The sequence below is a fragment of the Ixodes scapularis genome, unplaced genomic scaffold (genome assembly GCF_016920785.2).
Source record: "Ixodes scapularis isolate PalLabHiFi unplaced genomic scaffold, ASM1692078v2 ptg001037l_1___fragment_2___debris__unscaffolded, whole genome shotgun sequence".
NCBI lineage: Eukaryota > Metazoa > Arthropoda > Arachnida > Ixodida > Ixodidae > Ixodes > Ixodes scapularis.
The window spans coordinates 1-124,999 of NW_024610088.1; the positions used below are offsets into that span (position 1 = coordinate 1).

A 124,999-nucleotide genomic window follows, 5' to 3' on the forward strand; every position below is an offset into this window, starting at 1 on the left:
GATTTTTCGATGAAGAGCTCAAATAAGACCAGATGATGCCGGGATAATTAAAGTCGCCCATAAGAAAAATTGGTAAGTTTTGAAAGCGAACACGGACAAGATTAATTCCATCATAAAGTTGCTCAACAAAATGAATTGATCTTGTAGTACGATAGCAAAAACCTAATAGTAGCTTTTGTGTCCAAAGGAAAGACATAGCCATATTACTTCGAGATCAGATTTTATGTTTGTCAAAAAAGAATTACTTTCAGGCACAGCTTCTATCAAAACTCCCCCGCCAGAACGTTCCTTGCGGTCATTGCAGTAAATATTAAAAATTCTTCTACAATGAAATATTTCGGAATCCTTAATTTGAGAGGAAAGCCAAGTTTCAGTTAGCACAACTAAACCAGCCTCACATGAGTCAATCATTGGGCACAAGCCATCGCGTTTTTTAAGCAGACTTCGGATGTTCGAAAAAACAAATGGCACATTCGCTGGTCCCTCGCCCCTCTCGTACCGCTAGGCGGATCCAGACGGCTGAAAAATTTGTGGAAGCACGCTAACATTTCTTTCGGAGCGCTGGAATAAGGTTGACACACATATTAGGTATTCTTTGGTGGTTTACGTATAGCAGTTGTTATTTTGATAAAGCTTGTTGAAACGCAGTTTGTAAGTACTTCCTTGGTATTTGCCAAATTCTATTAGTTTTCTCCCAGCCTGGCAAGTAGCAATAGAAAAATCTGCATTGACAGTCACGCCTACGGTTTTTAGTTTAACTTTGCAAGATAAAATCAAATCCCTTTTTTTAAAGAAAAAGACTGTACGATGATGGGGCGACATTTGTTTGCAGCAAATGCCCCTAGCCTATGTGAGCGCTCTATACCGAATGTTCCGTTTTTGGAAGGCAAGGAGCATTCGGAAAGCAGGCTTGTTATCTTCCGTTCAGCATCACCCCAAGTTTCTAAAGCAAGATCAGCAATACCGGAAAATATAACGTTTCGACGAGACCGGTCCTTCATATCATCGAGACCCCCCCGCAAAGAAATGTTTTCATTCCGTAAGCTACTAGAACGGCGTTACCGCGTGTTCTTGCTATTTTGTTTCAAAAAGGGTTGTTTTAGTTTCAACGACATGCAAACTTTTGTTAGTGTCAGTCACCTGTTCTTGCATAACTTTCTGTTTTTTCTTTATCTCATTTACACTGGTAAGCAGCTTCGACTGTCCCTGTTCAAACTGGAGCGAGCGAGCCTTCAAGCTCTGTAAAAGATTATACATTTCGCTTAACTGCTTAGCCTGAACATCTCTCATAGGACCAGGATTGACCTCAACGTCGCCACAACACGGCGAAGACTGTATAGGGTTTCTGACACACTAAAACAAATTTAAATATTGGTGTGGGCAAGACAAGAGCAGTAAAAAAAAATATTATCAGATCGGTAACAATGATCATCCATTCTTCCACATACCTGTACTTGTGCGCACCCGGGGTGGTCATGTGGTTCACCCGCCAAGACGCTTGGACTAGTAGAAAGCTTGCCAAGAACGTATGTGACTCTGGAGATCTGTTACCATTTATCTATTGGTTGCCGAGGTGGCACCACCGGAAGACCGAGTTTATGGCACTCCGAGAGACTAGATAAGGGCACGCCAAACGATGGAAAAAGTATTTTCTACGGGTAAGTACTGGCTGGCTGCCAGGACTCTGTCCGCAGTCTGTCTAGAAGAATGCATGTCTCATATAAATGGTTTGCTTTAAGACGAAGGGAACTGCCTTTCAACCAGGGAATGCGACCCTGGGGTTGACATGCTTTTTAGGCAAGTAAATGAGCATGGTTATGTTGTGGCAGGAAATTGTATGGGCTTGCTGTCCACAGCGAGTCAGCCGTCTGCTCCTGCAGCCAGTGGTGGACCGGTAAAAAAGGGTGACTATCTGATGAGCAGGAGGAAGACAAAGCGACGAGAACTCGAGCATTTGTCTTCTCGAACATCAACCGGAATTCTTACATTGCGCATTCCATGCGTGTGCTGAAGTTCAAGATATTACTGGTGCGCACAGTATTTAAAGGTGTGTATGAAGGATGCGAATTTGGACGCGTTTTCATCATGCGAGAAAAGTGATAAGTGTTGGCATTCCTTGAACGATCGCAACGTCCATTTTATCACGAAATCATATTTCTACGTTTCTAAATCTCTGCGAAGATTGCATCTTCCTTTTCAATCATCGAAAAGGCGTGTGGCAAATGTGTACTATCAGTAAAGTCGTGCAACAGTCGGGCAACACTGACGTACCCTTTCAAAACCAGGGACGCGCGCTGTAAATCGCTTCGTTCAAGATTGCCACTGGAAAGATCTAGACCTTTTTCTAGAATCAAAACGGCCTTTTTCAAAAGAGCTTTCCCGATATTTGATTTAATTTTTTATCTTGGTTTGCAAAAAAATAAAAATGTAGCGAAGTAGAAGATATCCGTTACGAGAATGGACACAAAAATAGCTCTGCAATTTCTTCCAAAAATGTACATGATCAATCACAAAGCAAAAAGGAAGAATCCGGGAATAGGCACAAGTCTGCAGGGCGTACGCATATTCTGCCACTGCCTTGGACAGGGTCATCGGGCACCTCTGCTGGGACGGGAACGTGCGTCCGCAAAACTGTTTATTGCTTGTTTTTATTTTTTATTTTTTTGTGGGGGGGGGGGGGGGGGGGGGAGGGTGGAGTGGGAGGGGACGCACCAGTTTTTTTTTCTTCACTGTGGCTTGGAACAGCCTAAACTGATGCGTGTTTCATATGCAGCGGTTTCGCGGTCAAAATCGTGGCCGCTAGCGGCAGCGCTGCACAGGTCGCAAGGCTTCATGTCACTTGCGTAATCTGCGAGCGTTCTCTGCCAACGTTGCTTGAGCGACGTACATTTGCTGCTTGCACCAAGCGGACACTCACAATGAATGTTACCCGCCTTCAATGGCGATCTGAATAACTTAAATTTAAGTTTCCTCTTTAATTTTACTTCATAATACGAAATAAAAATCCAAAACGAAAAATAATTAATTCGGTTTTATTCATTTACTTTTTTTTAAGTTTGTTGCCGCGGAGGGGGAAATCTGGGTTGGAAAGACTCCGTAAAATAGGACTGCCTCAGAAATTGATAAATGTTTTCATGAGGAGGCAAAACAGAACGACGCAAGAATGCATGCTTTATATAAATGGCTTGCTTTAAAACGAAGGGAACTGCCTTTCAACCAGGGAATGCGACCCTGTGGTTGACATGCTTTTTAGGCAAGTAAATGAGCATGGTTATGTTGTGGCAGGAAATTGTATGGGCTTGCTGTCCACAGCGAGTCAGTCGTCTGCTCCTGCAGCCAGTGGTGGACCGGTAAAAAAGGGTGACTATGTGATGAGCAGGAGGAGGACGAAGCGACGAGAACTCGGGCATTTGTCTTCTCGAACATCAACCTGAATTCTTATATTGCGCATTCCATGCGTGTGCTGAAGTTCAAGATATTACTGGTGCGCACAGTATTTAAAGGTGTGTATGAAGGATGCGAATTTGGGCGCGTTTTCATCACGCGAGAAAAGTGATAAGTGTTGGCATTCCTTGAACGATCGCCACGTCCATTTTATCACGAAATCATATTTCTACGTTTCTAAATCTCTGCGAAGATTGCATCGTCCTTTTCAATCATCGAAAAGGCGTGTGGCAAGATGTGCACTGTCAGTAAAGTCGTGCTCTAAAGTCGTCATCGTCTAAGATGGCGTACTGCATCTTTTTCTTTTATTTTTTCATCCACTCCCACAAAATCCTCAGAAAATAAAAGTTAATAAAGCTTGAGCCCATAAAAAGAAACTTTGTGCATTTTCTGCTGCTCCAGTGAGTGACAGCGCGTCCCCTTCTTTTTAGAGATACCGCGGAAAGGGCTGACGGCGGCGAAGAAGCGGCAGTCGTGCTGACGACCTGCTGCGCTTCGTACCGGCGCATGGGACCAGCCCCATGCTGTCGCTGTAGCGCAGCACGGGAAATTCAATGTCGCTCAGGTGCGATGGCTCCATGGCAATCGCGGAGATGAGAGGCGCCGATTCGGAAAATATGTGGGTGGCATCGGCGCCATCAGCGCAGTAAAACCCTGTGGTAAAACCTACCAGCAGACCGCCAGCTCGCCGCTAACGCTCCCATTCTTCTACTACCCGGTTCCATTGTACGTCACGTACCGTCACAATTACGCCACGGTTTTTGTCGCGGTGAGTTGGAAAGGAAGAAAAACTCGATATTTCAATAATTTCTCGTGTAGAAGTTAATAAACATTGACGAAAAGCAATGCCTGTTCCGCGTTCTGTAAACTATGAAGGTTTAATGTAAAAGTTATTTGGCAAAAGTAAAAAGTCTATTTCACAATCCCTTTAAGAAAATTGTTTCTGATGTGCACCCTTATATAGATACTGAAAAAAAAATATAAATAAAAAAATGAAAAAGCACATCCGGAGATAACCGGAAATAGCCAACTGATCACGTATGATAAAATGATTCAGTGATTGCCGGGTTCATGCGGTGTCTACGATGGTCCCTCCGCATAAAATAACAAGGGCCTCATAGCGCGAAAGTGACATGAACAAAGATCCTGAAAGTGTCAAGCAGCAGTGTCACTCCCCTTCGCCCTGCTGCCACACTTCTTGGTGTACCAAAAGATGCGCTTCAAAGAGAAGCCAAACGACTCGGGGACTGTAAAGAGCAGCGGCTTTAGAAGAAAAAAAAAACAAACGGCTGGGCTGCAGAAGGCGCGATTTTTCCGATGTTTCATGTTTCAAAAACATTTCTTCCGCACGTAAGGTAGGAGAGAAAAAGGGAACAGGTAGATCGGAGGGTAGCACTGTCCTAACGTTAACTCCCATCAATGCGAAGCTGATGTTGGCAAAAAAAGTTAAAAACCGGCGTTACACTACCCCCCCATACCCCTCCCCCCCCCCCCCCCCCCTCCCCCCGCCCAAACAAAAAAAAAAGTGAAACTGGAGAGGAAGATTATTAATTTCCGAGCGTTTTCCAGGCCGTGCGGTGGCCACCACAACAGACTGGCGGTGCCAGGTATGCAAAGAACTTTGGAGCCAAGCAGCCCCGCACTCAGTATGGATCGAGTGCAAGGAATGCAAGGAGTAGGCTCATGAAGAGTGCGTTGGTGCTGACACAGTGTGTTTAAAGTGTTCTTTTTATTCCAAAAAATGAACGCATAGATTCGCATACAACGGGGTTGTTGTTCTTTTTCTTTTTTATTAAGTGTGTAAGTGTGTCTCATTGTACCCCACTACGTTGTCTCATTTTGCCCCACAGAGCGGGCTAAAGTAAAATATTGCATGACTTTAAGGTATTCTAGTTTTGTTTAATGTTTCCCTTGCTCCATATGTATTGTCACGAACGACGGATGATGAGGCGACGAATGAAGAGAAAATAAAAGCTTAATTTGGCAAACTTGTGCCGAAAACAAAAATACATAGAGGTAGCGTCGCAGGCGTCGAAGGTCGCCGGAGTAGCACGACCGAGCTCGATAGCGAGACTGACCCCGGACCGTCTCGCGGAGAGTCTTTTGTACCACGCGTAGGTCTCCGGAACATTCGCCGTAGAGTGTTCGACGCGTAGAACACTCGTAACTCGATCAGACGACAAGTTTCTCAAACGTCTGAAGACGTCAAGTTGAAAAAATAAATGAAAGGTGAGTCCACTCCCTGGAATCGAATCTGGAGCATCCGCGCCAATTCCAAGCACGGCTTCCACGCGCAGGCCCGGCGAGACGCGTCGCAATGTTTACTGAGGATAAAGTCAAGACTTCTAAGAATATTGCCACGCTGTGTATTTTTCAATATTAAGCAAAAATAAAAAGTACCATTGAAATGAAATTATTTTTGTCTCATTTTTCCCCACCTTACCCTAACACCTGCATCCGCCCCTGGTTACAAATATCCTGTTCTATACCAACGGTCGTCATGCTTCCTTCCGGTTACAGCGCCAGACGGTTCTAGAAAAGTTCCACGTGTCAAAAGTGCTCCAACGTATTCGGAATTGTAATCTTTTGTAGAGGCTTTTCCATCTAAAGATCGTGTAAGAGCTGCACACCGAGAATTGTCACAATGGATTCCGCTGCTGCTGGGGAAATTATGGCCACGCTGGATGACATTGAACGCATTGGGTGTTCCAACATGAACGAGAATGCTTGGATTATCAACAACACTGGAGCGGACGGGGAGCAGACGCTCAAGGAGAACCTGGCTGCCTTCAAGAGGTACGCTTCGCAGTAGCAGGAGTAAAGGTCAAATGTAAAGCAACGAGCTCAAGGTTTCGCCTTAAAAAAAAAAATATTGCAATTAAAACATGTTTTTTCTCAAAATGTTGCTATACAAATCGTCAGAGAAGCGGGAACTCTTGAAGGAAGAGATATTATTTAGACACGTTTACCTTGATTAATGCAAGAGTGAAGTAAGCAAACGGGAAACACAGTGTTTGCTCTCTTGTTCTGTTAAAAAAATGGAAGCATGTTGGCGAGGCTGTGCAATTTGGCTATTGTTATACCATAAGGGAAGGGCTCAAAGTAGTCTTATAAACAAATCAAAGTTAAAGATGTCACTTGCAAAACTGCAAGTTTACAAAAATCAGAAAACCCAAAGTGTCATCTTTATGAAATCTTTTGACCCCGGCATTACGATGACTCCCAACATTTTGAACTATCTGGCCCCTACACTCAAACGAGTTCGAGACCCCTGTGTGCATGTTTCTAAATTAGACTGCAACATTATTCTAAACTAGACTGCAACATGTTTCTAAATTTGGCTGCGACGTGAAGCTTAAATATACGGGACTATTGAAACGCGCTCAACTCGTATCTCCAGTTTCTGAGATACCCCGAATTACCAGGATTTACAGGTTGTTTCTATAGACCTTTGCAAAAAGAGCTCTCTGGCCGCCGCCATTCTGCGAATCGACCGACCCCTATCAGCCAGAAATTTCTGTCACCCGCCTGAGCTGTGGAAGCCCGGTCAACGTGGCTCCCCACCTGCATTGAGCATTCGGAGTTCGCCGGCATTTCTTGGAAGTTTTTCCTTGATTTGTCTGTTTAGGATGTTTACCCTTTGTGTGTTATCTTCCACTGTGAGAAGGAGGGAATCCCAGGGCTCGCAGCCTGCTTGGCCTTCGCAGAAAACGAACGAAGAGAGCGAACGTCAAGCAGCCCGCAACGCAGGCAGTTAGAAGCTCTTGTAGGATTATTTCTCTCGAGATAATCTCCAAAAAGCCTTCCCGACTGTGTTCCGGGTCTTCGCGAAAAATAGCTGATGGGGTCAGGTCCAAGGTATGGGGACGGAATAGACACGTTCGTTCATTTGCTTTGAAGCTCTGCAAAAAAAGCAGCTCTCTTTTACATTTGCCCCAAAACACGCCGGATTCCGTCTGATCGTCGTTAAGTGACTACCATCGACACTGTATATTGGATATACTGTGTTAATTGAGACCTTTCTGAAATCTTGTTCGGATAACTTGGCACCCTGGGGTACGTACAATATATGTTGTTCGATTGATGAGACTCGTTGAATTTCATGTTGCGGGTGGGGAATGTCCATGCAGTTCGGATATCCTGTGTGGTTAAATGTTTTCGACTGTTAAGATAGTTGTAGACTAACACGGCTGAGTGCATAGTGCCATAGAAGGATCAACATAAAATGAAACAAACATTCCAGTTGCATTTGTTTTGTTGCGCACGGTCTCCCCAAACAGCTTTCATTTTTTTGTTCTCGTTCCCAATAATCGCACAATGCATTCTTAAAAACCCCGAGAAATTCTATTTGCCAACAAATCTGGTCTCCTGATCATGCCTGCCACTGTATCGGCACGGCTGACATATTCTTCACTGCCGCTTCGCAAGCTGTGTTTATGTGTGTGCCTGTAACGCCTACATATGGTAGCGCCGATGGGGCGGAGTGAAAAACCGTCCCACACTCGCGGGTGTGCAGTGCCTATTCCGTTGGAAGGATGCCCTCCAAAGATGTTTCGACAACATCGTTCGTGTCCATGATATTTCCCGACCAGTATGGAATGCTCTCTATGTCCTGAAGAAGGATTTGGACGGTGTACAAAGTGAAAGATATGAATCTAAGGATAGGTACTATGAGACTAAAAATCACTAGAAAATCGACGTTACCGTATGGCAGTTTAGGTGTGCCAATTCCCTTTCGATCAGCCTGCTTTCGGACGTGGAAATCGCCTTTCTATACATATGGGGTTGCAGGTAGGCATTAGGTGACTAAAAAACAAAACGCGTGTATAATTTTTTTATCAAATTAACGTAAAAGTACTGACACGCCTCAATAAAAAATATATATATTTTTAAAAACTCTTATTAAGTATAATTCAGATACATAGATCCTTTAAACCACTATACAAAATAATTCATTTGTTTTTCACAAGCTTTTATAAACAAGGGAAATTGACTCTTCAAACGGCCCACTCACTGAAAACTGTGGAAAAGAGTTCACTGTAAATTTATTGAGATCGTTAGAGTGGTTTAATTCAAAACTTTTTCTACATAAAACCGGTGTCATACTAGAGAAATAACCGCGTGATTTGTTTGGTCATTGAGAAAGTTTTATTTGCTGTTATACCACAGCAGAGAACATTAAGATGAACTTCGAAGTTCATGTAAAAATCCCGAGAAAACAGCTCCTTTCCGGCAAATTGTTTTCTATCGCATTCGTGCACACGGTAACAGTGCTGCCAGTGCCTCTGGGCTGAGTGCCGAACCGGAACCGAACCAAACCGAAACCCGGTACCAAACCATAATTTTTAGCCGAGCCGGAATTGCACCAAACCGAAACCTTCGCCGCCATCTTGGAACTGAACCGGAACTAAGCCGATAGCGTGAGGTATCACTGATTTGTGTGGAAGGAGTGGAGTTTGACCGGTGCTCGCCTATCTTGCCACACAGACTGCGTCTTCGGCCAAGGGTTCTCCGAGGCGTTGCAAACCGGCGATTGGAGGTAACCCTTCTGGGTGACCAGAAGCTGTCGCTACCGGTCGGGATCTCGCCGACGGCCCTCCATAAATTGGTGCACCCGGACGGAGAAATTGCCACCGCTAGAGGTGAGGGCACCGCAGCGTCCCAATCTAAAGGCCGGTTCACACGGCACCGACCGCTTACGTTTTGTTATGTTTCCCGAATCCTACGTCCGCCCATGACGAGGGTCACTGGAAGAGCTGTGCTTCGTGCGAAGCGTGGCAACCAGTTGAAGAAGTAACCTCGCGACGACAATTTGAGGGGCAAAGAAGTTCCGGCGACCTATGACGTAACGAAAGAAAATGGAAAAAAAGTGAAAGCCGTTTACAACTCCCTGTAACACCGAATTAGAGCGCGGCACTTGAGGAGGAGGAGGGAAGGGTACTGGGGGGGTGAAGTGACCTGGGGGGGTCACGTGACGGTGCCGATGATGTGATCAGTGACGTCACTGATGACGTCATCCGTGATGATGACGATGACGATGCGGATGCCGGTGACGTCATCAGTGACGTCACTGATGACGTCATCAGTGATGATGACGATGACGATGCGGATGCCGGTGAGGTCATCATTGACGTCACTGATGACGTCATAAGTGACGATGACGATGCGGACTCCGATGACGTCATCAGCGATGATGACGATGACGATGCGGATGTCGGTGACGTCATCAGTGACGTCACTGATGACGTAATCCGTGATGATGACGATGACGATGCGGATGCCGGTGACGTCATCAGTGACGTAACTGATGACGTCATCAGTGATGACGACGATGACGATGCGGATGCCGGTGACGTCATCAGTGACGTTGACGTCATCGAGGAGGTCACGTGACCTCGGCGGGGGTCACGTGACCTCGGGGGGGGGGGGGGGGGGGTCACGTGACCTCGGGGGTCACGTGACCCTGGGGCAGGGGTCACGTGACCTCTGGGGGTCACGTGACCTTGGGGAGACCTTGGGGGCCACGCGTCCTTGGGATGACCTTGGGGGTCGCGTGACCTTGGGATGACCTTGGTTACGTCGACGCCGACGGCGACGCCGACGCCGACGCCGCTCAAGCCGAGAACGGGCCCCTAAGAGCTGCGCTCTAAAATGCTTCTGTGCGAATGAGCCTTTAGTCTCACATGTAGCCAACGCCACCTATAGTCGGGGACAACTTAAAAGAACCCACAAGATATTCAGCCTCAATCACGAGCTTGTTGCCATCCACCAAGATTTGGCTGAGAGTGCGAACAAGTGCTATCAAAGGTGGCAAGCTCGCACTCGAGGCGAAGGATCCACAGGGTCCCTAGCCTGTCACCCACTATGTTTTATTAGCAAAGCCTGTGGCCAGTCTCCTCTAGCTGCGCGTAGTGTCACCACACTCGGATGGCGCTAACTTGGCAATGCTGTCGAGATCGGTTATAACGAAGTCGGTTATAACGAAATAGCTGAGATTGCGAAGGGATTTCCGACTCCCGGTGAGTTCGTGTTAACCGGTCTCGACAGTATACCCTTTTCTTGAAAGCGCGCCATCTGGTAGCAGCTGCTAAAATTATCCGAGCCAGCCATTGCTTGAGCACGTTCCATGAGCAAGCACCGGACACGAGCACGGTGTTGGCGTTCGGCGTGAACTCTGCTCGGCTAGTAATGACTAGAACCACTAAACGAGCTAGTAGTGGCAACGAGCGCTGCATCCGCATTGGGCGCGGACTCGGATCCAACCACACGCTTTTTGCTCCAGCAATGGCGACCGCCAATGTTGCTCGAGGGGGTTTCGAAAAGGGTTTAAGTGCCCGACCTCCTTCACCAAGGGGACTTACGCATCGATCACGTAAGATATGACGTCACAACATGGCGTTGTGCTCAAAACAAACCGTTGCTTGGGCCATTGCTATTGGCGAATGCATTAGGGCTCGACCTGAGGTTAGAATAACACCGATAAATAAGTAAATTATTTTTTTGAGCGCCTCATGTCTTCTCAATATCTAATGATTGATATTTTTTAGCGTCTCAGCGTCATAAATTGATAATAAAAGCCCGTAATAAAGTTCTACCAGTTTGCCTTGCTAGCAGACGACGCGATGGCTATAGGGTTCAGTGGATGTTTCCGACGAAATAAGCGACTGCGTTAATTTAAGTTGGTGACGAGCGATGAACTCCGGGTGAACTTTCTGTGTGACTTTGGAAGCGAAGAGTGACCGTGCACAGCTTTGATCAAGGCTCGAGGTGCGCGAGAGCGCAAGCACCTACACGTGGAGGCTTTCACAATATTGTGAAGGGGTGAAAACAGTACGAAGCTGAATAACGTTTGACGACGATGTGAAGGATATCAAGGTTTTAGTGTAGGCCGGGTCTTGTATTATCGAGTTCTCATGTCACAAAAGTTGGTTCAGTACACAATTATGTGATAAAATGAACAGTTCATTTCAAAAATATAGTTGACCTGATTTTTTGGTTCATGCAGATCGTTCGTTTTCATGTCTTGCTGAAAACGAAAGAATCAGCAGGATTTCTTCTCAATGTGTTGATTACAAGGAGGAACAAAACAAACATCCATACTGCAAGCTTAAAAGGCGAGGGTTGGTGCCCCGAACCAATCGTGTTAGAGTCACAGCGATTGCTCCTTCAATGCAATGCATATATAATGTAAAATCTAAGAGGGCCTGACGCTAATTTGCTTTCATGTTCCAAACAGGTGCTTCTCTCGCTGTATTCTTAGCAGATCTCCATAAGTGTGATGATTTTCCTACCACAGTATCCCGTTGTACGCAAATACAATTAGATATTATAAAGCCTGATGAGATTTGTTAGACCTTCTATGTTCCCCCCAATAAATACAGGATCAAATTCATACCATTATGAAAACGAGTGAAGCTACTGTAGACGGAATACTTCAGTCATTCCGTACGCGTTCGTCTGTAGCAGGCTTCTCGAGGACCGAAAGTTGCCGTCGTAAATAACATCACAAATAGCCGATTCTCGCCGAACTTCTGTCTTGGTAAGTTTGACATCTAGGCTTTTTATACCTATGGTTTTTAGACGTTTAAATGCCATGTCCGATTTTTGAACGATGGTTCTTTTGGTGCGAAATCCAGTCCCCCATATTCGTCTATAGCAATGTTAGCGACGGATCGACCGTTCGTTTGGAGCAGTGACGACAAGCTTACGGGATCAAATGACTGGACATGGGACGGCCTAGTCCAAGGCGGACGCGGCAATGCTGTCATATTCTGTGCCTGCGCTCGTTTGCACTGTAATCCTATTGTAATGTGTGTGCATAGAATTTGTATATTCTATGCGGTGTTATTGTAGATTGCTGGATTGTGTTGGGCTTATATTAAGTGTTTTTTTTTTTTTTTTGCTTTTTGTGGTGAAGCTCACATTTTGTTAAAAAAGTTCAAATCTGTGTATCAAGGATTAGCAGGCAATAGTTTAGTGTGCCTAAAGTTTTGCGTGATATTCACTTCCTAAACAACTATTTTACCGATGCAGCTAAGAAAGCTCTAATTGAATTCCGTTTCCGGTAGCATGATGGTGACAGCATTTTAGCACTGCACTTCTTGTTTGTCTAGAGGGCGTTGTTACTTTACGACAGTAAGATTTAAGTCATTGGTCATGCACTCGGTATTTAGTCCACACACACACACACGCACACACACCACACACACACACACATATATATATATATATATATATATATTCTTACACATTTGTTACAAAAACCGTGAAAGCTACAGTAATGCGGTTTGTGCAGGTGGGTTATACGGCCAGGCGGACATTATGTGGGTAGCTAATCTTTGCGATAAGTAGGCTAATTAATTAAAATTCGTTAATTAACTTTTTAAATACTGAAAATAAACCTATGGTTTCAATTAGACACTTGCTGAGCATCATCGAAAACCCACAAATCAACTATTTTTAGCAGGATATAACGCCGGGGCAGTATTTTACGGCGTTCTGTAAAAACGCTCCATTTGGACGCGTTTCTAGATTTCGGTTTCTTATCGGAGCGCATCTACGCGCCCGCGATCCTGCTCCACGGCGGTCGCGGCGCGAAGCCATCTCCTCACCTCCCTCGTAGAATGGAGGTAAGTACGCACGTGTGTTGCGCGTCTCAGCCACTGGGGAGCAGGACCGCGGGCGCGGTGATGCGCTCCGATAAGAAACCAAAATCTAGAAACACGTCCAAATGGAACGCTTTTGCAGAACGCCGTAAAATGCTTCCCCGGCGTTATATCCTTCCAAAAATAGTTGATTTAGAGGTTTTCGATGATGCTCTACAAGTTTCTAATTGAAACCATATGTTTATTTCCACTAATTGAAAAGTTAATTGACGAATTTTGTTTAATTAACCGACTCATCGCAAAGGTTAGCAACCCATATAGTGTCCGCCTGACCGTATAACCTACCTGCACAAACCGCATTAGTGTAGCTTTCATGGTTTTTTTTAATCAAATGTGTAAGTAGAAAAAAAAAACACCCTGTATAATTGCATCCCAAGCCTCACGTTCCAACATAATTGTTGCAACATAACGAACGAGGTGTACGATACTAATATATAAATTAACATAAAACTAGTTCATACTTTATATCAGGATAACAGCACCTGGAGCTACAACATAAAGTATATTTTTGATTTTTAAATATTATGCCCAAACAGTTCAGCGGGCAAATAAAAAAAAGAAAAGGAAAAGGGGCAGAAAGTTTTAGAATATTAGAATTTATGAAAGAAAATATAATTGCAAACTATATTTTTGTTTAAAATATGAAAGTCGATCCTTTCTCTCCCGAATTCTCAAATTTCGCCGGAAACACATTTAACTTCCAGAAAGACAAGAAAACACAAAACAATGGACCTTTTCCGAGAAGCGTTCTGCGCACGCGCGAGCGCCTGATGCCAAGCGGTGGAAGTCGGAACGAAAGATCGAGGAAAATCGGAATGAGCCTGTGGATAAGCGAGTAGAGCAGGTAATTACAGCATATATATAATTGGGTTACACAAAAAAAGAAAGTGGACGGAAGGAAAAACGCAACGATTGGGTGGACGCCACGAATGCCCACCTTTAAGCTCGCGTTGGGCACGCGACGCAGCTCGGAGAGCGAAGAAACTGGTAGAGCAGTTCCCGGTATCGATTGGTAGCGCAGGTAGGTCACTTCCTCGATTTTTAGTTCGTGCAGCCACCGCCTGGTGCCGTCGGTATGTGGAAAAGGTCCATTCTTATTCTTTGGGCTATCCCGTTCTACCGTGCAAGTCACAGATCTTGTCGTTCCGAACTGGAAAAGGAGTCATGCATTCAGTTTTTTTAGACGTAAACCCTCATTTACAGAAATCTTGTATATCGCATACCTGCGTTAGCTTAGCACACGTCACATATTGTAAATACAACCAACTATAGTTTTCTGCTCATATTGTTAAAACAGTTCATTAACATTTATGGGCTGGTTTCTAAGTCCTGATTGTCACAAAGATATGTAATAAGAACATAATAATATGGCGTGCGACAATGACGTGGGACATCTTATCACGTGGCTCGTGCCTATACGGGTCACATGGTCATGTGATTGACTTCGCGGTGGACGTGACTGTGTCACTCTACGTCACTGACACGTGATACCGTGACCTCACAGTGTCACATGGCCACGCAACTTGACGTCGCGGTGCCCAACCGCGCACCTTGATGTCACAGGGTCGCGTGACATAGTGATCATAGATTGCCTCGAGATCACGTAAGTGAATGTCACAGTGTCACATGACACCGTTAAGTAACTGTCGTCTTGTGACGTAATCGCTGGGTTGAAGTCACATGACTACTAATAACTAAATTGCAATAAAAAATAGCATGCGTCGAGCTAACAGCATCTCAAGTCTCCCTTCTTCATGATTCGGACTTTTATACGTAGGATCAAGGTGATAATGTCTTATTTTACTGCTTTAGGGAGCCAGGCTGAGAGATCCTTGATGATACTGAGCACCCACAGCAGCACCAGCATCGAAGATGTGAAGCAGGCAGCACCAGAGGGCATTTGCTGGTTCCAGGTGCAGATCTTCAGAAACCGAGACCTTACAAGGAACCTCGTTAGCCGCGCCGAAGGGGCCGGCTGCCGAGCGATCGTGCTCACCGCGGACATGACAGTGACTGGAAATCATGTCGCCAGACGGAAGAAGGGTTGCAGCATGCCGAAAGAAATCAGGTGCGTTCATTCAGGTTTTCGAAAATCGGGATATGCCCAAATGAAGGGCTCACATCAAGGAAAGCGTTCAAAGCAGAAAGGCGTCTTGATAACGGCCAGTTTATATTTAAGGACAAACAGGTATTGTATTATGTTCTTGTTTAGACAGGGCAAAAGTAGTGAGCCCTCCCTAATGTGCGTCTGGTGTCTATGCTGAAGAAGAAATAAAGTTTTGCCGGTAGGGTACTGCTGCTTGTTTGGTGTCTTTTACCTACACTGCGCAGAGAGTGGTACACGACCGCGTGCCGGAACGATGCTCATCAAATCGAAACGGGCAGCAGTGGGTATTGAGGCTATGGAGTTCTCGGTTCTGCTACGAGAGATTACATAAAAATCAGCTCTTCGAAATTCGGTACATGTACCGATCAATGGGTGGCACCGAATCAAGCCTTGCGTGCAGAAAAGGTGTCTTGACATCGGTCTGTTTGTGTCTCAAGCCAAGCACTACGGGAGCTGTAATAACCTATAGACCGTTCAATTAGGGTCATAGCAGAAAGGGTAATAAAGAAAAAAAATGTCCTCCCCCTCTCACCCACATGTCTTCCGCTCCGCCGAGTGGGCTGTGCCTAGCACCCGGCTAGCGTACAAACTCTGTTTAAAATCGCGTCATTTTGGAAATTTGAAGCGCAGATGCGCAAACTTTGGTATGACAGTTATCGTGTAATACTGTGCCAGATAGAAAAGACTAACAGGGTCCAATTGCGCTGTTACCTGCGTGCAAATAAAAAACATTGGGAAAACTGTGTCAGAATGGCCGGCCTACCCGGCGAAATGTAAATCCGGTTGCTGCACTTATATACAAAGTTCGTACTGGTGTAGGCCTTTAGCGACCATGAGTGAAAGTCTGAAATATTAAATAAAAACGTGCTCTCCTGCCGCAATACACGCAATAGTTGAGGGTAGTACTGCCGGCTGACTCAACTGATATTTAAGTAACGGAAAAAGGATATGCTAGTTGATCATTTGCCGGAATAGAACAACAGAGAGCTATAGGCTGATTTTGGACTATACTCTCAGAAAAAAGGGTGTATTCTTACACCCTTCGTCCCATATAATACACCCCAAAACTTCAATTCGACGTACAGCGCCTGCAGTCGTGCAGACGGCCTTAAATGTTACGAGAAGCTTGATAGCCGTGTAGTACAACTTATTAAAATAGGTAATGTACGTGTTTCTGACTACAAAAAAAAAAAAAATAATCGAAGTTTTCTTGGCTCTACCGCAACAGCAGCCACGAGTGAGAGTTCGACGTTCCGTACAGCCTGCCGGTACAGCCCAAAGATGGAGAATGGCAACCTCCCGGTTTGTCGTCTGCTAGCGGAGTCGGGCGCGTGCCCTCTCTCTCGTTTTTGCCCCGCCGAACCCGCTGAATTTCCCGGATGTATCGAGGGGGCGCTGCTGCCGAACAAAATCGTGCCGCCCAGAGAGCGCTAAATGGAATGGTCTATAGACCTTTTTCGCAAGGGCGCCGCGATCTTGAATTGTCGTCACTTCCAGTATGGGCGAAAACATTGTTTTGCCGTCGCCGCGCCGATAGAAGGTATTTAGGACATAAACGTAACCGTCACACATTCTCGTTTTGCCTTCCCTCCTATTTTTTTTACTATTTGCAGGTTGAAAAGTTTTGATACTTTTTCGTCGCCCATACGGGATATGCCTACGTGACAATCGGGGGCGAGAGTAAGCGGAAAAGGTCTATACACCAACGCGCTACAATGACGTCACGCTGCTGCGGTTGCGCTACTGTTGGCGTGGCGCAGGCGCGTTCACTTCACATCAGTCGAACTTGATTTCTGCAAACGTGCAGTGCCCACACATGATATGGAAAAACGCTGATTTGTTTGGAAACAGCGTTTTGGATTACAAGAAAGAAGGTGTACGATCTTTAGTACGGCGCTGTGCTCACTAAAACAGATTTGTGTGCTTACAACTTACACCTTTTGTGATGCTGTATAAAAATACGACCGCTGTAACACAACTGTACCTAATTTACTTTTTGCAAAAGATGCGGGAAAGTAGTAAAAGAAGGGGGGGGGGGGGGGGGGGGGGAGGGCGATAGAAACTTTATTGGTGTCTCTTTCACCGCAAAATATAAATTCGCGTCGCCTATAACGCTCAGTCTCCGCCAAAAATGAAGCGCTACAAGTTGAGTCCAGCTGTCAAAGGTTTAGAACTTGAAATGAGAGTTAGAGGCAACCTGCAATGCTGTTTGGTTTGGCGCCATCTAGCGACTGAAGCAAGAAATATTGGGTACCCCTGGGAGTGGCGGCTGCATTGTTCAAACGTGAGCTATTACTCTGGTGGCGTCCCTGAGCCTAGTGTCTGAAGCAAGAAATACTGGGTATCCCAGTAAGCCGTGATCGCGTAACGTGCCAGTAGAGCGAAAGCTACGGCCCTGGCAGGCTAATCGGAACGTGACTGCGTATCACCGGAGCGCGCCTTAACTCCGAAAAAGTATCAGACTTTTCGCTGCGTCATGCTCCAAGATGTGTGCGTTGCGCTCGTATACGTCGCGCATTTCGAAGCATTCGGCACGCAATGTGGGGCTTATCGTTCGCCGTTTGCCAAGTTACAACGAGATAGTGTAAAACCGTGCGCTCTCACCCTGTTGGCGCCGCCTGGCAGTTGCCGGCTGCCTAGTGCAGAAGCAATCTGGTGCATGATAAAACAAAAAGATACTCAAAATTAAAAAAAAAAGAAACAAGAAAAATGGAGACTTACAAAAGGGCGTTGTTGTGTTTTTTCTCTTTAATGTTTCTATAGTATGTTATTCTTCAGTGAGTCAGAAGGATCCCAATGACTGACGAAGCACAGATTACGATTAGATCTAAAATTGCAATGAGCATAGGGACAACGGAAAAGAGAAATGTCACGCTGGTTGTCCCTGTGCATATCGGACATTTTTTTTTTTATTGCATTTCGAGCTTCGTTATTTGCTTGGATATTTCTATTCGCAACTTTCAGCGATGGTGGTACCGCGGTGTGAGAATCGCTTTCTCTACCTCCTTGCCTAGACCTTTCTGACGTGAAAAAATAAATTGAGGCTCTAATACTTCTCGTATTTAGCGAAACCAGAATTACTTAAGTGTCGCAGGCCCAGCCTCGTGCTGCAGTTCTAAGACGATCATCAAGATGACAGTCATTTTGATAAGCACTAGTGCGCCCCTATATAGGTCGTAAAAGTTGCGAATCGTTCGTCGGGATTTTTGTTTTCTGCAGGAAAATGAACTAAGAATATTCGGAACGTATGAGAGAGCAAGTAAATAAAAATAGATCTGGAGAGGAATAATTCCAAATGTCCTTAACATGGCCGGATTAATCTTTTAGATATACCTACACCTACGCTTGCTGTTATTTAGAGCGTCTTTGGACTAAAAGTGTGTCACGAAGAACTCATCCGCAGTCGAGGAAAGTGTTTTGCGGGGTGATTCAAAATCCAGGTTTGCCAACTTTGAAGGAATCTTGGAAGACGGATACACCGTACCCAACTCGCCGCTCATCAGAAAGCAAGGACTGGTCGACCCTTCGCAGACCTGGGATGACGTCAGTTGGTTGAGGAGCATCACCAAGTTACCCGTGATCCTCAAGGGAATCACCACCGGTGCGCACAAGCTTGAAAATCTCGCTCCTACTGCGTTATTACTGAAAACTATTGTGTTCCTGAGCTACCGATTTAAGTGGCAATGCAACACATCTTGTGCCTTCAATGAATATAACTTTGTATTATTCCTCGACATTCATAACGTATGAAGCGCGGGTAGTCTCCTTTTTCCACGGAATAATAGTGTCATCCAAAAGTTGAGAAAAACGAGCAACGGCACCCCTTGGGTGGTGCCAGTTGAAGAATTACAGACACACAAATAAGCAGCCGCTGCACTATCAACTATATTAAAGCTGTGGCATCACGAAGGGGAGAGGGGGGGGGGGGGCGGAAAGCCCGAGTGCAGCACGGAGGGGGGTGCAGCTGCGTAGTGAAACGGGGGAGGGGGTTTGTGCCTGGCGACAAGCTGGGGGGCTGGGGGGGGGGGGGGGGGGAGGGTGTCGCGGCGGGCCATGAAAGGTGGGGGCGGGGTGTGTTTCGGCGGGCAACGTGTGGGCTAGAAGATTGGAGGGGGGCTGTCGCGGCGGGTACCGGCTCGGGTGCCGCTGACCGTAGTGACGTCACTGTATTGAGGCCTTTTTATTCCTTCCCTACTGTCAGTATTTACAACCTGGTTTGAAGCGTTCTTATTCCTTATCTACACGCTAAATTGAAGCGCTCTTATTCCTTATTTACGCACTGGATTGAAACTTTCCTTCTCCACTAAATACTGATAGTAGTGAAGGAAAAAGAAGACTTCAATATAAATGATAATCCAGCGGTTTTCTATTTGTGTGTTTATAAGTGTGCAGCTGGCACCACCCAAGGATGTGAACCAACTCGCTCAGCTCCCACCGGTAGGCACTTCACCAGTTCAACTCGAAGCCTGAACAAGAAGCCACGTGATCTGGCGCTGACTCGTATAGGCCGACAATGTTTATCATAGTCACATGATGGAGTGATGCGCAGGGAACGCACTACGTTCCACACAATAGAGAGTTTTAAAATAGGGGATCCCAAAAGCTGTTGGTCCCCCAGAGAACTTGAGGCGTCGTATTGCGCGTGCGCAGTGCAGTGCCCCAAGCTCTTTGGGTGAACCGAAGCGTGGGATCACTCTGTTATAAAGCTCCCTATTGATAAAGTTCCCCTATTTCCCGCCATTGCAACGATAGGGCACGAGCCATTACTGAAAAACGTGCATTCGGTAGTGGCTCGTGCCCATAGTGATTTTCATCATTGAATTTCAGGTGACAGAATCGCATTCTCACGTAGTGCTCGTGTACACTATATAAGCCGCATCAAAATATTGCCAACGTGAGGCTCACAAAGCTTCATGACGATATCCTGAGGCTCGCATTGTCTACAACGCCAACTATGTAATTCCCGGAACTTTGTCATCAAGTTATCCGAAGGAGAAACTGAAAGAAAACGTCCGCTTTAATCCCTGAAATTACTCATTGACAATGAAGCTTCTTGTTCATCGGCGTTGCGTTTGAGTGTATCTGAAAATCATTTGGGCCGGTAAGCTTGAGTAAAGTGAGGAATAATCCAACCCAACATTGTTTCACGACCCCTTCAAGGGAATCTCCGGCGGTTATCTGAGATACCCAAACTGAACACATTTTGGAATAAACCAGCATATACTCTTCCCTACTTTTTCTATATCATTAATAAATTTAAATAGCTATTAAAAAAAAACTCCAAAAGAGGGTGATGCCAAACCCAACAATGAAATGCTCCCCCACCCCCTCCCTTTTCTATAGAGGTGTTGTATACGTATATTGTATAGCTTGCAAGTCGAGCAGTCAGCCTAAAAACCCAAGTTTTGGCGTGAGCTTTTTCTGCATTTACATTACATAAACAAACTTCTTGTAACTCGCGGGAACAAGCTGTAGTGTCTCTGTATTGCGAAATAAAACGTGACGTTTTAATGTTGCCAGTGGGGCCTCTCAGCCTCGGAGACGAAATTTGTAAATTCTACAGCTTCCCCACAAAAAGGAACTCTTGTTCCTTTACATTTAGGTTACCAGTAGTTCGAATTTGTATAATAATGTGTTGAATCAATTTTGAGGCATACCAGTGACGACCAAAAAAGTTTCCGGAGGTGCGAGAAGCACACTATAACGTACTACGTGATTATGTTGATGCTGATCTTGAGCCACTTTTTGTCGTTGGGTGAGAAGTACTTAGCAGACGTAATCTGAGTACCATAAGCCGGTGGTTAACTTTCGCTAGACTAATACTACGATTATTGGTGACACCTTTTTCCCATTTTGTTCTTAGCCCGAGACTGAGGCAGGAAAAGAGGAAAGTTTCAAAGTAGACTGTTCATTTTTCTTCTACTTTGAAACTTTCCTCTTTTCCTGCCTCAGTCTCGGGCTAAGAACAAAATGGTTAACATCCACCAGCTCGCCTGCGCAATCACTACATTACCTTTTTCCCCATCTTCTCCAGCCGATGATGCGGAGAAAGCCATCAGCCACGGAGTTTCAGCGATAATTGTCTCAAACCACGGTGGCTGGCTGCTGGACGGAGTTGCAGCAACGGTGCGTTATTTACGAAGCGTTTTTTTTTAAAACACTTTTTAAGAAAGCCGTGACAAACGTGCCGGTAAAATTTTGGATGACCTCAGCGCTCCAACTTGAGACCCAGGTTTTACACCATTTCTAGAGTGATTCCTCTTGTTCCCATCAGCAGAAGACTTGGTTCGAAACGGCCCTGAGTGATAGGTCGGTAGCGAAACAGAGTGCACGCGTAACTTGTAATACTATTGAGACGGCTTCTGTATGTTGCGCGTAGTCTATACCAGAGACCACGTAAGATTACGCCCTTTTAACATGAAGAGATTGGTTGATCTCTACACCTGGTGGGTCATCCAGGTACAATGTTAAGCGACCCGATGCTTCAGCGTCACAAGTTCTCAAGCCTGACTAATAGACCAACTAGTACTTATACGTTGAAAACGTAGCTGCTCGTCCTTAGTGGGCTAAGGGGAAGTTCATCCTCAGTTTATTGCCCGAGAGGTAGTGATGAGTCTTAGTCACACCGAAAGCTAATGCCTGACTTTCTTGTAGGACTGGCTGTGAATTTTGCAAGCGGAAGTTCTGGGATAATTCTATCCCTTTGAATTTTAATAAGAGCAGATATTTTCAAATTCATAAGGTGCACCATAACAAAGAATAATATCCCTCTTTAAGAAAATAAAGTGTTTAGCTGTTGTCAAACGCTTTTGTCTCTTTAAGAAACGCTCTCCTTTTTTGATACCATATATATTTCAAAATACCAGTGATTCGGTAGCCCAACATGATAAGAAAGGTAATCTAAACCATACGCTTGTAAAAGATAATGGGACATGGGTGCTTTCGTACCCGCCTGAGGTTTTATGATGACTTTTACCTTTTCCGATATTCCAGGGCTACAGTCTTTCCGCTTCTAGTGCATGGCCGAAATATTTCACTTGAGCTTCATAAAAGTTTATTTGTCTTATTTGAATTCTAGGACTGCGTCCTCTAGACGCTCGATTGCTTATTTAACATATGTTATGACGAAACTCCGAGATAAAGAAAGCGATGGACAATACGTTTTTTCCCAGTCTCTGGGTTTTGTCTCAAGATATGTTCGACCATAACCAGCTAGTCTGCGATATAAGTGCTCTGCGATACATGCCGTGTACTGCCATCTGGTTTTTATATCTTTTTCTGGAGCCTTTCAGCAGTTAGGACATTCCAAATTCTAGCCTGGCTTGCTGAAACACACTCTTCAGTAAGTTTGGTGGTAAGGTTCTGGAACTCGGGCTTAAGCTCCACATGTTCCTCTTGATCAAATTCTTTTGACATCATACTGTTTTTTTATTGAATACGGATTTCAACAAAAAAAAAAAAAGTCGTGAAGGCTACACAAATGAGGTCTCTGTAAGTGAGTAATACGGTCAGGTTGACGCTATGTTTAAGTGAAAATGCAACTAATAAATGACTAATTAACGAACATTCAGTAATTACATTTCAATTATACGTTTCAGGGCGCACTGTTATATTGAAGAAACTAGGTCAATCAATGTTGAAATCAAGGCCAGTTTTTAAGTTTTCTGGATCGAGCACGCAGTTTGAGTTATTCATAGAGCTGGGATTTCCGGGACAAAATTAGTGGTGAAATCGGGACAAAATTGGGACAGGAAGCGCCATAACATCAGCACGCTTTCCGGGACAACCTACGCTCCTGTGAGCACGCTCAGAGTGTTTATTAGCGTTGAAAAGTTTATTCTGAGTTTTATTACCAGAACACCCATTCTAATCTTGTGCGTTAAAGGAAATGTTCAGGAACATCTCAAGTGTTAGTTTGTTTATGCTTTGACTTTTCTTTGTTAGTCTCCCACCCGTACCCCTCCTCTTCCACAAAGACAAGCGGTAAAACCCTGAGGGCTCGTTTGGCATACAAGTCATAAACGCCATTCGGAGTTTTCGGTGAATGCACCCACTCTATGTCAGGGTTCTTACCTAGCGACTTACAAAATTTGTTTTTCGCTGAGCAGTCCGACTTCTCGGCCACTAAATCCAAGTTTCCCAACTGAGCCTCGCGTTTTTCAGCTTTGCAATCACGTTTGGAATAAATCCGTACTTCTCGATCTGACCAGAGCGTCACTTTTCACGATTGCTTGAAGCAGCTTCACGGCAGCAGTTGCCACTTTAATTTCCTCACCAAGTTCGCCACGTTGCTGGGGTTTTCTGCATATAGTCTATTGCTGCTCTCGGAAATGTTTATCATCAGATTACCCCGGGCTCCTTAGGTAAGGTAAAGTTAGTAGCGGAAGCGAAGAGCGAACGTTGCTTTACAGATTTTGAGAGCACCCTTCAATGCAGACGCATTAACTATCCAATGGAGCGGAGCCCTGCGGCGTCTGTAACCGCGAAAAAACACGAAATAAATTCCCAGTTCTCCCATTGGCTGAGCGAAGCGGCTCCTAGATCGCCATTGGCGGCCGGGTCACAATTGCGCGCGCTTGGCCGCTCTCGTGTCAGGCGTTCTCGGTGCCGAGGAACATGACGGGGCCTGAGGCATGTGTATCGTCGGCGGCCGCAGCCTCGGCAGTGCGAAACGTGGTCGTCCACGACAGTATACCGTAGACGAACTAGAAGAGCGGAAGAACGACATTCATGTTTTCGCATTCACAACTCTAAAAAAGTGCATAGGTGTCCTCGAACTTTTTTCGTTGGACGGGGTGTCACGGTGGATGCAAGGACTCAAAAGTGAACGCATTTCCTCGATGTATGTGTTGACCCCAAGCTCCAATGACTCCCCTAAGTAGCGAGTCGGTAAAGACGACCATTTATTGTTTTCGAACACGTACTGCTTCGACTTGCAATCGCCGTGCTAGGAGCACGATAACTTATCTCAATTTACAGCACATCTAGTTTGCGAACAAAACGTTTTCGTAATTTCTGCCACTATTCCCACGCTCCGTTTCAGTAAGAAAAAACAAAGCAATGCCGTCGACATACGACAAAATGCGAAACTTGCATGTGTTTAAAGCAAATATTGTGAACCTGATTAATAAGAATTATGCTGAAAGAGAACGGCTCAATGTACAATAAAAAAAGTAATGACGAAAGAGGACAGCCCCACCTAAAACGATTTAAAAAAATGCCTTTTCTTATTTTCATATTTACGATAAGGCTTGTTATACAGTTATGATGGGCCACTGGAACGCCCTCTAACATTAACGTCCCAATATCAATGTACTTAAAACTAAAAAAAAATAAACCGTAATGAGTACGTTGCGCACGCGATGTATATAGCTTGGCGAAAAACTCGTGCAACATTAAATCGTTTTTCTTATATATTTTTTAAAAAAGCGCTGACTCGAGAACCCAAACATCAAGCTTGGCTTCTCATGCAGTTGTTTTGAATTGTAGCGTCACTGATCCACATACCTGCTTATCGCAAAACAGGTCTTTCGAAAAGGTTTGCACTCAGGGTGTTCGGCAAGCCTTTCTAGGGACGTAACAGATGATATCAATGACAGGTAAAGTGTAACTTCAGAGAAGAATATTCAGCATCTTGCTGCACAACATGCACTCTCAGAAAACAAGGTGTATTCTTACACCCTTCGTCCCATATAATACACCCCAAAACTTTAGCTCAACGTACAGCGCACTGACGTCGATATGACGGTACTAACTTTCACGAGTGAGGGGCTTGATGGCCGTGTGGTACAATTTATTAAAATAGATAATGTACATGTTACTGACTACGAAAAAAATCGGGGTTTTCTTGGCCCTACTGCAAAACCTCAGTGTATTCTTTCAGTGGTCTTTGATACGTATCTTAGCTATTTAAAAAGTTATCTCGCACCGTTATCAAGCCCCTCGTAATATTTGGGTCCGTCTGTTAGATTACAGTTCGCTGTACGCCGAATTGAAGTTTTGGGGTGCATTATATGGGACAAAAAGATGTAAGGTGATACCCCTTTTTTTAGAGTCTGGGAAGGCGATGATGTGACAGTCAAGGTTTGATTACCATCACCATTACATAAAAAAAGTATTCTGTGAACGTTTAGCATCAAAAGAAAATTACTATTGATATATTTGATATATTGTTTTTGGTAAAAGGGTAATCAATACTATTATTGCATGCCGTTTGTTTCCAGATTGAAATCCTCCCTGAGATCGTGAGTGCAGTCCGTGGCCGTGTCGAGGTGTACCTGGACGGCGGAGTCCGTCGTGGCACCGACGTGGTCAAGGCACTGGCACTCGGCGCCAAGGCCGTGTTCGTCGGACGTCCCGCCGTCTGGGGGCTGGCGTACAACGTGAGACAACCACCCGCAGATTGAGTCACGCCCTTAAATAAAGTTCAATATGAGACTTTAAACAAGTTATACAACATAAGAGTTAGAAAAGACACACTAACGTTTTATAAGTAATTGTTGTACGAGCAAAACTCTGCAATTGACTGTGACTAGTTAGCAATTTTTCTGCTTTGAAGAGATGCGAAACAGGGAAGCATTTAGTTCGCTACGATCTCAAGCAAAATGGCCTGACTTCTTTTTTTATTGGACGTTTTAATGCAATATATTTATATCATAGACGCATGTTTAAATGATGTCAAGCTTCAAAACAAAAACAAACAAAAAACAAAAAATAATATGAACAGAGTCTAATTAACAGCCAAAAATACTCTGAAGGTCATGCGCAATTGGCGAAATAGTACGAATGTCTTTTAGAAAAGGTAATAACCTATCCAACGAACGGATGAGTGCATATTGCCTAAATCTTGAAACTGGACGTCAACTTAGGCAACCAGGTCAGTGTTTCCAATTGTGACAGCTCGAAGGTTTCGATAGGCTGATATTCTCAAGCAAGCTCGACTGTATTTCCGATTTTCCGATGTTTGTTTACAAATAAGTTTGGTATTGCCAGCCATTCGCGGTGAGAAGCTCGCAAGGGGCGCTGTTGTTTCCCGAACTCTGGGTAGTGCACGTGCCACCCACGCTGTTATGTTTTAAAATGACCATGAAATGAATTTTGGCATGAAATAGATTGGAAATTTACTAACCGCATTATAGTGTAGTGCCCCAAAAGAAACAAAATAGTACACGAAGCTATAAAGGTAAAAGCCTGCCTTTCGGTTCGAAAAATGTGAAAACATAGCGGAGTATTTCTTATTACCTTCCAATCGAAAGCTCCTCGCCTTTCCACTGTGATGCGTCGATAGTGCCCAAACACGTCAGCCGAATTCTACTCACGCTTTGGACACAAGCATTCCACCGTGCGAAGGTATGCGCTCGTCAACAATCAATTTGTCGACGAATATTTGGATTCGCGTATGTGGACCAACCAGTTCCGTGACGGCACCTTTCTTTTGCGAATGACAAGTTTCACGGTGTTCTTAAAACGCACAGTTGGAAGGTTGTACGCCTCGCAGTGGGTGCCCTAGCACGTCACGAGTACGTGATTTTTCATTTCGGTTTTGAGTTGAAGATTAAAGATAAGGAGGCAGGAGTTGTAAGTTCATTTCATGGTCCCTTTGATTTTTATTGCTCATAGAATGGTATTGCTCATGCTTGGACCAGCAGATAATGTTAAAGTATCCTCACTTTAGGCTGTGAAAACATTCCGCCAGGCGGCGATACTCACACTTCTCGCCGCGAATCAGCGTAAGTGGCGCCATTCATTGTTGTGGAAATGCTCGAGACCCGTGCCGCGCGCCAATTCTGAAAAATAGCTCAGTGCTGCGCTGTGCCGCCATGATCCTCCCAAGGGCTGCACGTTCCACGTGCCTCGCGCATCGACGAACCTTGCGCTACTTTTAAAACTTGGAGAGGCTTTAAATCGGCAATTACGGGGACTACGTCTGCGCGCTTCCGGTTTTACTCTTGTTTTCTTCTTTTCGTTTTGCATCCTTGTGTTAGCTCTACTACTTTCTACAATGAGCACAGGTTCTTACAGACGTATTAGAGATAACTCCTCGAAGGAACATCTTGTTACCCAATCGGAGTGCGTTGCTTAAAAACAAATAAAAACATTACCGGAAGTCTACTGGGGCACAAAATACTGTGGTGCCCTCGTGGTATGAACTGGCCCCGTAAATGATGACGTCACAGCTTGGCGCTGCTCTTGAAACAGACCGTTTCCAGGGCCGTTGTTATGAGCTAACATATGGGGGCTCGACGGGAGGTTGGAAATCGCCTGATAAAAAAGTAAATACTTTTGTGTAAGCCTAGTGTCTTCTCCACATCTAGTCGTGGAAACGTTTTCTAGTCTCGTAACTATAAAGCGATGATAAAAACCCGTCATAAAGTTTAACGACCGGTTTTGCCTTGCTAGCAAACGACAGAATGGCTTCGCGGGTTCAATTGGTTCCTTCTGAGTGAGTACGCGACGGCATAAAGTTACGTTGGAGAGGAGCGACGAAACTTCAGCAGACCGATCTCACTAAGCATTCGGCGCATGCGTGACGCCGACATTACCTTAGTTCACAGGAGTACAGTGTTCTAAGGTTCTCGTGCCGGCTCGTGCTCTACACGCGCAGTGCTCTAGCGAGGTTGTCGCACGCTCAACCGAACTAAAGTTCCCTCAATGCACTGCGGCAGGGATGGCGTTGTCAAACGGGCTGTTGAGATCGGACTATAGGGAGTATTCACTGGGTGGCCATATTTGTGTGCGTGGTTGCCGAGCACGTGCTGACGGCGAGCTTCCGCAGTTCTTTTGAAACGTGCATTCCACACCATCAAGATTGCCGGTCTGAGCAGGCTAATAATGTAAACTCGTTTTGAGCATGCGCCCTAAACATCGCCCTCAAATATGGCGTCCAGTGAATGCCCCCTATTCTCGGGGTCTACTTTCTGTGGGATTTCGGAAGCGAAGAATGTTCGTGCACAGCTTCGATCGACGCTCGAGGGGCCCGAGCGCGCGAACGGTTGATCGTGGATCTCGCTCCTCTGATATTTGAGAAGGTAAAAACACCTTGAAGCGGATTTATGTACGACGACGACGTCCAGCGTATTAACGTCGAAGTGCAGGCCAGCACACGTTTCGATGAGTTCTGACGGCACAAAATTCCCTTCACTGCACACTTGTGTGATACAGTGAACTCTCCTTAACAGATTGTGTATATATATATATATATATATATATATATATATAGGGTGGTTCAAGTCACCAGGCTCGCTCTAAAATGGACAGTAAAAATCTACGCCTTCACGTAGTCATCTAAACTTTTCGTCAAAGGTGTATTTCACAGGTCGGTTTTTTCTTGTAAAACTACAAAGCTCACGTAGTTCTCTTTTTGTAAAAAAATAGGGCCAAGAAACTTGGCCGGGTCTACCGCGGGCAGCGACCTAGACGACCAAGTCCTTTAGCGGGGTGTTTTGGCGTCCGTATTGATAGATGGCGTCGGGAGCAGCGTCTGAAGGAGCAGCCGACCAGCGAAGGATAGCAGATGACACGCTGACGAAATCCGCTGGCAGCAAAAGCGCCGCGTTATTCAGACGTGTTTTTTTACTTTAACTCTTGCTTTTATTGTTTGCATTTATTTTTTAACCGAAGAAACATTTAAAAAATATTATATTCATTTTAATAAACCACGGTGTTCGCGAGCCGTCGTGATAAGGTAGTAGCGCCATATACCAATACGAACGCCAAACACACCCCGCTACTGGACCCCTGTCGTCTGCGTTGCTGCCCGCCGTGGACCCTGGCAAGTTTCTTGGCCCTATTTTTTACAGAAGGAGAGCTACGCTTTGATATTTTACAAGAAAAAACCGACCTGTGAAATAGACCTTTGACAAAAAGTGTAGATTACTAGGTGCAGGCGTCGATTTTTACGGTCCATTTTAGATCGAGCTTGGTGACTTGGACCACCCTATATATATATATATATATATATATATATATATATATATATATATATATATATATATATATATATATATATATATATATATATATATATATATATATATATATATATATACAACTTACCCGATCTTATTATCAAGCTCACTCGCTATTTAGGGTCACACTAAAAACTTAAGAATCAGCAGGATATATTTTTTGTGTGATGATTAAAGGCTTCTCTTCGCTGCATTTTCAGCATATCTCTATACGTGCGATGATTTTCGCCAAACACTATCTCGTATCGCACGCAAATACAATTAGTTCTTATAAACACAATCAGCTTTCTTAGAGCTGCCATGTTTTCAATAAATGCGATACGAAAACTGTGTTATTATGCGAACCATTGAAACTGTTGCAGACGGCCTGCATGCTTCAGTGATTCCGTGCGCGTTCGCCATGCGATTTTTGTCGGCACGAGGCACCTGGAGACGTCTCGAGAAGCGGTAGTTGCAGTAGCAAATATTTCAGAAACAGTCGATTTTCCGTAAATTACTGTCGTGGTAAGTGTGAAGTCTAGGCCTCGTATATAAATTCTTTTCTGGCGTTCAGAATCCAAGTTCGATTTTTGACCGTTCACTCTTTAGGAGCGAAATATAGTCCCATGTATTCGTTCATAACAACTCACCAAGCGATGGTTTGTTTTGAGCGGTGAAATCACGCTCACGGGGCCCACCCCCGCCGATGCGGTGAATAGAGACAGGGCAATTATTTGTTGGTTTCACATATGGCGAACTTTAAAGCGAAACTTTTGCTACTGTAATGAGAGGTCTCGCGGACCAAGAACAAACTTTAGGGCCCTTAACGATAAGCTGCTGCTACGAAAAAAGCTCTGAAGTGAGCCATTTTTCAGTAAATCTGTCTCGAAGTGGACATGGTACGATTATTTTCACGCATTCATTCATTATTTCAAATTCGGGCGCCCGCGCCTCATCCAGGAACGTCCTGAGATCAGCCGAGTTTTTAAGTGGTGACGAAATACACAATTTAGGGTTTTTAATTACAAGCTACTGCTGGGGAAAATCCTCTAAATGATCCATCTTTCAGAAAGCTTGACTCGAAGTGGAGATGTTTCGACGGTTTTCAGGCATTCGTTCGTCATTTCGAATTCGGGCACGCGCGCCATGTTCGGGTATGTTTTGAGATCGAGCGTGTTCTCAACTGGCGACAAAATATACCATTTAAGGCCACCGATTTCAAGCCGGTGATATTGCGAAACCTTAGGTCTCAGTCCTCTTCGAAAATTTAGATATAAAGTCGGATATTACAAAGCGCTCTTCATTTTTTTTTTTGCTCGTTGTGTGCACGATTATTAGGATATTTAATTTAATGTAAACATTTAGATGCGTCTACATATTACTTTGTACATGCGAATGTTAAATTTACAAGAACAATCATACTCTCTGAAATTGTTTATTCATCGCAATGCACAATTTTTTACAATAAAAGTCGTTGTGTTTTAATCATATAAATACATAATTAGCTAGAATATCTTGAAAACTGTTTTATATAATTTTAAATTATCATAATATGAAACAGCTGTTTTTGTTTGCTATTTTATTAATGTCAGTAGCAGAACACTGGAAGGGATTGCAAACGTCTAAACGAAAACGAATCCACGCTATTTTAAAAATTTGGCTCAGGAACAAATGAAAATAATTTTGAGAAAGAAAAATGTACGCAGCACATTATAAATTCATCTAATTTATCGAAGGGCAAATCTTGTATTTTTTTGTGTGTGTTTTTAGACTCTGCTCGTTTCAGCTTGGCTGTATCTCTGAGTCTTGGGTGAGGTGCCTCCGAGATATGTTTTTCTACAGATGCGAAACACATGTTATACACTACATCATTTGCCATAACATTTATTATTCAATCATAACTAATTTTTATTACCAAGAACAAACTGTACCCTCCCATTACAATAGATAATATGCGTAGTGGCATGACATCGAAAAGTTTATTCGACTAAGGAACCTGTGGTTAACAAGTCATCTAAAATTTTGGTACAAAAATAGTTGGATATTATAAAATGGAGTAGAAAATTGGCAAATTCTTACAATGGTGATGTTTCGTTGTTATTGCTATACTTGTATGTTAAATACGTGCGCTTCTATAGGAGCGCTGCTGTAACCCGCTAAATGATGGCGAAAACATAAGATGGCAAAAATCTCTGAATATGCCGCAGGTCAAATCCGGCACGTATATGCACATTCTATAAAAATTTAAAATTGATATGTGCAGGGGTCGATTTTTTCGGCTCTTTTTACAGCGCCAGATTTTTTGTAGTCACCCTATGTATAACTGCAAGAACATCTGTCCCGGCCAGGTCTCTGCTATAATAGACAAGCCCATATGGTTAAAAGTTAGCAAAAGTTGCACTTGCGTTCAGGCTGCACGCGCATGCGCGCACTGGATAGGGCGAGGAATCGCTTGTGACTCCCTGTTCGCAGTTGATTAGGTGGAGCGGAAGGTCGTCTGCTTCTTGCACAATGGTTGCATCGACGTGCATAACTCCGAGCTCTGATTGACTGTGACTGAAAGGGTAGCGCGTAGACTTCAATGCTAGCTGCCTTGAGGTCTATTCACTATCCTTCCAATCGGAGGCAATCGGAGGACGGCGTTCTAAGGCAACACCAACCTTTGCACAAGAAGCAGGCGAACTTACACTCCGTATAGAAACAAATCAAAATGCAAGCGTAATCGAAATTTGTTTTCGTGCTCAGGGTGAAGCCGGTGTGAGGAAGATGCTCGCGATACTGAGAGAGGAGGTGGATCGATCGCTGGCACTCATGGGTAAGCTATTTCTTCTGCCTTCTGCCTTCTGTTTTTTTTTTTTCTCATTCGGAATCGGGATTGGGTCTAAAAACTTGTCATAAACAGGAATCACAATATCCAGCCTATAATCATTCACAGCTTAAAAAACGCATAGAGTGGCCTAGTATGTTAGCTACTTTGGCTTCGCGGTTCGTACTTCGGCGCTCTTCTCGGGAAATGTCGCAATCTCATTGTCAATGCAGCGATAATAAGATGTCCAAGACTCGCGAAACGCTGTGTCTCTTAATCTAGCAGGGACTATAGGAGGCAACGCAGAAAAAAAAAAACGGGACATGACGAGCGCACGTCAATAGGCCTCAGGGACTATCATGTTTTTGCGTGGATTTGGTGATAGGGACTCGCCACTTTTCTCCTCGTATTGACTGCGGTACTATTTTGTGTTACACAACAAATCCCATCTAGTCGATTCTTTTTTGCTTTCATTGCACTCGTACATTTTAATATAGCGCACAAGCTACTACAACCTAGGTACTGGACATACACAGATAAACCACAGTAATAGTTTCAGTCAAAACTTTAGAAGTGTTTTACAAAAAAAAAGTTAATAAAATATACTTGCTTGTTAAGACTGCCTATAAGTAGTCTTCAGCTACGTAAGAATTGCATAGATGACTTATGTTTAGAAAGCATAAAATAAGTAATAAAGAGAGTGAATTAAGCGTTAATTTTACGTTCTCCATTCGTCTACCATTTTTAATCCGTAACATTCTGGTGGAGAAGGTGCTGGGTTTACCCACGCTCAAAACTCATATAAAGACGGCGACCAACACGCTCTGTGAGGACTACGAATGCAAATGGATTGAAACGACAAGTATTACCGACGATGACCAACGACCACGATGAGTCAGGTTAAGAGATGGCGAGCTGTGAAAGCGAAATCGAACAACGACGACGCCATTCTGATGCCAGCTCGCCTGCGCACTCACTACAATATCAATATAACGACGACGCCTGCGACACCATCGTCGTAGGCCGATGGCGGCCTACGACGACGGTGACAAACTACGAAGATAGCCGACGACGGTGAACAACACCGACAACGGAGGCGAGTATGTCAGCGAACAACGTCAAGCACCAACTTCTCAAGTCAATGATGACCAAAATCGAAAACTCGACGGAACTGTTATCGTGACGAGTACGAGAATGTCGAGCCATTTTGTTATGCAGAGCATAACTTTTCATTTTCGCCTGTCTTCAGATAAGCAGCGGGCCGCTGTTTCTTAGATGGCGGTGTAATGCCGCGTGCGTGACGGAGTTGGCAATGCACGTAGCTTCAATAGAGACGCAGGGTCTGAACCCTGCGCAACACGGTTTTTGTGAAATATACTCTTCTGGACATTTCCTGCTCCTCGGCTATCATCGTTAATTCTCGCTCGGAACAATCTGGAACTTACCGGGTGTATGAAAGCAACAGTAACGGGTTACTTCACGAAATCGCCCACTCGTCTCCCATCAGTTTTTTTTTTTTTTTTTAGTGTGTAGGCAAAACTTTACCTTAATTAAACGGTTATTTTAGTCTTATCTTTTTTCGGATTATTTTTATTGGCGACAATATAACGCTCACTCACATTTTCGACTTGAGCAGAATGAGTACGACGACAAACGGGAGAAAACAAGAACCCCATGCTGACAGGCTCACAAGCCAATGATTTGCAGTCTGGTATACGATAACCATTCACGTCGGTAGGGTTATTCTACCTAAACCTTTTTACTTTGTTCCAGAACAAACTTTCAAGGTAAGTTTTAAGTTGTGGCTGCCTTTCCGTAAGAGTAGCACTAAAAACCCGGCTTTTAGACCAAAATTAGTTCAAAATTACCACACAGGCGCATACAACGGGCGCCGTTAAAGGCTAGGGATGAAATGCATGGTCCGACTCAACTCACTGACGTCACAACACAGAGGTGGCGCTGCTGTCGGTACTGCGCATGCGCAGACGCTTCTCTCTTCCCGAATTTGGTTTCTGCACACGCGCGTTTCCCACACCTTCTGTGGGCTTGTTTGCGAACAGCGCTTTGGCCTATAAAAAGAAAAATTAGGTAGGGCTCAAAATATTCGCGTTTCATCTAGATTGAAATGCTAAGGTTACCAAGTTCCGCTTTCAGGTAAGTGTGGGAAACAATGATCATAACCAAGGTGTGTTTATATGTACGTAGATTATTTTTTCAAGTTTCTTCAGTTTACACAACACCCTTACTCCTGCATGTTTTGTGCAACCTTCAGGGTTTTGAACATTCGGACATCTTTTTTTTTCTTCCAGAAGGAGTTTGAGGTTTTTGCAACATGATATTTTGTCACGCAGGTTGCTCGTCCGTCGACCAACTGTGTCCTGAGATGGTGGTGCACCACGACCACTTATACAGGCCGACAAGCTTTGAGAGGTACTGCCAGTGAATGTGTGAGCAACACGTGTCTCCGTCTTCTTCCAAAATAAACGTGATGCATATCGTTCACTAAATTCGTCAATACACGTTTCATGTGCAAGCCGGATGGCCAATGCCTGGCCAGTAACCACTTTTATGTCGTTCATTTCATATGTTGTTAAGAATATCGACATAAATGCTGGAGTATTATCAGGTATATAGATATCAGAATTAACATTGTAGAAAAGCTTTAAACACAATAATTACCCATGAAAAATTCACTGGGGACGTGGCCTACACCGCAGGAGAACGCACTCGTATTACCGTGTGGAGTACAGTAAGACACATGTGGAATCCATTCCGTTATAGTCAGATTATCTTCTCTTATAGTCGAATTGCATCTTCGGGTCGCGGGTCTCTTAAACCGAGAACTTTCTACGCAATAGTTTTAGACGTGAAAGAAGAGTGGTCTTGGATATAGTGAAGTGTTTGGTTTTCTTTTTCTTTTGCTAGAAATAAGTCCTTTAATCAGGATGTTTAATTATATTAAGAACATTGAACGGCGGCCATAAGGTGAATACTTAAGATATATGTGTTTAGAATAGCGATGGGCGTTGATTTAAACTTTTAGCCTGACTAATTGTCACCCTTTAATTGATTAATTAATCGCTTAATCGGTCTTATTCGTTTCCATGGTTAAAACCATGGAAACGAACAAAAACAAAAACAAATATTGGCAGAACGTCCTCAGGGGGTAGTTTACTTCCGGTTGGATTTTTTCTGGAGGTTTTTAGGACCCTCAGGGAGTAGCCTACACTTTTACAGTTTCCCAGCCGAGGACTAACTGCGGCACCTCCTGAAATTTACTCATAGGGGATAGACATCCCTTTCTGTGACCTTGGGTGAAAAGAAAGAGCACTTTTTCCTCAAGGAAATGGCAAATCTGCCAAGGGTATTCCGGGATCATCTGTAGGACCACGTATTCAAATAGCCTGGTTCCTATACCTCAGAGCGACTTAAAAGCTCCAAATTCCTAGACGCGTTCAACTACTTCGTGAACGGCAAGGCATCGGCGGTGGGCACCTACCTCCCTTAGGCGCCGAAGATACGTGCCGAGCTTCTCCGCAGGGGTCCACGAACCTGGTCTTGGTTTTTGCTGATAATCTTCCGAAAGGTTCTATTACCCATCCCTTAGTGCGACGGGAGTCTCTGTAATGCACAATTTTCTAGTGTTTTGAGTTACTTGCTTTGGTATTCAACCTTTCCTTCCCAGATCAACATGCACATTGCATTTGTACGTGCACTAATAGCCCATCCGCCCATCGTCAGATGAAGACTGTCGGTCAACATTACCTGAACAGCTCAGTTGGGAAACTTCCATAAAGCCTGCTTTGAAAAAGTGGCTCCGAACCGTACTCACGAACCAAACTAAAAGCGATCCCAACGCCACCATTTCTCCCGCAGTGGCCACTCCGGGAACCACGTGGCTGCACGTATTGGTCCAGGTCGAGTCGCGCGAGCGGCCGGAGGTGCCATCTCGCCATGCCATTTTGCAGTAGATATATAAATCAACTTTCATGTTTTCACCCGTCGTTAAAGGGTGGCGCTGTTATCGTATTTAGTTTGGTCTCGGTGGTCATGAGCGGTCCGCGTTTCAAGGGTAAGTTTCCCAGCTGAGTCATTTAGTAACGTCGCGGTCGATGGAGGCGCAGCGGCGCTGGCGCCGCATTCTCGCGTTTGCCTCGTTGTACCATATGGCGGCAGCACATCGAAGTAGGCTAGCACCGCCTACCAATGCCCTCGTCCTCGATCACGCAGGCTCGGTGGCGTCGTTCCTCATCTGGAGATAATCAAAATAACGAATTCACTTGTGACATTTACTTCGGACCGGTAAACATCGGCAAATTTAAAGCACGACACTGGGATTTTTATAGAACGTAGCTCCCACGGAATTGCTCGCTAGTGAACCAAGAGCCGACACGCAGCCACCCAAACAAAAGGTAAACACAGGAAAACCGGAAGCATTTCTCCCCCTCCCCTCCTCCCCCCCCCCCCCCCCCCCCCCCCCCCGTCATGGCGACCGGAAGTGGCGCGGACCCTTTATAGGGTAAAGCTTAGCCTCAAAGGAACTCCTGGGCCCGTTTGCTCGAAGCACTAACCGCGGCTAAAGTTAGCCGCAGTACCTAGGAGAGGGATTTTGAGATCACGTGACTGGGCTCGGTAGGGATGCGGAGAAACATGGCGGTGCTCCAGTGAGTGAGCGCCGCTCGCTTTGGAACTAATATGTCGTTGTGGTTGCAATATCGGCCGCGTTAGTCAGCAACGAATGGTGCAGGAGGCTTTCGCTTTGTCTTACCTCACTTAAACCGCAAAGCATGGGCAAGGACATCGCCGCATTTTTTAGATACTGTTTCGATTCTGTGCACTCCTAAGCCTGAATGAACGCAATAATTGTCGGCATAGCAACGTCTATGGAAAACGGATTGCACACAAAAGCAGACGGCGTCCCAACAGACCTTTTTTCTAAATATTGAAATGTTCGGTTAAATGATGACTCGTCATAATACACACAGCCTTCCGTAAAAGTGGAAGGCATGAGATAAGAGCAACGCTTATCGGAACTGTATTGGGACAGTTCGATCACGCGACCATTTTTTGAATATCACTTTGGTTCGCGATTCTGATGACAGCCGACGTATCATCTTTCTTTCCATACACTCCCCCCCCCCTCCCCCCCCCCCCGCCCCCCGCTGTCCAGACAAATTTACATCTGGTCTTGAACTTGCGGGCGATTGCCGCCCCAAGTAACTGCTTATTCTGCCTCGTCAGGTGCTCGTCTACATACGTAGGATTTTCGAATCCCAGTGCTTCAATATCTGAGGTCGTCAATCGTTTTTTTTTGCATTTTTCGAGCAACGCATTACGCTTGGATGGCTGAACAAAGCGTGCTATGATGTTTCTTTCATTTCTTTGAGTGGGAACCCGATGGCAAATGTCAATATCTGTGTTCTCAACAGGTTCACCCACCAGTTCACCGATTTTCTTTACGATGTCGATTGGGTTGCCCATTACAGGGGCTCCTTTGATCTCCAAGTTATTAGATCTCATATACTGTTCTAGCTCTTCCACCTTGCTAGTGAGCTGACGGTTTTCAGTTTGCAACTCCCTGTTTTGCAGTGTTAGGTTTTGTATCTCCCTGCGTAGTTCCCTGACTTCGTCTGGTATTTTCTTCAAATCATCACAAGTGCCACTACAGAAGTTAACACTCTCATTGAGTCCTCCAAGCTCAGCTCGTATTTCCTTACGAAGCTCATCTATGGCTTTAGTAAACTCTTTTACGTCTTTACTCATTTCGGACGGCAAAGTGGCTGAAACAGAGTTGGCACTATAATGCCCACAGAACATACGTATACTGTGTTCGGCAGCAGTACACAAAGAGTTTCGGGCAGATACTGTCACCGACGTCTGTCGGACTCTCACCTGCACACAGGACGATAAAGTTAGAAACGATGTCGGCGTGCACCGCTGCCGAACTGGATGAGTTGGGCCTTCGAAGTTCGCCTTTGTAGGTTGATGTGGCTGCAGACGGCGCTGATGTCAAAGACCTTGATTGGTCGCGATGCGACGCACGGCAGACGAAGTCGCTCCCGCTCGATGACGAAGGCCCGTCCGATGCGTTGCGTGCGTGGGAAACTTGAGGTTTTATCTGCACAGAGGACGATAAAGTTACAAACGATGTCGGCGTGCACCGTTGCCGAACTCACAGTCGAATAAGTTTGAGACCACTGCGGCTACAGGATGGCTTGACCTAAGTTAAAGTAAAAACACGCTTCAAAAATAATGATCGATGTCTCTCGTATATTTCACTTTTGATTGGAAACTTCTGTCAGAAAAAAAGAAAGGCGTTTACGAATCTCTGTAAAGCGAAATTAGAACGCAGCTCTTGAGGAGAAGGGGACGATAGGGAGGGGAAGCTATGCCCCTCCTCCTCCGTATCCACCCTCCCTTATCTTCTCCTACCCCTCCTCCTTTCCTCCACCTCTCCCCATTCTTTCATCCCCTCCTCTTTCCCCTGCACCTCCTCCTCTCCCACCCTCCTCCTCCGTGCCCTCTCCTCCTCTCACAGTTCTCTGCTGAACTTAGCATGAAATTTGACGCCACTTAACCAGACCAATTCAGTTTCCCCGCTTAATGGACCTTTTCCGAGAAGCGTTCTGCGCACGCGCGAGCGCCCGATGCCAAGCGGTGGAAGTCGGCACAAAAAAATCGAGGAAATTCGGAATGAGGCTGTAAATCGACGAGTAGAACACGTAATTGCAGCATATATATAATTGTGTTACACAAAAAAAGAAAGTGGACGGAAAGAAAAACACGACGTTTGGGTGGACGCTACGGATTTCCTTCTTTAAAGTCGCGCTAGGCCTACCTCGTTGCGTTGGGCACGCGACGCTGCTCAGAGAGCGAAGCAACTGGTAACGTAGCTCCCATTATTGATTGGTAGCGCAGGTCACTTCCTCGATTTTTTAGTTCGCGCAGCCACCGCCTGGTGCCGTCGGTATATGGAAAAGGTCCATTTAGCGGGAAAAATGGCGTCGCGCGGCATTGTGTCACGTCACCCATAAACAAATTCAGTTTCTCCGCTAGATTTAGCAGGAAGATTGACGTCACGTTCCTTCAACACCAATTCAATTCTCTGCTAAATTTAGCGGGGAAACTGAAACGGTGTTGCGTTCATGTGACGTCAATTTTACCGCTAAATTTAGAGGAGTTACGCTGACGGCGACGCTGCTATACGCTGAAATGGGCGCCTAAGAGGTGCGCTCTAAAACTGATGTCTTTACAAAGTCTCACTGAAACGATTGATTAGTTCGTTCTTATCGCAATCCCCGGCAAACGATCGGAAACATGAGGTAAATGTAGCGCGTGACTTTTACGCAGGTGTGTGAGTTGCCCGTGGAAACCTGTAGTAAGGGGAATTTGTTGCCTGTTGCTTTTTATGCGGTCGTACGTCTATTTTATTGTTTTGTACTTGGTCACGCGCTCGTCCGTGTAGATGTAGTCATGTACGCTAGTATTATGAGGTGAATAGCAGGGCTGGCTTCGGCGCACGCTCAAATGCCCGTTTGTAGCATACAAAAAAAAATACAAAGCTAAAAGTATCGGAAAGCAAAATGTGCGCATCATGCGACAACAAGATACTTTCCTTGTGTTCGTGCTGTTTGGAAGCGAGATTGAGGATCCAACAAAGATCCCTTCCCGCGTCCTCAATTTAGCAAGCGTACTTACACGTGAGTTTTTGCACGTCAGCCTGCACAATGCGGCAATACTTTGCATTAATTACGTCGAAGATGGAGTTTTCCTCCGTCGTATGGCATCATATTGGGCAAATGCACCGAGAAATTACTGAAAATGCCTAGAAGCGCTTCTTACAGATATTTTATGATAGGCATCTCGGGTCACAGAGCTCACTTTGAATATAAAAGACTCTTAAAACACTTGTGTTGTTAACGTTGAATCTGGACGACGCGATCGAGATTGTCCTGATCTAACTTTAGCGATTAATATTAATGTTCCGAGACGATGTTTGCTAATTTCTCTTACATTTTATGTGAATCCAATCTTCTATACTTACCCTGTAACCTGCATGCAGAAGTTGTATAATACCATCGATGTTCAAGGTATGGACTTTTTTAACCCTTCTTTTATCGCGTTCTAGTTTTTTCTTAATCTTATCTAGAATTACTGTTTCCATTTTCGCTGTACGTATATTGTCCATCATTAAAAAGGTAAAAGCTATTGATGATAACGAAAAAATAAGCAGATGCATGAGTGAGTAGATTACGAATGCTTAAATTGTCGAGAACGTTTTTGTTGCCTCGCTAGTACATCCTGGTTCAGGAAGTAAATATGCTACATATTTAGGCAATATTCACCCCTATTTGGTTCGAAAGATTCCTTCTCCACGTAAACTCCAGTAAAAAAAAACGTTAAATTTTCTTGTAATATTTTTTTAAGGAGTCGATGGTACATATGAATCTTGCTAAGACTGCGCCTGTGTGACACCAGATGCCCATTGAGGCTAACTTCCGTATGTGTATACATACACACAACATAATAATATTAAAAATAATAATTAATATTATTATTATTCAATTGTGCTCTAGGTAGACATTTCTCCAAATAATTATCGCACACATTATGAAAGTTATTATAATGTAGAACAACATTTTGGATGCGCTTTCTAATACAATTTGCCGCCGGGGTTCTCAGTCTTTCCGTCATGCGTCACCAAAATCGCAATTCGTCACGAACGTGTAATGTGTTTGAAGGAAGTTGCGCAAAGCTTCGGGAGGGAAGAATAAATCATTGTGGAGATGCGTGCCAGGGAAGAACGTCTGTGGTGACTGACGATCTTGCTGAACTCGTGGTGAAATGTCTGGGAACGCAGACGGAAACCTTCTTCGAGGAGGGTATTCAAAAACCGCGTGCCATGTCAAAATAACTGATTACATCTGTGAAGTGGTTTTACATGTGAAGAAATAACTAGAGCAGGGTTTTCAACCATCGATGTATCGGAGATCTATTGAGGAGCCATTAAAGTGATGGGGGACCCCATGCCAGCCGGGGAAGGTGCAGAAGGGGGTTTATAAAATAAGACGACTAATTGCAGCGGGAAAACGGCATACTTTACTGTTATGAACAGGTGAAGTGAAAATCATCAAGTAAAAGGATGAATGGATGGATAGATGGTAACGGTTGTACCCGTTATAACTTGCGCTAGCTTGTGCCACCTAGCCGGGGTCAACAAAAAATCAATTATCTTTTCTTCAGAGAGCTCGGCGCCTACGCTCACGGCGCTCTTCATCAGACAAATTCACACGTGTAATGTAACCTTGATAGCAGTTCCTGGAATGGAGATACTGGCACTAGCAGGGTGTTAAAGCCTGGCGGTTTTCCAGAACCTCCCATACCCACCGGAATCAGCCAATCGGTGTTGATCATGTGCCCTTTCCACCAGTGAATGAGCGTCGATCTTAATTGATTCTTTTACCTGCAGTAAATCTGCATTCCCCCTTCCTCCCCTCCCCCCCCCCCCCCTTCCCCTCCCTTGAAGATCTAAGGAACGTTTCACGCCGAAACAACCCACGTATTGTGAGGAACATGTTGACGAGTAAAAAGCCTCCGTGTCATTGCTCGGACAAGTTAAAAAAACTTGTTGACATCAAATATTATTGAAGGTACAGTACATAAAACATTAGGCTAATAAAAAGGAACCTGCGTTTGAAATACCTTTGTCCAAGTCTAGGAACGATCAAGTACCTAACGCTCAAAAAAAAAACGGAAATTGGCCATACGAGGCAAGTGATATTTAATCCTAAAACCGCTGCTATCTAATGAATAACAAATCGCCAGGTCAAATAAAAAATACATCAAAAGAAGGTACTAACTTACACTGGCTTTAATGCAACCCTCCACACGTGTACCCCCCCCCCCCCCCCCCCCCCAATAATACAAATAAGTGATCAGGGGAGTTTCAGCATTTTTATCTGCATCGTTCCACGCGTACATTCGAACCGGATGGCTCAGCTGTGTACAATACCCAGCTAATAATAGGAATAACGATTCGCTTACAATACGTCGGCAGATGTTCAATTACCCCTAGTGTATAGCAAGTTGGTACACCCATAGCCCCCCATATGGTACATTTGATGTTTTTCGAACGAACTACCCCTACTTCCTTTGCGCTCAAATAATTTCTCAAAACTTTTCTATCGAATGGTTCTGTTAAAGCCGAGCGCCAACGTTAGTAGCAATGAATACTACGGCTGCTGGCACTGATAACATCGTGGTAACGGTGGACGACATCGAACGTACTGGATGCTTCAACATGGGCAAGGACGCCAGGCTTTATTACAACTGTGGAGCGGACCAGGAGGAAACGCTCAAGGAGAACACGAGGGCATATTCAAGGTACGCTTCGGGTTCAATTTGTATTTTTAGGCATGCAAGAAGGTGAATGCAGGAATGGGCAAACCTTCTTTCTACTCGGCCCTAATATGTAAAACCTAAAAAGTACGGTGCAAGAAACAAGTTTTGTTTCTTAGTTAAAATAGTCAACAAATATGAAACGTCTCAAATGAATCGATGTTTTGCCTTGCAAATGTGTAGAAGAGCTGTTTTTTTTTCAGTATTGTTTGCCCCGCAAAAAAGCCGTATGGGTGCTAGAGGGATTCCTCGAATCAAAATAAAGATTAAAGAATAACCAAGTGCTTATCTTTGATGAACATTGGTAAAAATTATAATTATGAGAACTGGAATTAAAAATGACCGCATACATGTAGAAACTGTGATTACACCCACACGCTCGAAAATGTTAACACTTAAAGGCTTAAGCAAGATTCTCCCAGCAACACCTATGCCGGTGAACACTCTAAATTTTTTGACAATCTAACCATTATCCTTTAGATGGTTATTACGAGCAACACGTACACATGCAACACGCGCAAGATGCAGTTATCACATGCATGCAACCCGAAAATATAGACACCGTAAACAACTCATGAGGGGGTAATCACGATCGTGTTGACTGCTTCACCGCCTTATTTACTCAACTATTGAAATACACTCATAGGCAGATGACGTCTCTGCATTTGTCAAAGTTACTAGTGCATTGCTCTGTACTCTTCAGTATTTCACGTAAAGTATAGTACTATATCTAAGCGTTAGAGGAATATATGTTCATGTGAAAAGCATTGTTGCATGCAATAATTATTCAGCATAATTTCTAAACCAACCTTGTCTAAAGGTGTTTGAATCGGATGTTAGTGCAGCAAACACCCTTCAAAAGGGGTGTTCGCCTTATTTTATTGTAGCAGCCATCAAAGATCCTTCTTACATCCTTACAAAATAAAAGATGCTTCAGTCAACAGCATCCTATCGTACGGTTAAACAGGGTACGCTTCTTAAAGTTAGTTTGCTGAAATTGTATTAGCGATGAGTGAAAATCTGGAACAACCCTTTTACAGCCTTAATTGTATAATACATTTTAGTGTATACGCACTGGCGACCGTTTTTGGTATTGCAATAAGAAGGTACTACCATTGATTAATATCATTCGGCATACTCAGCACGAGATACGTATATGTCCATTTTGGCGTTCATTAGGCAAGGAGTAGGTGTGCAGAATTAATTCCAGTTTATTCATGCTGGATAGATGGGGCTGCATAATTTAGGCTAGTTCGTTGATATTAATTGTTTTAAATTTCATTCTGAAGAGTCAGATAACAAGGGAACAAAAGGTTTTTCTATCAACGTTATTAAAGTGTACATTTTAGAGGTGCTGTTACTTCCCAGAGACGGCCTAGATATTAAAAGACAATTATTAAGCTCACGTTTCTCTCGTTTTTAATGAAATCAGAGGTACTAAACAACGCATACAATTACAAAATATTAATTCTTTTTTTGACAATCTTTTCATCTTCTTTTGAGGTTTACAAAGATAGGGGGAAAGCTAAAGGGTAAGGGCTTTCCTGCCGAGGTGATATCAGCAAGTGTTCAAAACATTTTACTTTTTAGATAGAAATAAAACAGCTTCGAGTTTTTAGCCAGAAATAAGTTCACCCTATTCGCGTCTCCAGCTCGATGCTCGCCCTCCCGCGGCAGAAACTGGAAGCGCTCTAGTGAGGGTCCCCCGATTCTCCTGCTCAGCGGGCATGGCGAAACTGCTCGCGATCATGGCTCGCGAAATGTCGTTTCCGAATGCAAACAACACTCTTCACTGTCCCAACGTAGTGCTGCAGCCGGTATGGGATTGTGTCTTACTGGAGAGTTTTAGTATTGCGCATAGAAGCGAACGGAAGCGGTGTGCGTTTGCGTTAGAGTTGCGTGCCCCACGTTTTGCGTGCGCGTCATCGCCATGCGCCATCCAAGACCGCAATTTCGGGCTCCGCGCACGCGCAGTGTGGAACACGCAAAGCTAACGCAAACACACAGGGCTTGAGTTCGCTCGCATACGCAATATTAAAACTGACTACTGTTTCACCGGCTTCCAACGCCAACGAAACGTGCTGCAGTGAGCAGAGGTGCAAGCAGGTAGGCGTTCCTTCGAACTGCAAAGGCTGAGATTGGCAAAACGACGGCGAGCAAATACAAAAGTAAATAAATGTTATGAAAAAACTAGTAATTAAAAAAAAGGCTTTTTCTTAACTTTTGGGCATTGGGTCCGGAAGTATATTGGCGGCGACTTTGGACGTTTCGCCGATTGTCAAAAGTCGCGACTTTGATAGCACAATATACTTTACCCACAATTAATGTAATTTTACATCGATTTCTCACATTAGCTAGAATGTTTTCATTGATTTTAGACTATTTTTACTTTATTTGTAATTAAAATGCAGCAATTGGAGCCAGTGATGATAATTAGCACAGTTTTCATAGTCATATTTCTTCGCGCGTTTAAAATTAGATCATAAGCAACAAAAATATGTTAGAGCATAAATAATTACTTATTCAAATATGCGAATTTTAATATTATTATTATAATACAAATCACGGCAATGTATGCCTCTAATTAAGGCCAAGATCAAAAGAATACTCTATTTAACCATAATAGTCTTTCCAGAAAGGTATAATTCTGTTTTTTTTTTAGCATATGAAAAACTCTTACATAGTTTCAAGATAAGCAAACAGTTAAACGCTTGATGTAATATGAAGTCCTACGCGTCCCGCGGTGCTATAAAAACACACACACACACATCAGCTGTCTGACTCGGATTTCGTCTTGGGTTGTTGCAGTGAGAGCAGCGTTTATTAGTTTATGCGTTTCGTGGACATATTGTAAAAATTGGAATTATTCTCTTATTCTTGTGCTGGGATAATTGTCATTATTTCCCATGACAATTATCTGAGCGAGAAAAAGGCAGCGAGAACGCACAGATATCAGCACTGATTGTTTCAACAACGACGAATATCAGCCTGGATCGAACAGTATGTCACAAAATAAAGTTCCGGGAACAACTTTTCTAAGTAAATATTTGCGATGTGAGACACATCTTGAGTCGTGAAAGAATCCGAAATTAAGGCATCTGTCGAGAAATTAAATAAGATAAGTTTCGGTTTCGCTCCAAAATTAAAACGCGCATCCTTCCGTATTTAATACGCTAAACACCGTTCTTGTTTTCTGGTTAAAGAGGTGACCTGCGCTAATAACACCCTAGCTTCCTCGTATTACCAGAAATAATTTATGTCGCTCAGTGAAGCCAGCACATTAGACAGGCTCAACAGCGGTACGCCATCTCTGACCCTCACTAAACCCGCCATCTTGGAAAATAAGTGGCGCCACCTATAGTTAGTTAGAGTCGCGAATATTTAGAATAAAAAAAAAATCACCAACCTTGAATTTCAAAGTGCAGCAATGCACATAATTCACCATATATTAAGCGAACGTTAAACATTGCTTAGCACATGGTGGGGTCATCTCGGGGTACGTAGGAAAGTTTGTTCATTCATTGCCTCACTTTCCTGTAGAACCCCGCTATGTAATATGGAGAGTATTGGCATGCGGTAACTGTAGCAGGAAGGTAAAATGCATAGACCTTAGCTTGCACATTAGGAAGTTGTCTACGTGACGCAGAATAATAAAGCAAAATAAATACGAGGTGTTGCTATGATAACAAAACAGATTGTGGTCACGTGCAATGCCATGGCGTACGATCGGTCAGACGCACAAATACCTAAAAGAAGGTCAATTTGCTACAAAGTACTTTATGTTTTAAAACAAATCGCGTCTCAAAACAAAATAAAATTAAACGCTCGTGTTTAGCCAGCCTAAGGTGGTTCCACGTTTACGCTATGAACAAGAAATTTAGCCAGTGCAGTCCAAACATCTGGAATTTTTAACATGCATCTCACAATAGTGATACACAAACGCACGCTATTAAGATGTTCATTACAATCGGGACGGGCAAGAATTGCGACTGAACGCAGAATTTATGGGTTCATCGGCGCGAGTGTTGGCTCTACGTGCTCCGAGCTGCGGTGCGACAACAAACTCGGCCACCGATTCCTCTAACAGCATCTGATAAACCGGGGTATGATACCGCGGATTCTATGCGAATCCCGAAGAAACCCTACGGAAGATTTCCTGTTTTCCAAACGCAGGCTGCGTCTCCGGCCAAGAGTGCTTCGGGACGTGGCGCAGCGGCAATTGGAGGTAACTCTTTTGGGTGACCAGATGATGTCTATGCCGATCGGGATCTCGCCGACGGCCCTCCAGAAATGGGCGCACACAGACGGAGAAGCTGCCACCGCCAGAGGTAAGCGTGCCTAAAGGCCCTCTATACCAGGGTTGGCCAGAGTGACACGGGGTTAGAACCGCAGGCCAAACTTCAAAAATTCAGAGAGCCGTACAAAAAAAAAAAGGAAGGAGGGCGAGGCTTTTTTTGACAAGAAGTGGTATAAAGAGAACAGTTCTTTCCTAAGGGGGACAAGTATAATTGTCCACTAAAAGAAAATAAAACACCAGGCGGTAGAATGTTTTTTCAACCGCTAAGGAAAAATGATTGCATGGTTCGCTACTCAGCATCTGCCCCTGACGCGAGTTATGCGTATATGGTCCGAATTTTTTTTTTTATTTTAACATAGAAACAGGGTCGCTGGACACATATATGTGTCAAAAATCCCTCCAGTACGTTGTGTAGTGCAAGACTGCCAACGTTCTGATTTTTCTTTGTTTAGTTCCAGAACTTTTTTCGTCTTGGGGCACAGTAGGGGAAGAGAGAAAGAAAACATCTTTATTGAACCTCAGTTCAGGGTGTCGAAGTGGTGTCCAGGAGGGACGCCATTCAGAAGGGTGAGGATAGGTGGATTATGGGGAGTTGGTGGCGTCTTTCGATGCCTTCAGCTTCTCTTCGATCGTTGTGATGTGGTGAAGAAGGGCGTCGAAGATGGCGGGCACGTGTTGATGATTTGTGGGAGAGAGCCACTCTTTCCATGACGTGGGCCGAAGCCCGGGAAGGAGCTTGGAAAGTGTAGATCGGATGGATGGTGGTGCATGGAGGCATTGCCAGTAGGTGTGTGTGTTGTTTGGGTAGCCAGTGCAGAAGTGACACTTAGTTGCGCCCTGAGCGCCTTGGAAGAAATGAGTATAGTGTGGGGAGGATAGCGTGTGGCTCTGTGCTCGGCGTAAAGTGCTGGCCTGTTGTCGGGAGAGTGTGGGAGGCGGTGGTACGAGGGAGAGTCTGAATTCGCGGAGTTGTCGGAGTGTGTCGGAGCGCCGTTGATGGTATTCATTGCGCTGAAGATGGGGGTCATAGGACGTAGGCCAGCCAATCGCAGGTCCCGGAGTGCAAGTGACTCGGGAAAGTCAATGTGCTCGTTCATTGCCTGGGGTTAGAGCGTGGCCAGGGATCCAATAGATGTAGAAGCGAAGGGTGGGGGTTCTGTTGAGGGCGGCTCGAAGCTCGCGCGACATGTAGTTGGGGAGTTGGTTGTACTGAAATGTGCGAACTGCCTTCTGGGAATCTGTCAGGACAGTGATGGAGGTGTGTCCTTCGTGGGAGTTGGCGATGGCATGGTGAATGGCGGAGCACAGCGCCTGAGTCTCCAGGAGGTCTGCCGAAGGCGCTTCAGTGTATGTTTGCCTAAGCGTTGTGTTGGTCTGGGGACAGTGAATTGCGGTGCTGCCGAGTTTGGTGCCACGGTCGTAGCTGGCGTCTGTGTAGTAGATGAGGTGTTAATGTGCCTGAAGTGTGGCGAGTTTTTGTGATATGAGTTTGGCTCTGTGCTTGCAATGTTCCGGGTTGCTGTCCGGATTCATATGTTTGGGTATGGGGAGTGTGGTGATTTGGTGTATGGTATCCCAGGGAGGTGTTGTTGTTTCGATGGGAGGGAAGTGCAGGGTGTTGTAACCGAAAGAGTTGAGAATGTAGCGACACTGCAGGGACGTGGTTAGGCGTTGCTGTTGACCCAGTCAGTGCAAGTCGACTCGCTCCTCGAGTGTGTTGAAGGGGTCCATCTGTTGTAAGTGCTCTAGGGGAGCGTACTGTGGCACGCCGAGAGCAAGGCGGGTGGGTTTGCGGAGCTGTGTCTGGAGGTGTTTTAGTTGACGGGTGTAGGGGATATGGTAGAGTACGAAAGAGTTGATGAGAGCTTCGATGGCTCGTCTCATGTTGCTCTCTTTGAGGCATCTGTGGCGGCGGGAAACGCGGCCGAGGATGTGTGTCATTTGATTTATCTGTTTGGGGAGGGTAGAGACGGTGATATCGCTTGCACCGTTGTTTTGAATGGTGAGGCCTGAGAGCTTGATTTGTGGGCGTTGGGGTATGGGAGTGCCGTCGAGGTGTATGGTGATCAGCTGCCTGTCGGGATTGTTTTTGCGGTTGGAGACGACGAGGGGTTCCGATATAGATGGAGAAGAGGCCAGACCTATACTAATGGCATAGCGTGCGACAGTGTGGCAGGCGTGCTGCAGTGTCTCTTTCTGCTGGCTGGGGGAACCGGTGTTGGTCCATAAGGTAACGTCATCGGCGTAAATGGAGAATTTGACGTGGGGGATGGTATCGAGTTGTGCGGGAAGTTTGCTCATGGCAAGATTGAAAAGGGTGGGAGAGAGGATAGAGCGTTGTGATACTCCTTGGTGTAAGGGAAAAGGTGTGGAGATGTGTCCAGGAATTTTAAAGGCGACCGTGCGGTTCGATAGAAAGTTGCGGATGTAGTTTACATTCGAGGGCCGAACTACGTTTCTCTGAGGGTACTAAGTATGGAGTCATGCAAGACGTTATCAAAGGCTTTGTAGATGTCCAGGTTTAGGAGTGAGCGGAGTTGTGTGGTGCTTTTGTCTTGGAGGAGGTCATTGTATCGCCGAAGGAGACAGTCTTGTGTGGAGATATTCTTGCGGTATACCAATGAGTGTAAAGGGTAGGGCTTTCACGATCTTGAGATGCCATTCGAGGCGCGTGAGAACAAGCATCTCAAGAAGTTTGCCGGTGCACATGGTGAGAGAAATGAGTCGTAGGTTCTTGACTTCGGAGCTTTTGTTTGGTTTGTGGATCATGGTGACGATGGCGTTGCTGGAGTTGTGTGTCATCGAGATTGCGGAGAAGTTGATATGTGATTTGATCTTCGCCAGTTGATGTGTTTCATTTGAGAGAGTCAAGTGCCCGCTTTAGTTCATTGAGTGGGAAGGGGGCTTCCATGTCGCATGGGTCGGGGGGAGGAGTTGGAGGTTCTGGACTGTGTGGGTGTGTCGGTTGGTGGTGGAAAGAAGGTGTCGCGGAGTTGTTGCTCGAGGTCGTGCGAGGTAATTTTGCTGGCGAGCATAATGCGTGTGAGGGGGTCGCGAGGTTGAGAGAGGGTGAGGAGTGTGCGTAGGATGCGCCACGTCTTTTTGGTGCCTAGTTGGCCGTTGAGGGAGTCGCAAAGTTGGAGCCAGTTTTCGGTGGTAAGTTACTCTGCGTAGGTTTCGGCTTCTTTGGTGATGTTGTGAATTTTGTGTTTTAGGTGTTCGGAGTGCTTGGTTTTCTTCCATTTTTTCACCAATTTGTGCCTAGTTTTTCAGAGGTTGAGAAGATGGGTGTCAATGTACGGAGTAGCGGTTGTGGTTTGGGCTTCTTTGGTGCATTTGTTCTGTGCCTGGAGGAGATGGTTAGCCCAGGCTCTGGGATCAGTGTCCGTCGGTGGGAGGTTGTCGGAGGTATGGTAGCGAAAGTGATCCCAGTTTGTGATGCGAGCAGTATTGCGACGTACTTTCTGTTTGACGTTGGTGATCAGTGTGAGGTGGATGAGGCGATGATCGCTGCCTAGCTATTCGTCAGATGCGGACCATTCAGCAACGGATGGGCCGTGATGGAAGGCCAGGTCGGGATTGGTATCGCGTTCTACGCTGTTACCGATGCGGGTGGGTTGTGTAGTGCCGTTGGCCAGCGTCATCGACGTTTGGGCGGTTGCTTGTTCGGGGAAGCGCCCATTGTGCTGAGTGTTTGGGTAACCCCAGGACACATTGGGGCTGTTGAAGTCTCCGACTAAGAGGATGTCGTGGTCTGTGTTGTTTTCCACGAGTTTGGTGAGCCAGGGAGTGGGATTTGCGACCTTGCGGCCCGGTTGCCAGTACGCGTTGACGATTGTGATGGGATTGGGGCAGTTGCGGGGTTAAAGGGTGATGATGACGTGCTCTTGTTGAGCGGTATTGATGTGTGTTGTGTTGAGTTGTATCGACGGATGTTCCTTAGAGATGTATGTCGTGACAAGTGTGGGGGTGTATGTGTTTTGTCTGCGGTCGGTTTGAGGGATGCTGGGTTGGGTGTAGGGTGTGTATTCTGGAAGGTTGTGAGTGCCCTGCGTGTCCTGAAGAAGGATGACGTCAGGTTTGCGATCTAGCGTGTTGAGGTATTGGGTAAGACTGGCTCGTTTACGTTGTAGGCTGCGGCAGTTCGATTGTAGGATGTGTATAGATTGTTTAGAGATTGGTTTTGTCATCAGTTGATGAGGTGTCGATATTTTGACGGGGGATTTTGCTTTCAGGGTGGTAGGGGTCGTCTGCTTTTCGTTTCCGTTGCTGAGGGCTCTGTGCTTTCAGTTCTGCTACATCCTGCTTGTATGGATCGAGAGAGCTCCGCGGGTGGGCCGTTAGCACCACGGAGATTTGACTGGGGGGAAAGCGCTGTTGTAAACACTTCCCTTGGCGGGCGACCTCGAGCGACAGGCGTACTTTACGACGCGAGGTTCGGAACGCGCGTCTTTTGCCGAGAGAATCGGAGCGTGCGTGCCGGGCCGGGAAAATAAAGTTACACCACCACCACCACTAGAACGCAGTGGCTCTGGCCGGCGCTGTTTACACGGCGCGTTTACGTCGGTTTAGTCTTTCTCGCCCGAGTGTGGGGGGTCGCGGCAGAACGGCAACGTCAGACCGCCTCTGGCAGAATGAATTGCGGGATGGCTCACTTAGTCGGCGCTATCCACACTGGGGTCGGTTGTCCGCTTTGCCATGCGAGAAATGGCTTTGCTTGCATCCGAACCAGCCCGACCTTTGACCGTGAGATGAACGCAGACCGCGGGTTCCCACCCGGAAATACAGGCAATTCCCACGTGGCGAGAAGGTGAGCCGATTGGTTGGCGGTGGGAAACGCCTGTCTCACGACGCATCGAGGATTCGCCGGTCCACTAAAAGGGGACGGACCAACGAGTAACTTGGATTAGAAACTCAGCGAGTGAGTTTAGTTCGTGCTGGGGCTCGAGAGCTGTCGCTCCGTAATAGAGTCAGGTCGTGGGATTCCGAGGGACTTCTGTCCCCGTAATCGGGACGGAATCCCACGAGCCAGCCAACTCCCGAGCTTGGATAAGCTACCACCCGACCACCTCCTTCCCAACCCCGTACAGGGGAAGTTATCATTTCGCATTATTGTTTATCTTTGTATATTCATTCCCTACCAAAGTATTAAATTGTTTATTGAAAAGTAATCCCCAAATTCAACTGAATTAGTCGTCGACGGCCAAGGGAAGCAACTTCGTCTCCGGCAAGACCCGCCCAGCTTCCCACAACGAAGCCCGTCACCCCATCCGGACCTGGCAGTCCGGACGGCGCAAGGTGACGGAGCAACGAAAGAACCCGCACTGGCGCAGTCGACAGGATTGGCTTCGACGACATCAAAATTCAAGAAACATCATCGAGCGGCAACAGAACGACTACCGCAGAGAGCCCTCGCATCAGAGACCGACTAGCGTCAAGGGAGCCCACTGTCACCCCGTGCCATCCAGTCCAAGGGAGACTCCGCGGCGCCGGTGAGTGGAACCTTCACGTTTCTTTAGTGTGCGCGCAGACGTAGGAGTCAGTTGGCGGGAAATGATGAAGAAATCTGGGGATAAGGCGAAAACTGCGGAAAAGGACAAAGGGACCGACGGAGGGGCGGAAGGGTCAGAAAGTTGGTCCGCCGACGAGCGCGCTGCCCATGCGCACGCGGAAACCATGCGGCGCATGGAGCACGAGCACGAAATTGCTATGTTAAAACTCATGCTTGAGAGCGAGGAAAGAATCGCGGCAATGCATGGACCGAGTGTCGGTGGGGCGGCTACCGTGACGACGGGAATGAGCAGGCTGGACCCTGTTTCGCAATGCGCGAAACTTCTTAAAAATCAGATACTGCCGCCTGACGCGGAAGTTCCTGTTTGGTTCGACGGTGTCGAAAAGATGTTCGCGGTCTACGGAGTGCCGAATGAGAGCCGAGTACATCTGATAATGCCGGCGTTGTCAGAAAGAGTTAAATATCTTTTTACGAGGTTATCTGTGGAGGAGATAGCTAGCTACGACACGGTCAAGGCCGACGTCCTGGACGAGCTCCGACTCACCCCTGGCGAGTACCGGAAGCGGTTTGCCGGCGCGCGTAAGCGAAAAGACGAGGGGTGGGCGCAGTTCGCCTCGAGGACGGCGAGCTATTTCAGCTACTACCTGGAGGCGCGCAATGTAGAGAGTAAAGAGGACCTGATTCATCTGATGGTCGCAGACCAGGTGAAGTCGAGCCTCAATCAGGAGTGTCTCCGGCACGTCACGCTGCGTGAAGAGACAAAGTGGCTGCAGGCGCACGAGCTAGCTAAGGTGGTACCGATGTACGAGGAGGCAGAGAGAGACGGACGAACGGCGAGGGGCATAGAAGTCAGAGGCGACGGCTCGAAGCCAGAGACGGACGCTTCTAAGCAGAGCCCTCCTCGCACTTCGCCTCGTTGCTTTGGCTGTAACCAAAGCGGGCACATTTCGCGAAACTGCCCCAACCGCAAAGAGCAAGACGAAACGGCTCGAAAGCCACTCGTACAGGGAGTGATGGTAGGGGACAGAACTGCTGTTTTGAGTTTCCCTCAACAGCCAACGGCTGCAGTAGATAAGAATGACAAGTGGGGACCCAGAGGTTCAGGACTGATCCTGGTTGAACTTGTCTCCGGCGACCAGCAGCTAACGGCCGTGCTGGACACCGAAAGTGAAATAATAGTCGTCAGAGAGAGCGCCGTTCCGCCGGAACTGGCCGAGCCTAGCGGCACAATTCGCCTTCTTTCGGCCTTTGGGCAACAGGTAACAGCAAAACTCGTGCGTTTGCCGCTGCAGGCCAAGTTCCGGGGAGGGGTTTGTCAGAGTGATCCGGTCACCGTACTGTGTGCGGTTACCGATAGACTGGCTATCATGGCGGATTGTTTACTTTCATCTGATGACTGGAAGTTGCTGAACCGGCACAAAGACCAGGATTTTGATGGGGGTGAACACAGGATAGCATCACCGAATGCTTTCGTGGCGGCTTCAGGTCCTGTGACTCGGGAGGGCGGAACCAAACTGGTTCGTGCGAGCCGGCTGAGAAACAGCCGTGCTCGAGTGGGACATGTGGGAGTCATGCTTCACAAATATGCTAACTTTGGAGAGGTAAATTGCGCGCCCCCCGAAAACGGCGCGACTGAACAAACAGGTGAGCTCATTCACGAGGAGTGTCAGGTTGCCGGGGGGTCAATCACCCTCCTCGGGCACGTCGTAGGGTCTGGAACGAATAAACACGACCCAAATAATGACGCCGCGACCGAGGGTTTAGATTACCAGCGTAATAGGAGGGAACCGCAGAGTGTCCTGGGACCGTGTGGCTACTTCCGAGGGTACGCAAAAGGCTACGCTGCTATCGCCGAGCTCTGCACGGCCCTTACCAAAAAAGGCGAACTGAACGAAATACCTAGGCCGGAGGTGGCGGAGGGCGCATTCCCGCAGCTAAAGACAGCACTCTGTGAGGCAGCGATCCTTTCGACCCCGAACTTGCAGGAGCCTTGCTGGCTTTTGACAGACGCGTCAGTAGTGGCACCAGGGGCCTGCCTGGACCAGATCGGGAGTGCCGGAGCCGAGAAGCCGATCGCGTTCGCCAGCCATACGTTCACTCCTACTCAAACACGCTGGTCTACCATTGGGCGCGAGGCGTTCGCTCTCGTTTGGGCGCTTGTCACATTTTATGGTGGGCTCTTGGGCGCAGAAGTGCACATCGTATCCGACCACAACCCTCTGTCCTACCTGACGTCCTGCAGTCCGCATGGGGCAAAGCTATCAAAGTGGGCTCTAGCGCTACTGCGCTATGATGTGATCATGACCCACAGAAAGGGGTCCGCTAGCGGTAACGCGGACGCTTTGTCTCGCTTGCTGAACAGATTTTGGGGGTACCACTGACTCAGCGCTGCGCCCACCCGAGAGCATGGGTGGTTCCGCCTACCGCGCGGCCTGACTTATATACCCCAGGAGTGGGGCCTTGCTGCTGTGTCCGTGCGTGAAGAGACTTCGTCAAACCTCGTGGCTGCTGTGAATTGAGATTTTCCAGTGCACGAGCCTAAAGACAATTGTTTTGCGAAGCATTTTTTTTTTTAGTGTTCCGATGCGCGGTTATTGCAGCAGGCGTGTTCTGTTCAGCGTTCTTCTTTTTTTTTTTTTGTTCCTGTCGTAAACGTTGATGCCTGCATTGTGACATGTGGGCGTATTTTCTTTTATAGTGACGTACTGTCATTCAATATGGGGACATTGCATGGCGCGTGTCTAATGGCGTTTTTTTTGTGTTTTTTTTTTTGTCTTTTTGGTTTTGCAACGTTGAAGAGCTCGGTCATGTCCCTTGTATACGTATTCATCTTCAGTATTATGCACTGATGTTTACGAAGATAACCTTTTTTTTTTTACAATGCCACTTGCGTGTTTTTTTTTTTTGTTGTTTTGTTTTGCACCGTATGTAGAAATGCGAATGATGTCTTCGATGCTTTTTTTTATGTTTGACTCTTAGATGTTCTTTCAGTCCAGCAAGAGTCTTAAGGGGGGAGGTGTAAGGATCGAGAGGGCTCCGCGGGCGGAGATTTGACTGGGGGGAAAGCGCTGTTGTAAACACTTCCCTTGGCGGGCGCCCTCCAGCGACAGGCGTACTTTACGACGCGAGGTTCGAAACGCGCGTCTTCTGCCGAGAGAATCGGAGCGTGCGTTCCGGGCCGGGAAAATAAAGTTACACCACCACCACCACTAGAACGCAGTGGCTCTGGCTGGCGCTGTTTACACGGCGCGTTTACATCGGTTTAGTCTTTCTCGCCCGAGTGTGGGGGGTCGCGGCAGAACGGCAACGTCAGACCGCCTCTGGCAGAATAAATTGCGGGATGGCTCACTTAGTCGGCGCTATCCACACTGGGGTCGGTTGTCCGCTTTGCCATGCGAGAAATGGCTTTGCTTGCATCCGAACCAGCCCGACCTTTGACCGTGAGATGAACGCAGACCGCGGGTTCCCACCCGGGAATACAGGCAATTCCCACGTGGCGAGAAGGTGAGCCGATTGGTTGGCGGTGGGAAACGCCTGCCTCACGACGCATCGAGGATTCGCCGGTCCACTAAAAGGGGACGGACCAACGAGTAACTTGGATTAGAAACTCAGCGAGTGAGTTTAGTTCGTGCTGGGGCTCGAGAGCTGTCGCTCCGTAATAGAGTCAGGTCGTGGGATTCCGAGGGACTTCTGTCCCCGTAATCGGGACGTAATCCCACGAGCCAGCCAACTCCCGAGCTTGGATAAGCTACCACCCGACCACCTCCTTCCCAACCCCGTACAGGGGAAGTTATCATTTCGCAGTATTGTTTATCTTTGTATATTCATTCCCTACCAAAGTATTAAATTGTTTATTGAAAAGTAATCCCCAAATTCAACTGAATTAGTCGTCGACGGCCAAGGGAAGCAACTTCGTCTCCGGCAAGACCCGCCCAGCTTCCCACAACGAAGCCCGTCACCCCATCCGGACCTGGCAGTCCGGACGGCGCAAGGTGACCGAGCAACGAAAGAACCCGTTCTCTGCTCGAGAGCGGCCAGGCGCTCCTTAATGTTTTTCACAACGAGCATGATTTTCTTGAGTTTGACGGAGACCTGGAGAGTGACGGGTTGAGAGGGGGGAGGTAAGGTGTCTATGTGTTGATTTTCTGGTGCTGGGTTTATCGCTTGTACTGTGTTTGGGGTGTTTGGTGTGCGCTTGGCAGCGAAAAGTGCTTGTTTGTACGTGTCGGATGCAGTAATGGGATGGGGCATGGATTTGGGTCGGGATGCGTGTGTCGGGTGTAACGTGGAACGGAGTGGCTCTCTCACCTTGTTGTTGCGGCTGAGACTCCGTGTCCTGCGATGTTGCCGAGTTGAGCCTCGTGGGATGGACGGGGTCTGGGAGGGTTTGCCTCCCGCCACAGGCGCAAGGGGGGCGACCGGTCCGATGTCATGCCGCTGTGTGACCTCGGTTCTTCCGCCGCCTCTCTTGTCGGTGTTCTGGTCCGACCTCGGACTCCTCCGCACTCCCCGTCGCATCGTGAGGGCACGCTTACCAGCGAGCCGAGAGTCGAATTTGAACCCGTGAAGAGACGCATGCGACTCGCGAGTCGCAGTTTGGCCACCCCTGCTCCATACTATAAGTAACGCGAACCATAGTACTCGGGTTTTCTCCTTGCCATCACCCTCTCCCAAAAATATGTCTTCCCCCCCCCGGCAAAGCCCGTGTTGTAGGCGTTACCGAAAAAAAGTAACAAAATACGTCACACCTTACTTGCAAATAAAACGAACGCGTTACCGACCTACGTTACTTCAACATAAGAGGTACGCGTTACCGTTACCGTTAACAAGAAAAGCACGCTACTTTTGCGTTACTTTTTTAAATTATTAATTAACGAGTAGTGCTCGTTTGACGTTAAAGGTATGGATTATGTCCATTATGTCCATCAAGCAACTGAACAAAATTAGCTTATCTATTCCGCGGTTCCGCCTAAATACTCACAAGAAAAAACGCAAAGAAACTACGCAAAACAACTAAAAAATGTATATGGCTTGGTTCCTAGAAGCACGAAACAATTGAAGTGTACTTTTTTTTAAGTCTTGAGAAGAAGATGTAACGAGTAACGTCACTACGTGACACATTACTCGAAATAAGTAACGCAAGTACGTTACCCATTACTCTTCTGCAGCTGTAACGATTACGTTACACCGCTACCGAGAAAAGTAGCGCGTTGCCGGTAACGCCGTTGCTAGTGACGCGTTACTTCAAACGATGCGCATTGGTCGGCTGCAAGTCAGCGCGGCTGGTGGTCAAAAATGGCGACATTAGGATGGCCATGCTACCGAATGATAGGGCACGCGCGCTGCGTCACTGTACGGCAGGGCGCCTGGACGTTCGAGCTCGAGATCGGGTCCAGCGATTGCGGCGGCGGATCGTCTCAGAGTTTCGAAAGTTCCGCGTATGATGGCGCTGCCCGCCGAACCAAACTTTTTTGCGCGGACTCTATCGTTGAGCGCGCCGGGAGGGGAAAGAGGCGAGTGCTGCGTGAGTGTTCGGCTGATATTCGTGTTGTCACTGATTCGGGACGAGCTTTTGTCCAACGCTGACTTAACCTCCCCAGGTGACTTTGGTGACTCAGCACGAGGACCTGGTTTTCTTGGTGTAGCGCAGTCACGCTTGAAATCGACGTCGTCTGCCATGAGGGAAAAGAGGGAGAGAATGTTTTCTGCCGTTGGAGAGGAGGAAGGGACTTGTGAAGGGGAACGTTAGCGCCACTTTTCTGTATACAGGAGTATTAAGTGGATTAAGGAGGGAAAATCTAATCAACGAATATGGTTCGTTGGCTTTCATTTTGATAGTCCTGTACAATCCCCAAATGAGCAGTTGAGCGAAAAAAAGAGATATACCCTGAGCTATATATATACATTTTTTTTTTTTTTTTTTTGGGGGGGGGGGGTTGTATTAAGGCTTTTTTTTTTTTTTTCCCCAATTTTCTTTCAATAGATACCTAGCCCACACAGCGTGTCTCTGCACTCGGTTATTTCGGGCGAATCATTCTTTGTGGCATCGAGTGTCGCCCGAGGGTGGTGATGCAAAGCTGTGAAGAAGCGTTTGAGCGCAAAATGGCATAAAATAATTTGACGACGGCTCACGTTCGAGCAAATCACGACAAGTTGGGTGCCGTTTGAAAAAAAGCATTGAAAGTAATTGGGAGGTCAAACGGCTGATATATAATTACTAAGCAAATCTGCATGAGTATTGAAAACCTGTAACAAAGCGCAACGTTTTTTTTTTGTTTTTGCTTTCTTTTCTCTCAACATTATGGTGTGTTAGTATACGCTAAACTGGTGCCTGATGTCTCCCCTATAAGGGTGAATTTGGCTGGTGGTGGTTGCGAACCTTCAGTACAACCAAGCCTTTAACGCAAATTGGGTTATAAGGCTGGCTTTGATATTTTGATTCTTATTCTCGCATACGAATAACCAGAAGCCGAGTTTCTATATGAGAGAGTTTCATTAGATAGTGTTTTGAGGCCACGCTATTTTTAGTGGAAGCTCGCGATGTCATTTCGATGCATTCTCTGAAGCGCGCGCCCGTAGTAGCAGTGGGCTTTTGAAAACGGTCTACTAATACTACTATAGCCTCCTCTATACTCGGAAAGCCTGGCAGTTCGACGACGGAGCCATAGAGTGCCCGGTCGGAGATTTAGAGCGCGAGGATCTGGTAGCACAGAGCATCAAAGAGCCATTTCTCGGGGAACCTGGACGTCAGCGCACAGCTTTTGCAGCGGCGAGGACCCCAAACACACTTGCTCGCTCGGGAGAAGTGTGTTTCGGCGTCTCGCCGCAGCGGGGTGAAAGTCACGTGGCTCTCCTCTCATTTGTTGTCTGCCGCTCTACTTTTTCCGTTTCGGCGGCCGCTTCTCGTGGCGATCTGCCAGGCTTTGTAAGTATATAGGAGGCTATGATATTACATATTATCATGCCTGAATATGTATGCGTGGATATAGCAGGAAAGAGCCTTTTAAGAATGATATACAAAAAAAACAAAAACGTACTAAAGACCCTTTTCAAGATACATTCTGGCAATGTTTATAACTATCATTACCTAAGTGCATATCAACTGATCATTATAATGTCGATCTTCCTGCGGTCGATGAAGAATGAAGTTGAAGACAGGCACTCACGATGAGCTTGTACATTTCAGACGTTAGTTTCACTGCCAGCGTGACGAAACGTATATTCTCCTTTACGCTACGCATTTGAGGTCACGCAAATTCTTGGCATTGTCGCCTTGGGGGCGCCCCAGAAAACTCGTGACAATAAAATGTAGCAAACATTTTTTAATCTTTTTTGATAAGCGACACGTACAAAATGGTAGTTTCTTGTCACCATAAAAAGTGAAATAACTAGAAAACAAATAGTGCAGCGAAGAACATCGTCACTTTCGTACATCTCTTATTTACATAGGGATATTAGATTCTCAGCGTCATTAGCATACAGAAGTCTAAGCTGGTATTTGAGACCCTAGATAGCACAGAATTTCTGAAAGTGTGTCTAGAACTATTTGAAAACGAAATATCTGGACTCCTTTGACAATTACCGAATTTGGTAAAATGCGTATAAAGAAACAACAGGAGAAACAACAAATACTAATGCAACTGCGCATAAATTCTTTCGTGCTGATAAGGTACACGATCAATCTTGCAGTTGTTAACGAAATAAATCTTATATTTCCTTACACGCCGAACTTTCTTTCTCGATACGGGGTTGTCTCTACGTACACTCGCGCACAATGTAGAAGGCTGATTCGCTAACTCAGTTTATGCGGCGATGTTAAGCGCGCGTTTCTTCTACGCACTGAAGGTTTAGAGCAACACAAAAGAACAAGGATGCATTTATTTTCTCACCCCGAGCATTGTGGCCAATCTAGACCAAAGTGAACCTTGCGCAACCGCCCAAAGCTGCATCCTTGAATGGGTTTTAGATATCCGTGGAGAAGGATATGTACCGGCTAGTAGATGGGGAACCTGGCACTGGGAATCTAACATAGTTGACCTAGTTGATATTCTGACATCTTCAAAGCAGTTTTGTTTTGTTTTTTTTGTTTTAGCGAGCCAAGCTGAAGGAACCGTGATGATTCTTAGTGTCTACAGCAGCACTTGCATCGAAGATGTGAAGAAGGCAGCACCAGAGGGACTTCGCTGGTCCCAGCTGCAGATGTTCAGGGACAGAGACCTTGTGAGAAACCTCGTGAGACGCGCCGAAGATGCCGGCTACCGAGCGCTCGTGCTCACAGTAGACATGCCGGTGGGTGGAAACAAAATTCCCAGAGCGAAGAAGAGCTACACTACTCCGGAAGGACTCAGGTGCGTTAAGTAGGGCCTTTAAAAGAAGAATCAATGTATGCCGAAAAGGAGCGGTTCGTATAAGAGAAAACGTTGAGTACAAGAAGGCGTCTTGTGGATGAGCATTGCGTGTTTTGAACAGTACACTATGGATGCAGTAATGAGTACTAGTGACCTATGATGGAGAGAGAGTAGGACGTACATGTCTGGGAGGTTAACCATACAGCGCCTCAGTGTGGTAGACAGCGTGTCCGTAACAGAGTTGTCCAAACGTCAGCGTTAATTTCCTGAAACTTTAGTAGGTAAAAAAACACAACTGCAAATTGCTTGGCAGTTGTGTGACATACGTGAAACTAAACGTAAGTGTCAAGCTGTGGGGGTTAGACGAGTTGCTAAGCGACCTCTACTTGGCATAAAGGCCACGTGACGTGATGTAACGTGATCTTATTTTCCCACTAAATTTTGCGGGTGAAACTGTCTTCCTGTCATTACTTTCTCCCCCAAAAATAGCGGAGAAACTAGATTCGCAAGTAGCACCCATGACGTCATGTCATGTGACGTCGATTTCCACACTAAATAGAAAATGCATTGGTGTGTAGGTCACGTGACGCTAATTTTCTCGGTAAATATAGCGGTAAAGTCAATTGGTGCATAATTCACGTGACGTCATGTGACATCATGTGACGTCACAGGCCCTGACTTCACGAAGTGCGACTTCCCAAAATTTGGAGCCAAAGAACCTTTCACTTTGAAACCTACGAATAGAAGAAATTGAAAACGGCACAATGCGTATTACGGTTTCTTTTGAATTCAGATTCGCTAACTTCCAAGGAATCTTGGACAGCGGGTACACCGTACCCAACTCGCCGCTTTTCAAGAAGAGGGGACTGACCGACCCTTCGCAAACATGGGATGACGTCAGCTGGTTGATGAGCTTCACCAGGCTACCCGTGGTTCTCAAGGGAATCACCACCGGTGCGTATCACTTTAATAGTCTTACGCGACGTTTCGAAGAAACATTATTGCCTTCCAGTGGAAACTATTTTGAGCCATATTTAGAGGACGGCGCTTGGCTACTTTTGACTATGGGCCCCCAGCACTAAAGATTCATATAGCAAGTTGCTGGGCTCGCGGCCCTACCAGAGTGGGGAAAACTTACACGTCTCCTAGCAGAGCCACCGTTTTGCCTCCCACCCTATGTAGTCGTTTATGAGCTGTTTTTACGCAGGTCTTTAAAAAAATACTACTTGTGAACTGATGTGGGTTATCTTTAAGAACACGCAGCGTCACGCTCTCGCCAGGTATGTTTGTGTTTCCGGCGCCATTAGAGAGGGAGGAAACCAAATGGTGTTCGCGGTCAACAAAAAGCGGCACTGACCCATCCAAGGGACGTCACCACTCTGGAAAAGTGCTCCCAGCAAGCAACATTGAGGCACTCTAGCTGCATGATACAAGCCCAGCCGCGTTGTGGCAATTTAACAACCGCGCCCTTAGTGGAAATATATGCCGAGAGATGGCCGTAGCTGACATGCACCCCGGGGCTTACAAGGTGCGCCCTAATGCTTTCATGATGCTGGTGGCACCGTGGGTTACCATCCGAATAGTAAAAACATGTGGCGTGAGTCGATGTTGTCATACAGGAAGTCGCGCGCCATCTAGACAGTGTAGGATGTTCATAGGTCCCAAACACGAAGCGCATCGACAGTGATATATTTTCCCTCCTACTCCGAATCGGGTACATTTCCTTTTAGATATTTTTAAAGGGCATTATAAGTGTCTAGGAATAACAGGCGGCTTACGTATACTTGATCGTTACTGATACTTGATCGAAATTGATTAAAAGATACAGATAGAGACAACCCTATTGGAAAACCCCAATATGAACAGCGTATTATGGATATTGGTAAACAATATCTTTTTATTGTATTACAATACAATATAGACAGTGTATTGGAAAACATTACATTTATTGTATTGTATTACAATAAGGGTTTGTTATGGGATTCCAATATCCATAATACGCTGAAAATATTGAAATCCAATACCGTATAAACCCTTATTGGATCCCCATGTGTCGTATGGGCATCCAATAAGGGTTTACGATTCCAATATACTTAGCGTATTATGGATATTGGAATCCAATATATTATATCGGCTACCAATAAAACTATATACGAGTTGGAATATAACGTTCAGCGCAACATTTCTCTGCAACGCAGTCTCTTCTTGTGTGTATTTCTGAGTGATAAATTTAAAAAAAATGTTGCTGTTGTCAAATTATGAATAAAGAAGCAAAACACTGGACTTATCCACACCAAATATATTTAACATTTTCCTGAACTGGAGGATCTGGCATTTACTGCAAAAGAAAGTTAATTGTTTAGGATTCTCATTCAAAGACTTTATGTTTGAAAACAGAATGTGAAGTCCTCACCTTAATGAAAACAGCACCTGCTAGCTGTAGCCATATAGAAACCGCAAAATAAAAATTTGTGGTTAGTTTGCGAGAAGTAGCAATCCTTCACCAAGCCAGATAGATTCAAAATTATGTCTGCGTTTGAATGTGGAAAAATAAGCTTCAATGCCACTGCCACGGATCATTCTGAGCTCCGTCAATTAAATATACGTATCCGCTCGTCTGGCCTCACTATTCCTGCTTCGCACCTAACTCGAGTATCTCGAATGCTCACCTTTGAGGAAAAACGAACTGGTGCTTGCTTGCTTGTAAGCTGTGGAAAATGGAAGAGAGATTTGCGGTTAGTTGCGTCCAAGTAGCAGTTACTTTGAGTAGCCACGTAAAGTACACTAAGTCTGAAAGATTCAAAATTACATGCGCGGGACATAGATATCCTCTTGCGACGTAACTGGGCACGTGTCAATGTCGCCCGCTTGTATTACAGAAAAATAAGCTTCATTGCAGGAGCTCCCAGTCGTTCTGAGCTCCGTCAAATAAAAATGCTGTACCGGTCGTATGGCTTCAGTACTCCTGCTTCGGGAATCTGGAATTCTCACTTTTGAAGAAAAGCAAACTGGGACCTGCTGGCTCTTAGGCCGTGGAAACTGCCAGAAAGATTTGCGATTAGCTGCGTCCAAGTATTAATTTCTTTGACCAGCCACCTACAGCACACTAAGCCGGATAAATTCAAAATTACACGTGCGTGACATAATATGCCTTTTGAGACAAAACTGGGCACACGTTTGGTCGCCTACAGGAACACTGAAGCCAGACAGACAAGCGGTACGGCACATTTAATTGACGGAGCTCAGAACGAGTAGGGACGCTTTCACTGAAGCTTGTTTTGCTGCAATACACACGTGTATTCCAGCAAAACAAGCTTCAGTGAAAGCGTCCCCAGTCGTTTTGTCAATTAAATGTGCCGTACCGCTTATCTGGTTTCAGCATTGCTGCTTCAGAGCAATCTAGAAAATCTAGAATCCTCACCTTTGAACGAGAACGAACTGGCGCCGGCTGGCTTGTAGGCCGTGGAAACTTGTGGAAGTTCTTTATAAGGGAGGTCCCTCTACTAATATTCGCCGCCCGATCGGTATGCGCTCCGCCCGTCACCTAGGGAGTGACACACTGCAACGAGAAGACAGCGAATGGGTTTACTGCACCTCCCGGTTGCCCGTCGTCGAGAGCCGGTAGTCCCGGCCCGCCGGCCCTTGTTGTCGCCCGTCGATCAGAGCTCACAGTCGGGGTCCGTGTCCAGTCCTGCGGATCGCCTTTCCCACGCCAGCGCTGCGTAGGCTGGCTGTCCCGGGCTATCAATGCCCGAGTCTCGCTGCGGAACCGCCCCGGGATCGTCATAGCCCAGGTCATATGGCCCAGGCTCGCCGTTTCCACCGGTCTTGCTCCAGACCTCGCTGGTGGACCGCTCCGGGGTTCGTTATGGGCCAGGCCAGGCAGCTTGGCTTCGACGTTCCTTGTCCAGCTACCAGCCTCGCTCAGCACGCAATGTCTCGCGCCAGCTCGTGTCTTCTCCGCCGGCCGCCTGTCTCGTGCCCTCTGCTTCGTCTTTCACCCCCGGCTCCCACACTCTCCCCCCCCTCAAGGCCCGGACTTCGGGGGACTTCATGGGCCTCAGGGAGCCGCTGGGCTTCATGGGCGGCCGCTGTTGCTGTTGCCGGAGTGGCCACGTTGCAGCGTCCGAAAGCGGTGTAGGTGGTGGTGGCTAGCGAAGCCGGCAGACAATGCCGACCTGTCGGTCGCTCGCTGTCCCACTCACCGCGATGCAGCAGGGGGCTTGCTCTAAGCTGGTCCGGCCGACGCAGACGGACTTGCCCCGTTCCGCTTAGAGGTCACAGCTGGCCTAGAACTGCCCGCCTGAACCGTTCGTCAGGCCGAACAACTGTCAGCCACCCTGAGCACTTGGAAAAACGAATAGGCCCGTCTTCCCTCCCGGTGGGCTTCCTGGGTTACGCCGTCTACGGCCGTCTTTCCAAGAAGCTATTCTGCGCAGAACAAACTGTTAAAACAACACACAACGAACAAGTACTCTGCCGCACACTGTGGCAGTGGCCATAACCTCCACCGCCTAATTGCTTGCCGACGGGTTCGTGTACCATGCGGCTAACTCGGCAAGTCTGCATTCCAGAGCTCGCTCCTGGGTCGCCAAGAACAGGGGATTTCTTGTGTCCTACCGCAACCTCATGTTATACGTCTTCCCCATCGCGACAACGGTAATATCCTCTCAAGTCAGCGATTTGAACCGGGCATGCCTCCTCGCTTGTATCTCGCCGAGTAAGCCTTGAAGTAAGACACGACGCACGCGTCTTTGTACCTCGGGTGCCCTTCTCACCTCAGAGCAAGCGATGCGGCAAAACCACTAGCTGCATTGCTCAACGCATGAGTTTCCTTCTGAACAGGTAACGATGGAGTAAACCTAGTCCATCTTTTGCGCAAGCGAAGGGATCCAAAGGCTGTAGCGGGACGGCCATATTCCATACCCGCGCTCCAAAACGGCTATATATACCGTGTGGTACTCGATGTAAGCGTCAGCGTCCCGTTCCGTCCACGTGTATACCAGTTCTATAGGGGACTGCTCGGTCCTCGGAGGGGCGGCAGCTCAGCGAGCAAACCCGCTTAAACCGTTTACGCCTCAATGCAAGCTGGACAACTACAAGCCACCTAAATGTCTACCGCCTCATCCCCGGCCAGGTCGTGACGCGACATAACTTATTAGAAGTTTTGCTGTCACTGCTACGACCGGCCAGAGTGAAGTCTAGAAATTATCCTATAAATCGCTTCGTAGCTTTCTCGGAACGACCCCCTCAAGGGAGAGTCGTCCCTCTGCCTTTCGTCGGTTGTTGGGGTGACGCGAAGCAACTAGCTGTCTTGGCCCAGCGGTTACAAATCATACTGCTCCTTAACTCGCCTGCCAGCGTTCCCGGTGTCAACTGCAATTTACGCCAGTTTATCCAACACCCGCTGACAATCTCGTCCGCCAGTGTTCCCGGTGCCGACTGCAATTCCCGCAATCTTTCCGACACCCACTGACAAAAACCGATCTGCACCCGGGGCCTCGACAAGCGCTTACTGGCTCACCGCATCACTCCAAGCCTATATCCTAAATATGCAATAACTCCTGGCTGTTTTCCCTCGTGCCAGTCGCTACCCTGCCTTCCAGTGAACCTGCCGTGCCTCTCGTCTGCCTCCGAAGACGACGTTCTTACATCTTAACCGCGCTCCTCGTGTTCCCCCCGGTTACGGCACCTTCTGCCAACCACTATTATGGGGTACCCGAGAAAGCGCGTCCGCAACCTCGTCCTTCGAGACCTTCAAGTACTCGATTCGAGGAGACACCTGCTGAGCTCTGCTGCGAGTAGTCACCAAAATTCCAACATGCTTTGTCTCAACGGGCATCGTTAGCGTTACTGAACAACCCGCTCAACGAATCCGTGGGACTCTCTGGGGACGACTAGAAGCAGAGGCATACCGAACGGGCCCCACGTAAGGAAAGCGCCATTTTAATGTGGGAGTTCTTTATGGGGGAGGTCCCTCCACTAATAATCGCCGCCCGATCGGTATGCGCTCCGCCCGTCACCCAGGGAGTGACACACTGCAACGAGAAGACAGGGAATGGGTTTAGTGTACCTCCCGGTTGCCCGCCGTCGAGAGCCGGTAGTCCCGGCCCGCCGACCCTTGTTGTCGCCCGTCGATCAGAGCTCACAGTCGGGGTCCGTGTCCAGGCCTGCGGATCGCCTTTCCCACGCCAGCGCTGCGTAGGCTGGCTGTCCCGGGCTATCAATGCCTGAGTCTCGCTGCGGAACCGCCCCGGGATCGTCATAGCCCAGGTCATATGGCCCGGGCTCGCCGTTTCCACCGGTCTTGCTCCAGACCTCGCTGGTGGACCGCTCCGGGGTTCGTTATGGGCCAGGCCAGGCCTAGGCCAGGCAGCTTGGCTTCGACGTTCCTTGTCCAGCTACCAGCCTCGCTCAGCACGCAATGTCTCGCGCCAGCTCGTGTCTTCTCCGCCGGCCGCCTGTCACGTGCCCTCTGCCTCGTCTTTCACCCCCGGCTCCCACAAACTGCAAGAGAGATTTGCGATTAGCTACGTCCAATTAACAATTTTTTTTGGGTAGCCACCTACAGCACACTCAAAATTACATGCACGGGACACAGATGCCTCATGCGACGGAACTCCCTTCGTCCTTGTTTTCTCTTAACTCTGCTCACCTTCACCACTCGCCTCCAATTTCTGCGCTACTTCTTTAATCTCGATTCCCTGGTTCGCAAAGGCCATGCCATGGCTTGCGCCAGTCACGGATCTGTCAGCTCTCCGACTGGCGCTATTGTGGCAAAGACGCCACAGCACCTGGCGCTTGATGTGCTCTTTCAATATTTTGAGCATGGCTCAAAACAAGTGGATGGGTGTCTAGTATGCCCTTTGCTTATTTGCGGATCGTTCCAAATCAGAGGGTAGGCGCTTCTGCGACCTGGGCGTATGCTCAGTATTTTACAATAGTTGAAACCAAACTCTGCAGGAATCTTGAAACATAACAAACATAATGTGCACGCCAAAAGGCATAGCAAATGAAACACCCACCATCTACCTATTTTCGTTTCTTGTCCGCAAGACGCTGTCGTATATGTAGCCTCTCTTGCTTAAGCCGTTCCTCACTAGTGTCCCGGTTGGGTCTCGTCCTGATGAATCGTCGGTGCAGACCTGAGGAGCGGTCAACATCAGATTAGACCTTTTTGAGACAGAATCACATACTTGCTGAGAGGAAGTACACCCAAACGAATTTCAGGCATGTCATTTATAGTGCGTTTTAAATTGAGACGCATGATGTAAAATGAGACGTCAATACTGACGCACCCCTTTTGCGAACCCAAAATTTTGAAGGCCTTGTCCCCTCGCTACGGGGACAAGGCACATGAATCCCGGCATGTGGATGAAATTTTCACCTTAACATCCCGACTCAATGCCCATCCCTGAATATTTGACCACCACACTTTTAGAAAAAAAAAATATTTTTTTTTTAGAAAACACCGAGTCATCTACCACCCCTACAAACGCCTGAACCAAGCATACTCGTACCGTGGCCTGTTTGCTACGTGTCGCCCCGAGTTAATTCGGGCTGACAATGTTTGTTTGTTTTTCAAATGGAACCCACATTCTTAGTTTTGGTTTGACTTGTAGAAGCAGGTGGATACTTTTATAAAGCTTCCTCCCTGTGCGCTTCTGAGCCAAAATTTTTGCAATGGCCAACCCCCGGGCTTTGATTCTGTGCTCCTTGATGAATGCTGAAACTCGTATAGGCGGGCAATAGCTCGCCTTGAAAATACTTGCTTTTGGTGGCCGAGAACAAACTCGTGTTCCTGATTGGCAGCCACTTGCTGCCAATAATTGCTGCACATATCCTAAAGATTAGTCTAACACAGATGCTTTGGCCGGACAGAGACACAAAAGCCTGAAACAAGACCACTATACAGACAGGAAATAGAGTGTCCGTGAGGAATGAAACAAACAACTCAGATAGGAATCAATCACTGACCTTGAAAACACTTGCCATGCGCGGCAAAAAACAAACTTCTGGCCTTGATTGGCTGGTTCTTGCCACCAAGACCTGCATGTATAAAAAAGAACCCGGTCTTAATTAAACTTGGGTGCTTTTGCAGAAGAGAGACAACCAAATACTAGTGCAAGACCGCTCACTACACATAGAAAATGGCATCCAAAAGGAATGAAACACAAAACTGATATAGGTGGGCAATAGCTCACCTTGAAAATACTTGCTCTTAGTGGCCGAGAACAAACACGTGTTCCTGATTGGCAGCCATTTGCTGCAAAGAATACCTGCAGATATCCTAAAGAACCGAGTCTTAGTCTAACACAGAGGCTTTGACCGGACAAAGACACAAAAGCCTGACACAAGACCACTATAAAGACAGGACATAGAGTGTATGTGAGGAATGAAACGCACAACTCAGGCGTCAATCACTCACCTTGAGAACACTTGCCATGCGCGGCAAAGAGCAAACTTCTGGCCTTGATTGGCTGGTGCTTGCCACCAAGACCTGCATGTATAAGAAAGAACCCGGTCTTAGTCAAACTTGGGTGTTTTTGCAAAAGAGAGAAAACAAAATACTAATGCAAGGCCACTAAACATATGTTATGGCAGGGGTGGCCAGGCTGACCCGGCCTAAGGGCCGCAAACAAAACCACGAAACTTCCAAGAGCCACAAGAGGGTAAGTGTTGTAAACTTTTAGAGCAGTGAACAAAGCTCGAACTACTTTCAATCTATTCGAGTCATAAGCAGTCCAACTGTGCGTAAGGTAGCGGTAGCACAAGACAACCAAACCGCAACCTGCCTGTCGATTTCAAACGCGTTCGATATTTCTTTTTGGGGAAGTGCTCGTGTGACCGGGAGGGAGGTGGGGGAGTGTGTGTGTGTGTGGGGGGGGGGTTGTAGGGGCGTGAGCCGCGAGCCGCACTTTAATATGCGAAGAGCCGCATGCGGCTCGCGAGCCGCAGCTTGGCCACCCCTGTGTTATGGCATTCAAGAGGAATGAAACACAAAACTCATATAGGCGGGCAATAGCTCACCTTGAAAATACTTGCTCTCGGTGGCCGAGAACAAACTCGTGTTCCCGATTGGAAGCCATTTGCTGCGAAGAATACCTGTAGATATTCTAAAGAACCCAGTCTTAGTGTAACACAGATGCTTTGGCCGGACAGAATACAAAAGTCTAATACAAACCACAAAAAGCAGGAAATAGTGTCTGCAAGATATGAAAAAAGACCCAAGTGGAGAGGCTCGTTCTGTTTCATGTTAGTCAAATAGACCAGCTCATTTTGCTAAAACGATGCATATTTGCTAAAAAAAAGTATCTATATTTGCCCCATTTAGCAGAGTTTACTGCCAAGGGTACCTGCACACGAGAATAAGTCAGAATTAGTCAGTTTTTTTTTCTTCTTTTGATGAGCGACAACAGAATTCTAAACAGGTGATGAAACAAAATATGAACCCAGCAAGACAGGCTAGTTTGCCTTGATGCAAGCACAGTGCCTCGGCCAACCAAATGAGGTTCTATTCTTTATCACTTGTCATATTTGGTGGGAATAGTAAAGTAGATGAAAATAAGGCAATCTCTCTTGCAGCCGACAGCTGCAAACAAAATTCATATACCCCGATGAACGACCTGGAAATAAAATTGGGTGGTGGCCAAGTGGTTTAAGGTGTCGAATTTCAAACTTACAGACTGTAGTTTTGGTATAAGTCCTCCTGGTGTATATTTTTATCCTTATAATTATATTTACATTGTCTTTTTTTTGTATTTTTGAGGCACAAGTACTTAATTTATATGCTAATTCACCTTTAGAAGCGTTTTAATTACACTCCATGCCTTTCTAGTGCTCGTAATTGATTCTTGGTGAAAGCGGTTTTAAATTTTTCTTTTCTTGCTGTCGCTGCTGCTTGCTTTCTCACCTTTAAATGCTGACAACTCGACACAAAAGTAATAAAAAATGTGTTTAAAATGTCATGAAGATCAGCATTTTTAAGCTGTAACCCTGCTTCATGGCCCGACCATGCCACCATAACATAGCTGAGTGCAGTGACAAATGGTCCCAGGTTTGTCACCCGACCGTATATGGGCTTACGGTGTGGCACGACTCATGCAGCACCTATGCTTCGCGATGGAGCCAGTGAGCGAGGTGTGACACACTAAAGCTGTGCAAGCCACAGCTTTACAGCCTGCAAAGCGTGGGAAGGTCCCTCTCCCTTTGCAGAGCTGGCATTAGCTAACCGAGAAGCTATTGCAAGCACTAGAAAGCCACAGAGTGTGAATAAAAGCACTTCTGAAAATGAATTAGTGTGTAAATTATGCATCTATATGTTAAAACTTAAAAAAAGTATATATGTATATATATATATATATCTATTTAAATACTAAAAAAGGCAAAAAAGAAAAAAAGAATGTTTCCCGGTGGGTTTGCACCCAGAGCTCCACGGCCCTTGAATTCAGTTCCCTAAAGCCCGCTTCAGACGGAACAATTTCGCCCAGCAACTTCATGTCGCAACACCAGCAACACGTTCACATGCAGCAACCGAATTGCTACGACTTGCCATCATCATCATGAAATTTTATTTTTCTTACAGTATTTAGACGCACAGTTATACCCTAAAATATGTTTTTAAATCTTTAAATTCGCTGAAAATACTAACTCATCTTTTTGAAACAGTTTATTTTCAAAAATGATCCATTTCAAACCAGAACTAAGTCCTCAGTTCTTATTATCACGACCACAGGGGTGTCGCGTGAAAATATTGCATTCCTGATTGGCTGCTACCGCTTCAAACATCTTCGAGTAGTCAGAGTTGCTCGTCCGCTTAGAGCCGAACCCGATCTCAGCAATTCGTGTCGGAAAGCTAGGAAACAACCCGCCAGCAGCCCCAAAATTACTGGAAAAGTTGCCCCGTCTGAAGCGATCCTATACTCCGTTTCATACATAGAGTGCAACGCAGTCAAAGCTAGCGCACCGGTATGCATTGCTGACCGTGTCTACGTTCGCCCCATAAGATAGTGCGTCCCCTGCAAAAAAATTTTAAAAAGTCGGAAAATGTGCCTCCTCGGGGCTAGTAACTGATAGTGGCGTTATGATTTCAACGGAGCACAAATGTTTTTCAAGAAAAAGGAAAAGATAATGTAAACCACCTTAAATTGTTTTCGTGTTCGTCCATGTGGCCGCCGCTGTGGGTTTTCGGGTTGTGTGGCACTGGCTAATTTTGAGAAGATGGCGTCTTACGCAGCAAGCTCAAGTACCTCTCCTGCTCGGATGTTTTCGAAGATTCGTTGCGCGAAAATCTTGAAAGAGTGCAAGCAGATGATCGCCAATGTGTACGGGAGTATAAGAACACATTCTCTGGAGAATTCGGTCGTGAAGTCCTGGAGACGGCCAGTAACGACACTGGAGTGTGCCCTGTACTGTCGCGAAGTGCAAGGTGGCGTCCCCGAAGCAAAGACCTTGCAACGTGAAAGTTTAGAGCACGGGGACCGTCAAGCATGACGAGTTCACACAGAACGCCATTCGCCTGAAGGTGCATCGCAAGTGCTCCGAGAGGGAGATTCCTACCCTTGACAGCTATTTCAAAATAAACTGTACAGGCCACAACTATTGCCGATTATTGTCTTGTTATAAATTTTGGGACAAGGCCGCTATCAGGGCGATTCCTCATTCCACGCTGCACGAAAGAAAAATATAACTCGGTGCTGGAGGCAAATAACACTTGCAAAGCGGCAGACCAGATGGTAGAAATCTGGCCTCTCGGCGACTTATAAATAAAAATCAACAAGGAGGAACTGAAATATGCACTTTGTCAATGCGCACAATTTTGCACGAAAAGTATGTCTAAAAAAGAAAAAAAAAATTTGCGCGTCAAATGGGTTCGAACCACGGCTACCGAGACGTCAGTATCGCCAGAGCAGCGCCTTCTACCACGCGTCCACGAAACGCGCGGAGTAACACTTTTTGTATTTTTTCATGCGCACCACTTTAGTACCATTGACAGCGTTGCACGCTAAGTATGAAACAGAGTATAAGACACCCTATTGTCTGGTACAGAGACCATTTATGAACGCTTGGGTGTTTAAACAACGTACTACATATTTTACAAAAAAGGAAAAAAAATAAAAACATTGGATGTTTAAACGTTGTACTACCCTTTTTTCAATAGAAAAAAGCAACAACAACAACAACAATAAAAAAACACATTTCAGAAGAAAAAGTTAAGGAAACGGAATGTACCATTATGTTCAGTGAAGTTTGGTGACAAGACTCGGGACTCGAGCAGGAATGCAGTTATCCTTGGTGTGACCCCATGAGACTGTCTTGCTGCCTTTGCTGGGGTTTATCTAACTGAAGTACCTGTACGAAAAGTAGAACACATGTGCATAACACTCATTATTCGCAAGAAAATTTGTCAACGTCCAAAATGGCCCATGGAGAAAATTATGCGAGGAATTTTCAGGCTGCGTTGGCCAAGTCACCTCTCGTGGCCAATGTTTCATAGCAACTTTAATTGTAGTGAACAGTTATAGGGTATATTACGAACAAAGTGCAATTTGGTTTTGTAGGAAATTATAACACACAAAACGACGCTCTAATACAGTATGTTGAGGTACCTCTAAACAAACTCCAGGGTTTCATGCAGTCTTAGGTAGTAACGCGTTACTAGTAACGCGTCACTGTAACTTTGTCACTTTTTTGGTAACTTGTAACTGTAATGAGTTACTCTTTTAAAAATGTAACTTGTAACTGTAGTTCTATTACTTTTTCTGTGGTAACGATGAAAGTAACGAGGTTACTTTTCTTGTTACTTTCCAGTTTTTTATAAATAATATATCACCGAACGAGTACACTTTAGAAATTCTTTGCGTTTTCCAAATTGTCTCTTCCGACATTTCGAGTGTCAAGTTATTTTTTGCACAAACTTGTGAATACGTTTTTTTCTCGCGAATCACGACCCGAAAATAGCCATGTGTAGATTTGATAAAAAAAAATGTATTTATCTTTAGCACCCGCTTGTACTTTGTGACTGAACAATTGCATCTTAGTATCTTGAAGCACTCTCTTATGCGTTTTTTTTTCAAGGCAAACGCTTTTTAATCGGGTGAATCAACCGTGAAACAACAATACACGCAGAGGGCACTACAAATGTTTCGTATTTTGATTAGCGCCACCACTCCGCACTGCGTATGTTTCGTATTTTGATTTGCGGAACTACTCCGGCGTAAGGTCAGCAGTAGAGGCAAAATTTACTGTTGTTTACGCGGGGTTTGTTTCTGGCTCGCCGGGTACGAACTAACATACCTCCAGGGACTCTATGAACCCAGCGCAACCGTCAACGAGCCAGCAATATGCCTCTGCTACAAGGATATGAATGTTGATGAGAACAAAGAAGAACTACCATGGCCGGCATGCAGAGAGTATTTTGCTGTGGCGTAGGCGGTTACTAACAACTTCACCACAGGAAACGGCATTCAGTTGCCTCAATGCCTACCCGGCAATTTAACACCTGTTCCTGCGACACAACACAGCAATCCCATTCAGCGCGCCAGATGAGCGCCTGTTCAGCAAGGGCAGGGACGTGTTCCGTATCAAACAAGGGAAACTTTCAGACACTAATTTCGAGAGGAAACTGCTGCTAAGTTACAATATGAAGTAAGAAGCATACTTTTTATTTTTATGAAATTGAACTTGGTGAAAAGCGTTTTCTAGTTTTTCCTACATTATTTTTTTGTTATAGAAAAGTAGCTGAAAAGTAACGTCGTTACTTTTTAAAAGTAACTGTAACTGTAACGAGTTACTGTTTTGTTACGGTAACTGTAACGGTAACTTCGCTACTTTTTTCTCAAAGTAATTGTAACTATAACGAATTACTTTTTAAAAGTAACTTACCCAAGACTTGTTTCATGGCGCCTCCTTCAGATACCTGATGTTGAACATGAAATAAGTGCACCAAGGAGTGAGCAAACAGCGACTTCAGATTTGTCTCTAACACCAGCAACATCTCGACAAGGAGTGCAACGTGTAGAAGGTCGCCTAGAAGTGTGCCTAGATGAAAAAGCAAGATGTAACGATATCAGAATAAGATCACACCAAAGAGGCACCATTGTGGTGAGACAATCTACGACGTAGAAACAGTAATCGGGAGTCAACCGACGTACGGCCGCGATTTACTTTGCGTTGACTTAAATGAAACATGGAAAAAAAAATTGAAAATTAGAAAACGCTTTTTTTTTTTTACATTATTCATAGAGCGCAGCCGGTAGCAGAGCAGTTGGGCGGCGTCACGAAAATCTGACAGACTCGCTAGCTTTTCTCTACTTCGTACGGCGCCAGTCGGCACCACAGATAAATGGTCGGCACTCTTAGTCTACCAGGGAAGAAAAAAGTACGAGCTCAGAGCCCAGCGTCCATCGCGACTTTCGTAAAGAGAAGCTCCGGTAACACTTCGGCGACTCATGAGCGTTAAACAACGCCTCTTCGAACGAGCCCACGAATCCAACACGTCGAACGGTTTGCGCCGGTAAGCACGCTGGGAGCCAGGCGGCTGGAGGTTGAATATCCGAAAGAGACGAGGCGCTGGTTTCTACGTCTATTTCGCACATGAGATAACAAGATAGCGAAGCTAGCCGAGTGTAAACACTGACTGACGTTACATCAGAGTACACGCAGTCGAAATGACGTCTGCAACAGAGCACAGCCAGACGCTTTCAGCAGGGGACGCATGCGTTCAAATAAGCTGCGATTTCAAAACATCATGTCTCCCTTCTGTCCTTCAGTGCTCACTTTGATCTGTGTATACCAAAGCACTCAATGCTGCAAGTAATAAAGTCGTCTATACGCACCTTTCGAAGCGATTGAAAGTGCGTTGGTTTCACTTGGAGCCCACAAGCAAAGCGAGCAAAGTGCGCGACGAACTTGACGAGCCGTCATCCGTCTGTCCCGCCGTCGCTGCCGTCTCGCCGGGTTGGCGCCTTGGCGCGGCGGCGCGGTCGAGGTCGCTGCGCAATGGCGCAATCGCGCAATCTCGGCGGCTCGGCTAGGCTTGGCTGGGCCGGCGGGCTCGGCCACTCGGCGGCTCGCTCAGCAGGCTCGTCTGGCTCGATGGGCTGCTACACTGCAGGCAGCGCATGCGCGCAGGGGCGGCGGCTCGCTGGGCTCGCTGGGCTCGCCGTGGGCTCGCCTCCCTTCGGAGTTCGAACTGCCTCCGAAGCTCGAGCGCTCGAGCTTTCGCGCGCGCGGGTTGACGATGGAAACTTTTCTCGTAAAACGAGTCTGTAACGTATCGTTTGATGGCGCAAATGCACGTATTTTTCCCGTCGTTTTTTACAGTGTGTGAATCTTGCGAAACAGGCGACGAAGAGTGGTGGGTGAAATGTGCTCGTGTGTGGTTGTGGATGTTGTGTACGACGTAGGATTACCCAGAAAGGTGGGTCAATATCGATAAATGTGCGGGTAAGAAGCGCGTGACCTGTCAAGCCCATTAATCCTTATTATTTTATCGTGCGAACTGACATTGTCACGTATCGCGTTCGATTTGGGTTCCAACATCGGTAACCTAACTTTTGTTGCATTAAAACTGCAATAAACATTTGTTTGAAAACGACCACTCCAATAAACACGTCGTTATTGGGCTTTCTCATTGAAAGGTAGGTCGCGGGTGTTCCAGCTAGTTATTCAGAATGGTTTGGTGGTTGTCTAGCATTTCAAGCGCTCGAGGCTGTGTGTACTGTGTGCCGTACGTACATTTGCGCTTTCGATCAATGTGAATGTGTTTGCAACGCGGAACGTTTCTGTTCTGTGTGTATCCACCTCCAATATCGTTCTCTCTCGTATTGCCGTATGGTAACTCCTGCTGTTCTACGATATCATTCACGCGATGTCGTATATGTGGGCGTACCGATATCCACATGTTGCTTCACGGGCGATCAATATTGTGTTACGTACCCTTTTAGTCCGCGGTATATGCCGGCGTAATTCATGTTGGTAACTTGGATTTCGTTCTGAGATTTATCCATGCGATATTGTATTTTCCTTCGGGCCCGTCATCCACGACCGATATTTATATATCGTGTGGCCGCACAGTATGTCCATGTCGGTCACCAATATGCACGCGGTGTCGTATTCTATTCCAATAACCGTAACTTCTGTCGGGATGTTGTGCTTCGATATCGTGTTGTATACCAATAACCGCAAGTTATATCGGGATATTGTGCTCCAATATCCTGTTGTATACCAATAACCGCATACTATATCGAGATATTGTGCTCCGATATGAATTCCCATCGTGCGTATTGGTTTAATCGGACAACAATAAGTTTTTATTGGTTTCCATCAACTTCATTGGAATACAATATTTCCAATAAGCCGAGTTCATATTGGTCTTTCTCAATAGGGAAGGCTCAAGACAAATATCACAGTGCACTTTTAGCATTTGATTGCATTAGTGGCAAAAAAGTCACTCTATGTAGCATGAAAACTAAGATTTTGGCTATGATTCATTGGTTCTATCAGCTCAAATTCCGCTGTTCCCTTATTATGGCTAGGTTCGCATAGATGCGACTGCAGAGTGTAAAATGAAAATTCGATGTATTATGATTGGGTACTACAAGAAAACGAGAGGAGTTAGCTGCGCGTGAATGGTTACCTGTCGATTCGATGTACTTCAGTCGCATCCAAATAAGCGCGGCGTGTTGTGGGCTACCTTCATGGTATACGCAACCATCCTCCCATCTCGTCCTCCGCGCACATTTTAAACATATTCGTTATCCTTCATTAGTCGCTTGAGCACCGGAGCCTTTTCTATTGAAAGAGTTTGGCAGCCTTTTGAAGAAGCCGATAGTTTGACAACATCGGCTGGGTCTAACCGGGAAGTGGTATATTCCGACCACCATATTGTGTTGCTGACGCTAAAGAATGCACGACCGTCTCTTAATAAAGGAGGGGGAAAGACGGCAGCAGAACGCGGCAGATCGTAAGCGCTGTCATCAGTCGTCCCGACAGAAACAAAAACAAAAGAACGGTAGAAGATCATCGAAAGAAAGCGCGCGAAAGGTTATGCATGTTTGTTTTGCCGCGAAGAGTTGAAGTTTTTCGAGTCCTCATCAACTTTATTTATTTTTATACAACGCTTGACGCCAGTATTTTCGCGCAATATAAAGCTAGGAAAAGAAAAGATATGCAGCTTGCAAGTGATGTCTTTCTTCTTTGTTAATGCTAAAGCGTCGCCAGCGATATGTCCCGATCGAGACTATCAAAATCTGCGAATATGCCCCAACCTTCCGTTCATGCCCTGCCTGAATTGCTCGGTACGAAGTCGTCCGTTTTCCGCTTTCACCTCCAGCATTTCGTCGATTAGAAAATATATTATTTTCATTGCGTCGGTTAGAAACTCGTGAAGCTTCGCCAACGAAGAAGCGTCGAACACGCCAGGCGAGAGTAAAGAGACATTAGAGGCACGTACAGGAGAAGCAGAGTTGGTTATCCCGCCGTCGTCAAGCTTAACCGCCTCCCCGCTAGGACTAGAGGGCGGACTCCGCTGGATGCAAAGATGAGCTCACTTCACCGACTATCCTCTGAAAGTCCTTGACGGGCAGCTCATTACGATTTCGATGCGTGTGCTTGTTGCACGTGTTGCAACGTATGAGGTGTGATCATAAAGTTCCGACACTGATTTTGTAGCGTAAAAAAAGAGGGCAGCACATTGATGAGCGATTAGGAGTTAAAAGAAGGGACGTTCCTGCGCCTCTATGCCAAAGGGTGTCGCTCTGTGAACATTTGGAACTGCGCTACATGACTTTGTATGATCATATGCACGAGCATTATGACGACCTCTCCATAGACTGCCAACCAAGGCGAGAGCGAACATCAATTTTTTGTCAGACTCTGCAAATCTAAAACAGAGACATCTGAAATGATTTAAAAGGCTCATGTCGAACTGTAGTGAGGTGTACGAGGTGTTCTGAGTGGCACTGGCTCCGCAAAAATGGCAGAACCTCACTGAAGTCAAGGAGAGGTCGGATAAGGTCGCCCTACCGTCCTTCGTCCTCCAGCGATGTAATGCCGTTTCTGAAGTGCGATTGCAACTTAAAACACTTTGCGAAATTCACTTTTTTTGACACAAGCCTGCCGAATCATTTCAAAGGCCTTTTTTTTATATTTGCCGAGTTTGACGGAAAATTAATGTGCGCCCTCGCTCTGGCTTGCAATCAAGGGGGAAATCGCTTTATGCCCGTGCACGTTCACGAAAAGCTCTTGTAGCGCGGCTCCAAATGTTCACAGAGCGACGCCCTTTGGCATAACAAGAGACGAAGGTCCCTCCCTACCTTTGACTCTGCGCGCGCATCACTATGCTGTCCTCTGTTTTTACGCGACAAAATCTGTCTCAAACCGTTTTGATTACACCTCGTGCGAATTCTTGCCTCCTATATAATAGAAGAGAGCACGAATCGCACTGTTCCCCAACAGGCGAGATAATAATCATAATAATACTCATTCAATCAATCAATTTTATTAGCTGTCCAGGAACAACAATTTCGTCTTGGTACTGGCACACCGGACATTCAAATACTTTAAAACAATGAGCGCATTCACATTACAAGATAAAGCATGAAAATGATAACCAGACGAAAATACACAAACATCAGAATCAGCGACAGAAAATTAGAGGGCAAATATTTATAATTGAAGTTTATACGTTAGTGCGCTGTGAAGATGATGTGTTTTGTCGGGAGAGTGCAACACGCAGAAAAACAAAAAAAAAAGGAAAGTATAAACTGGCGTAGTTTCTTCCACACATTAGTGGCCATGTAGCCCTCATACCGTTTGTAATCATCATAAAGTAGTTCAAAAGTGATAGTAAAATGTCGTTACATGAGCCTCAATAGTAAAACGACGTGCTGACTAAGTCAAAAGAAATAAACAAAAATATTCATTTCAGATTCACTGCAACACCTCAGTACCTTTCAGCTCTGCCTTAATTGGAACAGGTTTTTGATTAAGTGGTCGAAATTCTTTCGTCTGGAGTCAGATATGTCCAATTTTTCAAAGTAACCGTTATAACAATCCAATTCCCTGGGACTTGGGTTAATTGAGTCTTGTAGGTACACTAGGAATCCTAATATTCACTTCAGATAAGAGACTCGGGATATCAATTAAGCTGTGAAGGGTTTTAAACAAAACTACCAAATCCGCCTTTTCTCTACGTCGATGTAGGTCAGGTAATGGGTGAAGCAACACGTTACAAAAGCTATTTCATAATCCAAAGTTTGCTCAACTCTTGCCAATAGCGATACTTCAAAATTGAGTAAATTTGTGCTGCACTCGTTCAATTCTCGGTGAATTGGTTTTATATATTCCGTTCCAATACCACCGAGTCCGATGCATAGTCTAGCTGTGAGCGGCACAGTGAGCAGTAAAGGGTTAAAAACGTGCGGATTGTTGAATTCTCTAGTCAGGCGAGACAGAAGGCCAAGCACTCGTAACGATGCGCAAACCATTTTGCTTACGTGAATACCAAACCTTAGGTTCGAATCGAACACAGCAGCGAGTTCTCTAATTTCGATTACACGAGTCAATAAGGCCCCCTGAACTAGATAAGGAAAACCTACATTTTGAGTTTTCTGACCAAATTGTCCATATTTTGGTTTCTAATAATAATAATAATAATAATAATAGGATAGAATTTTTTATTGGGGACGGGGTGAAGATTAAGGGAATTCGATTTGCCGGACTGGACAATGCATGCATGGGCTTATGGGCGCAGACCCATATGCTATTTGTCTATTAAAATGTTTACAATGTTATTTGCTTGCAATATATCATTGCTTGCACATAGGTACATACACAGACATATACACCCACAAATGTCATTCTTGTTGTAGCATTGAATCACAGTGAAACAATCGCAAGTCTTTGCCTCGGGAATGATTGCAGTTTGAAGAGCCATAAGACCCCCCCCCCCCCCCAAACACACACACACACACACACGCACAGAAATATGCTGAATTCGACTGGAAGAAATGTGGTAGAGGGTATAACTGTTCTTAAAAAGGAACAATCCTATTTCCCTAAATTGATTTGACGAAAAAATAAAAACCAATAATAATAATAACTTACTTCACCACGAACAAGCATGGTGGCGGCTGATTGATGAAGCTGTCCAAGCAACTTGACTGGTCCCAGCCCTAAACCTCAGTATGTATCTATGAAACGTGGTGCCTTCTCTTCCCTCCTCCTCGAAAAAAGCCTTCTTACCCCACCTCTAACTTCCAGTTTGCGAAGGAGGCGCTGTCTATGGATGTTCCCAAGTGTCCCGATGTCTCGGTCAGCTCTAGCTGCGTGATGCCGGTCGTGTTGACTTTTCCCGTCATATAAGTGTGGCATCGGCCCCACTTGGAGCCCGCATTGGAATCCGGCCGTTCTGAAGCCGCTCTAGATTTCTTCATCCAACCGTGACTTCCGAAGGAGATTTGGATAATCGTCCCAATCGTCTCTACCGAGTTGCATTATCGGCCAGTGTCTCGTGCGTGTCTGTCCACCCTTCGCCTTCAGAGAAAATGCAAGTCATTTTAATCATCATATCAAACCACCAAATTACAATTATATTTCCCACGAGTTGAGATGATTCGCTACTTCCATTTGATATGTGTTCTTTGCGAGTTTTACGGGAGTGTTGCGCCAACGGGTGCTTAAAACACGTGAGGCATAAAAAACAAGAAACATTTGGTTGGGATTAGTTTTTTTTTTATCGGGGAAGCGTTGACGCGGTTTTAAGCTGACTGAGAATCGGCATATTTTTGTGCGTGTATATTGTGTTCATTCTTTAAAAAATTGCGACACCGCAGGCCCTCCGGTGCGGGCTACTCGGCGCCGCAAGACTCGTCCGAGTGCAATAAACAATACTTTTTCGGTATCTGAGAAAGCCGGTTTTAGAAATGAAAACTCCGGTTTCGGTTAGTTTCCTACTCCGTAATTTTATTATAGTGTCTGTTTTTTTTCTGTTACTTTCTTTTTACTAAAAAAAAGAAAAAAGAAAAATCTTCAAGGTTTAATAACGATTCACGCTGCTTTTAGATTCCTGGGCTAGCGTTCTAGGGCTAGAAAACTGGTGCTGACTTGGGAATCAGCACTCGGTTTCAGTACCTAATCGAGTGCTTACGAATTTTATTTTTATACAATATTAATTTTGACCTGAAAGTTCGCTATGCGTGTCAAGATTCATACATATAAAATCTGTACATGTATTTAAAGCCTCTAGATTCTACATCAAATCTAATAAAAGAGGCAAACAAGTGCAGGTTGCGTTATTTCAGTAAAAGAAATAAGCAAAATGTAAAAAAAAAACGAGAATCAAATCTTATCCAGAGAACAACGCAAAACAGGCGAATGGGAGATTAAAATGTTCATGAATATGCACAAGCACAGATGATGTTCAAAAGAACAAGACCAAAGTCACCATTTTATTTATTTCACAAAACCACCAGTCATGTAAAAGGCCACGGCAGGAGTATGTATTACAAATAGAGCATATGAGGAGTAAATAACAAAATAGACCACATAGTGGAAAAGGGAGATCAATGACACTAACACAGACCATACACTATTAAAGTATTTTCTTAACACTTCATGAATGTACACTTAGCTTTAGTAAAAGGCACTATCCCTTTTATATTTCATAAAATAGTTCTAAAGCTCTTACACCTTTTAATCCTATAACTGATACGGTACACCTGAAGACTGAATATATTGTACAAACCGCAAGGGATTAAACATCGAGTTCTTTGATGAGCCAGACCTGCTGGGATTCGACTTCTGATGCATACTTCAGATAAAGATGCAGGAGTGTGTTATATGCTACAAGTTTGACTCGGCGTGCATGCCAATGAATCAATCCGCTTGTGCAATATGTCTGACAGAAACTTGAAGTTCTAGAGATGCCACTAAAGTGGCACCTCCAGAAGCTGCCCCAATTCCCCAGTACCATATTGACACCACGAGAGCCACAAGAAAGATGAATTAAAAAAAAGGCTTTCTTAAAGGTGCCTTTGCTCCATGTAGTCCCCATTCATAGTGGACAGTTAAAAACACTTAACTTGATCTGCAGCGAGAAAGCGCTGAGGTCCAAATTTATAATTGCTCTTTTCACGGTGCAACTGACGCCACTGTCGTTGCTGCAGTCTCAGTTTCTTCTGCATTGAATTTAGTTGTCTTTGTAGCTCCTTGTTATCACTACATTCTGGTGATACTGCCTGATGCCAAATGTAAACAGTGGGCGACATGTCTGAAAACAGAGCGTAGAACGCGTGATACAGTAGTGCTCAAGAAAAGGAAGCGGGAATTGCCGCCCCCTCCCCCCCCCCCCCCCCCCGGTCCTCCTTCGGCCACGCCTTACACGAGAGCGGCGGCCGCGTGCCCCCCACCCTCTCCCTTTTACCGGCACGCGGGCCGCATCGTTAGAAAGAGGACTTCTCTGTGGGATGGCGTTCCTTGCCACGATGACGCGTCGCACCCAATGGGAATTTATTGCTCGTTTTTCTCAATCAGAATCGAGGTGCCGTTTCGCTTAGCCGGAATTTAGATGCCGTTTTTCGCGGGTACAGACAGCGCGGGCTGCGCTCAATGGGACCAGTTAGTGCTTTCGCATAAAAAATAATATACAAGTAATTGCCACCTCGTCGACACACAGTCACACAAATAACAAAATACATCCCTTGTTGAAAACAAAAGCTACTCACTACATTGACAGTGGTTCATATTGAAAACGTATAACTATATAATAATCTCGGAATTGAACATTATAAATGATATCACACAAAACTTTCCACCCCCCACACAAAAAAAAAAAAAAAAAAAAAAAAAAAATATATATATATATATATATATATATATAACAAATACAACATTTCTGTTGAAATAAATAACAATGGCAGTTGCTTAGGCCGAAAGAAAATTGTCGCGAAGCTTATGTATGTAGTAAAATTCTATATGAATGGTCGATGTACAAATGTGCTTGATGAAGTAGGCAAGGTTCGTTGAATCATTTGAAAACCATTGTATGTGCATGGTCGGGTCCACTAACCAGCGTCCGGGTGACGGGTGGAAAATGTGACATTTTTTTTTAATGATGCAAACGACAAGAAACAACTACTTACAAGGTGTGCTTATTCGTACTTCATGATGAATGCAAAGTCATAATAATGATCCGCACTTAATATAAATGTATACTCATAACGTTGGTCCGCATTAAAGTCATAGGACACGTTACTAATGATTCTTAATAGTCTTCTGCAATGAAAATGTTTTGCAGATTAGTTGTATTTGTTGTGCCTCAAACCAAACGACAGAAGTTGAAACGAGATATAAAAATAATTAGTTATATACCAGCAGTTTTGCTCTCGATAGAAGAATATAACAATGTCTAACAACGTACCGACCAAATAAGCCAATTTAGAAATAATATAGTCCACGTGCTCGGTCCACGACGTATGTTTCAAAGATAACACTCCGAACGTCTTAAAGGAGCATACTTATTCGGCAGGGGAGGAGTCCAAAATATTATCGCATGCAAGGTCAAGATTCTTATTTCTTAGGCTAATAGTATATTCGTTTACTTCTTAATCAATTCTAGGTTATTTGAACTAGCCCAAGATTCTCAATTTATCATTGTGTCATTAGCTATGCTCACAACCTCATTGAAGTTACCAGCCGAAAAAATAAGAGGCTGGTATCATCCGCGTAAATTATTAACTTTACCTGGACTGATATGTTCACGATATCATTGATTCATATGTTAAATAATAAAGGCCCCAAGATGCTGATGTGTGGTTCTCAAGATTTTATAGGATTTTTAACAAATAATTTTGCATGAATGCAAATTCATTTTATTAGTTTCGAATTTATGTTTTGCATGATATTTAGAATCCATGTTATGCAAAACCATTTTATTGGTTTTGCATCTCGTGACCGTCAAAGTAATTGTGGTGTTAAAGAATTTCGAAGCTTGTTAATTTTACTGCTTTTACCGCATAAGCGAATTGAATACATGAATGTCGTTAATTGAATTTTTGTTAAGTTTCACGATTTGTCTGCTTTTTCTTAAATACTATCTTTTTACTGAATTTATATCCTCATGGTCCTCTCCGTGCATGACGTTTTGTTGCGTACATATAGGTGCAGTCTGCAAGTCGTGCATTAATCTGAAAAAAAGGAAACTGTCAGCCTTTCCACTTTGGGGAAGATGGCAGACCAGCGAAGCTGTACTATGGTGGGAATAAAGTATTTATAAATGTAAGGATTAAGGACTGATTGGGTAGTTGGTTATTTGAACGATTAAAGAATCCGACATATGTATCCGGGGTTGTTATTTATTTCGTAACCACAGTGACCACGGCCTTGTGATCGCTTTGGCACCGCCATAGGGTGTACGCTGACGGCAGGCACGTTATTCGTGAAGACGAGGTCTATACGCGTCCGATGCCTCGTCGTGAGCACCGTAGGTTCGTTCACACACGCAAGCCCGAAGCGCTCGAGCATAAGCGAAGTGAACCACTGTCCCTCCTGGCTTGCAGTGTCAACGTTAACCGTCACTACGGCAGCCGTGTCGCCGCCAGTCATGACCCAGCCGAAGATGTCCATCATGAATGCTTCAATGTCTCTTGTGCGTCGCGGCGGGGATGTACACGACGGCAACTGCCGGACCATCGCGCATCATGACGGAAAAGCTGGAAAGGTTTCCGCCATCTAATAGCGACGGCGGCAAGCAGATTGGTTGTCTGGCTGCCGCCGTCACTCTGATTATTGGGTTGCCGCCGTCGCTCATAGATGGTGGTATACTTCGTTTCAGCTTCCGTCCGAGCGCAGCCAAAGCTACGTGTGGCCGGAGCCAATCACACGCCGGCAATAGGTCACGCGATCTCGCCTGCACTTTTGTATCACTCCGCTGCGCCGCTGGTCGTCCGCGCCGCCCGCGCTCGCCGAGAATTTCGTCTGCTACGGGTGTGTCAACGGTATCGTCTGCTACAGGTCTAAAAAGCGCCCTTTCACGTTCTGAAATTTAGTCACAGGAATGGAAGTACGTAGGCTGGCCGCTGGCGTCTGTGTTCGAGCTTTCCACCTGTTCGGTATTTCTGCATAGTTTCGAGATGTAAGTACACACTGCAAGGTGCCCGATGTCCCGGCCGTTGATGTTTCCTTGTATTGTCTACATATACCAGGACTCGAGGCGCAGTCCTTTCCACCAGCTTCTCGGCGTTCAATCTGATCGTCAGGTAAAGGGGTGCCTGATTTCGGCGCGTATCTGTGAATTGTAATGGCCCGGACGCTTTTCTTGTATACAGCGCATTCGCGGTACGACGCGGCCGGAGTCTCCTGCCGAATTTGAAAGTAGACATTCATCACCACCTCTCGCGCCTGACGCCCAAATATGCCTTTGCGAAAGGACGTTTTGAAGCGACTTGGTGAGGAAAGCAGTGAAGCACATGATTCGGTCATTACGGGAACGAAATCACACAGAAAAACCGAGCGCTGCAGCCATGTTGCCAGCGGATGTACGTGATTTCACCAAACCTCATGCATTTACATATATTAAGAAAAACGTACACTTCAGATCTTTAACTCCTTTAGTTGCAAATCATTGTCAGCACTACACATCTGGAATATTGTGCAATGTTTACGCACAGAACAGTTATTTAAAAAAAAAATTACTTTTGGGAGTATTTTGTGGTACGTAGGAATGCTCTTCTCGATGTTGCGAACCGTCCCTTAGCCTTTGGCTGCGCTCGGACGGAAGCTGAAACGAAGTATAGCTGTCCAGAGTTTTGTGAAGTTTTGTGTCGACATTTGTTTAGTACCGGACACGAAACTAGGCAAACTAGCCCTTAGCAGCTGCGCTGCAAAAATAGAGTTATGTTCCTAGATTGCGTAGTCTGAACATGAAATCAAGAGCGAAAAGAGCCTTAAACGATGCGAGGGCTGGAATTGAACAAAACAATTCAAGGAGCCAGATAACTATGTTGTTATCAAATTCTTCTAACGACCTATTGTGCGACACGACGCAACCATATTAAACTCTAAAGATAATAATTCTGTTTTCATACGATAAATTAAAAAAAAAAAAAGTGGCAGCCACTTTTTTTTTTTTTTTGTCACCGAAAAGCTTGCAGATTTAAATGCTTGGCGTGCGGAGTACCAAAAGATAAGGCTGTCAGGCCGACGACACGTCGGTCATATGCAGCTTATAGAGCTGGCAGGAGCGGACGTCCTTGGTCAATCGCGCTCGATTGCGCTGAGTACGTATACGGAAATTCTGGTTTGCGTTCGTGACCCATGAAGGTGGCGACAATAATCGCCGAACTTTAACTATGTCTCGAGTACTGCTCTCATTCGTAGCCTTACCAACACCAGCTTAGCATAGGCTGCTATTAAATAACTCCGCTCGATATCCTATTGAATGATTTCTAAGGGGTAACTTGTAAGCTCATGTCTTTGAAAACATAATGCATGTTGGTACCTATACCATAGGTTCGTTGGGAATCAGTAAACGAGTCCGCGCTTTTTGCTCTCAAGTTCAGGTCATGCAAAAATTACTACAAACTGATTTGCTGTCGAGAAAAAGAGCGTTATAGGTAGGTGGTACGACATAGCTAAAAGTGTATAAACCAAAATTTTTTTCAGCAAAAGAAGAATAATCATATATTTTCTGATTTTCAGGGATATATGATATAAAACTTAACATGATTTACATAAATGAATCATGTTTCAACATCGTTTTCCATCTTTCGCAGCCGAAGATGCTGAGGAAGCCGTTAAGCGAGGGGTTTCAGCGATAATTGTCTCGAACCATGGGGGTCGGCAACTGGATGGGGTCCCAGCAACAGTAAGCTATCTCTTCAGCAAATCCTCTCTCCGATCCATTCGCTGCTCGTGCTCATAATTATAATAGGACGATATTATAGGACCTCCAACAACAGGTTGTTGTGGCTGGAAGAAAGCAAGAAATATAGTGGTTTGCTTTTTACATCGATAATATTCGGCCATCTGAAGTCCTGGAGAACATTTGCTAACTTCGAAGATGCAGACTAGAAAAGGGGGAAATTTAAATCAGACCCCGAAACATCCGGAACGAACCTTAGTTTGAAAGCGTCAGCGTTCCGTGCTGAGCATGCTCCACTCCTCACCAGCAAAAAAATAAATAAATAGATAAATAAATAAATCACTTTTCAAACGACGATTTGTGTTTGGAGAAAAATGGGTATTTAAAAATTGCAAGGAGATACTCTTGCCCAGGACAGTATCGTGATACCGGGATCACACCAGAAATTATATTTCAATACAGAAATACAAAATAAAGTTTAAGATTGTAACACCAAAATACAGATATAATACTTATTTTAGAAATGCTATTGCGATACACATAATTTGCGATGCTTCTAACATCTATATTTAAGTTTCGATACGTTTAGAATTCGGAGCTGTATTACTCTACGGTCGTTTTCCGTCCAGGACTTTATGCAGATTTTACCCTCGTCGCCATTTCGCTGATGATGAATCCTGGTAAGCCGGAAACAAATAAAAATATTCTGCAACCACAGTACATAAAAAAAATATTGAGCGTAACTTGTGATTGAGGCTCCTTCTACAGAACGCAAAGCGTAACCCAACCTTTTGTTGCGGGTCAAACAATGCCCAAGGGGTCTAGATTAATCCTCGGTTCTCCGCTCGGGCATGCTGTATGCCACTTGAGCAAGTAAGGCACCAAATGGGCTTTCAGTTGTACTTTTACATCAGCATGTAATGAATATTTATTTCTTAAATGCACGAATAGCGCAGAGACAGGGAGGGAGTAAAATACTGATAGGCAGCAGAGCTGAGTTAAAATTAAACTTTATTGGTGCTGCCATCATGAATAAGTACTACATATGCCACAACCATGCAATCCAGGGAAATAAAACACGTTTTGTGATTTCTGACTTCGGGGGTTGTTGCACAGGTAATGTATATATTTGATGTCAGCATCAATAGAGTGTAGTTGTGCGTCAGCGCTCTTTTCTCTCAGTATTGTTTTACTCTCCATGTTGATGCGTATAGTTCGCACTTTTAAGAACGTACTAACAACGATCCCAGTCGTCAGCATTATTTACATCAATACGCAAGTACCTCTTTTTTTTCATGAAGATTTAAGCAAACTCTTTTTTTCGTTGCGGTCTTTCTGCAGATAGAAATCCTCCCCGAGATTGTAAGGGCAGTCGGTGGTCGCATCCAGATCTACGTGGACGGCGGGGTCCGTCACGGCACCGATGTGATCAAGGCGCTCGCACTCGGAGCCAAGGCCGTGTTTGTTGGACGTCCGGCGCTCTGGGCTCTTGCATACAACGTAAGACCGCCCCTCACATGTTGACTAGTGTTTGCAAATAAACTCCGGTGTGACACTTTATAAACAATTTCTTAATCTATGGAGTTAAATGTATATACTACAATTCCGCGAAATGGGGTCGAAGGAACCAGATGGTGTTTACTTCTGAAAGTCGTGGTTTTCTGCTAAATGTCACAGATCATTACACTCCGTTTCAGCTTACGTCTAGCCATAGTCTATGCCACGAGGTGATGAAACCGATCAAGCAATGCCAAAAGCGCAATCACTAGGCTTTTCGGTTTATGATTGGTTCAGTGAGGATAGAATATGCGCAGAAACAAAACGAGCACCATGATGGTATTCATTTGACTCTTCGTGATCGGTCCCATATGCTCGTAGCGTTGGGTGCGTTTGGACTTGAGGCGTGTTCGGTCTTGAGTCTAACGACAAGCGTCGGAAGACATCTCAATCACGAGAAAGTGAAACGGAGTACAGCTTTCTGCTTTCAATAGGAGTGTAACACATGATTATTAAATGTGCGCTGATCTAAGACACACTCATATGCTAGAGTGGAAAAAAGGGCTATGTTTTGCGAGAGGCTGGTTTTTAAAATGTAATCGCATCACGAGGACATATCAAAAACAATCAAGTTTTTAGCGCCGAGATGTTTCACTGGCGCCCTCTTATGGTTTTCTTTCCCTGCGTCACGACCAGGATTTCTCTTGCCATGATTTGCAGGATTTGCCTTGCTGTGAACCGGCGATCGGGAATGCATTATATAATAATAATACAAGAAGCAAGTGCTTTGGCCAATCGCAAATTTCGACCACAACGACGCTTTTGGTAGCGCACGTCGCTAACAGGCAGAGAGTTTATAGTAGTGGCTCGCGACTCGTGGCCGCCGCCGGAATATAAATTGCAGCCTGTATGTGCTGTTTCGCCCTTCATTAGAGAATGACTGATTGGTTGATTGATTGACGAGTGTATTGGCAATATCTTTGACGTAAAGCCAACAGGAGAAAAGATGAAGGAGTCCTCGTTAGCTTGGGAGTCGTGGGTTCAATTTAATTCTTACTTAGTACTTCATTAAGGTATCATTCGTTAACACGAGTGTCCTGAAACCTTTTAGCCTTCTGGCACCCGCCAATCAATTAGTTATTAAATGTGTTTGAAACACTTATCTCTGTATACAGGGTGCCACAAAAACATTTACAGGCCTTGTTTTATCGCAAAAATAAACTAGGCATCGCCGAATGCTTATTCTCCGCCCAAAATGGTAGCGCCAGAGGTCACAACCAGATGTCGAAGTTTCAACCTGATCCGATACCTTACTTAAAAGTTATAAGTTATTTTCTGAAAATTTCAATGGGGAAATGGAGCGTATTTTTGCCCGTTTCAGGTTTCTGATGCCATACAGCCTCATGCATTCGAAAACTTCGTCGGCTGCCATTTCCTCAATGAAATTTTCAGAAAATCACATAACTTTTGTATAAGATATCGAATCGGGCTGGAACTTAAGCATCTGGTTGGGAGGAGGATGAGAGTTTGGCGATGCCTAATTTTTTTTTTTTCAAGGTTCAAAAATTGTGTTGTTTCTTTTTTTGTTTTTTTTTTACATTTTGTACATGTATGCGGCCCAAACATCGTCCTCTACTTAACATATACTGCTGTTGGGACGTCGGGCGTGAGCGGACGGTTTAATCTCTTGCCTCATTGGCGCGTGACTAGGAATATGAAACGCTAAATCAAAACACTGCCCCACGCTTTACCATTCACGGAGTTGTATACTGCGTATGAAACAGAGTATAGGGCGTCTTGTCGCGGCCTTATCTCTTCTTGTGCGGACATTCACGTATGATAGCAAGCATGCTAATACATAGCTTGCAGGTGTCGGCATTCTTGGGCACTCGCGGTTATTTCTACTCACTGGTTCCCTCGGGATACTACATCTGCGGTGTGGGACTGGCACAGTGAACCGAGCCTTCGTCTCATATAAAATAGCGGCATCGCCGGGAATGACATCATGGGCAAGCCATGTATGGGAAAGTTCAATGAAATACTTTGCTACATCCGATGACCACAGACGATAGCAATTCCATTAATGCCCCAAGCCGTCAGTTGAGTGCCGGGTGTCGTTCTCCAAGACATCGAAACGATCTACTAAAGCTCTCTACCATGACCTTTACCTTGAAGTTACACTTTCCTGCACACATTGGACAGATTGGGAAATCGTTCAGGGTCGCTAAACTCGTCAAGCACAACTTTGTGTCCGAAAGTTGCGGAACGCGCTAATTGGACTCTCGCGACGCTGACGTCGCGCCGAGCGAGGTGTCAATCATTCGAAGCAAAGTTCATCGAGGCGCGCGTGCGGCGCGTGAGGGGCGCGAGGAGCCCGCTGATTGAACGGCTTCGCCGATGACGTAGCGCCCCTTTGTCCCTACATCCCTACGCTAAGCTAAAATTAATGCTTTGCAGATTGTCCCTAGGCGACCTGCTGACGCTCGAAATCCCTCCGAAGTTTGTGTTAAAAAGAAACCTCGTTTGTCGAAGTTGTCGCTGACGTCAAAGTGACGTTTCCGAACTTTGCGAGAGCCGTGGTTTGAGCTCGAGATCTTCGCTTCGGATCGAGGCGAAGTTAAACTTTGTCAACATGGCGGTGCCATACGCTGCGGCCGAGCTTATCTTCCGCCACCGTCGGCGTCGCTACTGAGGCCACCGGGGACGCCTTTCAACTCCCCGACGACGACTTTCGGCGACAGTACCGGCTATCGAAAGCCGTTGTTCGTTGACTCTGCGACGAGCTTCGTTCGCCGCCTCGGACCGTGGAACAACAAGTTCTCTGCGCGGTCCGGTTCTTCGGAACCGGTAGCTTTCAAGGCATGGTGGCGACTGACGAGCACCTGTCAGTCTCCCACATGACTGTGAACCGGGCTGTCAGAGTTTTTTCGGCTGCCATCGCTTTTTTTTTATTTTTTTTTTCTGTAATTTCCGAAGAGGTACTAATAAGCTGGTATACAATTCAGGATGTTGGAAAACAAACAAGAACCGGGGTAATTCTTGGGTAGGGTCGAGTCTCCTGGCAGCCGGCAGAATTATTTCCCCGAAATTCTACTGGCAGTCGTCACTCATTGGCGGTCAAATCAGTTCATCGAACGACGTGTCATCGACAGATCGTTTCATCGGCACGCGATGTAATCACATGAAAGAGATTGTCTTCCGTTAGAGGTATATACACATTAAGCATTATCCCACCTTTAAACATGTAAATGGGGTGTCCCATAACTAACACCCTAATAAGTGTAGCGATGGACCTTATAAAAAAATGTAAACTTTACACCTTTAAAAATGTGTGATTTTTTAAACACGTTTCTTAAAACGCATGATAATGCCTACACCTTTTCATAAAGATGTGAAACTACAATACCCCTTCTCGTCAGGCACGTAGCCAAGGGGAGGGGGGGGGGGGCATAAGGCCTGGCCTTCCCCCCCCCCCCCCCCGAAATTTTCCATTTTGCTGAGGCCCCCTCTCCTCCCTCCCCCTCATAAAGCACTTTGTCATCGGCGCCCCCCCCCCCCCCCCCTTAAACGAAAATCTGGCTACGTGCCTGCTTTTCCTCAAGGTGTAATTACCACAGTACATTTCTTTTTTGGGGTGTGCACAGTGGCCCGGGACCCATTAATATGACTGAACAAATAAATTACACAAACGAGTCGCCGAAACAGCACGTTGCTTCTTGGCGAGTGTCGAGGCAATAGGGAATTTTCGTAGATCGGACTGCCCCCTCCGCTAAGCGTTCCGCAACGAAGAAGTTGCTACTGCGCCTGCGCGCCGATAGCCTTGACTGTGGAGTTCCCGCTATCGTAGCGGGTTGGGGAGGGCCCTTGCGGGACGGCGAAAACGATCTACGAAAACTCCCTAATATCGTCCGAAAACCGGCTTCAATATTGGCCGGATGTACGGTTTTGCGCCTCATCCCTACATCCGGCAGGTATGGGAGCACCGATGCAAATAAACGATTTATGTCTAATAGCACTGGCACCACTGATTTCTTAGGAGGCTAGATCGTGGATGGAGGCCTGTATTGCTGGGGTCGAGCGGCACCACCGGCAGTCATCGCTTGACACAACTAAATTTTATTACGTTAGTAAATTGTTCTCTACCATTAAACTTCTATCATGTTTCCGCAAATAACAGTTAATATTGTGGGGAAGAATATTAAACGCGTTAGAATACCAATCTTGTTTAACTAAATGTTGTGTGGTTGAGGGTCCAGGGCGACTTTGTTGGGCGTTAACTGTTATGTGTTTAATGAGACAAGGGCTACCGAAAGTTATTGTGGAGTCATCCGTGATTTCGGATTCATCAAAGCTCAGCTAACGATAAGTTAGAATGCCTTTACTAGGGATTTTCGCATCGGTTTGACCGCTTGTACATAGTGCTTCATGGTGAAAGCTTTTTCTTTGAACTCCTGTGAGGGCTTCCGTGACAAACTGAAACTCGGAGCGTGCCGTTCAGTCGCTCGACGTGCCATTTATTTAGCAACCGAAGCAAGCGACGTCGGTAAAGTCAATCGTGCTCCGGCCAATATTTTTTAATCGATGTTCAAACGCTTGACGACTGTCTATTTGATCTCCATGAACCCGACATAATCATCGCAGCACATCATAAAATGCTCGCCCTCGAGCACCGCGTACAAGCTTCCAATTTTTGCATGTTTCTTCCTTAGACTTGCGTGAATTGCCTCATGATGTAAAAGGCCAAAGCAACAAGGACGAAAATGAAGGGAGAACTAGACAGGACGCGGCATATTGCCTGTCGTCAAGCGATGGCCGCCGGTGAGGCCAGTGACGGGCTCCCAATTCGCGATACAGACTTGCACTGTGAGAGTTCTAATGCATTACACCCACCGAGTGCTGCACGGAGAACAGGCCCCGAACGAACTTGCCAAATGCACCCAGTGCAGACTGATGCTGTTGCCATAGATGTTGTAGAAAAGTACCGACTTCAAACCGAAACTAGCGCCTTTTTGTTTGACGTGATGGGTGGGAATGCGAGAGTGCAGTCGCTGCCATCGTTTAAACGTTGGTTGCTGCAACGTGGAACTTACATTTGCGATGACTTCCACTTAAGCAACTCGGCAGTCAGAGATATCTACAGACGGCGTAAGTTTCCGAAACCAGTTGACTACAAAACAGCATACGCTTGAGGAAATTGATGGCACTGTACGCGCAAGAGCTTGCTTCGTTTTAAGCATAATAATATGAGTGAATAACTGAAAGAATACGGCTTAAATCTAGTTCTTTGGAACAGCTAGCAATACGTTTCGTAAGGCTTTTTATTTCCCTGGCATTGAGAACGAGAGCTTTCTCAAAACAAAATATGACGGGGCGAGATAGCTGCCATTCATATATGACTTTGCTTGAGTCTCGGGCAACGTCTCCATGTTTAGCCTTCCTGGACGCTGAGTGAATGCGTCACAAGTTTCTGCTGTGGGAGCTTTGTCGAAAAATGTTGCACTTTTCATCCATACACAAATGATGCTAGATCTCGCGGCCCCTGTGGTTGTTCTGGGGCTTTCATTGCACGCTGGTAGGTTTCAGCGTCTGTACGGCTACAAAACGACTCAAATTTCGCGAATAAAAGACGGGCCGTTGATTCCTCCCTTCGTAAAATATCAGACGCTTACAATTCAAGCTCGCGTTTGAGTTTGTGGCCCGCGGGACGCGATTTCGAGCAGAAAACCAACTTTTTCTTTCAGTCCCGCTGTGCGAATGCCTCATCGTAGCAGACAAACTCTCGTCGTCTGCTCTCGCTCCTCGCCTGGGCGAGGCATGACGGGATTGTCGGCGCTAGAGAGCCCAAAGACGACGTACAGCGAGCGGCGTGAACGCTCGCCTCCCCACGCTGTCTCGTGCTCTCGTGCATCGCCTAGGGATCGCGGGGGATTTTTCGTCAAAAGTTGCGAATTTGAGCGCGCGCAGGGAGGAGGAAACTTTCCGGCGTTCTTTTGGTCACTCCCCCCCGCTACGTCAAAAAGCGAAGAATGTTTTGCTCCACGAGTTTAGCTACCCAGGAAGTAAAATGCACGGCTGCAAACAGAGCATCTTGCATCCGTCATCTTTCTGTTCGTGTAGACAAGCTTGTGCACTATTAAAAATTGCAAAGCTACTGTTAGGTGCAGGCTGCACACGCTGGGAGCCGTTTGTCTGCCAGGCTTGCAATTAACTTTTTTCTGTTTCAGAAGTGAAGAGTAATTGCAAGGCACTTATGTTTTCAGGGCGAAGCCGGTGTGAGGAAGATGCTCGCTATACTAAGAGAGGAGGTGGACCGAGCGCTGGCACTGATGGGTAAGCACTTTCTTGATACTCTTTTATTACGCAGGAAAAAATTGGCAGAACTTAAAATGCTCGATGTAAACTGAAGGCTAACAAGGGTAATATCCCGTTCATTAGGGTTCCTCGTTTTAGGTAAATACCGACAAACCCTGATAAAGAACACCCAAAGAGGTTTTCTGGAAATCAAGAAAAGCGAAAAACCCTGATTCGGAGCTGGCCCTGAAAGAAAAAATCCCCGGGTTTTGGGAGAAACATTTTTTTTTATACGGCACTTTTTTTTTTTCTTGAGCCTGAACACAACCCGTACAAACGTCTCTTAATTTTTTTTTTTTTTGGGGCGGGATTGCGTCTCTTGAGTTTTGTTCTCGGTACAGTAGTGACGTATTTCAAGTATTTGGGCCACTGGAGTAAGTTCAGTGGATTCGAAGGTAACGAAGGAGAGGGGGGATCCGTGTCACAAATTTATAGTTATGCAGTTGTTTGATGAAATTAGCAGCTATTTAACCCTTTTTCAAGCCTGGCACGGAAAATAAACACCGGAATACACCAATTACTAAAACCAATTACTAAAACAATATTAACCCCCTACCCCTTCCCCTCCACCCTCCCTCCCCCCCCCCCCCCCCCCCAAATAAAAAAAAAAATCTTTTTTTTTTTTGTTTTCCGGACACATAAAAAAATAGACCCCGAAAACATGGAACATTAATATAAGCAAAAACAAATCATGAGGCATTCCACTGTGGGAAGATGGATGACCAGCGAAGCTGTTTAGCACACGACACAGACGTGACACAGGATTTTGAACTACGGTACGAACACATTCATTGTCTTAGTCGGTGGTGATCGTGACGCTAGGATACGCACACACATTTATTTCATAAGTTCTTCGCCCCTTAACGTTCGTCGTCTTGTCTGGTTTGCTGTACGCGCTTGGAATTTTGTGTACGATTTTCATCGGTGATGTTTGCCGCCCGCAGCCGTCGCTGACATTCTCGGTGCCGTTCTTCCCGTTGCTCTTCGTAGGCGCGTTGCTCTTCGGGAGTCCGGAATCTACGCGGCCTCTCCATTACGACGAGAAAAAAGAAATGAAATATAACTATTGCTAAATAAACCAAGCATCAAGGAGAACGCAGGGAATGGTGCTTCACGCGCCACACGTGCCGGCGTCTGCCAGCAGCATAGATTCCTCTATACTCACACAGCTTGGCAGTTCGACGACGAAGCCACAGATTGCCCGGTCGTAGATTTGGAGCGCGAGGATTTTGCCAGCACAAAGCATCAAAAAATCGATTCTCGGCAACCTCGGCGTCAACGCACAGCTTTGGCAGCGGCGAGGTCCCGAAACACACTTGTTCGCTCGGTAGAAGTGTGTTTCGGTGTCTCGCCGCAGCGGGGCGCCAGTCACGTGGCTCTCTTCTCATTCGTTGTCTCCAGCTTTAACTTTTCCGTTTCGGTGGCCGCTTCTCGTAGTGATCTGCCGGGCTTCGTCAGTATGTATGAGGGTATGGCAGCAGTAACTGTTCTAAAGCAAAAGTGTAAAACAAATGGCCTATAGCACGCGCATTTGGGAACTTTGCTTTTTGTCATTTTCTTTGAATATTTTATACGGGCAAGGCGTGCGGTGCGTGCGGTGGTGCGAGGGTAGAGGTTTGGGTCGCGCACGCGAAAAATCTTCCGAACCCTAGTCATAAACAGCTTCGCTGTAAAAACAGAAACGTTCGTTTCACAAATGTGTAAGATGGACCTTAAGCGGATAATCCCCAGAAACTTCGGCAGAAGTAAAAATAGCCGCCAGGAACCAAAGTTCCTTGGAGTTTATCTGCGGTGGAAAGAGTGTCTTTGTTTTTTATTGTCTTTTGTTTTGCTTTGTAGGGGTACTTACATTATATAAACCTCAACATTCTCCTAAATAAATCAGCTGCGTTTGAGGCTTTGTGCTGTTGTGTTGCAATTAGTTTTTTTTTGTTTTTTTTTGTCATTTAGGGGCTTTTTTTTTAAGGAATGCTGAACCATAGACATTTGAGTGTCTCCAATAAGTGGTGCACGATCTTTCCACGAAATTGATGTCATAGTCCCCATGCAAGCTTAGGATGACAGTGAAATGTCTGGGCTTCAGGGAAAATGAGAATAAAGACAAGCTTTTCATCTCCACAGTGGGGTCTGGTGTAAAGGATAAACGATTAATTTGTCTAAAAAGCACGTAGCTTTCACTTGTGGAGCTGAAAAGCCTGTCTTTATTCTCTTTTGGCCCGAAGCCCATACATTTCACTATCATCTTTAGCGCGCGGGGGATTAGGACGTCAATTTCGTTGCGTGTGGTCGCGCACACCAGCTGCAGCTGGCTTGTGGAAAGAACGTGCGCCAATTATCTCGGACAGTAATACCCCTGTTACATGGGCACCCTTAACCGTGGTTAACTCAGCTTTAACTGCTATTACGTGGCACCCCAGTTACCGCACTATACTCTCGGACAGCTGTTTAAGAAGAAGTGAAGAGCGTGCGTGCACTACTTCGATGGGTGCTCAAGATGCTCAAGCGCATGTTCGCCCATAGCTTTGACTGCATAGCCGCAGAATGTCGTCCGCAAGTATTGTGCGCTAACTGTGGCTTAGCTTAACTGCAGTTCAGTGCGCCCGTGTAACAAGGGTATACATTTTTTGGTTCAGTATCCCTGATGTTTGACCATCACCAGCTAGTTTGCACCCTAACGTTTTCAATACGTAATTGGTTTTATTATTGTCCTGCATTATTTTCGTACTAACACCATCATGTAAAATCAATATCAGCTTTTTTTTCTTTCTAGTCTATTGGTTCACGCGCCGTACATCGAACCGACAAAACTCACTGAGAGGCAGTGTTGGCGGTAACGCGTTACAAGTAACGGCGTTACCGGCACCGCTATACTTTTTTCTGTAACGTAGTAACGTAAGCGTTACATTTTGAAAACTGTAAAGGGTAACGTTCTTACGATACTTATTTCAAGTAACGTGTAACGTAATTAAGCTACTCGTTACATATTCTTCCCAAGAGTTAAAAAAGTACACTTCAATATTTTTGTGTTTCTATGTGCCAAGTCATATTAATGTTTGCGTTTTTGCATTTTTTATTGCGTTCTTTCTTGTCAGTATCTAGGTGGAACTGTAAAAAAAGTATAAAATAATCGTGTTCAGTTTCTGGATATACACAGTTTTTTTTAAATATGGCGCTTATAACTACCAGTAACATGAGAGAGTAAAACGTGTAATTTCATAATTTAAAAGTAACGCAAAATGAACGTGCTTTAGTTTTAAATATTGACGGAAGCGCGTTCCTTTTAATTCAAGGTAACGTAGGCCGGTAACGCTTTCGTTTTATTTGCAAGTAACGAGTAACGAATTCCGTTACTTCTTTTCGGTAACGCCCACAACACGTACTGATGAGAAGGCGGGGAGAGCGCCACAAATCTCTGGAATGGTCTGTTCATTTCGGTCTGCTTCCTCTATTTCACGGTTTGATTTTGTGTGACAGTGAAACATAAAGGCGGCTTAGGCTACTAGGAAGAACTTGAAAAGGAGTTTTCTGAAAGCCGCACTGTTGCGTGTAACGTTTCGTTACAGAAGCATCAAAAGTTGTATTTTGAGGCAAACACAAATATAAATGATCGAACAGCTGTATAGAGTGCTGGCCACGAAGTTTAGGACTTTCCTCGACAATTTGCAGACACAAATTGCTTCGCCCCCCCCCCCCCCCCCCCCCCCTCCTTTCTGTTCTGCCTCTAATCTGCTCTGATGGGCTCCCTTGAGAATCAGAAGACACAATTCTTTTACAGACAACAAATATAGTGTGCAGAAAAACATCTAAATAAATAAGCAAAGTCCATATTAAATTGAAAAAAACAAGTGTGTAGCCATAAAAAAAATGCTTGTGTGGAAATATTTTGCCCAGAAGTTCCTGCTTGAAAACCAGATAACTGAGTGAGGACGCAACATTTGCACTCAACCTAAGTGTGGCATGAACTTAACATGGGCGAATGCACATGCTATTGCATACATAAGTTTTTATTTCTTTTTTCTTTAATTCATAGTCCCCCCCCTCCCTCTTCGCCTAGCACCAATGCATGTGTTCCGTTTTTCGCAACATTCATTGTTGTCAAACAAACAGATAATCTACCTCGACACTATCTGTCAAATTGTGCTAAGTTTCACATGATATATCTGATTGCGCAGGCTGCTCATCTGTAGACCAACTCTGCCCTGAAATGGTTGTGCATCACGGTGACCTAACCAAGCAGGCAAGATTTGACGGGGGCTGGAAGTGAACGTCTGTGCGAAGTGTTTATGGCTGCTTCCATGTAAAATAAACATGACGTCTGTTCTATAAGACTTCATTATTCCATCGCGATAATTCTGCAAGCAACATTCGACGTGCAAGCCTGAGTGACGATTCACGGACATTAAACACTCTACTGCCGTCTAATCTCATATATATATTTCTGAGAACTTATACAGGATATGCTGGTGTATTGTCAAATATTGATATATCGGCAGCAGTACCCTAGGGAGTTTTCGTAGTCGGTATAGTTACCCAAACGTAGACCACTGGGGATCCCACCCCGCAGGGAAGCTACCCACCGTACCCGTGGAGTACAAAGCTACAATGAGTAAATTTGGTTATAGTCGCATGAAGAGTTCTTTCATATTTACATTCCTAAAACGAAATATTTCCGTTTTACGTGTGACGTATGAGGCATCTTAGATATGGATAGAAGCCTTTTTATTCTTTTAGTTTGGAAAAAGGAGGGAGGGAGGTTTAAGCATGGATTACGTTTTAATGGAACGCCCTAGTCCTAACAATGTATACACCCGGCCGTCACTGCATTTCCTTGTTTCGTTTAGAGCGAAACTTGACGCCACGTGACCTGACTTCACCTGACAGATATACACATGCAGTCGCCGCGCTATACTTAGAGATGAAATTTACGTCACAGGACTTAAAAAAACAGTTCAGATTCGCGGACTAATTTGGCTGGAAAATTGACGTCCCGTGACATTCACACTAACATCAAAAACGCTGACGCAGATATCTTTTTTTTTTTAATGTGCGCAGTACACCACAAAACGAACTGTGCTCTTAGCTTCACTAGGCTCGAAGTTCCATCCACCCTCTTGGACATGCTATTCCGAAACTGTCCACCATCTACGTGCACACGCCTCCGAAAGACTGTGTTCATCCTGGACGCCTGTGGGCGTCTGGCAAGGCTCTGATCTGTGAGACAATACAACTGCCCCTTTTTTGTACTTTTTTGTACTAGCAGTGATAGTTCTCTCGTGCATTTTCCTGCGGGATTGTGAGAACACTTTGTGATACTAGTGTTCTAGATGTGCCCCTACTCTCACTTTTGATTTATTTCTTGCCGACTTTTTGTGTTATTTTATTATGTAACCCTGCGCTTCATCATCCTAAATTTCCCATCACCATCTGTTCCTTTTCTTTCCCCTGATTTTATTCTCATTAAAACTGCAACAACCCAAGCCCGTCAAAACTTTTCCAAAGCCAGTGAGAAAAACCTTACGTCAGTCAAACACCACCACCGCCACCCACCCTCTAGTATCAGCAGAAAGTCGAACTTATTATGCTAAAACGTCAGGGGAAAAAAGGAAGCTAGTGAAGAGCATCGATGGCTACGAGGCCTGAAGGTCTTGGCAAATGACACACATACATACCTAACACACCGATGGAAAATCAGGTGTGCACATCCAGGTCCGATTCAGGCACAAAGCCACAGAGCGCGAGCGCAAGTTGTCTGCCTGGATGTCTGGTGGGCCGGGTGGAAAGACCCCTCCAGGCAGGGAGCACCTCTTCGGATCCAGCCCCTTGGAAGACCTCAGCAAGTACACAAGGCTGGCCGCATTGACTTCCCTGCAATAGTTGCACCATGCGCACAGAACGTCCGACGCCTTTCATGTCGCCCGCCCGGCCTGCTGCAGGCTTCACCGATTTCTTGCTGAATTTACCGGGGAAATTGACATTACGTGACCTATACACCAGTCTAGCTCCGCCGCTAAATTTACTGGGAAACTCGACGTCATGGGGCCTGAACACCAATCAATTTTCCTGCTAGATTTACGGGAGTTATTGATGTCACGTGGTGTATGCACCAATTCAGTTTCCCGCTAAATTTTGCAGCAACAAATATAAAATTGTAGTCTTCTGTGCTGCCCCCAAACGACTGATTAATATCTTCAGAACAAACTGAAACACTCGTTATTTAAAGCCCTGGTCACACAGCGTATACATCGTACAAAAGACTCTACAGACATTGGTCACCGGGATACCCGTGGTTCGAATGCCCCCGTGTAAAGTTTCTCATTCAACTTATTTTCACGCGGCATTCTAAGCACGGATCTTGGGGCGACGTGCGTTAGGATCTGGTTGCAGACTGCCTTTTGTATGATGTACAAGCAGCGTGACCCCGGCTTAAAAGGATATCGCAGCTCCCTGCTCTATGCAACTCCCATATAAACTTTATAGTCCTTGGTCTCAAGAAATACCCGTCCAATCACCTTGAAAATTAGTTATTATAAAAATGAAAAACTAAAAAAAGCTACTTCTACAAATGTTTTCTTTTATTTCGCGGTAAATGTTTCTTTGCAGTAGCCCTAATTACTTCAGAATGCTCCCTTTCTAGACGGACCGTCCCGATAATTTTTTAAATCATTCGTGTGACAATCAGAAGTTTCGATATCAGGAAGCTGTCGGTAAATTTTCTCCAAAAATATATCTTAGACGTACTTGCTTCCATGTCTTTCTGTTGGAAAAGAATGCGAAAAGTTTGCAATCCGGAAAGATCCGGAACATTTTCTCTCATAGTCTTTACGTCACCTACCCAGTGGCACAATCTGTGACCATATTCGTAGTTATTACACAAAGAAAAAGGTGCTAAAAAAAAAAAAAAAAGCCGACAACGATTTATAAAAAATAAAGGGGGAGCCGAGCTTCGAGCCCAGGTAGCCGAGCAACACGAAGGTAATATTTATTATTTTAGTTTTGCTTTCTTATTTTTGTTTAGAGTTTTGTTTTTGCTGAGTCTGTCTCTGAAAGGATTCCTCGCATTCCCCGGCAATTCGCGACCGTTATATGGCTTGGCGGTAACGGTTTGACCTATAAAGTAATGAGTTCGTCAAGAACGCATTACCAGGTGTAGGATGGGGATAAAGTAAACATGACAAATAACGCAGTGCTTTGTTAGATCTGCGCATTCCCGCCTTAAAAGGTGCACTGAAGTGTTTCTGAAATCACCAGTTTATGGTGGAAACGCGATAAACGCGCTCAAAGCATCTATAAATACAATAATATACTGTCGTGCGTGGCATATTTTGCTGTTTAAAGAAAAGGTATCAAAGACCGCGGATAAGCCCTTCTCAGGGCGAATTCCTGGAGTAAAACGGTCGACGAAGGGGTGCTGGCGCGGACGGATCAGCCAAGGGTTTGCGGATCTCAAGCAGTCCAAATCTCCGCTGCTTCGAACGAAATACATTTCAGCAGTTCGTTTGTCCGCGCGTGCACGTAATGGACCTTGACAGTCTGACGTCGTTAAAATTAAAAATTCTTCGGTGGACAGCAGTCGAAGGAAAAATCTCCAAAGGTGAAAGGCTTACGATGCAAGCCTTTCATCCTTGGCGTTGTGGCGGCTGATAAAACCTCTTTGCTCTACTGACATCTAAACCATTATTAGCCCAGTTGGTAGAGCGCTGCACTGGAAATGGAGAGGTCCCGGGTCCGATACCCGGACCAGGCGGATTTTCTCGGTCGTGCACCAGTCACCTAGCTGTGTTTGGAGATTTGTGATTGTCCTTTGTCCCTCGTGTTCCTTTACTCCATGATTATTGTCGTCATTATTGTTCAGCTCGCTTGCACCTTTCCATTAAAATTGCATTATAATCAAGTCTAACTCCTGGTTAGCTGAGTCGGTAGAGTGCTTTACTGGAAATGGAGAGGTCCCTGGTTCGATACCAGGACCCGGCTGATTTTTAGAGCGCAGTTCTCAAAAGTCAGCCGGGTATTGGTATCGAACCAGCTAGGTCCTGGTATCGAAACGGGCGCCTAAGAGCGCAGCTCTTAGGCGCCCGTTTCCGGCTTGAGCGGCATCGCCGTCGCCGTCGGCGTCGCCATCGGCGTAACCGCGTGGTGCATTATGGGTAAATTTCCCCGCTAGATTTAGCGGAAGCATTTCCCCCCCTCAATCTAGCGGAAAAATTTCCCTGCTAAATCTAGCGGAAAAATTTCCCCTCTAAATCTAGCGGAACAATTTCCCCGCCAAATCTAGCGGAAAAAATTTCTCCGCTGAACCTAGCAGAACAATTTCCCCGCTCAATCTAGCGCAAACATTTTCCCGCAAAATCTAGCGGTAAAATTTCCCCACAAAGTCTTCTGGAAAAATTTCCCCGCTAAATCTAACGGAAAAATTTAGCCGCTAAATCTAGCAGAAAAACTTCCCAGCTAAGTCTAGCAGAAAAATTTCCCTGCTAAATCTAGCGAAAACATTTCCCCGCTAGATCTAGCGGAAAAATTTCCCCGCTAAATCTAGCGGAAAAGTTTCTTCGCTTAATCTAGCGGAAAAATTTCCCCGCTAAATTTAGTGGAACAATTTCCCTGATAAATCTAGCGGAAAAATTGCCCGCTAAACGCTAAATCTAGCGGAAAAGTTGCCCGCTAAAGTTAGCGGAAAAATTTCTCCGCTGAATCTAGTGAAAAATTTCCCCGCTGGATCTAGCGGAAAACTTTCCCTGCTGAATCATGGAAAATTTCCCCCGCTAAATCTAGCGGAAAAATGTCTCCTCTAAATCTAGCGGAAAAGTGTCCCCGCTAAATCTAGCGGAAAAATTTCCCGCTAAGTCTAGCGGAACAATTTCCTCGCTAAATCTAGCGGAAAAATTTCCTCGCTAAATCTAGCCGAAAAATTCGCCCTATATCTAGTGGAAAAATTTCCCCGCTCAATCTAGCGGAAATATTTCCCCGCTAAATCTAGCGGGAAAATTTCCCTGCTAAATCTAGCGAAATATATTCCCCACTATATCTAGCGGTAAAATCTCCCCGCTACATCTAGGGGAAAAATTTCCCCGCTAAATTTAGCGGACCAATTTGCGCGGTAAATCTAGCGGAAAAATTTCCCCCCTAAATTTAGCGGAAACATTTCTCCACTAAATCTAGCGGAAAAACTTCCCCACTAGAACTAGCGGGAAAAAAAATCCCGCTAAATCTAGCTGAAAAGTTTCTCTGGGGCTCACGTAACCCCCTCCCCCCCCCGAAATGGAGGAGGAGAATGAGGGGAGGAGGCGAGAAGTAGCAGGCAGGATCACGAGGGAGGAGGAGAGAGGATGAGGGGTATACCCTCCCCTCAGTACCCTTCCCTCCTCCTCCTCAAAAGCTGCGCTCCAATTCGGTGTCACAGGGAGTTGTGAACGGCTTTCATTTTTTCGGTTGCGCACCAGTCACATAGCTGTGTTAGGAGATTTGTGTTTGTCCTTTATTCCCCTTGTTTTCCTTTCTCCCGGAATTATTTTCGTCATAAAAATCATCACTGTTTGTTCGCCTGGGTAGCGGGGGCTAGCAACCGTTTAATATTTTACAAAGAGAGAAGACGTGACTTGGACGCTGGGTACGAATACTGACTACAGCCTCCTGCGTGGTCGGTGGCCCAGTCCCGAGACAGCGCAGAAGGTGGAACGCTGGGTGGAACGAGTGCCGAGTATTAACTGCCCGCGCTATAACTAAACTACAAAGAAAGACGTGATGGCCGACGCGCCGGCGAGCGGCTTATGGTTCGGAGGATTCGGCTCTCCCCATCGTCGCTGGACTCCGGGCCGGCGTGGCCATCAGAGACAGGAGGTTCCAGAAGAGCCAGACGAAAGAAAGACACGTCTGATCCCGGGCGAGGGCTGGTAACAACTGCTCACGAAAACTCGTGAGCCCCAATTTATTGACAGGAAAACCCAGGTGGCGCCAGTAATAAGAAATAAAAGGAAACATGGCGCCATCTTTTAAACAAACAAAATAACACAAGAAGATGGCGACTGGCGCCATCTATCGCTAATCAAGATTACTACAAACCGATGATCACTTTAAGCACGCCATCGTTTAGTATAGTCTGGACTTTTTTGACACCAAGACCGGTGGTACGCACACCGACGCTGTGGAGGGTAGCTGAACATACACCAAGCGCTCTCTGAACACTGTATGGTGCGGGAGGCACCACCTCATTGGTCACCTCGGGCCTGTATGGCGCGGGAGGCACCACCTCATTGGTCACCTTGCGCAGATCATGTTCTGGAGAAGGGAGGAGACCCGCGAGAACACCAACAGATTTCAATCATTTCTCACCGCGGTCGCCACATTGTGCGGCCTCGATCAAACAGGGACTTTCCCTACTGTTAAAAGAAGGGCGGGTCTGACGATTCCGGTTAATTGCGAGGTACCCCTGCGCCAAGCCCGTCGTCCGCTTGCTTTTACAAGAATGCCGTTTCCGCCGACGGCTCGTCAAGCGCTTATCTCGTCAGTTAGGTTCTGCTACCAGCACAAACGGTCCTTCTCAGGGCCCCAAATTTGGTTAATGAAATTGGGCTAGTGACGCCCTCGGCCGTGACTCGGGGAGAAGAATAGGACGTTATCGGGAAGCTCGGCAAAGGTCCGTGTTCTTGAACGCAATTAAAATCATGTTGTGTATCTTCGTGTTCAGCGAAATAACAAGGCAAAGGGGGGATCGGTGGCCGAAGGAGGGAGGAAGAAGAAGCCGTTCGGAACGGCAGCGAGAAATATGATGTCTGGTGGAAACACCGAATCGGCCACTGGCCGAGTTAGCCCCGTCTCATCCGACAACAGTACACGCGACTAGAAGGTGATCCTTCCCCGTTTCCCAACCGGCAATCTCATTCTAAACTCCGTATTCCTTCATGCCGACATAACCGCTAGGCCTTACTCAGCGCCAGACTTTCGTGATGCCCGCAAAGACGTAATAGATCTCCAAGACGTAAAGGCAACCGGACAATACCAGATGAGCCACATTTGGATGGTCACCTGCACAAACGCGCTCGCGAAAGCGAAGCTGCGTCAACAAAGGGAACTTTACCATTTTTTTTAGACCACCTGAGACTGGGTGGAAGAAACACGACGACGTCTCAAACACAGCTAACCACTTTATTCAGTTTTCCCTCCTTCTATACATCCTGATCCCAAAATCGTCACCATAAAAAACACTCCAAACAAAGGCACCAAGGGGACACGTCTTGACTTCGCAGCCACAACAACGAATCATTTTGAACTAACAAAAGCTACACACACATCAAAACGTCGGCCGAAGGTAACATTCTTTGACCTCGCAGCCACTCTTACAAAAGACAAAGAAAACGATCCATACGGAACCGACTGCAGTTCGAACCCATCGACCTAATACACCTTTTTTCTTTTTTTTTCTTTACATAAGTATACAAACGGAACAAGAACATGACAAAGGAGGCACCTCTGGCGAAAAAACACAAAACCTGTTCAATTCATACTCGCAGAAAAGCTTTCGCCCTATCACTAAGAAGCATAGACGCCTGGCTTATGCAATTGCCGATCGACCTAATTTTTACTGTCTCTTTTACAACCCTTTTAACGTCATTTATCTCTTTGCATACTACCGTTGTACCGGACCACTCGGCTGAGCAGTTTCTGCATTCTTGTACATGTGTCGCAATTTCGGAATTAGTCGATTTTATCTTTACGTTTCTTTTGTGCTCTGTCAGACGATCGTTCAAGCATCTTGAGGTCTGCCCTATATACTTAAAACCGCACGTCATCGGTATGTCGTAAACAACGCCAGCTTCACAAGGCACAGACTTTTCCCTGTGGCCCTTTTGGCACCCTTTTTTCTCTCTTTGGAACGGAGTGAGGTTGCCCAACTTAAAGTCCGATCTGAAAACTACATTAACGCCAAATTTTTTGGCACAAACTTTTATACTGTGTGACACGGTGTGAAAATACGGCATCACTGCGATCCTGTTTCTCGATTTTTCCTCCGCCTTTTCCTTTTCCCGGTTCATTAATGTCATTTGCCTCCCGATGAAATCTTCCTCGTAGCCTGCGTTCATCAATCGTTGCCACTGCCCCCTCACTGCACTAGCCACGAAATGAACACATGACCTGTTCAAAGCATTGGTGAACAGCGATCTAACGACACTCGCCTTTACTGTCTTCGAGTGGCAGCTCTTCTTCGGGAGTACTGGTTTCGGAGCATCTTTTCCATACTCCCAGCATAGGGTTTCACCCACATGAAGTTTTAGATCCAAAAACTGTAACCTATTATTCGTTGGTTTTTCCACTGTGAACTTCAGTTCAGGAGCTGATGACACTATTAGTGACTCTAGCTTCTCCGCAATTCCACTCTGAAAGGTGCATACCACAATGTCGTCGACATATCTCCTGACTATACAGCTACCCGACGGCATTTTTCCTAGTCCTTCTACAATTGCAGAATCAAGTGAGTTCAAATATATCTCCGCAGAGCACACACACACAGAGCACAAAAGAAACGTAAAGATAAAATCGACTAATTCCGAAATTGCGACACATGTACAAGTTTGCAGAAACTGCTCAGCCGAGTGGTCCGGTACAACGGTAGTATGCAAAGAGATAATTGACGTTAAAAGGGTTGTAAAAGAGACAGTAAAAATTAGGTCGATCGGCAATTGCATAAGCCAGGCGTCTATGCTTCTTAGTGATAGGGCGAAAGCTTTTCTGCGAGTATGAATTGAACAGGTTTTGTGTTTTTTCGCCAGAGGTGCCTCCTTTGTCATGTTCTTGTTCCGTTTGTATACTTATGTAAAGAAAAAAAAAGAAAAAAGGTGTATTAGGTTGATGGGCTCGAACTGCAGTCGGTTCCGTATGGATCGTTTTCTTTGTCTTTTGTAAGAGTGGCTGCGAGGTCAAAGAATGTTACCTTCGGCCGACGTTTTGATGTGTGTGTAGCTTTTGTTAGTTCAAAATGATTCGTTGTTGTGGCTGCGAAGTCAAGACGTGTCCCCTTGGTGCCTTTGTTTGGAGTGTTTTTTATGGTGACGATTTTGGGATCAGGATGTATAAAAGGAGGGAAAACTGAATAAAGTGGTTAGCTGTGTTTGAGACGTCGTCGTATTTCTTCCACCCAGTCTCAGGTGGTCTAAAAAAATGGTAAACTTACACCAGCTCGTATGCGCCCTAACTGTTTTTTCATTAATCGTACTGAGGCAGGCTTAGTCCCCTTTTCTTGTGCTTCTTCGGTTCCTTCATCGCCACCAACCGCTCTACTACTGGAAGCTGTCACGGTCCTGGACAAGTTGGGACGTCGCCTTGCGGAACTGGAGGCTGAAGTGGCGTTTTTCGGCATATGCTTACGGAAGAGGTACGTTGACCCGGAACTTTTCAAGCATTTGTCAGCATCGGCGAGTTCTTGGTCCATCAAGAAGAAGATATTGAAGACCTACAGGGACGGTGCAAGTCAGATAATCCAGGACGTCCGCAACGCAAGCGATAGACTGTGGTGTTTGCTGCTGGGAAAGGACTTCAGGCAACATCGGGACTTCCAAAACTGGAACGACATCAAAAGGGCCCACTTCAACCGGACTTGGTGCGTAAAGCGGAAGCATGTTTTGGACAGTGTTAAGAGATTAAGCGCGTGCGGGAGAATGGATGGAAGACTAGTGGATAGAAATCTTGTTAGACAGATGTGTCAGGGAGTTTCCCATGAAAACAGCTATCTTGATGTGCCCCATGCGTCCATTGTAAACCCATGTAGAGAAGCGGTATCCCGGAAGACTGAGGAATTTTTAAGTAGAGGGCCAAAGTTTTGTTTAAATGTAAAACCGTCGAGATTGGACGTGTTCTCGTCAATACAGACAGTCGCAAAAGTCACTCAGGATGAGAAGGCAGCTTTTGTTGATCAAGCAATTGGCCGAATGGAAAATCTGATGGGCAGAGATTACCCGACGGAAAGAAGGAACTTCAGTGAGGTAAAAGCGGTAAAAAACAAGCTGGATTGTAAATCGCTAGAGATGTTGCAGACGGACAAAACTGGGAAGTTTGCAGTCTTACCCAAGCCGGTTTTCCGGAAGAAGGCAAAGGAGGCGTTGGATTCCCTGTTTGTGGAATGGACCGGGAATATTGGGAAGTTGAGAAAAGAGATTTGTGGGGTTCTTAGGGAGGAGGAATTTGAAGGGACGGCGAAAGGGATATTGAGCTCAAGACACTCAACATTGAGCCTGAAGTTTTTTCTAAAAGACCATAAACCTGAGCTTCCTTTCCGCACAGTGATAAATGAGAACGGGACTTGGCAGAAGGTGGTGTCTAAATTCCTGCAACAAGGATTAGAGTATGTAAGGCTTGAAGATTCGCTCTCGCTGAGAAACTCAAATGAATTAATTGACATCCTGGAGGTCCATCATGGCAGGAAGTGTTCGATATTTTCTATGGACATAAAAGACCTTTATTATTCGTTGGAGAAGAGCAGACTGTTGAAGCGTGTAAAAGAGGCCCTGGAGCGTAATCTCGTAAAATTTCAGTCAGGTTCGGGCATTTCGGTAGACTGTTTCCTGACGGTGTTGGATTTGTATCTTCGTTCAACGGTGGTGGAATACGATGGGAAAAAATTTGTGCAGAAAGATGGAGTGTGCATAGGCTCATCGGTAGCACCAGCTTTGGCGGAGATATATTTGAACTCACTTGATTCTGCAGTTGTAGAAGGACTAGGAAAAATGCCGTCGGGTAGCTGTATAGTCAGGAGATATGTCGACGACATTGTGGTATGCACCTTTCAGAGTGGAATTGCGGAGAAGTTAGAGTCACTAATAGTGTCATCAGCTCCTGAACTGAAGTTCACAGTGGAAAAACCAACGAATAATAGGTTACAGTTTTTGGATCTAAAACTTCATGTGGGTGAAACCCTATGCTGGGAGTATGGAAAAGATGCTCCGAAACCAGTACTCCCGAAGAAGAGATGCCACTCGAAGACAGTAAAGGCGAGTGTCGTTAGATCGCTGTTCACCAATGCTTTGAACAGGTCATGTGTTCATTTCGTGGCTAGTGCAGTGAGGGGGCAGTGGCAACGATTGATGAACGCAGGCTACGAGGAAGATTTCATCGGGAGGCAAATGACATTAATGAACCGGGAAAAGGAAAAGGCGGAGGAAAAATCGAGAAACAGGATCGCAGTGATGCCGTATTTTCACACCGTGTCACACAATATAAAAGCGTGTGCAAAAAAATTTGGCGTTAATGTAGTTTTCAGATCGGACTTTAAGTTGGGCAACCTCACTCCGTTCCAAAGAGAGAAAAAAGGGTGCCAAAAGGGCCACAGGGAAAAGTCTGTGCCTTGTGAAGCTGGCGTTGTTTACGACATACCGATGACGTGCGGTTTTAAGTATATAGGGCAGACCTCAAGATGCTTGAACGATCGTCTGACAGAGCACAAAAGAAACGTAAAGATAAAATCGACTAATTCCGAAATTGCGACACATGTACAAGAATGCAGAAACTGCTCAGCCGAGTGGTCCGGTACAACGGTAGTATGCAAAGAGATAAATGACGTTAAAAGGGTTGTAAAAGAGACAGTAAAAATTAGGTTGATCGGCAATTACATAAGCCAGGCGTCTATGCTTCTTAGTGATAGGGCGAAAGCTCTTCTGCGAGTATGAATTGAACAGGTTTTGTGTTTTTTCGCCAGAGGTGCCTCCTTTGTCATGTTCTTGTTCCGTTTGTATACTTATGTAAAGAAAAAAAAAAAAAGAAAAAAGGTGTATTAGGTTGATGGGTTCGAACTGCAGTCGGTTCCGTATGGATCGTTTTCTTTGTCTTTTGTAAGAGTGGCTGCGAGGTCAAAGAATGTTACCTTCGGCCGACGTTTTGATGTGTGTGTAGCTTTTGTTAGTTCAAAATGATTCGTTGTTGTGGCTGCGAAGTCAAGACGTGTCCCCTTGGTGCCTTTGTTTGGAGTGTTTTTTATGGTGACGATTTTGGGATCAGGATGTATAAAAGGAGGGAAAACTGAATAAAGTGGTTAGCTGTGTTTGAGACGTCGTCGTGTTTCTTCCACTCAGTCTCAGGTGGTCTAAAAAAATGGTAAACTTACACCAGCTCGCCTGCGCCCTAACTGTTTTTTCATAAAGAGAACTTCTCGTCAAAGGACGAAAATGTCTGGTTATAGACCCAGACACTCGTTACATCAAGATAAAAATCATCTGGTTACCAGACCATTCTGAAGACCGACGTGTCGCTGAGGTCCTGCAGGCCTGCGGAACCATGCGGAGCATGAGCCGGAAGAAATAGAGATGCCTCGGCATGGAACATATGAACACTTTAAACAGAGAAGTGAACATCACACTTTACGACGACATCACGATTGAGAAGGTGCCACATCTCCTGAAGATTTTTGGGTGCCAGTGCCTCCTACCCGTGCCAGGACGTCCACCTCTATGCCTCAGGTGTAACAGAGTGGGGCATGTACGCCGCCAGTGCAAGACCCCCCGCTGCTTTAAATGTGGAAGGTACGGGCACACGACTGATACGTGTGTCACAACGTACGCAGGTCAGCTCCTTGGACAGGGAACCCAAGAGCCCGAAGAACAAAGTGAGCTGATTATGGATGTCACGGAGGTCCTCGACGCCTCGGGGCACACCCCACTGGCATCAACGATCGAAAAGTTCGTTGAACAGGAGCACCCAAGAGCAGCACCGGCAATCAACGAATGTAAGGATGACCCTGGGGGCCTCTCGGAGCCACCACCGCCTGAAGAAGACGGCGCGTCATCCTCATCATCACAGTCGACGATTGTCGGCGAAGTGGTTACAGAGTGCGACGATAAGCATGACGAGGCGGACGCGGAACCCACAATCATCACGAGACGCCGAGACCATCTGATGAACCAGAAGGAACTTCAAAGCCCCGCCCGACCAAAAGTTCCCTTCCGACGGGCTCCCTTCGAAGAGGTCCAAGAAAGACCGCCAGCCGGCAGGAATACGCCACAGGCCGTACTCCAAGCTACTGGAGAACCTCAAGGGTACCGAGAACAGCCACTAAAATGTCCTGATGTATCCCGCCCTTCCATTACATATTCTAACGCTAAACGTTAGAGGTTTAGGGTCTAGAAGGAAGCAGTTTCAGCTGTTGCGTCTTTTTGAAAAAGAGAAAGTTGACGTTGTGGCAGTAGAGGAGACACAATTATCTACAGATGAAGGCATCGCAGAAGCATTGGAACTTTTCTTAAGAATTACGAAATCTGCGTTATTCAAGCCAAAGGAGCCTCTGCCGGATGTTTTCTTTTTTTTTCGTAAACAGCTTGAGCTATCATCAGTTTCCATTCTTAATGACCTGGAAGGGCGTCTTATTTCCTGCGACATTTGTTTTAGGCAGATAGAATGGCGCTTTATTTGCCTGCATGCTCCAAATACGCATAGAGAAAGAACATCATTTTTTTTTAAACTTATTTCGCCGCTTTTCAACACAAACAGAACAATAGTTGCAATGGGAGATTTTAACTGTGCTGGCAGTGCAGACGACCGATCGGGTGTCAGAAACTAGGTACGACCGAAGTGCCGCTGCTCTACGGAGCACGCTTCAAGACCATAACCGTGTTGGTGTTGCTTATAAGAAAGGTGAATTGATACGCTACACCCATTTTCAAGGAACGTCTCACGCACGATTAGACAGAATATATTTCTCAGGTGATATAATTGACTCAATGAGTAATTATCAAGTAAAACCATTTTTTTCTCTCATCATTGCTTGGTATCAGTCTGCTTTGGGCCGCGCAGACTCCGAGGTGTTCATCAGCAGTGGGAACACTGGAAGCTCAACCTGAGGCTTCTAAGTGATGAGCAATTTTCAACTAACATCTCCTTACTTTTGTCGAATGCATTGCGAAACAATGACATGCACATCTTTGCAAAATGGGATAGTTTCAAGCAAGAAATAAAAAACATCGCAATCGAACGCTCCATAGTTGCATCATATAAGAACAAACAACAGCAGCGTGACCTTTTTTAAAAATTTAGTAACCCTGCACGAACTTGAATGCTTAAATCCAGGCGCGTACAGCGACGATGTTAACATAGTACGAGCCCAGCTTCAGAAATATGAAACCGAAAGGTACTGCGGAGCATTAATTCACTCGCGGAAGAAACGCTTTCTCCTCGGCGAAGAGCCTACAAAAAGATCTCTGGACGACGAAAGGCGTAACGCACTGTCAAAGGAAATAGTAGAAATCAACAAAGATGGATTGATACTCACCGACGCCACTGAAATAGTTAACTCTTTTCACCACTTCTACACAAATATTTTTGGAACAGTAATACCTACAAAAGAGAAAACTGAAATAGAACAGCTACTAGCACTGATGCCAAAACTGGACGAGGAAGATCGCAATCTAATTGAAGGCCCCATAACATTAAACGAAAATAAGGCCGCCATTAAATCTCACCCAAATGGGAAAACACCAGCACCAGATGGACTAAGCGGTGAATTTTACAAAAAGTTCCAAGACATCATATCTCCTGGTTTGCCCGCTCTAATTGAAGAATCCTACATACAGAAAACTCTCCCCCCTTCATTTTACGTGGACACACGGTATTGCTGCCAAAAAACAAAAGACCCTGAAATGCTTAAAAAGATGGAAAACTACAGGCCAATATCACTCTGCAACGCAGATTATAAAATTTATGCTAAAGTGCTCAATGAAAGACTTTAGTGCGTAATAGAAAAATTGGTACGTGAGCACCGAACTTGTGGGATACGCGTCAGAGCTATCCAAACGAACGTAAATGTTTCCCGTTCCGTCCTAGAGTCTGTGTCAGAAAATAACGACCAGGTTGCACTTGTACAAATAGACCTTACAAAAGCCATTTGCCGTGTGAGTCATTCATTTTTATTGGCCCTTCTTGAACACTAAACGTGGGAGAGACACTTTTGGAAGGAATCCGACTTTGCTTCATGCATAGTTCGACACGACTGAAAATCAATAACACACTTTCCGATGAAATTAAAATCAAATCTTCCGTAAGGCAGGTATGCCCTCTCTCTCCCCTCCTTTTTGCATTGTATTTAGAGCCCTTATGTTTTAGCATCTTGAAAGCAGAATGTATTCGTGGGTACTCTGTAGAAAATATTCAGGTAAAAGTCCTCGCATACACAGACGATGTCGGATTTTTTTTGCGTTGACAAGAAGAATGTCGAGAAAGCGCTTGCTCACACAGCGCGTTACTGCGTAATCACAGGGGCTTCAGTGAATCCATCTAAATGCAACTGCTTCTGGTACGGTGCCTGGGCCACAAAACCAGGTTCTTTTGCGGGAGGGTCCGATCACATATCTTGGAGTACCGCTGTCACAAATTCGTAGTACATCGACGTACTGGTCCTCCCTTGTGACCACACTGAAAAGAAAGGCTGATGCGTGGAAAGGTAGAGACATTTCCCTTTTTACAAGAACAAGTCTCTGTAACATATTCCTTGCTTCGATGCTTATGCACGTCCTTCAAGTGCTCCATTGCGCTCGAACAGACGTCCAAAAATATATAGAATATTTGCCACTTTGATATGGTGCTCAACGTGGGAACCTGGAAAAAGGGACAACCTTTTCCTCCCTCTCGAATCTGGTGGTTTAGGACTATGTCACATTCTTGTCCGCCAGTTAGTGTCAAGATTCTTTTTCTTTAAAAATGCCAATCACAAGTTCCTTAGAGTCATACTCAAATCACGCCTTGGTGAGAGTGTAAGTTATCTTGTTTCAACGAGCGAAACGTCGAAAAATAGGCCCTGATATTTTTAAAGGAAGTTGTGGATACCTTCAATTTTCTAAAAACACGGTTTTCATTGGAATATTTGTTTAGCGTGTCAAGGAAGACACTGTCGAGGAATATTACGGAAAGCTTGTTTTCTCTACCACTTTACCGTACCCGCTTCACGCTAGAACCCTTCAATGATGTTTTTAAAAGAGTAAAAAAATGGGCGTGCCTGCCGCAACCAAAACGTTCGTCTTCAAATTGCATACATCAACCTTACCAGTAAAAACGTACCTCCAGGAAAAAGGAATATTTGTACCGTGGACTGCTAATTGCAGACTCTGTAACAAGCCAGAAACCATAGAGCACTGTTTTACTTATTGCAACGACGCATTTTTATTTTGGGACGTTCTGCAACGCACGCTAAAAAAAGATCTAATTCTTAATAACTAGAGTCTCCGCTTCCTCCCGTTCGCCGAGAACGAAAGCGTCCCGTACGACATGTTCGCTCTGTTGGGACTACATTGCCTATGGAAATGTCGAATGGTTCATAGACATGCAGATAAACCCCATACAACGAAATCGCTTTTTCTGGAACAGGTAGCGCAAGTGAGGAGCGTACATGCTTCACATCTTAGTCAACCAGAGTGGTTTGCCTTGTTCGACGTATGTCTTTGTCTCCCATATTTCTGAAAAACTCTATTGACGATATATTCTTCTGTAAACATTTTATGACACTTGTCGAGATTTTTGTATTTAAATTTATCACACCTACTGGCCACATGTACAAGATGCCAAATATAAGGTGCGTGAGCGACATTGGTATGTAAATACAGTGTGAAAGTGAATGTTTCGTAAGTGTATATACCCATAAGGATCACCATGTTATGTCACCTGTAAAAATATTCCGTGCATTAAAGAAAAAAAAAAGATCGGTGGCCGAGTGGGCTAGCGCACACCAACTCTGAGCACGTGGAGCGAAAGCTCGCGTTGCATAACCCAGGGATCCTGAGTTCAATCCAAACCCCTGCCCGTTTTGATCTGGATGCGCATTATGCCGGCGTGCGGTCACGAATCATTACTGTTTGATGCACCTTAAAGACCCCATGCTAGCGGTTGTACTGCACTGGCCAAATTGCTCATCTACAGCGAGTGACTCGTCGCAACTTTGAAATGGCTGACGAACTACACGCTTTCTAAATATCCACACAACCCCAATTATTTCAAAGCGCTGGTTGATTTCCCACAAAGGATTCAAATTAACATTTTTCTTACGTTTGTTTAGTAATAAATTCGGTTCCCGACTCGCGTCTTTGCCGTCGGCATGCGACCTCGTCGTCCGACGCTGTTGTCATCGATCGTTACCACCTCCAACGCTGCGGCTCGTACGGCTTCGGCTATTTGCTTCGTTGAATTTAGCAGACGATATTCGGGCAATGGCGCATATATAAAGTGTTTTTATAGATGTGTTTGCTTGTGCACGTATGAAAATTCGATGACCATATCAGGCGGACTTTGTTGTGCGAAAACAAAATGGCGGTGTGGCGAGATCAGGTACGTACTTCGGCTCTTTCGCAGTGCTTTGCAATGAGCGGAACGTTAACCTAAAAATTACGAAATAATAATTTCAGAGGATATGCGCTAGCGAAAACATATTTATTTATTATTTACTAAGACTGGGCGTCGATTAAGAGGTTTTACTTGATTAATCACCAGCCTCTAACCGATAAGTTATTCGATTAATTGGTGTCATTCATTCCAATGCATAAAAGATTTTTCAAATTTTACTTTTCGCCTTCGATGAATATGTGATAGCCGGCGGAATGTAAATTCTCGTTTTTTAAAGCAACCTTAATGTGTGATTGAGAGCTGTCACAATACGCCCACACTCCTAAAATGTTACTTCAGCCTCCAAGGCAGAGGTTCGTTGACATTCTCTTATGCGAATCCTTTTGATTGTTCAGAATACGCTACTGCGATAAACTGAAACTCGCACAGCGTTGAAGGGACTGGGACACGTATAACATCCTCCACTTTTTTAGAGCTACAATTTTCGAATCTACAGTTTACGCTACGTCAAAATATATTCTGAAGTTTCCCTTCGTAGAGGTGCACTCGTCCACGTCTCGGTGATGAAAACGTTAAATTTGCACATTTTCGTTGTTTGTTAAAATTTAACCGATTAACCGGCTGCTGCATTCTGTACATACCAAGATACGCTCATGCTATATTTGGTTGTGACAGGAGAACATTAGGAACAAAGATCCTTTCGCACAAACTGTGAAGTTGCCCCAGCATTGAAAAAAAGATAAAAACACGTTCGAATATTACCAGAGATCTGTAGCGACACTGTTTCCCGGCAGGAAAGTATTTTTAATAATCTATTACGAAAAATGTAAGCTACAGAAGAGTGCGACGGAGACGGCTAGGCCTACTTCTCAAAATAAACGTTATGGTGAGCGACGTCACAATTTGAAATATATAAAAGCGCCAAAAACGACAGGGACAAAGATTAAACAACACAAGGCGCACTCGCAACTGAAGGTCATTTAAGAAAATCCCATAAGGTGTGATTTTGATGAAATGATGTGATAAAATCAAATTCTTTCTCTGAGAGGGCAAGGGAGGGTTTGCTGACGCGCTCATTTCCTTTTGCCCTAATCTCAAACGCCTCGTAAACTTCTCGTCACACTTTCTCTTTATATTTCGCTAGACTCTTAACATCATGCAGAACTTGACGAACATGGGCCACGAGTACAATGAATGGCGAGATTACCAGAAGGGATTGCTTTCATGGCTGCCGCATATTCGTGTGCACAATGATTGACAAACCTAGCCGTCTGGCCACTGTACACGGAACCGCAAGTCAGCGGTATCTCGTACACCACTCCCATTGCTCACTCAGAATATTTGGTCCGGTTTTTTGTGGCACTTCTCTTTATTTAGCTGGGGACTGTTGGTTCTGCGGTACAGACGTACCATTTTATCTGGGGCTGAGATGTCTCAGATTGTTTTTGATAATCGGCGTTTGAGATTAGCGTAAACGGAAATTAATGCGTCAGTGAGTACCCTCCTTGCCCTCTCAGAGAAAGAGCTTGATGTTATCAAGGAGTTTCACCGATTGTTGTGACAAATAAGAACTCTACAATGGCGTATATATATATATATATATATATATATATATATATATATATATATATATATATATATATATATATATATATATATATATATATATATATATATATATTCTTTAGTTGCGAGTGCGTTTAACTCTTTTTTGTCCCCGTCGTTTTCGGCTCTTTTATATATTTGAATATGAACCATTCGTCCAGTTTTTCCCCTTTGCCACAATTTGAAGTTCCGCGCACACGACAAAGTTATTCAAATGTGTGTATTTTATTGCCACAAGGGAGTTGTTAAAATTTGTATTTGCCTAATTGCGTGATCACATTCGGTACTTAATGTTTTATGCATAAAGTGTGAAGGTTCAATGATGATAAAACATACTAAAATACGAACTCAAACTTTTTGCAAAACATTGCCGTGTTTCAAGTCGCATCTCTTTTTAAAGCAGACGGCTGACTTTCTGCAGTGTGTAAAATATATCCTTGAACAGTATTACACCATTGAAACAGAAACAAATCAAGAAAGAAAACTAGGAGGTGAAGAGCACATTCCAATCCGCTGGGAAGGCGTGCAAAAGAAGATGTCCGTTAAAATACAATTTAATAGCGACAATTTGTAGGTAAAACCTTTGACTTCCATTCGAGCCATCAGATCGAGCTGTACTATACTGAAAAGAGTCAATTGTTTCACTTGTACTTAGGTGCACCACTTGACGTCTTAAAGTGTGTTCTTTTATTTATCCTGATCTTGAAAAGAGCAGAACAAATGCCATGACGTGTTGTCCGTGCACAACATACCATTTTAAAAACCCCATCAGACAACATTGTCACTGTCCGATTTTTGGGCTTAGATGTTGAGAGTAAGGCTAGGTGGTGCAAGCTACCGCCCGTTACAAAGGGTACAGCGATTAACACACATCCATCCTACATTCATGGGGCAGAATTAACGTGTGATTGAATCGGCCTTTTCGCCCAACGCTGGCGCAGCCATCGTGTCCAATACCTGCTCCATGTGCGTGTCCAAAGAATGGCGGACTCAAATAAATGAGAATCAGCAACTCGGTAGCGATTACTTTTGAGAGGCATAAAGCGCGTGTCATGAAACCTGGTCGGTCAATGCGGAAAGCAAGTCTTCTCCCTCTTGCGCAGGAGTTGTAATTGTGTCAGAACGACACCGAGCTCTGGTTGGCTTTGTTTGAAGGGATAGTAGGAAGACCTTAATGCTAAATGCCTCAAAAACTACACACTGCTTTTTTTTTTTTTTTGCAATCAGCTGGTACGAGCTTGGCGCTTCGACTTCGTTGCAACCCATGTGCGGGAAGCAGGCGAAGTTGCACTCCGCCAACCTTCTGGCCATCTGCCTTTTTAGGAACTTCTATTAACAAAATAAAAAAAGAAACGCGGAGAAAAACGGGGACGAGGTATCGTATGGAGTATTTCCAAGAAGCACAATGTTTTTTTTTTTTGTTAAATGAACTACTTGATTAATAACGGCTTTGCGTGCCGTTTTTGTAAGCCGGTTGTGGCGTATTTTCTTGTCGCACTGACACGCATCGTTCTCCATATCCTGTGGCTGACTGTTGTAAAGAACAAGGGCTGCTCTCACATCCGTTGTTTGGCCCCGCGTTTTACTCCCACCTTATTTGAAGATTTATGGTGATCATTGTGTACCCACCGTTTTACCGAAAAAATAAAAGACTTGCATTTTTTACGCATATTGGCTACACTAAAAGACATATTGATCGATAAATAAAGAGTTTTAGAGAACTGGCCTTTATCCCAATGTGCAACTCTATTGATCACGTTGTGCGGCGATCGCATTAGAACTAATTGAGAGTTTGAGATACGCATTGAAAGTGCGCTTTCGAAGTTAAAATTGTTTCGACACTAACTTGCACTCTGCTTAGTCTAACAGTAGTGCTTTTTTTGTCTAATTTTATCGGGTAGATCGTTTATCCCCCCAGTCCGTTTCAAGTCATCAGTGTCCTAGGACGGGCATGCCGACTGTAGCCGAAGTTGAGCATACCTGAAAAAAAAAGAAGAGAAGCAAGACCAATAATAAGTTAGCATGAACTACACGTAAAGTAACTGATGTATTTTGTTCGTAGGTCAGCGCAATATCTGAAATAGATGGCGAGTCTTAATCAATGCTTGTTTTTGCTGCACTCACAGGGAATAGGATCCGTTTCTCTTGGTTATCAGTTTCTGGAGTTGGTACTACCCGAGGTAAAGGGCTATTGTCGGTGATAGGCTAAAAAAACCTAGTGGATGTTCAGCCTTCTGAACATGGTTGTTGCCTTCAGCCCTACTTTGGCTGCGCTTACGACGAAGCCTTTTTAGTGGCTGAACGTTTGTGCCCGAGGCTTCATCTTCTGGGTTATCAACCTGTGTCCGACTAGAGCTAACGCAATCCACCGCTCGGTTAAGGTGACCTAAAATGTACGCACTACAAGCGTTTACAGCGTCGAGCTCTGATTGGTTCTGATAGAAAGATAGTTGCTAGACCTCCAGGCAGCTTGCTTTGAGGTCTACCCACTATCCTTCAATCAGAACCAATCATTGCTCGGCGTCGTTCTGACGTCACCCCAACTCCTGGGCAAGAAGCAGACGACTTGCTGTCTGCATAGAAAACAGTCTAGAGAGACGTATATGCGAGTCATGTATCTTTCGTGTTTGCCCGTCATGGGACGCTGGTCATAAAAAAAATCGTCTGGACACATGCTGGAAGGCTGCAAATCTATGAAGCAAACATATGCTTGAGTCTTGTCCACAGACAACTTTGTCGCCATGTCTGCAGTGAGCACCATGTCTTTTGTATGATGCACGGGCATCGCGAGAGCGGCAAAAGTGTGTTAGGGAACGATCTTGAGTATATATACAGGCGAATTAAAATTAATGCTGGCGATCGTAGCATTTTTATGGATGTACTTTTTACAAGTTCCAATAGGTTTGCAAGCAACACACTCCGCATTCAGTTGTCACGTGCAAAGGAACAGCAAATGCAGGCGTAACGAAGCCCGTACAAGCCCGGAGTTGTTCCTGCTGACTGCTGCACTGCCTCATATACAGAGTGTCACAAAGAAAAAATTTACAGGGTTTTTATTTCCACAAAAATAAAATAAACACCGTCGAGCGCTCATTCTTCGCCCAAAGGTAGCAATAGAGGGCACAACCAGATGCCAAAGTTTCCACCCGATCTGATAACTTAATCAAAAGTTATAAGTGATTTTCTGGAAATTTTAATGGGAAAATGGCGGCCGACGGAGTTTTCGAATACATGGGGCTCTATGGCACCAGAAACCGAAAACGAGTAAAAATGAGGTCCATTTTTCCATTGAATTTTTCAGAAAATCACTTATAACTCTTGATTAAGTTATCTGATCGGGCTGAAACTTTGGCATCTGGTTGTGACCTCTCAAGCTACCTTCGGGCGGAGAATGAGCATTCGACGATGCCTAGTTTATTTTTGCGGTAGAAAAACCCCTGTAAATTTTCTTTTGTGACACATTGTACTCGACAACATAAAGATACTCTTTCGCGAGTGAAACGCCTCCGCATTTGCGAGGGTTACAAATGCGTTTTTTTTTGTTCCCGACGGGATTTCACTTAAGTCATAATATATGGAGGTTCAAGGAATGTATCTTGAAGTAAAACAACCTCTTATAGGCAATATATATTTACGATACTCGCTAACTAAATCTTCGCTAAATCAGTTTGAAGGGCGTAGACATGTGCACTAAATCTTTCGTTTTCACACTCTTACTAGATCCTTTATAAATGAAAAGCTCTCGAAGCAAGAGCACCCTACACGCGGACAAAAGCGCGCTCCGCTTGAAATAAGGGCGCTGAAGGAGTTCATACATAAGTGCAAGCCGATGGAACACCTTTTTAGACTTAAGAAGGTAACCAAATTTTGCGTGTCCTGATTAGCCTATCTCGTAAGCGTGGATTTCCCATGGGCTTCCCCATCCAGATACCCATTCAGGAACAGAACACGCGAATAAATATACCATTTGCTAGGGTTAAGATTGTTGACCATGAGCGACGTTAGGGCACGCATGGTGGTAGTGTATATTTAGAAATGCACAAGGCGTGGCCCCCGCTCCTGCTTGACTTGCACACAATCAAGGAGAGCAACGGCGGTGTAACCACCAAGATAAGAAGAAGCAAATGTATAAGCGAGCAAGCGTTCATGCTCTCAGATATCTCGTTTTTATAGATGACATTAACAACATGGCCTGCCGGATTGGGAATTTGCCCATGGTAGGTCAGCGAGCGGCGAATCAGTTTCTAAGAGCGAAAGGGTGTTGATCAGTCCAAATTAATCGCAGATGACAGGCAGTGTATGGTGACAGGCGTGTGTTGAAGGCAACAATCACCGGCCGGGCGCGAATGTTTTGGGTACGTGAGGTACCGAAAAGATCTTTACCGGCCGTGCCAGGCACCTGGCCTCGAAAGAGCGGATGATCCACGCGTCCCACTGAAGCACTGAGACCCGTGTTTCAATGGGTCGGCGACTTGTCCTAAGGAACCTTGTTGAACTCTTCTGCCCTCATATATTGCACGCTTAATTATACCTAATCTGCTTATGTAACTTTTCGTTCGTCTTAATATAGGCACGCAAATGTGTTTTTGCTTAATACAGCCATGTAATCACTAAAAATGCACCTGTTAAATTTGCTAAATATTCGCCTTATCTTGAACGTTTCAATCGGAAATTTATTGCCAGTCATCCAAATATGCTATAGCTAATATGCTATAGCTAATATGCTATTTCAAATTGAACGTAAATATTATGCTGAAAAGGGCGCCCATCGTGACAAGCAGATTGTTTTCAACGGCCACGTTAAAATGACGTTTGGAATAACACCAATTACATTGCAACCCAACTTTTGATCGGGCTAGTTGGTTCGTATCAGACATGATTAAAATAGCGCGAACTTGACAGGCACAAAAACGGCACACGTACGTCAGGACAGCGCCAGTCCTGTCGTACGTGTGCCTTTTTCGCCCTTGTCAAGTTCGCGCAATTTTAATCATGTCTAACGCCAATTACAGTTGGTAAAAGGTAAGGATCCTCTAAATAATCAGCCTCCAGCACATGCTGAGTGCATTCAGGTGGGATCGGGCTGCACGAGCAACAAAGTGTAATCAAAAGCAGAAAAGGGCCTCACTGGAGGCGGACCATGGACTGAGTTCTTAATCTGTCACCGATTATTGCCTATAAACGAAGCCGGTACACTAGCATTTCGACATGATGACAGTGAGATGTAGCGCATGCAAGGATTCGACATGAGTGCTGCGTCGTCGCTCGCTTGGGTCTCGCGTCCAGTCAGTGTGCTGAAGGACACCCGTGGCCGGGCTCGGGCCCATTTGCTGAGCTGCCACCACCGAGTGTGATCACGTTTCATGAAGGAAGAGGATGCTGTCGACAACATTCGATTCTTCTAATCGGTGTTGGTTGGAGCGAGTTTCCGACAGCGAATTGCGAGGCTTTTCCAGGAAAGGCCAAATAATTTCGAAGTATTGGGATGCAATGATAAAAATAAAGGAACGCTTGGAATGATGTGTAGCTTTTTCCAGCAAATCTATGAGCGAGTCATCGGCTTCCAATGAGCAGCTAACCGCGTGTCATTGGGGCTAACGATGTTGCACTCTTGATGACTCATCGGGAGTTTCCGTAATGTCACGGTAATGTACGCAACTGCTGGCTTAATACACCCACAGAGCTTCACCTACACCTCTGTAGCAACTATTGTAAGGCTTTGTTTTGTTTTGAACACGTGGTAGTTTCAAACTAGATCTGCACCGGCAAAACTACATCTGCGCCCTATAAGTACTGGTATAATTTGTCAGAGCTTTTTTACCTGTCGTATTTGTAAGCACTGCGCAGCAACATTTGTAGCAATGACTACTGCTCTGGCTGCAATTAATGATATCGTAATGACGGTGGATGACATTGAACGTATTGCAAGCTCCAGAATGGACGATATCACCACCAAATACTATAACAGTGCAGCGGACCGGGAGCAGACGTTCAAGGAAAACCTGGCGGCCTACCAAAGGTACGCTGCGGGCACCCGCTGCGTTTTTTCTGGAATCCACGAGCGATGGGTTACCGCGTTGACGAGAACTGGTCGGCCACTCGTCCACGTGAGAATACATCTCTCGCGACTGCCTGATTAGGGCCGTCCATCGTTCAACCATATTCAGAAAGCTTCTGTATCGCTACTTGTCGTTCTGCGCAAACGGTAAAGGTCAAGATCCTTGATCACTTTTTTAATAGGTAAATAAACCGCGCATAAATGTAATTTTTTTGGGGGGGACGTTTAGAGCTTGTAGATTGAGTTATGACCATCAAATGATGATCTCAAAAGTCTCTTTAGTGCCCATTTAAGGGTGTGAAACTTTCTGTGTGTAATAAACCTGTGTTGTGCGTTTTTCGTACACCGGAAAGTTAGTCTTCCCCAGTGGGCGTCTGGTGGCCTCGCTTTAGATAAGACATTTCGCCAGTGCCATAGCGCAGCTAGCCTGGGGTTCCTAACGTGCATTGCGCTATAGGGCTACAAGATCGCGTGAGAATGGATATTCTTCCTAATTCAAGCGAGAAGGTGTGGTGATGGAGCTCCAAATACTTGGGGGCTTCAACGCGAGGTTTCGGTCCATGTGCTCTCAGATCTAGTACGTTAAAACAGCCATGAAACAATTTTTCTACTTTCGCTAAACACTGCTTATAATCGCTCCCTTACGTTAATAGCTAAATAAACTTGCCTTAGTTTTTGTCTCTTGGCGAAATAAACGTCGAAAGAACGTCGAAGACGTCTGGAACGTGACATCGTACAACGTTGAAGGTCCGGATGTTACCTTCCTTTGATGTCAATGAAACCTTTAAATTTCCGCGAGAAAAGG

At 45.4% G+C, this 124,999-nt stretch overlaps 2 protein-coding genes across 2 annotated transcripts; both read left to right on the forward strand.

Moving 5' to 3' along the window:
- Positions 1 to 14,899: 14,899 nt before the first annotated feature.
- Positions 14,900 to 34,411, forward strand: LOC8029043 (hydroxyacid oxidase 1). The gene is made up of 6 exons (XM_029981297.4): positions 14,900 to 15,177; positions 18,657 to 18,817; positions 21,251 to 21,342; positions 25,440 to 25,598; positions 31,908 to 31,977; positions 34,320 to 34,411. Exons 1-6 carry the CDS (start codon positions 14,900 to 14,902, stop codon positions 34,409 to 34,411), a joined length of 852 nt encoding a protein of 283 aa, XP_029837157.4.
- Positions 34,412 to 42,193: 7,782 nt separating this feature from the next.
- Positions 42,194 to 99,498, forward strand: LOC8029044 (hydroxyacid oxidase 1). Its single transcript, XM_040210213.2, has 8 exons — positions 42,194 to 42,351; positions 46,540 to 46,694; positions 60,268 to 60,532; positions 61,317 to 61,477; positions 87,298 to 87,389; positions 88,728 to 88,886; positions 95,144 to 95,213; positions 99,407 to 99,498. The coding sequence occupies exons 1-8, from the start codon at positions 42,194 to 42,196 to the stop codon at positions 99,496 to 99,498; spliced, it is 1,152 nt and encodes a 383-aa protein (XP_040066147.2).
- Positions 99,499 to 124,999: the final 25,501 nt, after the last annotated feature.

What these genes read in the sequence shown, in the direction of transcription:
- LOC8029044 (XM_040210213.2), top strand. Translation starts at nt 42,194, where the DNA reads ATGAATACTACGGCTGCTGGCACTGATAACATCGTGGTAACGGTGGAC. An exon ending in AGAAGCTGCCACCGCCAGAG is followed by an intron (nt 46,695 to 60,267) that starts GTAAGCGTGCCT and finishes TTTTTGTTTTAG; the next exon opens with CGAGCCAAGCTGAAGGAACC. An exon ending in TCTGGGCTCTTGCATACAAC is followed by an intron (nt 88,887 to 95,143) that starts GTAAGACCGCCC and finishes TTATGTTTTCAG; the next exon opens with GGCGAAGCCGGTGTGAGGAA.
- LOC8029043 (XM_029981297.4), top strand. Translation starts at nt 14,900, where the DNA reads ATGTCTTATTTTACTGCTTTAGGGAGCCAGGCTGAGAGATCCTTGATG. An exon ending in AGCATGCCGAAAGAAATCAG is followed by an intron (nt 15,178 to 18,656) that starts GTGCGTTCATTC and finishes TTCAAAATCCAG; the next exon opens with GTTTGCCAACTTTGAAGGAA. An exon ending in TCTGGGGGCTGGCGTACAAC is followed by an intron (nt 25,599 to 31,907) that starts GTGAGACAACCA and finishes TTTCGTGCTCAG; the next exon opens with GGTGAAGCCGGTGTGAGGAA.